Here is a 113,969-nt window from a genome sequence, read left to right as displayed (position 1 = left end):
TTTCAATAATACGTCGTATTTAAAACGCCACGAAAATGTGCATTATGCAATGTGTAAACTACTACACATTTACCGAAATTGCCCGAATAAAGCAGGTTGGAGTAGCAAACCAGTGTACCGTAGATTCGCTTCGAATGACATTGTTATGGTAAACGATTTTTATTGGTGTTAATAAACAAATGATTAGGAATGTTCAAATGGTTATTGTACATTTACGTATGGTATGTCGTCATGGTTATTTCACATTCACGCTTTTGTCTAGCATGGTCATGTTGAATCGGTGTTGGCAATGAATGTTGAAAGTATAGATATGGCCGAAAGAAACTATAAATTGTATACTGATCAAGATATGTGTGAGTCGATTCAGCGCTCCTCAAAGCAAGCTGCGGACGTACTGCGCTTAGTGCAAATGCACATTTCAGAGCGAACCATACATACACGAATGATAAAACCAAACAAGAAAGAGAACAAGGGCGCATTTCTTGCTCAATAACGAACTAGTAATCTACCACTTAGAATCGAAACCGAAAGGTTAATCTTTTTGTATGCAAATAATGTGTGCTAAGAAGCGTTTAAAACGAAAGAAATGCTGCGGCTGATGGATCTGTTGACAGCTCACTCAGAGCTTGTTGTTTATTAAATCTCTCCATCAAGATATTGAGATCAGACTCATCTGTTAAATGCAGTAACACACTTACAAATAGCAAAGTACCTTCTGCGTGGCAACGTTCCGATAAAAAAAGTTGTTTTTTACCGCTCTTTGCATCCTACTGCGTCACTAGTTACCACACGTATCCCACTGTACTCATGACTTGTGTTGGCTATTATGTTTATCAATGTGTTTCTTCGGGTGTATTTGAAAGATCTATAGTACAGATTTTTAAATTGTTTGGAACGTACTGACTCATTAGGCCGCATACTTTGAAATGTTTTATTATTGCTATCATTTATCATAATTGTGGAATTCTGTTTTTGCAATAGTTAAAAAAATACAACATTGAGTGGCATATTTCATAAGCTTAACAAAAAATGCCAACTTATCATAAAATACATTCGTTTACAGTTCTAGATTAAAAATTAGATCAGTGAAGGACGTCTAAAAATTTGGAACAGAAATTTATGGGGACACATCTATTGTGGTGCATTTTATTTTTTCCGTTCTTCTATGCAAATTTAACAGAAAATCTTATAGTATTCAAGGACAATAGGTCAAAAGAGCTTGCTGGTTTTTCCACGTTGCCGAAATTTTATGCCCACAAACATCGTCTCGAATTTTGATGACACTACAATTTTTACTATTAGAGAAAAGTGACGACAAGGCTATTTTTGCATTATTTACAATTCAAGTGCCATAATTGACCAGTCGCCAAAGTATCGATCGCTCCGCCCACATTCTTCGATCAGCCAATCAGATATCGATTTTTCACACACCCCTCAGCAACGCTTATCTGGCCGCCATTTTGTCCGACAAACAAAGCGTATCGTACATATGGAATGGACGTAATTTTTAAGAGTTTACACATATTTTATATCAAATGCATGATCATTACTGTTCGATCATTACTCAAAATTGTAGGTGCTATACATACTTTATAAAAGGTTATTATTCAATCTTTATGTCTTGAACATATGAACGAGTAATGAGAAAACAAACACAATAAATAGTGTAACCACACCAGTTGTGTGTTCTATAAAACGTGTTATACCGTTTGATGCACAATATTATATTAAGCAATTTGGGCAACATAATAATTGCCACACGTGCTTATTAATTTCAGCGTAATTGTCGATGATTAATAAATGACAGTATGTTGCGTGGATCTCAGAATGAATGAACATAAAGGCATTGTTAGGTACTGTACACAAGAAAAGAAATATTTAATTACTTAAATGATTTCCAATTATATATTTATTTTCTGTGGATCATAAACAATGGAAATCATTATAAATTGTTAACTTAAATATTGTTTTAACTAAAGTTTAAACAACGAAAAGGTGATTTCAACGCGGCTTAGCTAGCTTAAAGCGACTTAAAGTGTAAAATGTAAGGCTTATAATACAACAACAACAACAACATTTCTAATACAACATATATTGATACGGGGAGAAATGTGAAAATTGCAACTAACATATAAGGGTCATCTTGCTATAAATAAACAAATGCATAATATGCTAAATGTATTCAATTCGAATGTTCGTGAACAGCAGCGTAATACCAAAATTTCATTTTTCGATAGTGAAATGTAGCAGGTTCCCATTAAACATTAATGAAATAAAATGCATATTAGATCTGTTAATGAAACCACGAAATTAGGCCTGTATTATATTATGGTTAAAATCAAAATTTAATTTATATCTAAATTTAAAAATCGGTGTCTTTTTAAAAATAACACAATAAAACAAAGATCTAAACATTTTTAATAAACAAAAAACCCATCATGATATGGATGTGTCATTTGCATTAAATAAAAATATTTTCAAAATTATATATAAATAGCAACCGGATTCACTGCAAGACGGTTTTAATACAAGTCTAAAATCAATATGAAATAAATGCTCATTTTTACCACTGATTTTTCATCAACTTCCTATAATATGTATAAGAAACGTTTCTGATAGTTAACTCATTTATTTTGATTACGCCATTTCTCTCTAAAGCATTTATGATCGTATTAAAGTTGTACAAAGCAGTTTAGTTTAGTGTGCGGCTTTAATAAAAAGAGCATGATACATCGTTACAAGTATAGTATTTCACTCACGTAATGCGCTATAATTGCGATCTGCTTGTCGGAGTTTTCTAATCACTAGACCACGTGACTATGTGGGCGGAGCGATCGATAATTTGGCGACTGGTCAATTAAGAAGAGCTCCAAGCGATGCGGCTGTTTATAGATCTAAGTTCTATATTATGCACTAACAAGTGTTACCGGTATACAGTTTGATAAAAATATTTCAGGTCGAGAGTAGAAACGTCCGCCCGCCCGCACGCATGCCAACGGAAATAAGTACAGACAGTATTCCTGAGCAAATATTATAATTTTATTTGAACCACTACCAAACAAAGACATTGCGAAACCAGCCCTACATGCGTCGGTCACTTTCCAACAGCTGCATCGCCCTGAAAATAAAACGTATTGAACAATCCTAATGGCAAATACTACTTTTTTGGTAAATAACATTTCAAACTATGCGTGAATTATAAAATAATGATAATAATGAAAGAAAGGTCTCCTAAAGTTACCATCCCACCCCACAATCTTAAAGATATCCTGTAAGACATTTATTCACAACGTCAATGCCAGTTGTACAGAGGTAACCCCTGCAGCATTCACATATGCATTTTCCTTGTTTGCCTATTCGTGCAATACACTCAATTACAACAACTGGCTGAATACTGGTCACGATTAATGTCCCTCCCCTCCCGCTTTTTTACATAGCAATACATTGGTTCGGGGGTCTTTTAATAATGATCTGCAAGAACAACAAAACAGCTAATCATTACAAAACAAACCGCTAGAGGAAATAAAACTAATGACATTTATAATGTGTTAGCTTTCCTACTTATATTTTTCCGAAATGGAAAAAAACAAACATATAAATTCGACTCGTATTCACGAACCGAAACTTAAACTTGACATACTCATCTGCTAAAGAATGTTTATGTTTAGACTTAATATGCTGGTAGTAAAGTCAAGATTGTATATTTCCAATAATTCTTAATACAGACTAATATAACTTTGTAAATTAAATGAAAGTAAATGAAGTAAAACATAGCATATTTAGCTAATTTAAACATAGCTAATAAAACGTTCTTTATGCTTAAGTTTTAAGTATATTAATGGGTTGACGCATATTGGTCCATGTATTATTCTTTTAAGCCTTAAAACCCCATCTCATGAAACATATAACAAGATGTTGTCGGTTGTATGAATGTCGTGCGAAAGGTTTTGCAGAAACATACGTGTTTGCACTCATCCGGTCGCCTGAAGTCGCTTTCGTGTAAGGTGACGTCACTTCTAACGTCTAAGAACTGGTATGACGTCAGCAGTTTAGCACCTTAGTATAAATCAACACAGATTAAATCGCTTCATATATATTTTCTTTATTAACAACTTCATAACAGCAGAGAGAGGTAATGTTTATATTGCATATTTAAGCACATTTAAGCAGTTACAGATACAAGATAATTGTATTTCTCGAGTTTATATTATTAATTAATTACGACCATTTACATACTGAAATAAAAAATAGCGGCATATCCATCTTTCGCTGCAGCCCGCGACTGCTAATCATCAAATTCAATGATACGATTTAGCATTGATTTTAATATGAAAATTAAGAACTGTTTAGTCAAACCATTCAATAGTTTGATATATAAAATTATTTTTTAATATCAGAATTGATCCAGTGGAAATTAAATTAAAAGTGTTGTATACAAGTTAAAGAATGTATAGGTAATAAATAAAAAAAACGCCCTTTGTTTGGCACTTCTTTGTTGCAGTGGTGACTAGCCTTACACATTATATCTAGGGTGTTCAGGCCTAACAATAACAACAACGACAGGCCGGAAAGAACTGCTTTGTTCTTTATAAGGTAAATATTCTGAGTAAAAGAGAATATACTTTATTAATATGGTATTATTTGAAAACTGTATGGTCGTATCTTTCTTAACATGTATAGGGTATACTGGATTGTAGCTTTGTTATGTTGGAAATTGACATCAAACATTTCATATTTCATGTATTTGATTATAGAACAAAGAAGGAATTTATTTTAGCATACGTAACCTATTGGCGCGATTATGCTAGAGACTGTGATTGTAACTAAAGTTGGACATGTCAAGTTTCAAATACAATTATTTGTGTCTCTGAAAATAAAAAGGCAAACAAAAGTACAAATAATAGTGAAACGCATTTTTCCAGCTTCTCCTCTTTTCCGAATAGCCCTATACGTGAAGTAAAACTGAGTATCATATAATAACTATAATATTGAATATCACATTGAAAACGTACTGCCGTCGGGAGCGTCCCCAAAGAAATTGACAGAGACGGGTGCGCAATTCTGGTCGGACACATGCGTGTTCATCCAAAGCGTTCCCAGATAGGTGCCACTCCAGATCTGTACCTGCGTGTTGCTGGCAGAGGAGCCGACCCTGTAGGTGCCGCCGTACGTGAAGTTTGCTAAATTAAACACCGAGTAATAAACAGTCTCGTTGGTAAATATTTGAATTTGAGGTAAAGTTTTAAATTTTGACATTTTGTAGTAGAGGGGCCTGAAAATAAGTTCAGAAGTGGTGTCCTGCAAATGTACATGCACAATTATGTTGTTTACAGCCTTTGATGTATTACTAAATATTACTTAATGTAATATCAGAACATCTCATAGATCTCTTTAACAAGAATATATGTTGAAAAAAACACACGCATCCGGTTGGTGCTTGTTAGGAAATTACTAAGACAATTTCAAGATCAAAATAAAAGTTGGGCGATATGGTTGTACATGTAAAGGACATTACAACAACAGTATTAATATCGAAGACTAACAGCAAATATTGTTAGTGCAAGCCGAAACAGCAAGTTCTACTTAACCTCGTTCTGCCACGTGTGTGTTGGTGGTTCAAATGAATTCGAAACTTTGTCAAGATTAAGATAAGCGTGTGGTTGGGTAGGACGGGTAAATTGGAATGGCCATTATCAACAATAGTGCCATAAGTGTTTTTTTCAATGGTGTCATTGCTGGTTTAAATAAATACATATATATAATTCTTCAATTAATTTGCAATCCAAATTAGATATTAGATATTAAGTACAAGTGCATGCCAGGTTGGGCGAATGAAAAATAGATATTTGGAACATGTATTCTTGTCCATACGTAATCTTATTTAATTGGTAATCGAAACGTGTTTCATTCAAAAATTAATCGACATACAAACTCCTTTTTAGATGGAAACACACATTTCTTTTTTTAACGAAGTAAATGCACCAACTAGTTGTGTCAAGCAATATTTGTGCAATGCGAAACTGTAAAAGTTACGTAAATTGGCAAGTTTGAGTGGTTTTAAGTCAAAATTTGGCAACAAATCAAGACAAATGTGAGGTAAAGTGGTACGGTCAAAAGCAACAACATAGTATGTATCACATATTAACAGCAATTGTTAATGAGCTATAGTATTTAATTGTATCTTATATCAGCGTATCTTATCGCATCTTATTGTATTATATTGTGCGGTGTTGTGGCTAAAAGAAACGAAACTTTGAAATATAGTTAACTGAGAAACAATCTAAATAGCCCAATAAATGTGTGTAAATAAGGTAAATGACAAAGTGTGGTTAGTGTTGTTTTTAAATAAACGGTACAATCATCTTCATCTTTGACAAAAGAACGGATGAATGGACAAAACTATCACTGCATGTCACTCGCAATATGATTCCCGAAGAATAGACAAGGTCATCAACGGTGTTTGGTAAATAGCGGCATATTGCATATGGTATTCTCTTTCTGGAGGTTCATTTAGCTTACCTGGGATGCAGGGAGGGACCAGGGGCTGATTCAGGGCTGTCTGGCTGCATACTCCGCCCTTGATCGTGTACGTATGGTGCTGGAAAGTATATTTTATTATAGTGATAGATTGACATATGTTCATTTCTATGCAAACATTCGAAAAAGACACGGTGAATATGTTGAATATGTTGCATCAACCGGGATTGATGCCTTAGTAAGTTTGAAAAATGATGTTACTATTGATAGAACAAGCACATGCGCATAGTAACAACTCTAAGCAACCAATCCAAAGGGGATACAGGGTGCAGGATCACATGACTTTGTTGGGTTTCTAATTAAACGTTAAATGGAAGTAAACACACCGGTAAGTGCTGTTTTTTTCCAAATAACTTTTTAAAACAATTTTGCATAAGAATTTCAACTAGTGCATAAAAAACATATTTTTAAGCTGTTTATATGTGAAATACATCAGAATTACTTTATTTAATAAGCATGTGTTCTTGTTAAAAAATTTCATGCATACTGCACGATTATACTTCACGCAAAATGAACTTTTTCACCGATTTAAGACATATCAAGGATTTATTCTTAAACCTTAAGATATCGACACAAACTGCAAGAAAAACTGCCTTTAATGCACTAAAGATTTATGCAAATATATCTCAATAGCTTGACATGTTTGCAAAGATAAAGTTTTAAACGGTGTGTTTAAATTCTGTCCAGCCCGTGTGTAAATCGCTGAAAACCCCGTTGATTCTGCACCCTGGGGCTGGGGTATTATGCGACTATTGTACATAAAACATATGACTACAGGGAGCAAAGTCTATAGAGTATTTTGTTAATACATTTCCGATTTAAATGGAGTTTTCGTTGTTATGTCCAAGAATACACTTTCAACTATAGATTGACATATAACACATGCGTGTTTTTGTATTGGTTCACTTCCAAAATTCGTATGTGTTCATTAAGAGGGCCGATACAACGTATGGACATGCTACTTTGGGTTGGAAATGTATATTACTCTGTGAAAAATGCACATCAGAATTAAATATCTGTATTTGGAATGTTTCACAGGATATTTGTGTTGATGACAACTGAATTTTACAAATCGATTACATTATGCACTATGTAAATTGCATGACTTTTACCAAATTCAGAAACTTACATCGATGCACTGGCATGTAATAAACCCTTGAGCGGAAGTAAAAAACATTTGTAACGTTGTATTACTTAGAAAGATGATGTGGACATTTTCGAGACCGTCATATATAAATTAGAATATACCATCGGTTAGCCATCACATACGTTTTTATAGTCGTTGTAGATCGTGTAGTTGGCCCTGGCCCCGGTGGCCGGATCTATGAGGGTCTGACCATCCAGACGCGTCTGCTGGTGCGTGAAGTCATACGTAAGCTGGATGACATCCTGGATGACGTCATTCCGGATTCAGAAAAGGAACACAACATTGTTGTTTAATATCGTCTGCTTAACAAATGTCTCGAACATAAACTTTAGTTGATACATGTGCATTTGCACTAACCATTACTAGTTAAGTACAAAGCAACCGATTATAATACGTGTGTTCATGTGGTCAACTAAACATTTGCTAATACCGCAATCCTGTAAACATGTTTATTAACAAATATTAACCACCGATTTAAAAAACGTGTTAAAATGGTCGACTCAACATTTGCATATACTGTAATATTTTAAATATGTGTATAAAAAAGAAAAAAAACACTATATAAAATATCAAGCATACGTCGTCGATGACCGGGTTAGTTGATCCTGCAGTGAGAACGGCGGACAAGGAGAACATGCGCGCTTTGAACTGTTGAGGAATGCAGCATGGGGTCGGATCCGCCGCCCGAGAGATGGAACACAGGACAACGAGGAAAAAGAATCTTACCAGCATAGTGAACGATGTACTTACGGAGCGAACAATCTGAAATGAATTCATGGGTTGTGATATGCGTGCTTTATAAGTGGCACGGCATCATAGATAAGGCGTTGTCTTGTTACGGATTTGACACTTTAATAAACACGATTGTTCGTGTATAAGAGCGTCAAGCCCTCGAAGTTTGATGACTTCCCCGGTTTACTGAATGAGCGTTTAAGCCACTGCGTAGTAGGAACACGCATTTTTTAGTAGTTTAAGACGGGCCACTATTCTTCTAGTAAAAGAATGTCATAAGGGCAGGGAGACGGAAAACTACAACGGGCGAGGCATGGTCAGGGGTGATAACCCCCAAAAAGAGTTAGGGTAAGGGTTAGGGTTAGGGGTCGGGTTAGGGTTGGGTTTAGGCTAACCCAAACCCTAACCCGACCCCTAACACTAACCCAAACCCTAACCCTAACCCTCTAACCCCCCCTTGCGCAATTCCATACCATGCCTCGCCCGTTGTAGTTTTCCGTCTCCCCATAAGGGCACGGTTAACAATCTCGCAATTTGAGGACAACATCTGCCAATTCCACACATGAACCACAAACGATGACGTACGTATTGCACGATACTAGTCTTTCAAATGAGTAGAAACCAGATAATTATGCTTATCACTAGTTGAGTCATATGCCCGAAACCTTCAGAGAGAAAAAGAAACATACACACAAACAAAATTGACATTGGCATTTATTCAAGGAGCAGTTTAACACAAAATATTGTCTCATCATAAATAATTAAAATACAATACTATATTAAACTACAGGCGGGTATAAAAAGGCATATATCGATGGCTTACAACAATCTACACATTGCATATGCACAATCATAATTAACATTATTTTTGTCTTGTAGCAAATATTTATTGATAAAACTGTTCAGAAAAAAACGTTAAACGTTAAATAATGACATTTTGTTTACGCGCTAGGTCTAATACTAGGATTTCATTTAATGCCTAACAAGTAACATTGAAATATATTCGTTTAATAGGGACTTACTATTTTGTCCAAAATTTTCAATTGTTTCGTTTTAAGTCCGTATGTACTTCTTGCGTTTCAGATATTTTTCGGACAGTCAGACATATTATAAGACGAAGATTTTGAGATATTGATGTAAAAACAAATGGACATAAACACTGAAAAACACGCAGATTTCTCTTACGAAAATGTGCATAATTAATACACAATTCAGCTGTCCTTTCGAAAGTACTGCGGGTCCTGCCGAAACGGTCCTAGGAGCTGGACGGAAGTCAACGCGCCTCTTTTGGGTTGTCGTACTCCCGAATCCAGCACCGCTCCGACAGCGTGGGCCCGTCCTCAACGAACGTGGTTCCAACCTCGCCACCCTCCGGAAACCTGGTCCAGCCGCCAACCTGGTCCTTCCGTCGCACGTCTGTCCCCCGTTGGGCGCCATTTGTAGTGGGTGTTGAGATTGGGGCACATCATTCAATCAAAGCCGTGGAGGTTTAATTGTATTTATTGACGCTGACCAATATAGCCATGACGGAAAAGACCTAAACAAAACAATGACACTATTTTAAAAACAGAACAAAACGAACGATACTACAAAATATGAATGAAATGAACATCATATTAATTAAACTGTTTCACACACATTTCATAATGCAAAAATACACAATGTTCGATAAATGAAAACTGTTTAACTCACCAGGTTGGAATAAAACAACGACTATGGACTTGCGTCCACTAGACGGTCTTGGCAAATGCAAGCGTGGTCAGTAATTTGTTTATGAAAGCAACAGGTACAATTGAATGATCAATGAAAATCTTGCATCGGATCAATTCGTTATTTTGATTGGACCTAACAATTATTGCATCAGCCGGCATGGGTGAACAAATACTAGAGAGAGGACAGAATTCACACAAAGAAGTAAATGTATGTTATATGAAAAGGGAGATAACAAATTGACCTGTACGACACTTATCAACAGGCAGATACTCCAAATATTGATAAAGTCCTTGTGGGCAAAACAAACACACCTGACTGATTAAGCATGCTCTCTTGATATGTATTTAAGGATTGATTCATATTTTTCGGGCGTTTATGCAGTATGAACGCTCAGGGCGAGTTTTGAAAATTCCGTAAAGCGCGCTAGCGCTTCTCGGTAAATTTTCAATACTCGCCCTGAGCGTTCATACTGCAAAAACGCCCGAAAAATAAGAATCAATCCTTATATTTATATTTGCCCTTTGATTTGAAACAATTAAAACATATCAGAGCATAAAAACAACTCAGAATTGTATGCTTTTAGGGAGGAAACACATGTAATCTTAGTTTCGGGAACAGCTAGTACCCGCCCCTTAAAGTTTTGTTATTCATTATTCCTGCGCGAAGAAAAGGAGTTCTGAAGTTTTACTATTAATTATAATTACACGTAGCACATTATTTGGAAAATTAAAACATCGATTGCAGCTGAAACTGTGCTGTAGAATATATTAATTCCATTATTTAAGCTTTGACAGGGGTCATACAAAAAATAATTTAGTATTACTATTAACGACACGCTTACCTCAAATGCAACTTAAATCCAATGCTAATTTAACAATAAAGTTACAACAACGATATACACTTCCAGTGTCTGTTATTAAGGTGTTATGCATGACAAACACACAATCCGAAATACGTTTTGGATTCGTTCGATGCTTTAAACAAATATTTAACTGTAAAAAATCCAAGGTGCCTGAACCACGTGACTTTTTCGGCTAAGTGTGGGACAATCGGGTGTAAACAAAACGTCGCTTCAGGTAACGTTTTTGATAATTTCTTCATTATTTCAAAACCATTTTCAAAAAAACAAAGACGAGTGCCCGGTCATTGTAAAAAGACACAACTTTGTTAAGTTTGCGCAAAATTAATTAAGTATTTTTTCCAAAAAGTGCAACCGCGTGTTTGAAAACACATGAAGTGAAATGCTATGTGTGGTATATTTTTTGTTCAGTCAACAAAAACATTGATTATAATATTGTCGAGGGTTTAAAAAATAGGGCGGACATTGTTATTCTTCATAGATAAGCTACTTACATTGTATGTTTGCGCAAATACATCTTATTCAAAGTGTGTATATAAATGTTATACTGCTATGTGTGGGACACATTTTTTAAATGCTATGTGTGGTATACAAAAATTTGCCCGTCAGTTCTGCATTTAATCTGAACACAGTTTTGTAAGAATCTAGAACATAAACTTTAGTCTGTCCTGAAAATATATCAAATTAACCAAATGTTACATTATTGAATACTGAAGTAATCGTGTAATGATTAAACAATTTATGTTTAACTGAACATAATTCTTATAAAAGCATACATGTTATGTTGAAATATAATATTTCTTTGTTTTACTTATTGTCTTTAAATAAATATAATGATTGATATATTGCTGCCCGATTATTGAATTTGGTCCATTGTTTAATGAATGACAGAGAAAATAAGAGCACATGCTTTAAAATGGGTTTAACTTCTATTGTTTTTCAGACTTGTAAAGGATTAGTCGAAAGATCTGTAACGCTTTTAAGGTTCGAAGCTGTGTAAGAACTACATGAACACCATCAAACCACACGGAAGGTGATATGTGGCAAGTTAATTATCAAAACCACAGTGACAGAGACAGGGACCCCGCTTCATTCTGTGATGTTTATGGAAAGCTATTTCAACTAACTATGCAAACATACCATTTAACATGTATTTTTGCATAAGCAAAACAAAGTGTGTGTATTGATATGTGTTTATATTTATGGGTTTTGTATCGATGTTATTACTAAAATTGATTAGATGATTATAAAATCTGATTATGTGTGTTAATAAAACAGGTGTTTCATAACAAAATACAATTTAAATCCAATGATGCTTGTTTGTGGTCTATTCCAATATCATCTCCATATGAACATCTTCGAATCCAATAATGCTTGTTTGTGGTCTATTCCAATATTATCTCCATATGAATATCTTCAGTATATCAAAATAAACACGTCATTAATAATAACATTACTTTATAACTAGCATGCACATGGAACAATAGAAATTAAAGCACCAAATACATAAAGAACTACATTAGTATTCACAAAGAAATTGTAATCAGTCAATTTATGAATTTGCAAATCTTGCTATTCAAACATAATGAATGCTCCAATTAAGTCATAACAAATGATCATCGCCAAAATGTCTTGACTTGTGGGGGTTATTATACCAACAAACATATTGAATTGCATCAATACTTCATTTACTCAAATTCAAATGAAATCTGAATAACTGAAAATAGTTTGAGATGTTTAATGAAAATACTCATTCGCCCCGGTCATGTAAGGGCGCTGCAAGATCTTGTTACCACTGCACCAAGTAATTAACATTAAATCATATAATGTTGTTCAATTTGTTGAAATGTCAAATTTTTATGTAATGTTTACTTTGATTGTTTTCTTTCCCTGCAATACTTGCACCATCTGGTAATAAAACAAACAGTCATTTAAACTTTGGAACATGTACAATACATGTTTGTATATGACAACTTTTCATTGATCAAGATATCAGTACGTCTCTTGAAGGTGCTTCCAAAAATACTTTAATCTCCCTGAAAAGAACAAAATACAAATGAAATAAACTGTTTAAAAAAATAGCATGCGTGATATATCAGATTGCTCAATAGGATTTAGATACAAATACATGATTTTCCAGAAAAAAATGTTATTGATCCTAGTGTCTATTTGTTTCAAAATGCTGTATGATCTCTTTATGCTTATTTAATAACTATCGTTACAGTAAAAAAATGCCATACCTGCTAAAAAATACACAACTAACACTTTTTGTAGTTTTGTTGCAATAATATTCACATGACATCTTGCACAAACAATCCTTACGATTTTGTGTATTAAACAAGTGCATAAGTTGGCAGTAAAAATTCACTGAAAATTCAACATTTTGTAACAATCAATTTTATAGAAACAAAGAAGAAAAAGTTTGCCCAACGGAACTATTTTCCTGTTTGTGCGTGGGTGGCTTTGTGTTAGGAGATCCCCGACCGTGTTTTGACCTCTCTGCCACACTGTTCGCAAACAAATGGCATTCTAAAAGTAAACAAAATATGAATATAAGTTATCGACAATCATGATAATTTTGAGTAACATGAACGTAGGATTATCATGTTTAAGGTGCGCAAAACACTACCAATAATGTTTATTGACCAACTTTTGTTATTCAGACAGACTTTAAATATTATTGACGTTAATGTCAATCTTTCGATTTTCTAGTTTAGTTTGTATACCACACATAGCATTTAAAAAATTTGTCCCACACATAGCATCCTTACACAGAGCATTTCGCTTCGTGTGTTTTCAAGCACGCGGTTGCACTTTTTGGAAAAATTACTTAATTAATTTAGCGTAAACTTAACAAAGTTGTGTCTTGCGACAATGACCGGGCACTCGTCTTTGTTTGTTTTTTTTAAATGGTTTTGGAATAATGAAGAAATTATCAAAAACGCTACCTGAAGCGACGTTTTGTTTACATCCGATTGTCCCCCACATAGCCGAAAAAGTCACGTGGTTCAGGCACCTTGAAATCCATCACGTCAATATTGTTTTCGTAAAATGTTTCGTCACCGAAATGACGTCACACGAGATACGTCATAAATTGCGTATTCAAGTGATGAAAATAAAATACGGAAAGCTGGTTCGGTAATATGTTTTTAAAGAAATATTTTACAACTAAGAAAATTGATGGGATAAATCGAGACATCGAGAAATGAAACATCACAGAAGCAAAAGTAAACAAACGGGTAATGTTTATTCATGTTTGTTACTATATTTACAAAAGTAGTGCGGTCACGGTACTGGTCACCGAATAACTACGCGTCAGCGATTTTAGAAGCTCCGCCTTCGAAGGCGGTATCGCCGGGCTTACGGGTTATGCAAAATAAACTCGTTCATTTTCCTACAGAAAATTAAGGGTGAATGTAAATATTTTATCTTTGATATTAAAGGGGCCTTTTCACAGATTTTGGCAGCTATTGAAGTTTGTCTTTAAATGCTTTATATTGATAAATGTAAAAAAATGATCTTAAAAGCTCCAGTAAAAAATCAAGAATAAAATTAAAAACAGAAAAAAGTAACCTCAACAGGGCTCAAACCACTGACCCCTGGAGTCCTGGAGTAAAACTCTACCCATTTAGACCACTCGGCCATCCGTGCTCATACGATGAAGAATGTATTTTATACTTTATATAAGCAATCCTCGTAGTTTCAAAAAATATCACGACAACAACAGAACTCTCCAAATTATTCAATCGTTTCGCGTTGCATCGCTTTATAATTGTCAGGTTTTTAAATCGTCAAAAGATGCATATAATGGCTATATTAGAGCATGGTCAATGTTCAGTAAGACTGTTTCCTGACAAATAGCATAACTAAAACGAAAATTTGCGAATTTGAAACAACTTTTTTAATTTTGTCAATTTACCAAAACGTGAAAAGGCCCCTTTAAGATCTAAAAGGGAATAGAAAATAATAAAATTTGAAACTTGTTTCTTCCCTTATGAGTATACTTTTTTAAACTGCGCCCCGTGCTACATTTTGTTCGTATCGAATGTTTTGTAAAGAAAATCATATTGCTTTTGTGTTCTTAAAATGAAGACAGAAATGTGTTGTTGTTGGTTTTGTTGTATTGCTTTTGTAAAGTTTTGTATATGGATAACATACCGAAATAACAAAAAGCACACTTCTTTTCAACATAATTATGTTTTGCAAACAAACAGAGAAGCACACAATGATTTTTGTTCAAGATTGCCTTTTGTATTTCCATTGTTAGATAATTCTTATCGAGCTCAAAACTAAAAAGATGCTGATGATAACAACCGCTTGCTCTTCATATTAAGACCAATGCGCAGCTCTGTAAACATCCTTGTCAACTGATAAGAGTCATCCAGGAGACATCTTAGTGTAAAACGTCATATCTCCAGACACTTCACAGATAAGTCGACCCGATGTAATCAGAGTGCGTCGATTTTACGTGTTTTTTTTAATTTGGGAAAAGTTCTTAGAGTAAATGGCTACTATGGTTTGTTTCACTCATGTTTTATGTTTTATTTCTTGAAGGTGTTCATCATGATTCCAACGGTGTTCTTCGTGGTGCCGGTGGTGTTTTCTTTTTCGAACATAGTGCGATGCGACGTGATAAGTAAGTTAATATCTGAATATAATAAAATATTTCCTTTCTTCTTTCAACGCTTTAAATAAGTATATACAGAAAAGTTCGTGTTGTTCATAAATGCAACAATAATACAATAAATCAAATGTAATGACGTCAACATATCTGAAATGCAAGACTCTAATTTGGAAGAATATACTAACACCAGACGCATGCTCTTGGTCCGTCTGGTATAAAAATATAATTTCTGATTTTGCTTGAGAACCTTCTAGTATCGTAAGTGAATCGTGGGCCAAGCGAAAATAGTATTGACTTTAATGATTCAAAACGTAGAATAACATAGTACAGTCTTGTTATAAAATAAAATGTCAAAATGTCTGTGACGATTTATCACAATTTACGACGATATGCAATTGCCACATATACTTTGTATTTTAAATACAGCTCTGATCAATCGAAGATAAGACTTAAGGATTGCCCTTTCGTTCTGAAAAAAAAATCCGTACAAATGCTTTGAACACGCTAAGAATTTCGTCTGTGATGTGATGTAAAGACCGACAAGGGTTCATCAAGATTCCCGCAGATGCAAGTAGTATGTCATCACGTTTTAACCAAAACTAAACAATCATAAACCAATCGTAGCCGAAGTTGTAACAGGTTGACACGTGGTAAAAGACTAAATCTAAGAGAAATATCACATTCAGCTACGAATGGATAATCGTGGCGTGCCGCGTTCATGACGGATAGAACAACAGAGGCAGCCCAGTTAATAGGATTATTAAACGTATATAATTCATGTGTCATGATACAATCATTATTATTGCGATGTTAATAAATATCAAGTTTTAATTTGCATGTCTGAACGTTAAATTATCGTGGTGGTATAATTCCTGTTGAAATTTAATGTAATGAAAAACACGTAAGCATTAAGACATTTTATTAGAAAAAAAGCATTGTTTTCAAAACGGAACTAAAACAACATTAGACGAATTTATTATCATTTAAAAATGACCAAAAACGCTTATAAAAACTGCAAAATTCGTTCAAATATATTATTTCATATATTATGGTATAATCAGGTATCATTTTTCATAAAGCTCTTGTGATGTAACCAATAAATGTGTAAGCTGGTTCTTCATTTACATTTATTATTGCATAAACTCTATCTATAATGCCCTCTGGTGGGGTGCAGAAACTTGGCAAAATGAGGGCTTGAACGGAAGAAATCGTGCATTAACAAGGCGATTCACGTGCCGTTCAAGCCCTGTTATGTGTTTTTCATATCCATAATCTGGTCCACACGCAGTTACTTCCCTTCTCCAGCCTTCGACGACTTTCCAAGCATAAATGGGGAACTGAATAAGCTCCAGTTTCCTCGTGCATGCAGGGATAATGGCAATGCCTATTTCAATCCACTTTTCAACTTATACCATCTGCACTCTTTTGACAACAGCTTTATTGTGTTGGCAACGTCAATGAAGTTAAGGTTATTTACTCAACACTTTCAAAAGACTATGCTGTAAATTTAAGTGATTATGAACCTTCAACGATCCTGCTGTAAATTCCAAAATAATTCCTCATTTCTTAATTTGCGCGGCTGCATTTCAACTTTGCATTAATCCACTGTTTAAACACATTTTAAATCGTAAACTGCCTATCCGAAGGTAAAGCCTCGTCATTTCGGATGATGACCGAGTGAGGCATATGTAAAACACAACCTTGAACTGTATTGAAATAATCGAATTATTTTGTCGATGTCGAATGAACAAAACATTGTTTTCAATGTTATTTTAATTTATTTTGGTATGTGTGATTTGTTTATGCAATAATAGCGAAAATACACATTTTCTCGGACATGATCATCTGCGGGCGCTCTCAAAATACGTTCCTGCCCTCGTGCTGCGCACTCGGGCAGGAACGGATTTTTCGAGCGCCCGCAGATGATCATGCCCTCGAAAACGTGTATTATCCCTATATTAACTTTAATTATTTCAGTGGCGGGTCAAAATTGCACAATACCATTAACAACGACCACAACAACAGTATTATCAGCTGCAACAACAACAACTCCATCAATATCATCTGCAATAACAAAAGCTACAACAACAGCAGCAACAAAAACAACAACAGCTTCATCAGCGACAACAGCAGCACCTACTACGAAATCAACAAGTCCGTGTAAGTACCTGGTTTTATATGATATATTGCTAAAATAAATATATATACATGTGTATGTGTTAAAAAATATTTACTTATAGTAAATGTTTGTGCGTGTGCGTGTGTGTGCGCGCTTGCGCGTGTGTGTGGTAGTGTGTGTGTGTGTGTGTGTGAGTGCGTGCGTACGTGCGTGCGTGCGTGCGTGCGTGCGTGTGTGTGTGTGTGTGTGTGTGTGTGTGTGTGTGTGTGTGTGTGTGTGTGTGTGTGTGTGTGTGTGTGTGTGTGTGTGTGTGTGTGTGTGTGTGTGTGTGTGTGTGTGTGTGTGTGTGTGCACGTGCACGCATGCGTGCGTGTATGTATGCGTGTTTGGATACGAGTTAAACTAAATATGTTTATTTACATATATTTTAGCACTTTTCGCATCTCTCGTTGCAAAAATAGTTGTTTTTTTATATTTGAATATGCATGCTTAGTTACTCAATAATACTCGAATAGCTGGTCGAAGGAAACGCAGTGCAGCCCAACAAGAGTGTGTTCCAAACGCAAGTTGTGAGCTGAACGAACAAACAATACTGATGTGCAGATGCAACACTGGCTACTCCGAAGACAAAGGATTGTGTACAAGTACGGTACAATCTCAATATATGGTATACTATTCCAGAAAATCCGGCCTGTCAATATGTGAAAAGATACAAAATACAAAATCTTACATGTCATAACTTACTTTTATAATACATGATTCATGTTAACTAGTGTTTATTTAATCATTTGTAGACAATGGCGCAGACTATTTGAGAGGGTCGGCACTTTCAGTTACCTTGGTGACGACAGTGATGCTGTTTTTTATCTAGCAAACCAATCTACCAGTGCTTCAGCGGAAAATTGACTTGTTTATACTATCGCCTTACATTTCCAATATTTTGCATCCATCGAAACAATTGTTTTTGAATATTTTAAACATATCCGATCGTTTACATCAATACACGTCACAACTTAACTTCTTTTCCAATAACACAATAAAACATAATTGAACAAGAAATACCCGTTGAAGTCTTAAAAAAAACAATATGAACAAACTTCCGCCAACTAATATGCTAAATAATAATGGCAAAAACAGACAGGAGAATTCAAGCGCGTGATTTGCACAATATTGGCGCTTGATCTGGCTTTGAAAGTGCGTGTACCCTGTGTCTACAGAATATGTCAACTAGAGTGTACAAGTGTCGGAGTTCCGGTTGTCTGTGCATGCCTGATGAAGCCGTTGTGCCGACCAACTAGCAATGCCAGATCAACCAAAACAGTGTGGTTTCTTGTAGGCACATGAGCGCCACTTTTGGTCGGATGATTTATTAATCTAATAAAAGAGTTGCACACAAAATTGTGTTGTTGTATGAATTCTTAATCAAACATCTGAGCACTGGAACTCTATGTGTTTTTGAATCAAATTTACGCCTACACAAATGAAAGCTGTATGTTACAAAATCATCGATAGCACGTTTATGTGGAAGCAGATATAATGTAAGGTCGTGCGTTTGAAATTATTGTAATGAACTTCTCACCACCACTCTGTCGTGTTTTACCAGACTGATTTACAGTCCCTGTTTCAAATAAAAGATAAATCAACATTTTATGTCTTAACCAATCAGTTATTTTTGTATCGTGAAGGAAATTGGGTAACGTCGGTAGTTTCCGGATCGGGTCTTCGCGCTACAGTTCTATCAAAATTCTAACAAGCATATCAAATTCACAGAGCTTTAACGAAAATCCACCACCTCTGACCTTGAATTACGAAATTGACCTGATTAATTTGGAAATGCGTCGACAGTGAATGTTTCGTGACAATACCCAGAATACCATAAAACAAAATACACATGTAAACTGAGTTTATAATCCGAATATCGGGTCGATTGGAAGTTATTTCTCCAATCTTTAAAGCCGACAGGAATATTTTGAACGACACTGGTATACATTCAGGACGGCTCTGTGTGGTTCGCCATCAAATACTGCAATACCTAGTGAAACAAATATGCATCTTCATGTACATATTTTGCGTAGAAGTAAACGCTATTTATCCCCACGCTTTTCCAAAAGCGTGGAGATATTGACGTCTGTCCGTCCGTCCTGGCCACTATCTCCTCCTACACTATAAGCACTAGAACTTTGAATCTTACACACATGGTAGCTATGAGCATATATGCGACCCTGCACTATTTGGAATATTGATCTGACCCCTGGGTCAAAAGTTATGGGGGTTGGGGTGGGGCCGGGTCAGAGATTGTCACTCATTTTTTTATGTTAATTTACATTTACTTCTTCATTTCTACACCGATTTACTTTAAATTGATACTGAACATCTCTTATGACAATACGGTCAATCTAAACTATGCATGGCCCCATTACCAACCCTGGGGCGCCCCCGCCCACATAGACCACGCCCATCCAAAATTGCCTTTTACTATAACTAATTCATTTTTATACCGATTTACTTCAAATTGATACTGAACATCTCTTATGACAATACGGTCAATCTCAACTATGCATGGCCCCATTACCAACCCTGGGGCGTCCCGTCCACATAGACCACGCCCACCCAAAATTGCCTTTTACTATAACTTCTTCATTTCTACACCGATTTACTTCAAATTGATACCGAACATCTCTTATGAAATAACGGTCAATCTCAACTATGCTTGGCCCCATTACCAACCCTGGGGCTCCCCCTGGGTCAAACATGCGGCGTGGGGATACGCGTCGGCCTCTGCCGCGCCATTTCTAGTTGAAAATATTTTGGAAATATACGAAATTTAGTTAATACGCACTTTAGCTGATTTGATTATGTTTACTGGCAATAGATAACCGCTGATCTACCGCAGCTTATTAAAAAATAACATGGGATCTAAACCGAATGCTTAACTGAAGACCAAATTCCCATGTCATTTTTATATTTCAAGTAATTCAAAATAATACACAGGTTTAAGAGCATTGCGTTTGATTCATTCTCACCAATGTAAACCCGCTTACTAATAATAATCTGATGAAAGAAAAACAGAAAAACAAGTTTTAATAACATTGTTTTTAATATTATTCAATGAAAGTTGAATATGATATTACTTGAGTACTGTCATTACATAAATGAATACAATACAAATCTATTAAGTAGACATTATAATATTGCATCTTGTATATGAAGAAACTGGAAAAAAATCCATTTCAATTTGAATATTTTTATCATTAAAATGTAAAGAAGGTGCATGTCGTGTACTGGCAGTTAGCATCATTCGTCAATATCGTAACCAGGCAAAAATACACGACACATTTACCATTACCATAGTTTTCAATGAAGAGGACCATAATTAGCAAAATACACTTAGTATTGTAATTTGTATTACTACTGAATAGGTCCCATTCAGTGACCCTTGACACTCCATTCGTGGTTTTGAAAGGGATAGTAAAATGTATATACATGTACTAATTTTATGGACATTTTGTGAAGCAAGTCCATCCAAACTATTGACGAAGCCAACGTTGCCAATTACATATTGATGACTTGCATCTTACATAATACATGCACGCTAAAATATGATATTAAGAATGTATTCGAAATTGCTTTAAGATATAGATATAATTAAATCTATCTTGACAAGGGACCATCTTAAATCCACCCCGATGTTACACAGTAATCTCCCCTTTTCTTATCTAATATATTTTGATATATGTTCGATGATATTTTAAGTACACATTTAGCTCACAATCTAAAAAATACCTGCAGCCAAAATGGATCACATCACTCGAAATCAAATGGGATTACTTAAATCCCACTGTTAAATTTACTTTGTCACCGTCATTATTATCGTCACGTTAAGCCTGCACGTTAACATGATCTTGTTCATAACAGATCAATTTTCTACAAAGAACGGCGTTTTCGTGATTTGAAATTTTGTTTTAAATTAGTAAAATGATTTGAAACGTTTAATCAATTTCTGTTAATTATCCAACACGAGTATTTTTTTTAATTAAACCTGTCTGTATGTCTATAAATAGAATGTTAATGGTATTTTTGCGTGGTTGAAAGGTAAAGAAACAAAAGTAATACATTTATGGAAATATTTATAATAGTTATATTATATACAAACCAACATTTGCATATTATATGATAATTTTTGAACATAATTGAATAGCTTTTTAAATACGTTTCTTCTCGCCTAAAGCGATTGTATGTCAACTGGTCGGAAATGTATCTTACCATTCACAAAGATTTCACGTTTGTTTTTATCATTTTTTTTATTCAATTTAAAACATACAATGTAAATATGTGCATAAGCAAGAACAAAAGTGGTATAATACAACAGTAATAATGTCAAAAACACATATTATAAATGAGATGCTAGGATATACTGTTTTTTTGCTTTGGTTGCATGTGGTGTATGCTGTTATTTTTAAATATAATAATCAATCCTATAGATGAGTTGCGTAGAGTTAGGTAGAAGACAACTGGACTGGGTTATGAAAGTGTATGCGTTTCCATTTTTGTTCAAAAATATGAAGTTTATCGTTGTTGAGGGCTATTTCTTTTTCAATTTGGATCTTTAGTTTTAAATAGTTTTATAAAACAGTTAAAAGTAGGTATTTGTATGCTGTATTTGAAGCTAAATATAAAATATTTCATTAATATGATAATGTGGTTCACAGTATTATTAATTTCTGGTATTTTAAAAGTATTCACACCGAAACTGATATTTAAGAGAGACAGTTTTAATTTTAATTGTTGTTTCTCTAGAAATGTTTGTTTTTATCATGTTACTTTGACAATTTGGACAGGCGTGCATACGTTTACGAAATCATACAGAAGTAAGTGAATTTTGAGCAAAGTAACATTTGAACCGCTGTTTCAAATATTTATTGGGTTATGTTGCATGACGTTTTAAGAAACAAATTCAATTTCACATTCACGAAGATACATCATAAGATCAATAAGCACATCCGGATTTTCACATTTCAAGTCTTACTGTGATAATAATTAGTAATGAAATATGATTGTAAAGAGAGGATAACTGGACCTGAAACATGAAGGTACTCTGAAGGTCAAACACCCCTGACATGCGCAATATAATGCGTATTTTAACATAATACATATTTCCTATTCATAAAATACTATTTTGTTCTTCACCACATGTTTGAACACGTTTGTCTGCAGAAAGCCAAAACTTTTGGCATTTATGGATGTCAAGATTATAGATTCATGCTTTGTACATGTGCAATTATAATTCCCCTACACCAAACCTAATCTGTGCTTGTTCTCGATATGGCCTGGGTTACCATAATAATAGGGCTCTGGGATGCAAAATAATCATGAACTCTGGCATTTTATAGCAAAGGCATGCACAGTTGATACACAACAGATCCATGTATCGTTTATTTTACATCCGATGTTCACATATATTCCAAGCAAATCAACTCAGTGCCGTCGTAAGTTTCGAGCAGTGTAGACGCTGTGAAAAGTGCCCAAGGGGCTGACACTTGGATAACTTATTTATAAGGAACTGGGGTAAATATTACTTTAATAAGCTTTATTTCATTTTTTTGTAAATTGTTGCACTGAAACCCTGCTAGCTTCTGAGATATACAACACAGTAAAATTTATTAAATATCGGGTGAATTAATGTTTATGTGAATGTTTAAATTGTATTTGTATTTTTGTGTTAATATTGCAGTTATGCATGTGTACTTTTCATTTGTCTATGTGTTGATAGATTTCGTGATTAAATGCAGGCTGTCTAAATATAATATGTACAAAACCACGCAATATCACGGTTAGGGATTATAATTGAATGAATAGATTCCAATTTCCGGGTGGGTGCAGCAGACGGGCATCACCCAACAGGAAGTTTTCGGGTGGGAGCGGCAGAGGCCATCACCCAAAGATGGTTCGGCAGATAGCTGCCATAACTGGGAGAAGGAGGCGGTTTCGGCAACAAGGGCCGACCGGGACGCGCCAGCAACCAGGCATTGGACGCCGCCAGAGGACCGAGGGTCAGGCGAGGGTCATCTGTGCCGCGGTGGGCTGGGCATATTGGACGCCGCCAGAGGACCAAGGGTCAGGCGAGGGTCATCCGTGCCGCGGTGGGCCAGACATATTGGACGCCACCAAAGGGTCGAGGACTTAGCGTGAGAGTTGTATGATTTGTTGACAGATGTGACATTTTAGTCGGCCAGTGACTTTATGATTGTTTTTTTTAAATTTTTATTATTGGTACAATTGTATCTGGTAGTGATTAGAATAAACTAATATGCATTCTACTAACATTAGTGGTGTAGTAAAACGTAGCACATATTAAGACATCTATTAAATGAAATATTTACAAATTTCATCTGTCTCCATTATAATTTCCATGATCAAGGCTCGAACCGCTTGTCACTCATAAATAACTCCGTGACCAAAACTGGCGAGCAGATCATTAATGAGATATCAGATTTCAGTTCTTTATCTGGAACACTGATAGGGGGTTAAGCTATCTTTCGATTTTGTTATGACGCTTGATTTGATGTGATTCAAGGGAGACTAGCAGTGGACAATTAGGGATTTTCAAGGGATCAAGGATATACGAGTTTTTCCCCTTGGATATTTGTAGTTAAAGGGGTGTTATTGAGATTGAAGTGCACTTGAGTTGAGTTTAAAAACGGTTTGTTTTATTTCTTTTTATTCATATTATTTGTGTCATATCATTTGAATAAGTTTTAATTTTTTTTTTTAAACTGGCCAAACTCAAACGGGAGTCCAGGGAAAGGAGGGGGTAAGTATGTCAGTTCACACCGACCTCCACTGGGCAATCGGAATTCGTCGTTAAGGAACAACCAGGGCTGGAGAGAAATGGGCCATGCGTGCACGAGAGGTCAAAATTGGAGGCGTGGACAGGTGCCTCCGAGGAGAGAAGAAATGAATGTTTCCACTGATGTAGAAGATGCCTTGCTAAACATGTCGGTTTGCAAAGGTTATGTGAAAGGGAAGAAGGACAAGGTGTTAAGAGATACTGGGTGTAGAATCGTCGTCGTTAGAGCAGCTTTAGTTTCCAAAGAGGAATACACAGGGGGATCCAGAAAGTGTATACTGATGGATGGTACCCCAAAATATTGTCCCGTCGCGCTGATCACCATATCAACGCCGTACATAGATGGAAAGTTTGAAGCCATGGTTATGGACAACCCAGTATATGACCTTATAATAGGAAACGTGCAAGGTGTGAAGGATCTTAACGTTATGAAGAAGGATGAAGGAACAGAAGCAGAGAATGCTACTGCAAAGGGCAGTGTAGCAGAACAAACGGTTGAGCTGACACATGTCGGGCTAGGGGTACAAACAAGGGCCCAGAAGGAGAAGGAAGGCAAGCGAACCAAGCCACTTCATGCCAGGACCAGTTTGATCGATATCAGTAAACAGGATATTGGCAAGGAGCAAGGGGAGGACAGTACCCTTGAGAGCTTACGCAGTCAAGTTGAAAGAGGCGAGAAGAGGACGTATGAACACGGGGAGAAGCATGGTTTGAGAAGAAGGGCGGCATCATTTATCGGTTTTATCGGAAAGCAGACAAAGGTGGTGAAATTGTTAGACTGCCAGTCGTTCCAGAAATGCACAGGAAGCACGTGCTACGTATTGGTCATGACAATCTGATGTCAGGTCACCTGGGTATAAAGAAGACTACAGACCGCATTCTTGCCGAATTCTACTGGCCAGGGGTATGCGCAGATATAAGAAGATACTGCCAATCATGCGGGGTATGCCAAAGAACGTCTCCCAAGTGGAAAGTGCAACAGCTACCAATAGGAGAAATGCCAATGATTGACACTCCTTTTACCACGGTTGCAATCGATTTGGTAGGTCCCATCAACCCACCAACCGAAAGGGGACATCGTTTCATCCTAACAGTCGTAGACTATACCACACGTTACCCAGAGGCTGTGCCATTGAAGCGAATAGACACCGAACAGTGGCAGAAGCACTTCTATACATATTTAGCAGTGTATGTCTACCCAATGAAATGCTGACCGACTTAGGGAAACAGTTTGTTTCCGATCTTATGAAGGAAATATGCAGGCTTCTTGACATCAAGAAACTGGCTACCACCCCATACCATCCGCAATGCAATGGTCTAGTTGAAAGGTTCAATGGAGTACTTAAATCGATGCTGAAGAAGATGTGTGATGACCAACCACGTGAATGGGATAGATACATTCCAGCACTTCTGTTTGCTTACCGCGACAGCGTACAAGAGAGTTAAGGTTTCTCACCGTTTGAGCTTATATACGGGAGGACATAAATTGCGGGGGCCACTCACAGTCTTGAAAGAAATTTGGACCTCAGAGACGAAGACAACTTTCCAGTATGTGATGGATTTGAGAGAACGACTCGATGGAACAATGAGACTAGCGCAGGAAAACTTGAAGAAAGCAAGTGTAAGGTACCGAACGTACGCAAATAAAGGCAAGAAGATGAGGAGTTTTGCTGTCGCTGACAAGGTCTTGCTTCTACTTCCAACAGACAACAATAAGCTGTTGATGTAACGGAAGGGGCCATTTGAGATCAAAGGAAAGGTAAACGACAGGAACTACATTATAGAAATAAATGGCAATCTGAGAAAGTACCACGCAAACATGCTTAAGAAGTTTGTGGAGCGTGAGGAATTTGGGCAGGAGGACAGCAAAGAGACTAAGGAGTCAATATACTGCAGGCACTCGTCGTAGATTGCAGTAATGTTGAAAACGAAAAAAATTGTCCTCAAGAGAAGTAGGGGTAGAACTACCTGAATTAGAACCACATGAGAGAATTGAGCATGTGAATATCAATCCCGTACTGAATGAGACTGAGGAGCAATTGCTGATACACTTGTTTACAGAGTACAGTGATGTTATAACCGATGTGCCAGGAAATACTAAGATTCTCGCACACGAGATCGTCTTAACATCAAATAAACCGGTAAGAACAAAGGCTTACCCGGTACCACGTGCTATGAAAGCTGAAATTAAGACTGAAGTTGGGAAAATGCTCGAAGCGGACATAATTGAGAAATCAAACTCAGCATATGCCTCACCCGCTGTATTGGAGAAGAAAAAGGATGGCAATTACAGGTTCTGTGTCGATTACATAAAAAACAATGGGCTAACAAAGTTTATGCACAACCAATCGGAAATCCGGAAGCGATGTCCCAGAAAATGCAGAAAGGGCGATCATTTTCCAAAATGGATCTGGCAAAGGGATACTGGCAATTACCAATGAGTGAGGATTCGCAGCAATACACTGCTTTCATAACGGAGTTTGGTCTGTTTCAATTCAAACGTATGCCATTTGGGCTGGTAAATTCAGGAGCCACATTCACGAAGATGATGCGCCATGTTTTGGAAGGACAACCAACTACGGACAGCTATGTGGACGACATAATCACGCATTCGGAGGGACATTTTAGAGACGAAGGAGAGGTTCTGGAGAGGCTGCGAGATGCAAAAATGACCATCAAGCCATCAAAATGCATGTTCGGGTACACTCACATGAAATTGCTAGGTCATGAATTGGGAGAAGGTAAGTTGCAGCCATGTGACTTTAAAGATCAAAAGCATTGTGGAATGTGAACGTCCACAAACCAAGAAACAGGTAAGGTCATTCCTTGGTTTGATTGGGTATTATCGCAAATTCGTGCCAAACTTTGCTGCTATTTCCGCTCCACTCTTAGATGCTACCAAGAAAGGTAAGCCAAATAAAGTCGAATGGGACAAGAGCACGGAGAAAGCGTTCACAACAATGATCGCAATCTTGTCGAAGTCACATGTTCTGAGATTGCCTGCCTTCAACAAGGACTTCATCCTGAGAACAGATGCATCAAACACAGGTATTTACGCGATGCTGTTGCAGGAACAGAAGGCTTCAAAGTTTCCTGTGATGTACGCCAGCAGGAAGTTGAACGTAAGTGAGGTGAACTACTCGACCATCGAGGAGGAATGTTTGGCACTCGTTTGGGGTGTACAGAAGTTCGAGATTTACCTCTATGGAAGAGAGTTTGTACTGGAAGTAGATCACCAGCCCTTGACCAACATAAACAAAGCTAAGGTCACAAATTTCCGAATCATGCGCTGGGCGCTGGCTTTGCAACCATTTCACTTCAGGATCGGTTATATAAAGGGTTCGGAGAATCGAGGTGCGGACTTTCTCAGTCGGCATGCTACGTACGAATCTTGTGCTTAAATGAAACATGTAGTTTCATCTTGTGTTGGGGGTGTTGTCAACATTCTAGATTCATGCTTTGTACGTGAGCAATGTTAAATTCCCCTACACCAAAACTAATATGTGCTTGTTTTCTCGCTGTGGGCTGGGATATCAAAATAATATGGCTCTGGGATGCAAATTAATCATGAACTCTGGCATTTTATAGCAAAGGCATGCCCAGTTGATAAACAACAGATCCGTGAATTGTTTATTTTACATCCGATGTTCCCAGAAATTTTAAGCAAATCAACTCAGTGCCGTCGTAAGTTTCGAGCAGTGTAGACGCTGTGAAAAGTGCCCAAGGGGCTGACACTTGGATAACTTATTTATAAGGAACTGGGTTAAATATTAATTTAATAAGTTTCATTACATTTTTTTGTAAATTGTTGCACTGAAACCATGCTAGCTTCTGAGATATACAACACAGAAAAATTTATTAAATATCGGGTGAATTAATGTTTATGTGAATGTTTTAATAGTATTTGTATTTTTGTGTTAATATTGCAGTTATGCATGTGTACTTTTCATTTGTCTATGTGTTGATAGATTTTGTGATTAAATGCATGTTGTCTAAATATAATATTACAAAACAACGCAAAATCACGGTTAGGGATTATTTTAAATGAATAGATCCCAGTTTCCGGGTGGGTGCAGCAGACGGGCATCACCCAACGGGAAGTTTTCGGGTGGGTGCGGCAGAGGCCATCACCCAACGACGGTTCGGCAGATAGCTGCCGTAACTGGGAGAAGGAGGCGGTTTCGGCAACAAGGGCCGACCGGGACGCGCCAGCAACCAGGCATTGGACGCTGCCAGAAGACCGAGGGTCAGGCGAGGGTCATCTGTGCCGCGGTGGGCTGTACATATTGGGCGCCGCCAGAGGACCGAGGATCAGGCGAGGGTTATCCGTGCCGCGGTGGGCCAGACATATTGGACGCCACCAAAGGGTCGAGGACTTAGCGTGAGAGTTGTATGATTTGTTGACAGATGTGACATTTTAGTCGACCAGTGACTTTTTTATTTTTATAATGGTACAATTTTATCTGGTAGTGATTAGAATAAACTAATATGAATGCGGTTTCTGCTAACATTAGTGGTGTAGTAAAGCGTAGCACATATTAAGACATCTATTAAATGAAATATTTACAAATTTCATCTGTCTCCATTATAATTTCCATGATCAAGGCTCGAACCGCTTGTCACTCATAAATCACTCCGTGACAATGGAGTTCGGGTTGAACTTCAAGACATAAAAAAGTGAATGCCTATTTGTAGTAAGTGTTACGCAGTTAATTGTGTGATGCCCGGTTATTACCACTAAGAAATATCATCACAACTTAGGAATTTTATTGTAATGGCTATCACTGACCCCACATAAACGGAAGTGCCGTTTTATCAAAGCCATGTTATCTTTTTTATAATTAGAGATCACCGATTAATGGCATTTAAGGCCAGCGGATGGTCACTATAGACATATTTTAAGTGACACGCAAAAAACAAATCCACACATATGTTATTGACAAGCGTCAATTTATAAGTGTCGATGGGATAAATAATTATTGAATAATTCTTGCAGTCTTTTCTTGCAGTGGTATTTGCAGCCTGTATCTCGCACCGTGCGACCTGCACAACGGCTGTGACGGCAAATATAACTACGTCGGGTCCGATAGTTACCAGTTACCACCAACACCATAGGCCATGTCCTAATAGGGGTCTCCATGAACCCCCCCCCCCCTCCTCTGGGATTATTGTTCACATATACCAAGTTGTTCAGTAACTCAAGTAAGTTAATTTTTTCACTTGTCCTCAAAGATAAATTCAATTGAAAGTGTTCATTTCAACCAGTTTCCTTGGCAACCGTCCCTCAAAATTGGAAAACGGCCCAGGGCGACTATATCATTATTATATTATATCTTATTTAAATACAAACACATTAGTGATTTAAAAAAGGCTACACACTGTGTTTTATTTTAAAGACCAAATTATATATTTATCTCATTTGCATATTCATGAATTCTAATGAGAAGCTAACAGAATCGGGAAAAATAGACACATATCACTATATAGACTGAAATTACAGATTGTTTTTAGTAAATATGTAAATGTCAGCATAAGCCACTACTTGCAGATATTCAAAAAGAGCGATATAAATGACATTTTTTGAAGCTAAATAGATTTAACACGCGCCGAAAAGTGGGTGGGGTAAATAACATAATCTTTTCCTATTAGTTATTTAGTTTCTCATTGCTGCAGTTACTTGTTCTTTTAATTTAAATATACTGTTTAACAGTCTTCATCGCCAACTCTCCGTTTCAGTATCACTTTCAGCAGTGGCATTATCTTATTCAAGTTCATTTGCCATGTCCTCGAGTTACTGAACAACTTGGTATATGTGAAAATTTATCCCAGGGGGGTGCATGGAGACCCCTATTAGGACATGGCCTACCACACTGACTACTTTTGTTAGCACCGGAACCTGGCTTGTGATCGGTTCTGTGTCAAATATTGTAACATCTACCGCAACTATAATAAACCTTGCAAGCAGTTGAGGGATTACCATTAAAAAATCAACCACCTCGAAAGTAGCCACGACTTCCATCACAAGAGATTAAGAGACTCGATTGTATAAGTTTACCTTCATGTTTACAAAACACACACCAAAAGGAGACGTTGTTATCGCATATATTTGAATATCTGACAATTTATACCATTGTATGATAAAATTAAGTTCGGTAACCAGAGGAAAGGCTTGGGGGTAGCTGACTCTCTAATAAGAACCGTGAAATCCGATCGAAGTCTTTATCAAATACAAAATACTTGCCATTACTTTTCTAAATATCAATATTTAAAAAGAAAATTACCAAAAAAAAAGACTTCTACTTTATCTTAAGATCCAGAGGTAATATATCTGCGAAGAAGGGATTCATTTTCTCGTTTTGATTCACTATGTCAAAGATAAGAAAGTACTCCACATTATAAATACACATATACCTTGGTGGATTAAGAGGTGGAAGTTCCGAACATCCCATTCAGGAGTAATTTGTTAACCTTATTTTTTATGATCAAACGGACGCACAAGCGGTAACATTGCTAAATTGATCATTTTTTGTTCAAAGCAGCATTCCCTCGTCAAAAATTAGTTATCGGCGTAATTTTAATACGTTGTTTCATATCCTGGCCGTTCAGATAAAAAATCCTGCATCCGATGTTTTGTTATCATTTCTATACTTTAAGGATTGAAAATTTTCTCATGTTAACACATCACATATAGGCAATGATTACTTAATTACCCGCGTATAACAAACTACTCATTCATATTTTATACCCGACTCGTATATTCACTGGTTGCACCCAGTCAAGCTCGAAATTAACGACAGAGACAATGTTTTCGAAGATGAATTCAGGCTTCAGTCAGAGTTACTTACTGTCTGGCTTCCTATATTTGTATAACACGACATTAATTAGACCAAGGGTGTAGACTTCACCCACAGATCGTATGACATAAAAATGTAAGGCATCATTTTTTGTAGCGATTATTCTTTTTTTAGTTTTTTTTCTTTAAAAACAGATTTAATGTTGTACATCTGGCACAGAAAATGGATATGCAGCTTTTTGGTACTTGCATGAACTACTACTGGCTTTCTTGACAGCAATGGTGTCTACAGCATCGCGTTGTATTGATGGTGTCCATGTAAGTTACCAAGACAACATGAACTGACTATGGGAAGAATAGAGCACTATGATAGACCAACAAAAATGATTAGATTTCAACCATGTAGCACATGTTTAATTTAAATCGACAAGCAACCCTGATAATATAGACCTTCGTTTTCACGCAAATGACTGTTATTTGCCACGCAGCCCGCCATGAAGCACAGGATTAACATTGATGTTTAACATCTTATTTACGAATGGCTTTTTAAAACAATTTGTGAATTATTTAATACGCTGAGGAAAATGATAATCAAAATGATAAAACAAGCAGGAATTTACATACAGGGCGTGCATAAGTATGATGTTCGTCAAATAAAGCTTCAGAATGCTTTATGTATAATTAAACCATGTTGACAGCCAGTTGAAAGAAACACTATTTCGAGTTCGTATTATTACTGAACACAAAACGATGTTAATAAAAAATAACGTGTTTTTTCCTTGCAATAAATTCAATAAATGACTAATGACTAAGTGGTATCGGTATCTTTGTTTTCAAACAAGCACCAACACAAGCCATTATATATATGTGTATACAGAAACGTTGAAGTTTAAAAGGACAAAGACATAAATTGACATATTAACATGTCAAACTTGGTACAATTTAGTGTGGGGGATTTTTGAACATAAGATACACTTCAACGAAATACGATTTGTCAAATTAATGAACAAATCACGTACCAGACCTACTGAAAATTATGCATTGTATATACGATGATAACGATAATTGCCCCTATAAACCAGGCAAAACTCTCGATTTGTTTCTTTTTAGGACCAAATTGTTCATTTAAACACGTTATTTATTGCAGGTCTTTCTGACTGTTTTATATCGGTTATTTTGAAACAAGTTTGTACAAGAACCCTTATGTGTTGTTCTAATATTTAGGTTTCCTAGAAACATGTGATATCAATGACGGCCGCTAGTGGCAATCAAAGCTAAGTTATAGAACGACATCAATAAAAAAAGACATTGTAAGGACAAATATCTCAAGATAAACCTGCGGAGGCCGCAGTAACCGCTTAGTGCACATCAAAATGGAGATCCAACTTGTTTTATTTTTGCGCGAAAATGCCCTTGATTTTATAGTTAAATAACCGTTGAAATTCAATACCTTTAAATGAAAAAATTGCTTAAACCTGTTTTAGGTACGTGTAGATAACATTTCTTCCATTTGAAGAAACTAGAACGATTTCTGAATTTGTTTTTGCAAAGAAACGCATGCGTTTTAATAAAGATATCGTTAATTCGGATGTATTAACACAGATGACAACTACCAAACTCCCATCGTTTTTCACATTCATACATAAATATTAATGACTACGAATTATATATACAACGTGTACGTATATACAACCGTATTCATAACGCGAAACTGCATCCAATTATCAATCGTTTAAACGAACATTAACGTCAGTGTGTACCTGAACAGAAGCAATGTGTGAGGTTGTGGAGGATAAATACGCAAATCTAGCTTGATACTCGAAAGCCATATGTACATACAGCAGGATACTTTATGGATTGACAGTCATGGATATGTTGCAAACATGTTAGAACTTAAGTACGGTACTCCAGCCTGGCACATGTTTCCGTTCATTGTTAAAAAGTGTGTAATACATTCGTTTAGCCAACAAAAGGTTATAAACACTTGTTTAAATATTACATGCAATGTATCAATATAAAGAAAGTGAGCGCGAGGAGAATAAAATACAAGAACGCATGTTTTTATTTTTCTATAAACAACTAGCACACATTAAGTTTAGTGGCAGTTATGTACGAACCCCAATGAGATCGGGAAAAACACTATTTTTGTCACAAGCATTTACTACGTTTCAAGTGTGTTAATTAACATCAAACACATCAAATACAAAGCATAGACGCACGCCCAACCAGGGTTCTGTAGAACAAATGCATACACATCTTATCAGTTGCATAGCTACACTTTGTTATAAAAGGGGGCCACACTGATTAACAAACTCAATAAATAAAAGATATTTAAGTGCGCACATAATCAGTTTTCGTGTATTTTATATATATATCAGCAAAATGATCCTCAGTGTTCTCTTTGTTCTTGGTTTGATACGAGTTGGTGCAGCTGTCGAAAATGGTATGTACATTTATATCATTATCGTATTTTAATTCATAATCTTAAATCAATTAGATATTTTGAATACTGGATGACATGCATGGTCTAATATACCAATTGTCATACAAAACGATATACACAGTTTTTCCTTTTTTTCAGTTGCAGTTCCATGTATTGCAAACAATAATACGTGTTCCGACAATAAAAAGGTGTGCGAAAAAGGATTCTGTCATATTGGTAAGTATTATATATGCATATAAATTTATAAATTAAATATATCGTATCGGTTGCCTATCAATAAGTGTTCTTATCGTTTATTTATATCCATATATTTACAGTAGAAATACGTTATATGAAAACTACTTCTTACTTTAGGTATCAATATCCACCATAAAATAAATCTGAAAGTTACAAACATCCTCTGAGTTTTTTTACCTAAGTTTTTTAGTAAAGGCATAATACGCCATTTTTGATGTTCGCATATACTCTCAGAATTACTTAACGCTTGAAAGCGTAAACGTGTATTTCCGTTACTACAGCATTATAATTATTTCAAATGTGTTATCATTAAATAGTTTTTTAACATCGTATAACAAAACAACTCAATACATATAGATTATAACTGTGTTCAGCAAAATAAATATTGAGCGAAAATGGCCAGTTAAGATAAAATAAAACCCGCATTTTAGTAAAAGACATGTTTGTAAACTAATGAACAGCTTTTTATTTGTAAACACACCTCTTTATCGTATCCTTTAAAGGGGTGTTTTGGTTAAATTTCGGTTAGAAATGAAACAATAAATATCTTTATAAAAAGATATACGGCGTTGATTGTGGTTGGAATTAGTGAAAGGTAAAGAGTTCAATGAATGAGATCAAAGATAGCGAATGTCATTTTCAGTGCAGTTCTTAGCTGCATCACACGCAGAACGGGATGTTACGCGGAGTTTTCGCGGCTTATTTTACATTATTACATATTGCTGGTCATAAACCTATAGATTCAAAACAGAAAAACAAAAGAAGAATGGAAGTGCAATTAAAACATATGAGTCAACCGGCCACACGCGAAGTATCCGTACATATTTTAAATATTTATACGCGCGTTCTTCGAACAAACCTGTTTTAGTGGTTTGTCGGGCATTGCTATTTGATTCGATTATTAACAGTATCGAGAATCATCGCGCTCATGCTTAATACATTAGTCAATATGGTGGAATAATTCTTGTTAAACTAATCAAAAATAATATTTATCATGGTATTGTTGAAAACACATTAAGAATTTATTATTGACATACCATAATTATATCGCTGAATATCTTCATTTAACATATTTCTGGTCTAAAGAAAATTCTAGTTCACCTAGTTCACGCAATAGCGTCTATATTATATAACGATTATTTTACTGGCCGCGAACTGACCCTGATACATTGCGGGTTGGAATGCAATGCATTAAAGTGAGGCCACGCTTCCACTGCTGGAACGACGGCTTGTTTAAAACTTTATACTTTACATGTTAAATGTTCAATTTCGAAAAAAATTTAAAATGGTTTGGCCAAAACGAATATCAGGATAGGGAAAAACGATACTTGTATGAACTTAAATATACTAGTACACAGACAGAAATATGGAAGTAATTACTAAATATGAGAAAATAGCCTTTAAGTACAAACGCTCTGGCGCTGGCAATCCTCTGAAAATAAAAGATGCACGCGCAAACTGTATTGATGTCAAGAATTGAGTGTAAAACTGTTATATCTATCAAGCCTTTTCATTAGAGATAAAATTGTTTCATGCTGAACACGCAGTAAAACAGTGTTACAAAGACGCGGTCATGTTTCCAATGCTTTCGTGGTATGCTCAAATCAGCCAATGGAATAAATGAAGGTTATTCATTCGTGTCTAGCCGCGGGAAATTTGATTTGAATTTTATTGGACACTTACAAAGGCCAGGTAAGGTCAAAAGTGACGTTAAACAGCTAAGCCGAAAAAAACACGTGAAAGGATTTTTTCTTAATTGATCAACACGAATGATTGACCTACCCACGTTACCGCTTACCCAACAATTACATACTGGATCTATGGACTATAGAAACACAAATGACCGTGTCCATGCGCAATATAAGTGGGGGCTTGGGCTAAGGTGGCATTAAACCAATTTGATTTTAGGATTCCCATGCCTCACCAAACAATCACAAATCAATCAAGTTTAAATCAAAATTGAAACTTAACCATATAGAAGAGGTATTCAATAATAAATATGAATACTATTCATTTTGATTCACATTAACTACCGTATAGTCGCATCCAAATGACAGCAATACAATAAAATACAAACACTTAAATACACCGAGTTTAATAGCTTGCTTTAACAGGCAGATCAATTTTATTTTACAGCTCTTGGAGAAAAATGTACTATATTAACTGAACAACCATCACCATCTCAAAATGGAGATATGGTAACGACCGCCCAAAATGGAGGCTCGTCAGAGAAACCGCAATCGACTACTGCTGGATCTGGAGGTATAGATTTAACTCGATTTGATACGTCAAATGTCGAACTAGTGAAATATCATGATGGAGTAATTTTACTAATAACGTATAGATATTGAGACTAATCAGATGAAAATAATACATTTTATAGAATTATGTTTAGTCTGAATTTTACCCCCGCATAAACATAAATACTTTCGGATTCAATTCACGATGGTAGTTACTTCGACAATTCATCGAAAATTGTCACAGATTGTTTAAAAACAATTGTAAAAACTTAAATAAATTAGTACAGTAAGTACAGTACATGTGACCTGTGTTCAAGACTCGTACCCAAAGTCGAAGAAATAACTACAATAGTCCTGTTTCTTTTCCTAACACCTGCTTCTTCAGTCTGGTGATTTAAAATATTTGCCCATAACGCCGCCTTCAAAAGTAAGCTGGTGTAAATCTGTGTCCTCCAAGATGCCAAAACATTCTTCAACACACGAAAGAAAAAAACATGTAATGATTCAGTTCATCAGAGGATAATTCTAGAGTGTTTAACTAAAATCAGAAAATTTTAAGCATTCTTTGAAACTTCAAATGCATTTATGCTGTATTTTTATACAATTTTATAATTCATACATTGATCATTTTTCAGGATGGACATTGTACAATTTGAATAATGAGTGCATTTAATATTCTTAATTTTGAAACAACATTTATCTTTATTTAAATGTTACAGCATATGTCATTCAAATAATTCTTTAGACTTTTTTATATTCGTATTTATGCGTAGGAAAACAACAAGTCACATCTTCTAACGCACTCTTTGAAACAAACCATGGTGAAAGGGATATTTTGTCAACTTCAAATTATGATCGCATTGTTATTATTGGTATTATTTGCTTGTAATTAATTAGATTTAAATTATCTAATTTAGGTCAACAGATGACAACAGCAGGTGGCGGAGACAAACTTTCCTCATCACCTATAACGACAGCCACTACAGCAACCACAGAACCTTCAAGTACTTCTGTCGCATCCTCAACTTCATCAGGCAATGGTGCATCATCTTCAGTGGGAGGTAGGAAAAAGCGCAGTGAAGATGAAACACGGGAATGCGTCACAAATGCTGTTTGTAAGCAAGCAGGTGAACACAAAATTTGCGCGTGTGCTGGTGGTTTCTCTAAAGATGCCAACGGATTGTGTGCAGGTATGTTTCTAGTTCAAACATATTTTACATTAATATATATTATAATATATTATTATTTTATAATACATTTCAAAGCACGAAATAATGTTTTGGAATATTATGTTATATATTAACTATCTGTGTAAGAACACTAACGTTAATTTATAACACTATAATAATAGTTTCAGGAATGAAAAGTTTGATAAAATGGCATGTTTGTCTATGTTATAACCTTGATGTTTCAGAAGACGCTGGTTCTGGCGCTTTTACCTTCTTCCGGCCGGCGATCACAATGTTAACTACGATCATGACATTAATGCATTCCATATACTAGTTTCATTGTTATTTCTTTTGACAAGTATGAACTAATATTACGGATTAAATAATCAATCAATCAAAGCAGCAAGCAGCATCAAAGCGTAAGAAGGATTACAACTTTTTTTTCCGGATCTTGAGCACATTCAAATGTATGCTCGATTTGTCTTATATATTTTATTAAAATTATTGTTAACATCATACAATTTACAAATTACTACTGTGACTTTCTTAAACAACATATGGAACGTCTCTTAGCTATCAAAACATTACAAAGGACATGTTGAGCTTTGAAAGTGGGTGTGAATAGAACTTGATGTATTGCATCATAGATTGCAATGTGAGTTGTGTAATGGTGGATCGTGCATGTCTGATGAAGCTTTTACACATGGAATTGGCAGTGTGCGACCGCCACCTATAGAAAAAGATACTAACTGTACTGTTTAAGCTGTTTTTACACCCCTTTTGGCCAAAGTAGAATAATTTGCATAATAAAATGAAAAAAAAAATAAAAAAAGGGCTTATATTGTTTATTTAATAAAAAGTTTTGTTTCTTTATCTATCAATTAACAACAAGTCAGCGCTCTGATGCTCACGAATTCAACACAAGCGTTATCCGAGTTATATATAGACCAGCATATTAAGAATAAAGCATAATGTTTTCTAATATTAATATTTATAATCAAAGTTAAAATATATTTGTAATTTACTATGCTTTTCTCTTGTCCTTGACTTATTTATGCGTTATAAGTAGTTTTACAATAATTATTTTTCAGTTGATTTTATAATCATCAGCCGAGTATAATGATACAATTGGCCAAATTAAGCATCTTGAGCAAAATGAAAGCTCTTTACCATACTGTCGTCCTTGTGCATTAGTCCAAAAGGTCGAGACATCATGGCGGATTTAACTTAGTCTCAAGATAGTAATCTCTAAACGTATGTCCGAACATATTGATATTTGAGATCGTAATGCCTGTTAACAGAACGTCAATGATTTAATATTATATACGGCTGTAATTGCTCTGCAATATTGTGATGGTCTTAATAAATCCTTAATGATTAATAATACATTCGATGTTTCAACATCAAAAGAGATGTAGTTAGCATATACGAGTATGTAGAACGAACTAGATTTGTTCATTGCACTTTTCGATGACATGATGGTGCGTTGAAGTTGAGTATAGAGTATGCTTTCGGAAAGGACTTATTAATGTTCGGCATCGGCATCGGATAGAAAAAGATACATGTTTCAATTGGGGCAATTTATATCAATTTCCATATTTTAAACACGAGTGTCAACATAAAAATGATGACAAAAGAAAGCATATTTTCGACAAATAATTTTGCGAGGGCATCGTCGATTTCTCGGAGTACTGGGATTCTTCCGGAAGGCTATAATGTCACAGACCTACCTGTGTTATCAGACGTGAAGTAAACGACTTTTCAGGTCGCCGTGGTGTAATGTATATGGTGTCCGCCTAGCGACCGGGAGGAATCGGTTTCGATCCCCACCGTGGGAGCCTTCTTTAGATCTCCCCCCAAAGACACCAAGTACTGGTTCTAGGCCCAGGAAACGGAAACGAAAACTTTATATAAGCCTAGGTTTTCGATGCAATCGAGCTTAAATACATAGGTTTAAACTAAGTAAACGATTGACTTTTAAATTACTAAAACATAATATCAGAGTTTCTTACAGGCCATAACGACACATGATTATTTTTGAAAACTAACCTTTTTACTGATTTTGACACGTTATCATCAATGCTACTTTAACCCATCAATCGGTTACTTCATCAGATTAAGTTTTAAGTAAATCTGGTAAATATTAATTTCAGATATTATTTTTGAATACGGCTTTAGTGAGCGTGCCTCTCTGCGAACAATACAAACATCAGGTTTGTTTAACAGATATCAGTACATCTATTAACTGTTAATAAAACTTGTAAAAAATGTTTGATTTCCAGTACAAATATTCATTTTAAACCTGAAATTATATATAGATATACATCCTTTCTGGTATTAATATGTTTTTATTATAAATAATTTATTTCAACAAAAGCTGTCACAAGACAACGGACTCGTTTTAATACAGCTTTGATAGATTTATACACGTTTTCTGTCAGTCCCCTAATATAATGATCAAAATGCATATTATTATTAGTTCAATATCTGCAACAGCTGTATAAAGTTGATTAGAAATATGACATTGCCATAGAAATAAGATTTTCAAATGTTTACCCAATAAATTAAACAGATTTTCATTCACTTTACAATCAATGTCTGCATATCAGCTGCTAACGCAGATAATGTTTGCTCCATTGACTTCAGATTTTGAGCGTATCAAGGTATTGAGAAGAAACTGTTTGTGCGAACTGTAATACAATTAAATGTAGAAACATCGCACGTGTACATTAATCAATGTTATGCAGACACCGACGTCGACATATGTATAAGTAGTATAGCTCAAACTATTCGGTAAATATTCGAGCTAAAATATTGAGCGTGTGGGTAAGAAAGTCCATCAAATGTCTGCATATGCTTTTAAAAACAGATCAGTAGTATATATTGGTGTAAACGAATTTCCCGAGACTATTTCTGTGAAACAATAGTTTCTGATTTTCTGGTCAATTTGTTTGTTTTTCAGTAAAACAAGGAAGACCATTTTTATTATTGTTTATTTAGAACTTTCATTAATGTTAAATTTACAGTTACTTAGTAAAATATTTTGTTTAAGAGTTCACCGGAAAATTCAAAGATTAAAATTATGTTGGATTAAACAATGAATATGGGAACGTTGGGATTGAGTTTTTATTTCTTATTCAAATTTGATTATTTTAATTTTACAAGAATGAACAAAAGTACAATTTTGCGCTTAATATTGTTTTCCGTTGACACTTGATTAACTCAGACTTTATGGTGGTAGTATGGTTTAAAGGGATCTTTTCACGCTTTGGTAAATTGACAAAATTGAAAAAAATTGTTTCAGATTCGTAAGTTTTCGTTTTAGTTATGATATTTGTGAGGAAACAGTAATACTGAACATTAACCATGCTCTAATATAGCCATTATATGCATCTTTTGACGATTTTAAAACCTAAAAATTATAAAGCGTTGCAACGCGAAACGATTGAATAATTTGAAGAGTTCTGTTTTTGTCGTTAAATTTTGTGAAACTACGAAGATTGCTTATATGAGGTATAAAATAGGTCAAGAAAGGTGTACTCGGCGGAATAGCTCAGTAGGCTAAAGCGTTTTTACTTCAGGACTCTGGCAGGACTCCAGGGGTCACTGGTTCGAAACCTGCTCCGGGCAATGTTCTTTTCCTTTTTTTAATTTTTTTCTTGAGTTTTTACTGGAGCTTTTACGATCCAATGTTTACATTTATCAATATAAAGCATTTAATGAATAAGTTAAAAAAATGCCAAAATCTGTGAAAAGGCCCCTTTAATAAATTATCAACGTAAGAAATCACACGACTCACTACAACATGCTTTTACAATGCGACTACTAGCATCATAACCAGCAACACATTGTATGGTATTACTGTTTACCCTAAAAGTGACTTGTTAACAGATTTAAGCACGTTAAGAAGTGTGTCATGAAATGCTTAAAATTGATAAATGTAATCCACACCTGGGCTTGAACCAATGACCATGGGAGTAAAATACTTCAAAGTTGAATCAATCGGCCATCCATGCTACTATAGTCTGGGATGTTTGTATACTAAATATAAGAAATCTTCGTAAGGTCACTAAATATAATGACAATAACAGAAATCAATCTCCAAAATATTCAATTGTTTCGCGTTTGTGAAGCTTTATAATTTTCATATTTTAAAATCGTTAAATATGCATGCCAAGGATATTTTAGAATATGGTAAATGTTCAGCATTTCTATTTCATTGCAAAAAACAACTACATTACTACAACGAACATTTGCGAATCTGAAACATTTTTAAAACTTTGTCAAAATTTCAAACTGTGAACAGGTCTCTTTTTGACTCGACGAAGTGACATCTAAAAAAAGTTATTTTGACGCGCAAACCTGTCAAACTATTCGAAACTATTCATTTTATCAACGTTGACATTTAGATCAATTGGGTCTGAAAAGTACTGATTGACCGTGAAGGTTACGATGCAACGAATGCAATATGTTCGGTTATATGTTAAGAGATTACTATCTTGAAAAGCGACGTTGTAAAATCCGACCTGATGTCAAACATATGTCGTATGATCAAAGCTATACTCGTTTGGCTTTTAGTATTAATTGAAGCTTGAATTAAAATTGAAGCACACAATCGATGTACACGCGCCTATAAACTGAATCACACATCTATTTGGGGCAGTCCATAAAATATATCACACTTAATTTAACCATTTTAACCCCACCCCTTCCCCCCTGTCACAAACTGTCACAAAATCTTGGACCCCCCCCCCCCCTCCTAAAGTACACTTTCGAACATATTTTTTTTTAATCAATACCTATTTCAAATTTAATCTGAAACACAATTCACTATTAAACGGTTTTAAAATTTCACTTAAGGTTGTGCCTATTGAATAAGCCGGCCCAGCCAAGGTGCCTATTTAAATTCGAACAACAAATTCAGGAGATACGCAATTCGTCTTATTTGGACATAAAACTAATTCAAATGTTTCACAAATTGTTTAAAATTTATTTTTAAATTCTACTAAAGAAATAATAAATAAATTATAAATATTTGTTTTAATTAATATGTGACATCACACATGGCCTGACCCCCTCCGCCATGTCACAAAATGTCACACTTTCTTACAACCCCTCCCCCACCTGGAGCGTGACATACTTTATGGACGGCCCCTTTGGACCGCGCTGTATCAAAAGAGGGTTTAATACAGCTGCGTAAAGTATCGTCCCATATTAGCCTGTGCAGATCATCCTTTCCGCTTTTATTGCATTTGTTGTTTTAAGGAATACTGTTCTTGACGAAAAGCCAGTAAGTCGGATTTTGGCGTCCCTTATTAGCCTGTGCGGACTGCACATACTTATCTGAAAAGACAAGATACGCGCATGCATTTAACCCCCTTTATACTGAGCGAGGCCCATTTCGTTTGATAGGATCACCTTCTTAACATTCAAATGCCACGGTAATTACTTAACATCCCACAACTATATCGACCTCCAAATCAGAACATAGAAAATTATCGTCACGTAACTAGGAACAATTTGTTTATTTTATCATTTTCCATGTAATTGTTATCATTGAAAACTATTCCAATTATTTTAAACTATTCCATTTTTTTGTTTTGTAAGTAAAATCACTTAATGACAAAACAAATCGGAAATACTGCAAAATATCAAATGGATGTTCATTGTTAATACGGTATTTATCTCCAAGATAGCGCTGGACGTTTTTAAATCTTGTCATATTGTTACTTACCAATATCATATGTTAACAATTAATGTTGTAATAAGTGAGCTACACAACTTAATTATAGCACATGTTAAAAAAATAAGTTTTGATATTTGTAATATTTCTAAAATGAGCATTATGTTCTAATGCTATATTTGTTTTTATTACAATAATTGGAAAGGAAATCATATTGGTTTTGCGTCGTTAAACTATATACCATAACATTTGTTTTGATGTATTCAGTGTTTGTAATGAATTGCTGCTTTGTTTCGTGAACAAAAAAAATTGGATTCTAGGTGACACACAAAAAATGAATAAAAAGTTACTCCCATAAAGTTATACTACTTCACAATTGCATAAAGTTTTGTAATCAACGAGAATTGAGCACAATGAGTTTTGCGACATTTCTTTTTCAATTGCCTTTTAAGATAAATATTTTCAAGATCAATACCGTCAAAATGTCCCTTTAAAGTGTACGTTTTATTAATGATTGTTGCACGTGCATGTACAGAAGTTGCGAATACATATGGCATTTAATCAGCTGAACAATGTCATAAATTAACAACAACGAATTTAACAAAACTAAATAGCCTACAGAACACTAGGTATGGCGATACTTTAATAACATTTACACTTCGATAACAGAGAACAACATATGCCACGCGCTAGAGGTGAGTTATTCAGCTATTTTTGCATTTATGTCCTGTTCATTTGGTTTTCAGACACGGAGCATCGTTTTGCCGATTAATGATATATCACTTCGTATTGCGTAGAAAGAAATTCCCAAAATAACGGTGGATTATATGTAAAAAAAACGTTAAAATTCCAGTGATTTACAGCATGAATTGGATGTTCATTGTAAACTCCAACAAAATAAAAATATTTCGAAAATAATCAGAACGTGCTTATTATTCAAAATATAAGATCAATATGTACATCAATATTACTACGTGTTACATTTTAGTTAACAAAGGCATTTGAGGAACTTCAAATGCTTCAAGAGTCGGGTGCATCATTTTTATGGAAACTTCTTTTACCGATCATCTCAATCACAATGGCACTTCTATTCCCGATTACTCGACACTTTTTCCAGATATACCACATTCTTTTTAGTGAATCAGACATGCGAACTTCGCTGTGGAATACGGTTATAGGAAGCAGGCAATAACAAAGCAATCCAGTTTCGTTCTGAAGAATTAGTTCTATATAGTTTTAATTCACGCACTTGTTGCCTTTGACACAATGCTCCAAGATTTCGGAAGGTTTCTCTGTTCTGTATGTCGGTGCTGTACAATATATATAATTATACTTTGGTATAGTTTTCTTATTCATGGGTTCAGATCCCGTGTAAAGACAAAACAAGAATACATTTAAAAGAAGAAGGAATATGTTCAATAATATGACATAATTCTTAACTGTGTCTATTTTTATTCAACAATAAAATTGATTAAAGGGGCCTTTTCACAGATTTTGGCATGTTTTTAAGTTTGTCATAAAATGCTTTATATTAATAAATGTAAACATTGGATCTAAAAAGCTCCAGTAAAAAATCAAGAATAAAATTAAAAAAATGAAAAAAAATAGCCCTCAGCAGGGCTCGAACCACTGACCCCCGGAGTCCTGGAGTAAAAACCAATTAGACCGCTCGGCCATCCTGCCAAGTATGAATACGAGACGTATTTTATACTTTCTATAAGCAATCTTCGTAGTTTCACAAAATTAAACGACAACAACAGAACTCTCAAAATTATTCAATCGTTTCGTGTTGCAACGCTTTATAATTTTCGGGTTTTTCAATCGTCAAAAGATGCATATAATGACTATTTTAGACCATGGTAAATGTTCAGTATTACTGTTTCCTCACAAATATCATAACTAAAACGAAAATTTGCGAATCTGAAACAACCTTTTTTCAATTTTGTCAATTTACCAAAACGTGAAAAGGCCCCTTTAAAGGTCAGTTAAATCGCACTTCGAGCAAACGTTATGGTTGCGTAACCACTTTGGTCCATATGGGCGAAGATCTAGTTAAAGGGAGTTTTTCATTTGCTTAATCTTTTAAATTGTGTGGCTACGCATTAGAATCGTCTTGATGTTTCGATTCTTATTAACAACATCGACATGGGATTTTATGAAGAACAAATCTGTATTTGCCTCTTTATTAAAGACCCGCTTCTCTCCCGTTATCTAGAGCCCTGCTATAAGTAAAACTAAACACGATCGTGTTGATCCACATGCTCATTTGTTTTTTCTCTGTTATCGAAGTGCCATCTGTTATCGAAGTATCACCGTACCCAGCGTGTACATGAATAGTCTCTTTGGTTGAAACCGTCACTGAAATCTCATACATTTTATCATTTCGCTGTATTTTCAATATAATAATTTGTAAACTAAAGTTAATTCGTAATTTACTTAAACAAACGAATCTTCTACATACAAAATGCAATATTGTGACGGTTAAGTATTGATGGCAGCTCTGTGCTTTCCAAGGCTCTTATGAAGACCAACGCACAGCTTTGTAACCATCCGTGCCAACTGATAAGTCTCCAATGAGACGTCGTATGATACATAGTAACAGAGAAGTTTACCTGGTGTTGTATTGTGCGTCGACATTACGCTGTGTTTTTTTTTTTGTAGTGTTAATTTAACATTTAGGAAAAGTTGGCAAATGAAAAAGATGTTTTAATTGGTTGTATGTTGTACTATTGTACATTGCCATCTGCATGGTTAACTTTAATCTGTTGTTGACAGGTTGCCATACTGTTGTACATCGCCATCAGGATAGTTCACTTTTATCTGTTGTTTACGGTTGCCATACTGTTGCACATTGCCAACTGGATGATGCTCTTATATCTGTTGTTGACATGTTGCCATACTAGTGTGCATTGCAAACAGGACGGTGCACTTTTATCTGCTGTTGACAGATTGCAATACGTTTGTACATTAACAACTGGATGGTACACTTTTATCTGTTGTTGACATGTTGCCATACGTTTGTACATTGCCAATTGGATATTTCACTTTTATCTGTTGTTGACAGGTTTCCATACGTCTGTACATTGCCAATTGGATATTTCACTTTTATCTGTTGTTGACTGGTTGCCATACGTGTGTACATTGCCAATTGGATATTTCACTTTTATCTGTTGTTGACAGGTTGCCATACGTTTGTACATTGTCAATTGCATATTTCATTTGTATCTGTTGTTAGTTTAAACATATTTATTTGAAACAATACATATTGTTATACATCGAATTACATACAACATTTATACTGTTAACATGTTTGAATAGGATGGGAACGAAAGACAATGTCTTATATAGTTCTTCTTCTTATACAAATACAATTACATGTTGTTAGACGAACATAGTTGTTTTTTATGATTACACAATAATATTGGCATGCAAGAAAAAGAAAGAGAAACTCTGAGTATAGAGTTTCATTTGTTAAAAAGGAAAACAAAACTGTTATAGGTTAACAATTGAAGGGTGAAGGAAAAGGACTGAATGAGTTCGTGGGAAAGAATATAAGAAGTTTTGAGATGTTTTGAAATACATGATTATGGCAAAAGCGGGAAAGAAGGCTGAGAGTCGTTCTGTAGCATATTAAGAATCAAATCGATTGCGTTTTACAATATATTTGTGAACTGCATCAGCTATTGTAGTATTTGTTAAGAAGTCACGAGTGTTGTCTCCATTTAGAATAGCTTAATGCAGGGAACAGAATATACGGATATTGAGTTAAGAAGTTGGTCGCGAATATGTGCATACTGAGTGCATTCGAGGAAATAATGTGACGTTGTTTCACGACGTCCGCATTGACATAACGGCGATGTAATAATATTGCGTCTGAAAAGATGTTCATTTAAAGCACTACACTTTGTTCTTAGGCGCGTGTGTAACATTTGAGATCGTCTTTCGCCGTATGAAAATAGGGGATTTGCAATCGGTCGATCTGTGTTAATGAGCCTTTTGAAAGAATTGATCGATTCAGCGTTTTTGGCGTCATCGGGGTGATTATTCCATTCAGATACAGTGGACGGAAGAAACGAATTTGAATCAAGTGACGTTCGCGCTTGAATTGTTTGGAAATGTGACGAATTTCTTAATGAGTAATTGTTACTCGACCCAACTGTTGCGGGCAAAAGAGACTGTAAGTAGTTTGGAACATTGTTCGAGTTCATTTTGTACATTAATATTAGTTTATGTTTGTGTCTTCGTTGACTGAGAGTTTCTCATCCTAATTCATTATAAAGTTCTTCTAATGAGACTAGACGTGTACAACCGGATGTTATTCGCGCGGCTTCGATTTGGATTTTTTCTAGTTCATCTTTTTCATATTGCGTACAATTATGAAATACAGCGTCTGAGTACTCAAGGATCGTCTTATAAACGATACATATATTTTTTCGAGAGCTTTTCTATCAAGCATTATTTTCAATCGACGCATTATATGAACTCGTGTCCATGCCTTTTACTTTACAAAAGATATATGTGCATGCCATGTACAGTCATTGGACATAAAAACACCTAAATAATTATGGACATCAAAAATAGGAATATCAAGGTGTTGCATAGTCAATGGTGGATGAGTTGGTTTATTTATTTTGCGAGAAATCAGCATTGATTCGGATTTTGATGGATTAAAGCATAACAACCATTTTTCAGCCCAGCTGGAAATTGTATTAATGTCTGACTGCAAAACTGCTGCAGTAACGTTAGGTGAATTTACGACCATGAAAAGACTGGTGTCATCAGCGAACAAATATATGTGTGCATTAATATCAGAAATGATGTCATTTATATACACTAAAAACATAAGTGGTCCTAGAATAGAGCCTTGAGGGACTCCGGCGAGAATTTCAATAGGGGTTGAATGCGATCCTGGTAATATAACTGTCTGTTTACGATCGGTAAGATAATTTGACTAAAACGATAAAAGATTTCCTCGAATGCCTGCATGTTGTTATTTGCATAATAGACCTTTGTGCCATACTTTATCAAAAGCTTTACTGATATCAAAGAATACAACTCTGACCTCAAGGCCTTTGTCTAGGGCTCTGCAATATGTATCATAGATCTATGCAAGCTGATTGACAGTGGAGTCACCAGGCAAGAAACCAGATTGAGTGGGAGCAAAAAATTCATTCGCACGAAGAAAATTAAAAATGTGTTTATGTAATATCCTCTCAAAGACCTTCTCAGTAGTATTTAGCAGTGATATTGGACGATAATAAGACACTAGGGATGGATCGCCTTTTTTAAAAATTGCGCACGCATTTGCACTTTTCCAAGAAGAAGGCATTTTGCAAGTATTTAAACAAGAGTTAAACAAATCACATAAGGGGTAGCTTAATTGAAACATTGTCTCTTTGAGGATTCGGTTATCTATTCCATCGGGACCGGACGCTTTTCCTACATTTAGACATTTAATTGAGTCAATAACCTCCTCCTCTGTTATATGTATAGACTGAAGGCTGTTAGAGTTTGCATGGTGCATAGGTGGAAGATCATGGTTGCTTTCATCAACTGAACACTGACTTGCAAAGTACTTATTGAGCATATCAGCTTTACTTTTATCCTCCACTACAAAAATATCGGTTTGATCATCATAAAGAGGCGGAATTGAGTTATTTGTGTTACTGGGAATAGATTTTCGAAGTGTTGTCCACCAGTCTTTAGCGGAGAGATCGGATGACTTGAGTTTTTGTGCAACACTGTTAAAATATTCAATTTTCGAATTACGTAAAAGTCGAACAACCTCATTCCTGACATGACGGACATTTGACCAATTAGTAATACTGTTAAATTGCTTTGCTTTTTGGTATAGACGTTTCCTTTTACGAATTTTTTTCTTTATGTTATTGTTAATCCATGGAAGATCTCGAGAACGGATACACACATTTTTGTTAGGAATACATGTACGTGCAATGTTCAATATTGTTTCAGTTATGTTTTCCGCGTAGATATCAACATCTTCGCATTTTACTAGATCCCAATTGGTATCTGACATTAATTGTCGTAGTTTAGAATAATCCCCAATGTCGTAACGCCAGATATTACGATAAAACGTTTTACATCTTGGTTTTGTAAATTTTAATGTCACAAAAACAGGGCCGTGGTACCGAACAGTTTGATCTAAAAAGGGTTCGCCTGTTCCAGAAAGAAGTACGATATTCCGATTGCTTACAAAGATAAGGTCAATTATGGAAGATGAATGTTCAGTATAATGTGTTGGTTCGTTTATAAGTTGCGTTAGGTCATGCTGTTGACATAATTCATTAATTGTTCGTGCAGTCGATTCAGCGAGAGCATTAATATTAAAATCACCTGTTATAATAATATCATTTATTTGTGTTTCTCTGGCTAGCGCAATGGAATCTTCTATGGAATGCATATATGATCTATTCGCACTTGGCGGTCTATTAAATACGCCAAAATGAATAGATTTATTTCTTGAGGGAAACACTTCAATCCAAATACATTCTACGTTATTTAATTCAAGATCATGTCTGCGTTTGAAAGCAATACTTTCATTTACGTAAATAACAACGCCACCATGTGAATCGAATGGTCGATCTTTACGAATTGGTTGGTGGAAGCCATTAAAGAGGAGATCAGTAGATGAATTTGAACAGTTTAACCATGTTTCAGTAAAAACAATTATCTCAAATTCACGTAGACCTTGTGTAAAGAAGATCTAATTTTTGCATAAGACTTTGAATGTTATAATGAACAAAACTTAAGTGTTTTGTTGCTGAATCATCGGAAGTGGATAAAGAACTGTTTGCATCTGTGTAAAGAGATGCATTAGACAAAGAGGGCCCTGGGTTCGGATGTACATCACCTAATCGTAAAAGAACTAAAAAGAACCAACAGCATACTAAAACAACCAAGAAGCGTTTAAGTAGATTCTTTAGAAAAATAATATCAGTATGTATAGTTTTTCCTATCAGGGCGCGTTTACATGGGTGTTCAATACTCATTGACATGTTCATAGACTGGTGTACACTTATTTGTAGTGAGTAGAGGCTGATATCATTTAGCCATAATTGACATTCATATAATACGTGTAAGAGGAGTGGACAAAAAGCTGATAATCTATATGCAATCATGGTAGCGTTTTCTGTTCTCTGTTTAATGTACAACATAATGATATGCTCCAATTAAGACGAGATGAGCCAGAAACGCTGACATGATGCGTTTGTTGCATTTGATCATGACGACAAATTGCGACAAGGCTGAGTTTACAATTTGATTACGACATTTGCTACAGAACTGCTTCAAAAAGGAACAAAAATGAGGAGCTTTTAGGAGAGAAGAGAAGAAAAAGGCTAGAGTAAAGAAAACAAGCATAATAAAGATATAATAATCAGATTGTTACGCATCGCCATACTAGGGATATTTGAATCGTAAACAAATAACATATCACATCAAGCAAAAAGGTAACTGAGTGTTGACACATACATTAGAAAGTGAAAGGTGCTAGACAGATGTAGACCTAAAAGTACCCACGTGACCTGAAATACTTTGTCGGCATCTCTAAAAAATATTGTCTGAATGTGTTATTAAACAGCCAATACCAGTATACGTGGTATCGTGTAGTATACCATTGATACAAAGAAGCAACGGCATAAGGTTTTAAACATGGGAAAGAGATGTTAAACTGGAATTAGCTATACACAATTTTCATAATATAACAACATTGCATAAATATATACAGAGGCATGTATTTACATGTATTGTTACATAAGTACAAGTGTGCAAGTCACAAGCATACACGCACGCACACACACACACTTACACATACACTGTTGGAAATAGATGTTAAACTGGAATCAACTATACACAATTTGAGCAATATAACATCATAGTATAGTTACATTTATATAGATAGGCATGTACTCACATACATGATTACATAAGTACAAGGATGCAAGTAATAAACATACACGCACGCACGAATGCGCGCACGCACGCACATACATACAAACATTCATACATAGAAGTATACACAATTTGCACAATATGGTATAATTATATAGATTGGCATGTATTCAAATACATTATTACATAAGTACAAAGATGCAAGTTATATACATGCACGCACGCATGGAAGCGCACGCACGCACACACACATATATACAAATATACACAATTTGCACAATATGGTATACTTATATAGATTGGCATGTATTCAAATACATTATTACATGAGTAAAAAATGGCCATGCCGTATTATACAGTTTTGTAATAATATACTGCCATTCTGGGCCACTTGTTCATATTGCAATTTCATTTCATGACCAAAATTAATATATAATTCATGACTAGATAGTTAATGTATATTTTACATAAATGTTGTATGTAAATAGAAAGTCTCAATTAGTACTCTAAATGTCTAGTCATGCTGATCTCATTTTTTCATGCATCGGTCGAAAATTTTGCTGATCATGTGCTTCACATTTTGTAGCTTCATAAATCATAATTATGAATGATGTGTAGTTATGGTTGAAGTACTTCACACGTACAGATGAAGTGTGAGTTTCATTCCGGTCCATTGATTTTTTGAGAAGAAATTGGCTTTGGACTTTGAAATTTTCTTTATAATAACCGTCCGGAGTTTTTTTTGGCAATGATTTCAGATGAAGAGCTGATTTTTGGTATGTGAGTCTACCAACATGACTTACAGATTACGAGTGAGTTTTGTTCCGGTCCATTGATTTTTGTCGAAGTTATGGGCCTTTGACTTTACAATTTTGTCTTAAATATCTGCTGTGCGGCTTCAACGGGGGATTGTGTTTCACAAAAGAAGGTCTTGTTTTATTACAATATTGAAATATATGCAGAACAATAGTTAATAGCATATAAATGTCATCTTTTTTAAATGTCTTTTTTTGCATTAGAAAATCGATGTTCCACACGCAAAGCAGTTTTTGTGTTTTAATAATGGCAATACTGAAACCTTTTTAATTGCATTAACTGAAACGTTTTTATTGCATGATATGTGAAAAAGACTGACCTTTTTTTTGCGATCTGATTTTCTACTTTTATATAGGGCTATGCATACATACATTATAAACATCTTAAATTTCACGCAGTCTTGTCAGGAGATACCCTTTCTGTTATAAAGTCACAAAAGATTGCGTTATTTCATCAGCGGACACGGGAGCTCCCGACAAGCTTGCACATACTCGCAGGCTGGTCTTGAGCCACCCTGGCCGCATATGGCATAAGACCCATTTTCACATGACGCAGGTTATATATGGGTATGCTTGATTTTGCCCCTATGAAAACATGAAATCTCGTGCTATTATATGTCAATCTTGCTAAAGATGAAATGCATTTTCAAAAAAAAAAAGAATTAACGTTGGAGATCATGGGTTCAAAATTGTTTTATTTCCAATTAACTTAACAAATATGTTTTCTTCTATTAAGAAAGCGTAGTACTATGTGAAAGAGGAACCAACAAGTTTCTATATAGCCTGTTTAAGGTGTGTTTTTACACTCTTACTTTAATAATATATGAACAAATGCTACCCTGGATATGTTTTTCTGTGATTGTTTATTGTATTTATTCGTTTCTTGACCTGCCTCTTTTTGGAACATGTAAGTTATTTTTACTGCTTGAATTTAATGCCCATTTAATGGAATTAAAAAAAATTAAAGGTTTAATTTTAATGGATATCATATGTACATAAAGATTTATATTCATATTAATACTGCATCTTTAAAGTATTTTATTATGTGTTAAATTGTAAATGACAATATTTTTCGACAGAGGGATTTGTATGTTTGTTATTAGTATTGTCTTCATGTAACAAAATTAATAAAATAATATATAAATCAACAAATATGAATCTGAAATGAAGTGGTTATGCACTTTATCTATGCTTATAAATTGTTTTAAAAGGATGCTAATAGTCGTATGTAGTAATTGTTAAAAGAGCAGGATCTTGAAACATTCCTACTTTTATAAAAATAATTACAGGTAGTAACAGAACATGTTGGAGAAAGAAAAAAAGCGGCTTAAAACAAGAAAGTAGACCTGAAGAAATGTTATGTAATTATGAGACTATTCTGTTGAAAATCTTACTTATTAATGTGATGAAATTTATATCATGATTTATCTTGGTTTGGGTTTAAGACTTTGAATATGCCAAATGTATAAATTTTTATAACTAAACTATTTATAAATCTCGGTGTATAAGTCACAAAATATGTTAAAATCCTTTATGACAAAATACATTATTTAGCAATGTATTCTCTGTGTGTTCTCTTTTATGTCCCTAACACTTTTTAAACAGGGCACACGGTAGTATTCAAATTTCTTATTTCGAAATTTATCTGATTGTAGTTTGGATTGTATTTTTACAAAGATCTAGCAATATAATAATAAATGGACCGTGCTCTGTGAAAAGGGTGTTTAATGCATGTGCGTAAAGTGTCATCCCAGATTTGCATGTGAAGTCCGCACAGGCTAATCAGGGACGACACTTTCTGCTTGTATGGTATTTTTCGTTTACAGATTGTCTCTTCTTAGCGAAAATCCAGTTTTGGCGGAAAGTGTTGTCCCTGGTGAGCCTGTATTGACTGCACAGGCTAATCTGGACGACACTTTACGCACATGCATTAAACCCCCTTTTTACAGAGCACGGCTCATATGTATTGATTTATCTGTGTATTATACCATTAAGGCACCAAGCAGGCCTGTATGGTTCCAATGTGGGCTCTACCCGGGTACTAATATACCATGTTTCGCCCATATATACGATTCAGAGGGGTATGCACAATGACATGTGCGTCTAAGACACCAACAATGACAAACCAGAACTTGTGTCGGCAGACCACTTAAAAAGGCAACACCTGAATGCGCTATGAGATCTGTCATATTTTATCAGAACAAAATAATGTTTCAATTTAAAATGGTCACTCCTAGGATTTTATTTCCCTTGAAGTTGAGGAAGCTGAAACACATATAAACAAATGTATTATGCTTAAATATGTGGCAGAATTTTGCAATGCGTTGTTTTCATACAGCATGCATAGCAATACAATTCATGATTACCAACAGATTACGCTGTGACTTCTTATTGTGGTATGGAAATTTAAAGTCAGTAATGATCTGATTTGAAATACGCATACATCATGTTATTTGCATTCATTCATGACCAAGTTATAAGGGCAAACAATCGCATATAATCACAAAGCCAATTTAGACGTTTCATTCAAGAATGACCTGACCGTGATCCAAGCGTAACGGTTCATGCGCGTGGAATGGCATCTAGCATTCGTTTCGGCAATAGAAAACCCCATGAATCCAAAGTATTATTTAAACGAGCACACACAAATGTGACTCTTAAGGTAAAGACATGGCGCGTTTTCATTTCATGCCCTCACATCGATAAAGTACTCAAATTTACAATCTCTTGCACGACGGTTACATTACATTTACCTCTGTGTTGGGCTCAGAACGGACTACTGATATTAAAGCGTCTCATTCATGTCATGATCATTCCAAGCGTTCATCATTGAGGTTACAGTATACTAAACAATCTCTTGCACGACGGTTACATTGTATTCACTGCTAAAAAGAAAACCATCTCATACCATGATATTTTATATCAGTCTTAATTAATTATTATAAAATTGATATGTTTTTTTATGTTAAGAAACCAACATACAAAAATACGTCGAAGCAATGCCTAACGTCACTCAATAAAAAATATGTACGATTGTTTACATTTGTGAAGTGCGTGGAATGATTCCATCTGTGTAAATGGGCAATAAAATAGTTCCAAAGAGTTGCATTAAAACTCACACGTTTTTGCACGATTTATCGTAAATTTAAAAGTCATATTTCTTAATTTAATGCATGTGATCTTAAATATCCACTCAAATATACATTAAATGCGTTTGTTCGGTTTTACCTATTTGGTAGACAAAATGGCAGGCTGAGCCTTACGCAGAGTTGTATGTGAGAGCAAGGAACGACAACTCTGCGTGGAGATTGTCAAATTCACAGCAACCATTTTGAAAATGCAAAGTGTTTTATTGACCTTTTAACCTTACTTTGGAACAGTACGCATTTATAAAGCGTTTATGGGTCGGAAGATGAAGGCAATATTTTGTGTAATTAATTGACAGGTTGCTTGTTACATATAAACATTTCCAAGTATGGATCGATCAGGTTTCACATATTTTGTTATAACATCGTGCAGAAAGTGCCGGAATTACGGGTGTCACGTGGTTTGATGGTTTAAATTGTCGGAGGAATTTAGTTGACACAATGGTAAACTGCATGGAAGTCTGTGGAAGCATAATAAGACCGGACGAACGGACAAAGCGACGACACTTTTGTCACACCTCATTTATTAACATATTTCATAAATATATAAAAACTTAGCTGAGAATATTCAATTTGCGAAGTATCAGAATAACTCGTAGACGTGCTTTGGTACTGCAACGTTTTGAAACCGTATAATCACAATAATGCATGAGTATTGAGTATCTAAACGAAAATCATCCCAGATTAGCCTGTGCAGTCCGCACAGGCTAATCAGGGACGGCATTTTCCGCCCACCGTGGATTTTCGTTTAGAAGATACTTATTGTAAACAACAAATCCATACAAACGGAAAGTGTCGTCTCTGAAAAGCCTGTGCGGACTGCTGAGGCTAATCTGGTACGACACTTTTCGCTAATGCATTAGGCCCGGTTTTCCGAGAACGGGACTCTTGTAAATGATTGTAAAAGCTTTCTACGTACATGTTAACACTCGTCTGAAAGGCTGAAGACGGCAGGAGGTAGTGAAGTGTACCTTGTAACAGCCAGAAACAGTGAGGTGGTTAACAGTTGTACGCCTGTGAACACTTATTTATTAATCATGTTCTTGTTAAGATCATATGCTTAAATATGTTAGCCTTTTTCTGCATCCTCTAACCCATATACACGTTCGTGTAATATCTTTCACCAACTCAAGATTGGTGAATGACAGACGTACACATTAACTGACGGCCGGAATACGATATTAAGATTATTCGGGCATAACTTTGTTCCATTCAGTCGGACAATTTTAGCGTTTATGTTCCGCACAAAATAGACAGACTAGAAAAACAGCCGTCACATTACTGTATATTCAAACAAATCTGAAGTCTTTAAACCATTCTGCTCGGGTCCTGAGAGCGTTGTGCTTATTTTACTAAGATGTTCTGTGGGACACAAATAAGAAAACACCGTTCTCATGAATCAATTCAAGTTTTCGCTTGTAAGGCTTACCAACACCGGGGACATCGCCATAGTAGCGGAGCGAGACTGGTTCACATTCACTACCGGACACGTGGACGCTCATTTTCAGAGCGCCGAGATACAGTCCGCTCCACATGTGAACCTGAGAGCTGTTGATGCCAGAACCGATGTGGTACGCGCCTCCGTAGTTAAAATTGGCTTAATAAATAACATAAAATACTGTCTAGTAAGTGTTAGAAAAACAAGACCAATGAAGCTCACTTGTCACCTCAGAAGGAATAACGTTTGTTTTATATTGCCATGTAAACAACCAAACTTGTATGTCACGGGAGGATGTGTTATAATAGTGTACGTGCCTAACTACACACGTACTCTAAATAGTCAAGCAAAAAATAACACGTTGCAAAGTCGTGCATATTATGTTAGAGCTAAAGAGAACTCTTGAAACATGAAGAGAAATTTAAATCAGAAATATCAACTATTATACTGCGATGGCCTAAGCAAGTTTTGAAAGACTATATATATTAAGCACGAACTGTTTTCTGCATTAATATACTAAGTATTTAAAGCCAAACGTTGCCAAGGCTTGCAATCTTGCGTTGGGACAATTACAAAAACAGCACATAGTTTGTAGCATGCAAATTGATAATTTCAATTAACAAGTGTGTCATTGGCCCAAAGATACGCCCACTAATAAAGATTTACAAATAATGATTGGACAAAGGCTTGTTTATCCTATTTGTCTTTTAATTTGAATTGTAACATACGTTGACTTAGTGATTTGGTTCTATCGTATTCCACTTCGTCGTAGTAATCGTGTTCGCTGTACCAAGTTATCCCAAAGTCCTATTTAGGCTAAATACTTTTATTGACCTTTGACCTTTAAGTGTAACCTTGACGCAGGAGTCTGGGTCTTGTGTGCGACAATCTGTCCAACAATACTTTTCATTTCTATCAAGGTATTAAAAAGTGAACGCTCTAAACATGGTGTTGAGAACTAATTCCCTATATTAAAAGTGAATATGTAACTTTGACCTCTGAACAAGCGACAGTGTTCTTGGATGAGGCATTATGTCCTTTTATGCTCATTCTTTCCGTCAATGCATTTGAAAATACATCCGCGCTGGACAAATATACCATCTGGACAAAGTGCTTTGACCAATTTCTTATTGGAGCTTTAACATTGACACATGACCCTGAAATTGGAACCACAGATATGGTTTTGTACAAGATACTCCTTTTTCATGCTTTCACTGATAACAAGTTCTTTGATATTTCTCAATGCTGGAGAAAGATATTCCCTGGATACAGTTATTGGATGAATTTCTTATTGAAGCTTTAACATTGAAATGTGACCTTGACCTTTGACGCAATGACGTGATTATTCGATATAACCCGTCTTATGCTACTTTACACTTCCAAGTTATTTGAAAATCAATTCATGCTCAACAAAGTTTTTGCCCAGGAAAAATACTTCCCGGACGCCGGACTGTACAACCGCTCGCCTGACTCGGATGAACCACACTACGGAGGTTGTTTTTTGTTTAAAGAAATGGCGTACTTGTTAGAACAAGGTATGGTTACCAGCAACACACGGCTCTGTCATCGGGATTGTTAGCGGATCCACAGTACACATGCCATTCTTTAGAGTGTACACCTTGTGCTGCAATACACAACCAAACGTTTTGGGAAACCAATTGGCGTTTCTAGGACAGAGACAATCAAACATCACATACCGCTTCGACTTGCTTTTTTTGACTATGCATTCATGCGGCATCATTTACAATTAAACAGGGCATTGTAATTATCAATTCAACTGATGTTCCGACGAGATCTGATTACCCATGTTTTACGCAACTAAGACAGTTACCAATCAATAGTCAATAGTCAAACCGCCTATTCTGGATTTTCCTTTAGGAGAGAATTCCTTTAAACTAAAACAAACAAAAAGAGGAAAGTGTTCATGTTTATCTGGGAAGACAGTTTACCCACATGAATTAAGCCCCGTTTTCCCATAGCGAGGCTCATACACCCTGCACATAACATACTCAACACGAACTTGTTTATAGTCGCTGTACATGATGTAGTTAGTCCTCGCCCCGGTGGTCGGATCCACCAGCTTGCGACCGATCTGACGTGTCTACCGGCGCGTGAAGTCGTACATCAGGTGAATAACGTCCTATAAACGAGGGGGACTGTGGCTTATTACAATAAAAGAAATTATTTATATGAGTATCGTTCTGGGAAAACTGGGCTTAATGCATTTGAAGTCCGCACAGGCTAATCAGGGACTACACTTTCTCCTAAACTAGATTTTCGTTAAGAAGAGATTTCTTTTAAACAAATATACCGTAAAAGCGGAAACTGCCGTCCTTGATTATCTTTTGCAGATGCACAGACTAATCGGGGACGAAAACTGTACGCAGCGGCATTTAGCCCGGTTTTCGCAGAACGCAGCTCATAAACGTTAACTTGATTCATAAACCCAGTTTGTCTTCTTCCAAGCTGCGAATCCTCCTAAGGTTATTAGGTCGGACATCAATGTACTGTCAACAACTATTGAATAGGTGCCTCTTCCAACGTACAGATATCATAATGTATCATTATTCAGCGTGCACTTTACTTATCATTTTGCCGTATGCTTTACACAAAAAGTTAAATATCTTATATGTTTCGATATTTGCTCACTCGAAAGAGATCTTAATTATTATTAAGCTTGCATTGCCATTCATTCACGACACATACAGTGCGTACTGCACAAGTGGTGATGGAAAATGCATAGCACATTGTTTGGAATGCAATGCCTCGAATATCAAGCTATTAAAATACGTCTGGAATTGTGACATCAATCACAATGAGGCCTTATATGTTTACTCCTTTAACAATCATTTATATTATTTTAATACCAAAGATATTGGACAGCACCCTGAGTGAATAGACCTCCATTAAGATAGCTTATTTTCACTTTAATTATGCAATGATCGACTGGTGCCAGTGTTGATCTTTCAATATTGAAGATCCTTAAACTTTAAGGATCTTCATTAATGAAAGATCAACACTGGCACCAGTCAATCATAGTTGAGGGTTACCTTTTTTCGTTTTTAAATTTGTATTATTGATTTTTTACTGGATCCAATGTTTACATTGATCGATATAAAGCATTAAAGAACAAACTTCAAAACATGCCAAAATCTGTGATAAGGCCCCTTTAAGTTAAACTTTAAAAACGGAAAAAGGAAACCTCAGCAGGACTCGAACCACTGACCCCTGGGGTTTTGGGGGAAAAGTATGCGCATTAGACCACTCGGTCATCCTTCCTTTGACAATGACGAAGTATTTTATACTTCATATAAACGATCCTCATAGTTTCGCAAAATATAACGACAACAACAGAACTCTCGAAATTATTCAATCGTTTCGCGTTGCAACGCTTTATTAGGTTTTCAAACCGTCAAAAGATGCATGCACAGGCTATTTTAGAGCATGGTTTTATGTTCAGGTTTACGGTTTCCTCACAAATATCATAACTTAAACGAAATTTGCGAATATGAAACAACTTTTTTTCAATTTTGTCAATTTACCAAACCGTGAAAAGGCCCCTTTAATCTTTATGATAGTCCGAATAACCGCTAATTAAGTCTAATTTGATCATCGCCACTAGCACATATACCGGTACACCCAAACATTAAAAGTGGATCCATGAAGTTCATACCTTCATTTTCTGTCACTTTTTCACGGAGAGAAAACAACAACAAAACAAGTCCACGGTAACAACAAACAAAAAACACACTTTTTGACGGAGGAAATGAAAATTCCCACTAGTACATGTTCCGGTAATCTCAAACATTTAATGAAAATCCATTCGGTTTATACCTTCTTTTTTCTTATAAGTGAAAACAAGCACACAATACTCCATCGGTAACAAAAACCCATACTCTAAGACGGAGGAAACATCGTTTCAAATCATTCAACGAGTTTCTGCAGACGCAAACCTACGTTACTGATACTTGGTTGAGAAGAACCGGATGTCAGCACCGCAGACAGCACGTACAGTTCCGCAGTGAATATTTCCGGTGTGCAACATGGCGTCATGGTTGCCTCTGCAGACGACACCACCGGAAGTGATAACAGGAACGCTAAACATACCAACATGATCATTTTGTATTGCCGCGATAGCTTCAGACAAATACTTAAATCAAAGTGTGCAGACTTTGTCGCGCATGTCTTCCTCGTTTTTGTGAGTTCCTTTTTCCTAGTCCGATAAGAGACGTACTTGAGTTCAGTTTCGTGACGATAAAACTACTAGAAGTTACTAAAACTGCACTATATACTGCATAATACGAGTGTAAGAGAAGACGAAGTGTCAAATAATGAGGTAGCGCCGATAACCGTCAGTAGGTCTTTTTTGCAAGCAGAATCCGCATTCGCCTGGGTATTAAATACTACATACAAAATGTACATAATTTATTTACCGGGTAGATGTCTAATATCGAAAACGTGGTCACAATTCAATATTACATCGGAAATGATTACAAAAATATCCGTTAAAAGGTAAAATGTTCCTTTTGTCCCACGCACCGTAGACGTTGCCTGATCGAGATCTGGTTTTAAGATGTCATATATTATCTTACCTCACTCTTTTAACGTACTGATATCAGTTTCTTGCAGTGAAATGTGTAAAAAAACTGCACATTTACCGAAAAGGCCCAAATAAAGCAGGTTGGAGTAGTAAACCATTGTACCGTAGATTCGCTTCGAATGACATTGTTATGGTAAACGATTATCATTGGTGTTGATAAACAAGTGCATATGAATGTTCACATGGTTGTTGTACATTTACGTATGGTATGTCACGGTTATTTCACAATCACGCTTTTGTCAAGCATTGTCACGTCGTATCGGTGTTGGCAATGAATGTTGACCTCTCAAAGTATAGTCATGGCCAACATTTTACCATAAATTTGATACTGATCCTAATATGTGTGAGTCAATTCAGCGCGCATCAACGCTTCGGACGTTCGCTTTGTTCCTTAAATACACATTTCAGCGCGAACCATACATACAATAATGATAAAACTAAACACGAATAAGAACAATAGCGAATTTCTTGCTAATTAACGAACTAGTAATCTACCACTTAGAATCGAAACCGAAAGGTTCATCGTCTTGAAAGCGTTTAAAACGAAAAACACGCTTCGGCTGACGAAATGTTTAAAAGATTTTCCAAATTGTTGTTGACGTACTGACTCATTGGACTGCATGATTTTATATGTTTAATCATTATTATCATTTATCACAATTGTGGAAAGCACTTTTTACAATTGTTAAAAATACACACACGAATGGCTTATTTCATAAGCTTAACAAAAATGCCAACTTGTCATAAAAAACATCCGTTCTCAGGTCAGGATTAAAAAGAAAGATCAGTTAAGGATGTATAAATTTGCGTTTAAAAAGTTTGAACAAAAAGTAATGGGGACACAGCTATTGTGGTGTTATTTATTTTTTCCGATTGCCTATGCCAATTAAACAGAATGTCATACATTATTCAAGGGCAAAATCTCAGAAGTGCCCTAGACGATCTTGCTGGTTTACCCACTTGGCCGAGATTTTATGCCCACAAATTGATGACGAAACGATTTAAACTATTAGAGCAAAAGTGCCGACAAGGTAAATTTGGCAGTATTTACAATTCAAGGACGATAATTTAAAAATGCTCCAAGCGATGCGGCTGTTTATAAAACTAAGTTAGATATTATGCACAAAGAAGTGTTATTCAGTTTGATGATACATCGATTAAAAATATTTTAGGTTGAGAGTGAAAACGGTAATTTTTTTCTATATTCCAAGAGCTATCTTTTAGAAGTGTTCCAGGCGATCTGGTATTGAAAACAGCCGATATCTTATGATTACTTACATGATCACAAAGTTTCATGATTATCCGTTTCAAACTTTTCGAAACCAGACGCCACCCACCCACCCCATGTCAATGGAAATAAGAACAGATGTATTCCTGAGCAAATACTTATACTTTTATTTGACCAGCAACAAAACAAAGATATTGCGAAACTAGTCCTACATGCATCGGTCACTTCCCAACAGGTGTTTCGGTCTGAAAATGGAACAAAGTATTGAAATAATCTTAATGGCGAATACTACTTTTTCGGTAAATAAAACGTTTCAAAGTATGCGTGAATTATAAAATAATGATAATAATGAAAGAATGGCCCTTCTAAAATTATCACACCGCCCCATTTCCTTAAAGATCTTCTCTAAGACATTTATACACAACGAAAATACCACTTATACAAAGGTAACCCATGCAGCATTCACAAATGCATTTTCCAATAGTTTCCTTGTTTGGCACTTCGTGCAATTGAATAAATTATAACAACTGGCTGAAGAGTGGTCACGACCCCCTGTTTTTTGTTTTTACATTGCAATATATTTGTTAGAGGGTCTTTCAATAATGGTCTGAGAGAACAACAAAACAGTCAACCAATACAAAACAAGCTGCTAGAGGTAATAACGCTAATATTATGTATAATTCGTTCGTTTTCCGCTTGTATTATTCCGAAATGGAACAAACCCACCAACATTCGACTCGTATTAAAGATCCGAAACTTAAACTTGACATATTCTGATATACTAAAAAATGTCTATGTTTAGACTTAATATGTTGGTAGTAAAGTCAAGATAAATGAAAGGTAAAATTCAATTAAAATATTGCATATTTTAGCTAATTAAAACAAAGCTTATCAAACGTTCCCCATGCTTAAGTTTTAAGTGTGATAATGTAATTATTTTTTCAAGCCTTAAAAACCCATTTATGAAAAATATAACAAGATGATGTCGGCAGTATGAATGCCGTGCGAAACGTTTAATAGCAGCGTACGTGTTTGCACTCATCTGGTCGCCTGAAGTCGCTATCCTGTAAGGTGACATCACTTCTAACGTCCAAGAACTGGTATGACGTCAGCAGTTTAGCACCTTTGTATAAATCAACATCGATTAAATCGCTTCATAGATATTTTTCTATATTAACAACTTTATTACAGCAGACAAATGAAATGCATTTACATTGTATATTTAAGCACTTACAAGCAGTTACAGATAAAAGTTAATTATATTTCTCAAGTTTATATGATAGATTTACTAAGACCATATATATTGAATGCAAAAATAGCGGCATATCCATCTTTCGATGCAGCCCGCCACTGCTATCCATCAAAATCAATGATACGATTTAGCATTGATTTGAATATGAACATTTAGAACAGTTTAGTCAAACCAGTCAACAGTTTGATATTATTTTTAATATCAAAACTGATCCAGTGGAATACAAAAAAAAAATTTGGTATGAAATTTAAGGAATATATACGTAAGAAATAAATAAACGGCCTTTGTTTTCGCACTACTTTGTTGCAGTGATGTCTAGCCTAACACATTATGGTGTGTGTTCATGCCCAAAAATAACAACAACAACAACAACAACAACAAGCCTGAAAGAACTGCTTTGCTTTTTCTCATGTTAATATTTTACGTTACAGCGTACAGAATTTATTTTCAATGGTATTCTTTAAAACTGCATTACCTTATCATCTTAACATATGTAGTGTATATTTGATTGTAGCTTGGTCATGTTGGAAATTGACATCAAACATTGCATATTTGATATAGAGCAAAGAAGGAAGTTATTTCCGCATGCGTAACCTATTGGCGCGATTAGGCTAGAGACTATGATGGTAACTTAAGTTGGATATGTCAAATGAAATTATGTGTGTTTCTGAAAATCAAAAGGAAACAAATATACAAATAAAAGTGAAACACATTTTGCCAACGTCTCCGCTTTCCCGAATAGGCCTAAACGTAAAATTGAGTATGATTTAATAAAATATAATATTGAATATCACATTGAAAACGTACTGCCGTCGGGAGCGTCCCCGAAGAAATTGACAGTGACGGGTGCGCAATTCTGGTCGGAAACGTGCCTGCTCATCCAAAGCGTTCCCAGATAGGTGCCACTCCAGATCTGTACCTGCGTGTTGCTGGCAGAGGATCCGACCCTGTAGGTGCCGCCGTACGTAAAGTTGGCTGAATTAAACACCGAGGAATAAACAGTTTCGTTGGTAAATATTTAAATTTGAGGTTAATTTACAATTTATACCCTTTTTAGTAGAGGAACCTGGAAATTAGTTCATTCGTGCCCTGCGAATGGACATGCAAATTTATGTTGTTTACAGCCTTTGATGTATTACTAAATATGACTTAATTTAATATTAGCACATCTCAGAAATCTGTTTAACAAGAATATATGTTCGACAAAACACACGAATTCGGTTGGTGCTTGATATGACATTTCAACTATTTCGAGCTCAAAATAAAAGTTGGGCGATATGGTTGTACATGGCAACGACATAAGCAACACCAGTTTTGATATCGAAGAATTACAGCGCATATTGTAAGTGCAAGACGAAACAGCAAGTTCTTCTTACCCTCGTCCTGTCACATGTGTGTTGGTGGTTCAAATGAATTCGAAACTATGTCACGATTAAGATAAGCGTGTGGTTGGGTAGGATGGGTAAATTGGAATGGTGTTAATCAACAATAGTGCCATAAGTGTTTTATGAATTGTGTAGTTGCTGGACTAAATATATTTAATAATTGAATTGATACCAATCAAAATTAGATTTTAGATCCACGTTCAAGTGCATGCCAGGTTGGGCGTTACAATTTTACCTCAGAAATAGCAGTTAAAGCATCAAATGGTTGTATCATGCAGTATTGGTGCAAGACCAAACTGTAAAAGTTATGTGATTGGCAAGTGTGAGTGGTTTATAGTCAAAGGTGATGTATGGGTGGTATGGTTATGGTCAAAAACAACAACAGTGTAAGTATCAAATATTAACAGCATTTGTTTATGAGCTAGAGTACTTAATTGTATTGTATAGCATCGTGTCGTATCGCATCATATTGTGCGATGTTGTTGCTAGTAGAAACGTTAAAATATAGTAAAGCAAGAAACAGCCCAAATAGCCCAATACGTGTGTGTCAATAAGGTTAATGGTAAACTGTGAGTAGTGTTGTTTTTGAAAGAACGGTAAGGTAATCTGCACATATGACGAAAGAACGGACGAATGGACAAAACTATCACTCTATGATTAATTGCATTACAATTCTCGAGGAATAAACAAGGCCATCAACTGTTTTTGGTAAATAACAGCATATTGCATATGGTATTCTATTTCTGGTGGGTCATTTAGCGTACTTGAGATGCAGGGAGGGACCAGGGGTAGATTCAAGGCTTCCCGGGTGCATACTCCGCCCTTGATCGTGTATGTTTGGTGCTGGAAAGTATATTTTATTATCTAAATAGATTGACATTTGTTCATTTATATGTACACATGCGAAATAGACATGGAACATATGTTGTAATTGAAATAGGGATTGTGCCATAGCAAATTTGAAAAAAAAAACATTAGCACGAACATTGCTATTTAACATTACATTTAAACATTCAACAAACAGTGTACATTATCGGTTATACAATCTGTCATAATGACCTTGGATAAAGTAAAGTTGGTTATTGTTGTTAATGGTAATATCAAATATATATTATACATCGATAATGAAACTTTTATGTCACTTCGCGTTTGAATATCAAACTTAAATAAAATATACTTTGGGAAATGTACATTACTCTGTGAAAAATGCACATCAGAATGAAATTATTGTATTTAGAATGTTTCGTAGAATATTTGTGTTGATGGCAACTGAATATAACAAATCGATTACAGTATGCACTTTGTAAGTTGTGTGACTCTGAATAATATAGTGGAAGTAGCAAATCAACATTATTTGAAAATGGGCATTACTTAAAAAGATGATGTTGACATTTTTGAGACCGTCATGTATAAATTAAAATAAACGATCAATAAGCCATTACATACGTTTTTATAGTCGTTTAAGATAGTGAAGTTGGCCCTGGCCCCGGTGGTCGGATCTATAAGATTCTGACCGTCCTGACGCGTCTGCTGGCGCGTGAAGTCATACGTCAGCTGGATGACATTCTGGATGACGTCATTCCGGATTCAGAAAAGGAACACAACATCGTTGTTTAATATCGTCTGCTTAACATATGTCTCAAATATAAACTTTACTTGATTCATGTGAATTTGCATAAACCATTACTATAATACTCAAGAACAAAGCAACCGATTAAACAAAGCGTGTTAATGTGGTACACTAACAATTTGCTTATACCGCAATCATGTAAACATGTTTATGAACACATATTAACAACCGATTAAAATGCGCATGTTGAACTGGTCGACTCTAGGTCGATGCCTATACTGTAATATTTTAAATATGTGAATTAAAAAGAGAAGAAAAAAAAACGATATACAATATAAATCATACGTCGTTGATGACAGGTAAAGTTGATCCTGCAGTGAGAACGGCGGTCAAGGAGTACATGCGCGCTTTGAACTGTTGCGGAATGCAGCACGGGGCCGGGTCCGCCGCCCGAGAGATGGAACACAGGACAACGAGGAAAAAGAATCTTACCAGCATGCTGAACGATGTACTTACGGAGCGAACAATCTGAAATGAATGCATGGGGTGTGATATGTTAGCTTTATACGTGGCAAGGCATCATAGATAAGGCGCTGTGTTGTTACGGATTTAGCACTTTTATAAACACGATTGTTCGTTTGTCATAGAGTCAAGCCCTCGACGTTTGATGACTTTCCCGGTTTACTGAATGATTATTTAAGCCACTGCGTAGTAGGGAAAGGCATCATTTAGTAGTATAAGATGGGAAAGTCTTCTTATAGTAAATGAAGCTCATAAAGGCACGGTTATTGTACTCAATCCACGAATGAAACGATGCTCACTGTTTCTTTTCACTAAACTTAGTTAAAAGAAACGATGCGCGAGCTTGGCATTAGACACATGCGCGAGCAGCACACGCGCTCGACGTTTTCTACTTCTGACAAGGAAGCTAGAAACCCATTGTTGTTGGACAAAGGAATTCTTTAGAAGTAATAAGACCAAAAATACAGTGAACGAATATACTTGCATTACACGTTTACAATATATAACACGTTTACTTCTCTTCCTCCGCTCCAAAATACATAAAAATATATAACAACTAAATATAAATTCATAGTGAATCATAACATTAACTAGTGTAACTGATAGACGTTCAGCAAAGGAAATACATTAAAATATAACAATTTCGCCACAGGAGGACAACATCTGAAAATTCCACACATGAACCACAAACGACGACGTACGTGTTGCACGATACTAGTCTTTCAAATGAGTAGAATAAAGATAATAATACTTGTCAAAAGTTAAGTCATATGCCCAAAACCTTTACAGAGAAAAGGAAACACACACACACACACAAAATTGACATTGACATTTATTCAAGGAGTAGTTTAACACAAAATATTGTCTCATCATAAAGAATCATAATACAATACTATATTAAACTACAGAAGGGTATAAAATGCATATATCGATGGCGTAAAACAATCTACACAATGCATATTCACAATCATCATTAACATTAGTTTTGTCTTGTAGCAAATATTTATTGATAAAACTGTTCAGAATCAAAGCGCTGTAGGCTCTGAAGACATGGGGCTAGATTTAGTGTGCTTGGGAAGAAGTATTGTCCGAATTTCTCCCTTTGTCCGAATTTATATGGATTGACCCTATCGGGTGAGTGCAGAAGCTCAGAGACTGTAAGAAAATACAATATTTGTGTATATTCAACAGTGTACATAGACGGTGGAGGAATACACGATACTGGTGGTTGGAACGAAAACCTTTCGTTCAACTCTTCAGATCTGGTAGAGGTTCGTCTTCATAGGCGGTGAGGATATACAACAACAACAACAACATGGCCGCAAAAAATGTTATTGTTGGCGTCAAATAAATAACTTTGAATAGCCTAAAATAGCTTTTATTACATAATTAACAGATCAGGAAATCACTCATACTTCCTTTGTAATGTGTCTATGTTTATAAATACCAAATATAATGTCTTCAAAAAATGTCTCAGAAAAAATCCTTCTTACTGTCTCCGTAAACTCTCGTATCTTTTCGGCCTAGACCGTCAAGTGAGAAAGTTATTCTCGCATGAATATGTAAACAACGACAGCTCCGATGGCGTTGAAAGCCTATTTGCAAGTTACAGCGAAGTTGCTGCTGAAGTAAATGTTAAGGGATCGGACAGTTGACTGAATGAACGAGAGCAATGATGGCGTTGAAAGTCTGAGGTTGATATGTGTGGTCTATTTCAAAAGGAGGCATTTCATTTATTATATGACATAAGTTTATATAAACCTATATTTTTTCTTATTTGTTAGTGATTGTAAATTATGATGATAGTTTTAAAATTTTGATTTTTTGTTGGTTATTTCCTGAAAATGTGTATTAAGTAATAAAGCTTGTAAGAGGAAAAGTAATGTTCAGTAACCTTTAGTTTCAGTACATTTTAAAGCAATTTAATATTGAATCAATTTATATTTTGTTACAATTTTTAGTTTCAAAGAAAGAATAATCATTTAGATTCTAACTTTTAGCAGAGATTCAAAAATCTGACCTGTATAAAAGCCCTATATGTATATTGCCATTGTCAGCATTCCAATATCCAGCAAATGTTACCTCTTCCCATTTGCTCATTCTTCAGTGTTGTTTTTAATGGGCTATTTATCTTTGCTGAAGTAGTTAAATAGCACAAGGTAATTAATCAAGGCATCATCAATTAACAGTTTTAAGAAGTTTAATGGCTCCTGCCTCTCCATTTCAACGTTCAAATGTGTACGACGTGGTAATGGGTGACCCCTATGTTCACCCATTCTCTACATCAAATTGATTTAAATCGGTCAATTCTGGCTCAAAGTAAATCATTTTAATCTCAATTAACACATCTCTATTACTTTCAAACTCTACGTCATCAAATCCATAGAAAGGTAGGTCAGAATCCATGTCAGAATAATCAGAAAGCATTCATCGTACTCCACAATTTTTCTTACAAATTTTCAAAGAATGAAAGTGCTTTTTGCCCGACTTCCTGTTGAGCATATGTTAATTTCTATTAATAATTAACCAATGAAATTTTACATATCCATTAACCAGGGCCGAATGAATTCAGTTATGTAAAGATTTGTCCTCTCCCAGAAGTAAACAAAGGAAATTGAAAGTAGTTATCAACAAGAACAGAATTGTTTTACGAACGAAATTTGTTTTATATTCTAAGAACGTTTTTTTAAGTAAAACGGTCTTAGAAAAATTCACTAAAAACGATGTCAGCAATATTCTTGGAAGAACATGTTAGGTAAAAGTTTCTAAATGAAACATTGTAAGAATTACCAAATACTATATTAAATATAAAGTTCGTCTGCCAACAATCAGGCAGGCATCAAAAAGGCCAACCATGTCCCAATGTGATTTCGAAATGTGGTATTACAATAAAAACTATTTCGTAGCTTAGCAATTTTGCTTCAATAATATTGTGTTAACACTTTTTATGACACTGTCATGTTATATAGTGATGTTCTCTATTTTCAAGGCGGGTTATTGAGATCTGCAAAGAATTACTTTTATTGTGCATGAATTAAGTGGTAAATCGGAGTTTGGGGAATTTGGTTTTTGGCAGCAAGCCAATTCGGATAGGCTCTGAAATTTGTATTATTACTATGGCCTTGGGGCTACGCCTCAGGCTAAAAACGTTAAAACGTTAAATAATGACATTTTGATTGTGCGCTCGGTCTAATAATAGGATTTCATGTCATGCCTAACATGTAACATTTAAATATATTCGTTTTATGGTGACTTACTATTTTGTCCACAATTTTCAATTGTTTCGTTTTAAGTCCGTATGTTTTTCTTGCGTTTCAGATATTTTTCGGACAGTCAGACATATTATTAGAGGAAGATTTTGAAATATTGATGTTACAACAAATGGAAATTACAAAACAGAATGTATATACACGTTTCATCATAATTTGTGTGTACTTTTAGGTACGATAACATATTAAACCATTTTAATTGTTTCCTGATTGTTTTCAGTTCTTTATTGGAAAGGACAGACAGACAAACGGCTTAATTAGTGTAGACAGTTTATTGACATTTTCAAATGTTCATCACATGGATTTATTGCTGTATAAAGTTTGTTTTTACAATGACCCGACCTTTGACCTCTTAGGATTTTTTCTTGTACCCAGTCGATTTCCGCTTATGTTCTCAACATGTGTTCACATCTCTAAACATGTGCATATAAGAAATTTCACACTTTTTGTGCAAGGTTGCCTTCTAACAAACAAACGCAAAATAAAACAACCATGTAAAGATAGACCCCAATTTTTATACTTTTAATGAGTCCGTAAGCATATGACGTTTGAAGAGTCGCTTTTTGTTTGAACGATGGCTAGTTAAATAGCAATACATCGGAAAAAATTGCATTGCATCATATGACAATAATACGAGTCTTAATAAGAGTTCATTTTGGGTTACGGCTGCGTTTGGGGGGGGGGGGGGTTATTTCATACATCATTTAAATCTTTCAAAAACGCAACATACTTAAAAAGATGTTATTGTAACGTGCAATTAGCACAGATTCACATTTCAATTGGAACCAATTAATTTCACCTAGAAGCAGCATTATATATGAAACATGAGAGGGTGATTATTGTCATATTTAAGTTAATGGATTTTGGCTCCTTCGCTGAGTAGCGATAAGAAAAATAGGAAATTATCATAATTATCATAATTCAGGATCCGAAGTGATATAAATATCCCACTGGACATCAAAAGGTACAAGGCAGAAACACTTTATCACAACCTTGACTTTTGGCGACATTCCCAGTGGGCACCCAAACGTTGCTGCAACGTTGTATTTAGGTTTCATTCAAACGTTACAGTTTGGCTGTCACAATGGTGTATATGAAAGTTTTCCTGACGTTTTTTTCCTGACATTTTTTCCAGACGTTGCTGCAACGTTGTATTTAGGTTGCATTCAAACGCAGTATTTTTAAATTCTATTTTTTAAATTATATAAATAGAAAAACAAACAAACAACCTATTAACTGCCAACAGCTCTTTCGGGTATTATCGGCAGATATGCACACTGTCGAGTCCGTTTCCTAGAAAGAACCAGTACTTGGTGTCTATAGAGGAGATAATGAAACGCTCCCCGAGTAGGAATTGTACTTTAAAATATTACAGTTCCTGCACAGCATCAATGAAAATTTGATTTCTTGTAAATTTTAGAAATTAATTTGTTTTTAATTTTACAGATTAGTTGCTTAAACTTAAAGATGCTGAAGATGAACTTTAACTCAAAATCGTTGGATAAAATATATTGTTTAAGTTGTGTTATGCATTTAAATGGAAGAATCTAGTTTCAAAGTTTCAACCAAAATAAATAGTCAACAAAGTTGGCTGAAACTTTCAAATGTCGCAGTGGTGTAGTGGATGAGGTGTCCGCCTAGCGATCGGGAGTTGGTGGGTTCGATTCCCACTCGGGGAGCGTTTCATTATCGGAAAAACTTTCATATACACCATTGTGACAACCAAACTGCAACGTTTGAATGCAACCTAAATACAACGTTGCAACAACGCTTGGGTGCCCACTGGGAAGAGTGACAATTACCTAGAAGCAACATACTTCTCAAACGTTCGACCGACGTTATGATGAAACGTCCTGGTATTGTTTTGTACGCAACGTTATGGCAAGTTCGTTAATGGTTGCCGACGTTGCGACCTAAATATTACGTTTCAGCAACGTTCGTAAAACGTTTGATGCCCACTGAGTTAATCTTAACCGAGAAGCAAGGATGTAGTAAGCGAATACTTATCAAAAAAGTATTAAATGCTCTTAGGCATTGCAAGTCAACGAGCTAAAATAAATCTGACTGACATTTAACTTAATTTGTAGCATTGACCTTTCAAGCAGGAGCATTGTATTTTAAAAGAGTTTTGTCTGGTCATAAGGGAATCTTAATGGAAAATTATGTGACGAAAGGTTTTGTGGTCGAATAAAATGCTTTATGCTTCTTAACTGCTACATGTTATTAACCTCCCTTAGTTTTACAGGTGACATTTAAACTGTATCGAATTGTACCTTGCGATTCACACAGTAAGTTAATTGTCTCGTTAAAATGATTAAATAAGCATTGTTGAAACATTTGATATTTTAGGAATGTGTCAAGTAGAATCATGTCTATGTATTCGTCTTGTTTCCGTGGCAGTGAATGATAAATTCATGATCGATAATCTTTGTAGAGAAGTTGAACGGAGGGAAATCGATTAGGTTTGTTAAACACGAAGGAAATTGGGTAACGTCGGTAGTTTCCGGATCGGGCCATCGCGCTACAGTTCTATCAAAATTCTAACAAGCATGTCGAATTCACAGAGCTTAAACGAAAATCCACCACCTCTGACCTTGAATTGCGACATTGACCTGATTAATTTGGAAATGCGTCAACAGAGAATATTTCGTGACAATACCCAGAGTACCCTAAAACTCAATACACATGTACACTAAGTTTATAATCCAAATATCGGGTCGATTTGAAGTTATGTCTCCAATCTTTAAAGCCGGCAGGGATATTTTGAACGACACTGGTATTTATTCAGGACTGCTCTGTGTGGGTCGCTATCAAATACTGTAATACTAAGTGAAACAAATATGCATCTTCATGTACATATTTTGCGTAGAAGTTAACGTTATTTGAAAATATTTTGGAAATTTAGTTAATACTCACTTTAGCTGAATCGATTATGTTTACTTGCAATAGATTACCGCTGATCTACCGCAGCTTATTGAAATAACGTGGGGTCTTAATCGAATGCTTAACTGAAGATCAAACCCCAAAAGTAAACATTTCCAAGTCATCTTTAGATTCCAATTAGGTCTAAACAGTACACAGGTTTAAGCGCATGGCGTTTGATTAATTCCAACCAATGTAAAACCGCTAAATAATAATAACCATTACAATAAAATCAGGAAAACAAGATTTAATAACATTGTGTTTGATATTATTCAACAAAAGTTGTATATGACTTTTCTTAAGAACAGTCATACCATACAGGTTTACAATACAAATCTATTAAGTAGTGCATTATACTATGTTTTCTTATATTTGAAAAAACTGAGAAAAATAAATTTTAATTTCAAAATTGTTATTACTAAAATTTGAAGACGGTGCATAACGTTCACAAACAGATTTAAAAAGCATTCAATTTGATTTTAAAAAAGTCAATAAGAGCGCATAGGCAAAAATCATAAATCAACGTAACATAAAGATGAAGTTGGCAAAAACATAGTGGGAAGCCAAGCACAAAATACTCAAGACTGTGTTCCAAGATGCATTCTCGCCAGAACGATTGAATTATCCCAGATGAAGTGTGATTCACACCAATAAGAAATTGAACAGACCACAACAATTTCTACACTACATACAGTAGAAGAAGGGGATGCAAAGACATGGATCAGATCATTAAAGCAAAGTTCTCGGCAGAATGAATAGCCCCGGAGTAAGGTTACTAAAAATAGTTATCTGTGTCCAAGAAAATGATATGGAAGTATTGAAATGGAACTTTGATTAAATATATTTTACGCTAAACTGACCTTTATCGTACTCAGTACTGGCCCTAAATAATGAACCTCCATGCAGACTTGCTGTAACCAAAGTATCATCAAGATAGGTCCTGCAAATTAAACTTTTTAGCTAGCGAACGCAAACCTTAACCTAAATAGTTAGTACACATGATGATCCCGAAGACATGTGTGAAGTTTCAATTTAATACGTGTTAAAGTTACAAAGATGTATACTCGTTTAATGAAACTTTAAACCACCATTTCACCCTGCACAAAATTCTAAACCGAATTGCAAAAGTGCAAAAGGATGGATAATCCTGCTAAAATGCGGATCACATTTACACGGTTTAATTTTTTGGTCCGTAAATATTCCAAAATACCATAAACACACCTCTAACGTTTTATTTAATGATTGAATAATGTACAGAAATGTGGATTAGTCTGCCTAAGTGCTGGTCAGACATATGGAACTTGGATGGTGACCTCACGCATTGACTCCAAACGAAATTTGTGGAGTTTCAATTAAATACCAATACCTTTAGTAGAAACAGTTACATGACGATTACCTTAATCTGAGAATTAAGCAGAATCCGACACCGAAGGCAAAACGTATAGCTCGGAGTATTCGTTGAATAGTCGAGCTTAAGATGTAATATATTGTTCTTTATACAACATTTCCTTATTACAATTAAATTGGAATAAACCAAGTTATTCAAAGTATCAAATTAATATGCACGTGTCTCATCTGTCATACTTAGCATCATTCGTCAATATCGCAACCAGGCAAAACAGATTCCGCGATACATTTACCATGAGCAGAGTTTTCAATGCGACAGCTAGAACCATTATGAGCAAAATACACTTAGTATTGTAACTTTTATTTCTTCTGAATAGACTCCATTCAGTGACGCTTGACTCCATTCGTGGTTTTTAAAAGGGATATTAAAATGTGCATACAAATATAATAGGCATTTTGTGAAGAAAATATGTCAAAACTATTGACGAAGCCAACATTGCCAATCACAGTATGATGATTTGCATCTGACATAATGCATGGACGCTAAAAAATGTATTAAACAATGCTTTATCTAATATAATTTATTATTATATATATTGATATAGATATAACTAAATCTATCTTGACAAAGGATCGTCTTAAATCCACCCTGATGTTACACAGTAATCCCCCTATTTTCTTATCTAAAATCTGTAAGCAAATTTGAATGATGTTTTAAGTCACAATTAAGCCTAAAATCTATGAATACCTGCAGGCAAAATTGGTCAAATCACTCGAAATCAAATGTGGTTACTTAATACCCACTATTAAATTGACTTTGTCACCGTCATTATAATCGTAACGTTTAGCATGCACGATAACATATGGATTGATCTTGTTCACAACAGATTTATTTCCTGCTAAGAACGACGTTTTTGTGATTTGAAATCTTGTAAAGTAACATAGATAATAATAAATTAGTGTTGATTATAGATCAGGTTTATCATGTGAGGCTTAGAAAAAAAAAAAAAAAAACGAGCCTTGGCGAGTGCTTTTTCGTTTTCGTGCCGAGCATGATAAACCTAATCTATAATCAACAATACTCTATTATTCTATTTATCCCATTTTTTATTAAGTAAACATTTTTATTTTAAAGAAAGTTAGTTTAAAACTGGGTTATTTCGCTTGATTTATGACGTCATTTTGTCGAAAAAAATGACGTCATTTCGTGCCGTGGTTTATAGCAGAAATTTAATCAACGGGGCTTTAATAAACCGAATTCGCTGTAAAAGTGGGATAAAATAATTTGAAACGTTTAATAGATTTCTGTTCATTACCCAAAACGAGTAAGAAACAATTTAAACCTGTCTGCATGTCTATAAACAGAATGCTTATGGCATTGTTGCGTGGTTGAAAGGTAAAGAAACAAATGCAATACATTAAGTTATAGGGAAACATATTTATAATAATTATATGATATACAACCCACTTTTTGCATATAATATGATAAATTTTAAACATAATCGAACTGCTTCATACATACGTTTCTACTCGCCTAAAACGATGTTATGTCAACTGGTTGGAAATGTATCTTACTATTCACAAAGATTTCATGTCTGTTCTCATCATATTACTTAGACAATGTGGAAAGGCGTGCATACGTTTACGAACGCATACAGTAGTAAGTGAATTTTGAACAAAGTAACATTTTAAACCGCTGTATTAAATATATATTTGGTTGTTAAAATGCTTTTTTTTTAATTGACATAATATGTTGCATGACTTTTTAAGAAACAAATTCAATTTCACATTCACGAAGATACATTCATGAGATCAATAAGCACATCTGGATTTTTACATTTCAAGTCTTACTGTGATAATAATTAGTAATGAAATATGTTTGTGAAGAGAGGAGAAGTGGACCACAGAAATGAACGTATTGTGAAGGTTAAACACCCCTGACATACGCCATATAATGCGTATTTGAACATAATACATATTTCTTATTTATAACATTTTTTTTCTTCTCCACATGTTCGAACATGTTTGTCTACACAAAGCGGACACGTTTTGAATTTATGAAGTTCGGGTTGAACATCAAGAGATAGAAATGTGAATGCCTATTTGAAGTGCTACGCAATTAATTTTGTGATCGCCGGTTATTTCCACTAAGAAAAATCATCACAACTTTGGGATTTATTTATAATGACAATCACTGACCCCATATATAACGGAAGTGCCGTTTTAATTAAAGGGATCTTTTCACGCTTTGGTAAATTGACAAAATTGAAAAAAGTTGTTTCAGATTCGTAAGTTTTCGTTTTAGTTATGATATTTGTGAGGAAACAGTAATACTGAACATTAACCATGCTCTAATATAGCCATTATATGCATCTTTTGACGATTTTAAAACCTAAAAATTATAAAGCGTTGCAACGCGAAACGATTGAATAATTTGGAGAGTTCTGTTTTTGTCGTTAAATTTTGTGAAACTACGAAGATTGCTTATATAAGGTATAAAATACGTCTAGAATAGGTACTCGGCGGAATAGCTCAGTAGGCTAAAGCGTTTTTAATTCAGCACTCTGGCAGGACTCCCGGGGTCACTGGTTCGAAACCTGCTCCGGGCAATGTTCTTTTCCTTTTTTTAATTGTTTTCTTGATTTTTTACTGGAGCTTTTATGATCCAATGTTTACATTTATCAATATAAAGCATTTAATGAATAAGTTAAAAAAATGCCAAAATCTGTGAAAAGGCCCCTTTAAGACAGAAGGAAATCTTGTTTTTAAATTAGATAATGCCGATTAATGCCATTTAAGGCCAGAGGATGGTCACTTTAGACATTATATTAAGTGACACGCAAAAACCAAATCCACACAGATGTTATTGACAAGCGTCAAATTATCAGTTTTTATATAATTGTCGATGGTTTTAATAATTATTGAAATTGAACATTTCCTTGCAGTTTTTTTTTGCAGCATGTATCGTGCACCGTGCGAAAAACACAACGGATATGACTGCAAATATAACTACGTCGGGTCCGATAGTAACCACCAACACCACTTTGACTTAAACGACTTGCTTTCGCTTCTGTATCATCATTTGTAACATCTACCGCAACTAGAATACATATTGCAAGCACTTGAAGGGCACTAGAACGATTTCTGAATTTGTTTTTGCAAATGGTAATGGTAATGGGTGACCCCTATGTTCACCCATTCTCTACATCAAATTGATTTAAATCGGTCAATTCTGGCTCAAAGTAAATCATTTTAATCTCAATTAACACATCTCTATTACTTTCAAACTCTACGTCATCAAATCCATAGAAAGGTAGGTCAGAATCCATGTCAGAATAATCAGAAAGCATTCATCGTACTCCACAATTTTTCTTACAAATTTTCAAAGAATGAAAGTGCTTTTTGCCCGACTTCCTGTTGAGCATATGTTAATTTCTATTAATAATTAACCAATGAAATTTTACATATCCATTAACCAGGGCCGAATGAATTCAGTTATGTAAAGATTTGTCCTCTCCCAGAAGTAAACAAAGGAAATTGAAAGTAGTTATCAACAAGAACAGAATTGTTTTACGAACGAAATTTGTTTTATATTCTAAGAACGTTTTTTTAAGTAAAACGGTCTTAGAAAAATTCACTAAAAACGATGTCAGCAATATTCTTGGAAGAACATGTTAGGTAAAAGTTTCTAAATGAAACATTGTAAGAATTACCAAATACTATATTAAATATAAAGTTCGTCTGCCAACAATCAGGCAGGCATCAAAAAGGCCAACCATGTCCCAATGTGATTTCGAAATGTGGTATTACAATAAAAACTATTTCGTAGCTTAGCAATTTTGCTTCAATAATATTGTGTTAACACTTTTTATGACACTGTCATGTTATATAGTGATGTTCTCTATTTTCAAGGCGGGTTATTGAGATCTGCAAAGAATTACTTTTATTGTGCATGAATTAAGTGGTAAATCGGAGTTTGGGGAATTTGGTTTTTGGCAGCAAGCCAATTCGGATAGGCTCTGAAATTTGTATTATTACTATGGCCTTGGGGCTACGCCTCAGGCTAAAAACGTTAAAACGTTAAATAATGACATTTTGATTGTGCGCTCGGTCTAATAATAGGATTTCATGTCATGCCTAACATGTAACATTTAAATATATTCGTTTTATGGTGACTTACTATTTTGTCCACAATTTTCAATTGTTTCGTTTTAAGTCCGTATGTTTTTCTTGCGTTTCAGATATTTTTCGGACAGTCAGACATATTATTAGAGGAAGATTTTGAAATATTGATGTTACAACAAATGGAAATTACAAAACAGAATGTATATACACGTTTCATCATAATTTGTGTGTACTTTTAGGTACGATAACATATTAAACCATTTTAATTGTTTCCTGATTGTTTTCAGTTCTTTATTGGAAAGGACAGACAGACAAACGGCTTAATTAGTGTAGACAGTTTATTGACATTTTCAAATGTTCATCACATGGATTTATTGCTGTATAAAGTTTGTTTTTACAATGACCCGACCTTTGACCTCTTAGGATTTTTTCTTGTACCCAGTCGATTTCCGCTTATGTTCTCAACATGTGTTCACATCTCTAAACATGTGCATATAAGAAATTTCACACTTTTTGTGCAAGGTTGCCTTCTAACAAACAAACGCAAAATAAAACAACCATGTAAAGATAGACCCCAATTTTTATACTTTTAATGAGTCCGTAAGCATATGACGTTTGAAGAGTCGCTTTTTGTTTGAACGATGGCTAGTTAAATAGCAATACATCGGAAAAAATTGCATTGCATCATATGACAATAATACGAGTCTTAATAAGAGTTCATTTTGGGTTACGGCTGCGTTTGGGGGGGGGGGGGGGTTATTTCATACATCATTTAAATCTTTCAAAAACGCAACATACTTAAAAAGATGTTATTGTAACGTGCAATTAGCACAGATTCACATTTCAATTGGAACCAATTAATTTCACCTAGAAGCAGCATTATATATGAAACATGAGAGGGTGATTATTGTCATATTTAAGTTAATGGATTTTGGCTCCTTCGCTGAGTAGCGATAAGAAAAATAGGAAATTATCATAATTATCATAATTCAGGATCCGAAGTGATATAAATATCCCACTGGACATCAAAAGGTACAAGGCAGAAACACTTTATCACAACCTTGACTTTTGGCGACATTCCCAGTGGGCACCCAAACGTTGCTGCAACGTTGTATTTAGGTTTCATTCAAACGTTACAGTTTGGCTGTCACAATGGTGTATATGAAAGTTTTCCTGACGTTTTTTTCCTGACATTTTTTCCAGACGTTGCTGCAACGTTGTATTTAGGTTGCATTCAAACGCAGTATTTTTAAATTCTATTTTTTAAATTATATAAATAGAAAAACAAACAAACAACCTATTAACTGCCAACAGCTCTTTCGGGTATTATCGGCAGATATGCACACTGTCGAGTCCGTTTCCTAGAAAGAACCAGTACTTGGTGTCTATAGAGGAGATAATGAAACGCTCCCCGAGTAGGAATTGTACTTTAAAATATTACAGTTCCTGCACAGCATCAATGAAAATTTGATTTCTTGTAAATTTTAGAAATTAATTTGTTTTTAATTTTACAGATTAGTTGCTTAAACTTAAAGATGCTGAAGATGAACTTTAACTCAAAATCGTTGGATAAAATATATTGTTTAAGTTGTGTTATGCATTTAAATGGAAGAATCTAGTTTCAAAGTTTCAACCAAAATAAATAGTCAACAAAGTTGGCTGAAACTTTCAAATGTCGCAGTGGTGTAGTGGATGAGGTGTCCGCCTAGCGATCGGGAGTTGGTGGGTTCGATTCCCACTCGGGGAGCGTTTCATTATCGGAAAAACTTTCATATACACCATTGTGACAACCAAACTGCAACGTTTGAATGCAACCTAAATACAACGTTGCAACAACGCTTGGGTGCCCACTGGGAAGAGTGACAATTACCTAGAAGCAACATACTTCTCAAACGTTCGACCGACGTTATGATGAAACGTCCTGGTATTGTTTTGTACGCAACGTTATGGCAAGTTCGTTAATGGTTGCCGACGTTGCGACCTAAATATTACGTTTCAGCAACGTTCGTAAAACGTTTGATGCCCACTGAGTTAATCTTAACCGAGAAGCAAGGATGTAGTAAGAGAATACTTATCAAAAAAGTATTAAATGCTCTTAGGCATTGCAAGTCAACGAGCTAAAATAAATCTGACTGACATTTAACTTAATTTGTAGCATTGACCTTTCAAGCAGGAGCATTGTATTTTAAAAGAGTTTTGTCTGGTCATAAGGGAATCTTAATGGAAAATTATGTGACGAAAGGTTTTGTGGTCGAATAAAATGCTTTATGCTTCTTAACTGCTACATGTTATTAACCTCCCTTAGTTTTACAGGTGACATTTAAACTGTATCGAATTGTACCTTGCGATTCACACAGTAAGTTAATTGTCTCGTTAAAATGATTAAATAAGCATTGTTGAAACATTTGATATTTTAGGAATGTGTCAAGTAGAATCATGTCTATGTATTCGTCTTGTTTCCGTGGCAGTGAATGATAAATTCATGATCGATAATCTTTGTAGAGAAGTTGAACGGAGGGAAATCGATTAGGTTTGTTAAACACGAAGGAAATTGGGTAACGTCGGTAGTTTCCGGATCGGGCCATCGCGCTACAGTTCTATCAAAATTCTAACAAGCATGTCGAATTCACAGAGCTTAAACGAAAATCCACCACCTCTGACCTTGAATTGCGACATTGACCTGATTAATTTGGAAATGCGTCAACAGAGAATATTTCGTGACAATACCCAGAGTACCCTAAAACTCAATACACATGTACACTAAGTTTATAATCCAAATATCGGGTCGATTTGAAGTTATGTCTCCAATCTTTAAAGCCGGCAGGGATATTTTGAACGACACTGGTATTTATTCAGGACTGCTCTGTGTGGGTCGCTATCAAATACTGTAATACTAAGTGAAACAAATATGCATCTTCATGTACATATTTTGCGTAGAAGTTAACGTTATTTGAAAATATTTTGGAAATTTAGTTAATACTCACTTTAGCTGAATCGATTATGTTTACTTGCAATAGATTACCGCTGATCTACCGCAGCTTATTGAAATAACGTGGGGTCTTAATCGAATGCTTAACTGAAGATCAAACCCCAAAAGTAAACATTTCCAAGTCATCTTTAGATTCCAATTAGGTCTAAACAGTACACAGGTTTAAGCGCATGGCGTTTGATTAATTCCAACCAATGTAAAACCGCTAAATAATAATAACCATTACAATAAAATCAGGAAAACAAGATTTAATAACATTGTGTTTGATATTATTCAACAAAAGTTGTATATGACTTTTCTTAAGAACAGTCATACCATACAGGTTTACAATACAAATCTATTAAGTAGTGCATTATACTATGTTTTCTTATATTTGAAAAAACTGAGAAAAATAAATTTTAATTTCAAAATTGTTATTACTAAAATTTGAAGACGGTGCATAACGTTCACAAACAGATTTAAAAAGCATTCAATTTGATTTTAAAAAAGTCAATAAGAGCGCATAGGCAAAAATCATAAATCAACGTAACATAAAGATGAAGTTGGCAAAAACATAGTGGGAAGCCAAGCACAAAATACTCAAGACTGTGTTCCAAGATGCATTCTCGCCAGAACGATTGAATTATCCCAGATGAAGTGTGATTCACACCAATAAGAAATTGAACAGACCACAACAATTTCTACACTACATACAGTAGAAGAAGGGAATGCAAAGACATGGATCAGATCATTAAAGCAAAGTTCTCGGCAGAATGAATAGCCCCGGAGTAAGGTTACTAAAAATAGTTATCTGTGTCCAAGAAAATGATATGGAAGTATTGAAATGGAACTTTGATTAAATATATTTTACGCTAAACTGACCTTTATCGTACTCAGTACTGGCCCTAAATAATGAACCTCCATGCAGACTTGCTGTAACCAAAGTATCATCAAGATAGGTCCTGCAAATTAAACTTTTTAGCTAGCGAACGCAAACCTTAACCTAAATAGTTAGTACACATGATGATCCCGAAGACATGTGTGAAGTTTCAATTTAATACGTGTTAAAGTTACAAAGATGTATACTCGTTTAATGAAACTTTAAACCACCATTTCACCCTGCACAAAATTCTAAACCGAATTGCAAAAGTGCAAAAGGATGGATAATCCTGCTAAAATGCGGATCACATTTACACGGTTTAATTTTTTGGTCCGTAAATATTCCAAAATACCATAAACACACCTCTAACGTTTTATTTAATGATTGAATAATGTACAGAAATGTGGATTAGTCTGCCTAAGTGCTGGTCAGACATATGGAACTTGGATGGTGACCTCACGCATTGACTCCAAACGAAATTTGTGGAGTTTCAATTAAATACCAATACCTTTAGTAGAAACAGTTACATGACGATTACCTTAATCTGAGAATTAAGCAGAATCCGACACCGAAGGCAAAACGTATAGCTCGGAGTATTCGTTGAATAGTCGAGCTTAAGATGTAATATATTGTTCTTTATACAACATTTCCTTATTACAATTAAATTGGAATAAACCAAGTTATTCAAAGTATCAAATTAATATGCACGTGTCTCATCTGTCATACTTAGCATCATTCGTCAATATCGCAACCAGGCAAAACAGATTCCGCGATACATTTACCATGAGCAGAGTTTTCAATGCGACAGCTAGAACCATTATGAGCAAAATACACTTAGTATTGTAACTTTTATTTCTTCTGAATAGACTCCATTCAGTGACGCTTGACTCCATTCGTGGTTTTAAAAGGGATATTAAAATGTGCATACAAATATAATAGGCATTTTGTGAAGAAAATATGTCAAAACTATTGACGAAGCCAACATTGCCAATCACAGTATGATGATTTGCATCTGACATAATGCATGGACGCTAAAAAATGTATTAAACAATGCTTTATCTAATATAATTTATTATTATATATATTGATATAGATATAACTAAATCTATCTTGACAAAGGATCGTCTTAAATCCACCCTGATGTTACACAGTAATCCCCCTATTTTCTTATCTAAAATCTGTAAGCAAATTTGAATGATGTTTTAAGTCACAATTAAGCCTAAAATCTATGAATACCTGCAGGCAAAATTGGTCAAATCACTCGAAATCAAATGTGGTTACTTAATACCCACTATTAAATTGACTTTGTCACCGTCATTATAATCGTAACGTTTAGCATGCACGATAACATATGGATTGATCTTGTTCACAACAGATTTATTTCCTGCTAAGAACGACGTTTTTGTGATTTGAAATCTTGTAAAGTAACATAGATAATAATAAATTAGTGTTGATTATAGATCAGGTTTATCATGTGAGGCTTAGAAAACAAAAAAAAAACGAGCCTTGGCGAGTGCTTTTTCGTTTTCGTGCCGAGCATGATAAACCTAATCTATAATCAACAATACTCTATTATTCTATTTATCCCATTTTTTATTAAGTAAACATTTTTATTTTAAAGAAAGTTAGTTTAAAACTGGGTTATTTCGCTTGATTTATGACGTCATTTTGTCGAAAAAAATGACGTCATTTCGTGCCGTGGTTTATAGCAGAAATTTAATCAACGGGGCTTTAATAAACCGAATTCGCTGTAAAAGTGGGATAAAATAATTTGAAACGTTTAATAGATTTCTGTTCATTACCCAAAACGAGTAAGAAACAATTTAAACCTGTCTGCATGTCTATAAACAGAATGCTTATGGCATTGTTGCGTGGTTGAAAGGTAAAGAAACAAATGCAATACATTAAGTTATAGGGAAACATATTTATAATAATTATATGATATACAACCCACTTTTTGCATATAATATGATAAATTTTAAACATAATCGAACTGCTTCATACATACGTTTCTACTCGCCTAAAACGATGTTATGTCAACTGGTTGGAAATGTATCTTACTATTCACAAAGATTTCATGTCTGTTCTCATCATATTACTTAGACAATGTGGAAAGGCGTGCATACGTTTACGAACGCATACAGTAGTAAGTGAATTTTGAACAAAGTAACATTTTAAACCGCTGTATTAAATATATATTTGGTTGTTAAAATGCTTTTTTTTTTAATTGACATAATATGTTGCATGACTTTTTAAGAAACAAATTCAATTTCACATTCACGAAGATACATTCATGAGATCAATAAGCACATCTGGATTTTTACATTTCAAGTCTTACTGTGATAATAATTAGTAATGAAATATGTTTGTGAAGAGAGGAGAAGTGGACCACAGAAATGAACGTATTGTGAAGGTTAAACACCCCTGACATACGCCATATAATGCGTATTTGAACATAATACATATTTCTTATTTATAACATTTTTTTTCTTCTCCACATGTTCGAACATGTTTGTCTACACAAAGCGGACACGTTTTGAATTTATGAAGTTCGGGTTGAACATCAAGAGATAGAAATGTGAATGCCTATTTGAAGTGCTACGCAATTAATTTTGTGATCGCCGGTTATTTCCACTAAGAAAAATCATCACAACTTTGGGATTTATTTATAATGACAATCACTGACCCCATATATAACGGAAGTGCCGTTTTAATTAAAGGGATCTTTTCACGCTTTGGTAAATTGACAAAATTGAAAAAAGTTGTTTCAGATTCGTAAGTTTTCGTTTTAGTTATGATATTTGTGAGGAAACAGTAATACTGAACATTAACCATGCTCTAATATAGCCATTATATGCATCTTTTGACGATTTTAAAACCTAAAAATTATAAAGCGTTGCAACGCGAAACGATTGAATAATTTGGAGAGTTCTGTTTTTGTCGTTAAATTTTGTGAAACTACGAAGATTGCTTATATAAGGTATAAAATACGTCTAGAATAGGTACTCGGCGGAATAGCTCAGTAGGCTAAAGCGTTTTTAATTCAGCACTCTGGCAGGACTCCCGGGGTCACTGGTTCGAAACCTGCTCCGGGCAATGTTCTTTTCCTTTTTTTAATTGTTTTCTTGATTTTTTACTGGAGCTTTTATGATCCAATGTTTACATTTATCAATATAAAGCATTTAATGAATAAGTTAAAAAAATGCCAAAATCTGTGAAAAGGCCCCTTTAAGACAGAAGGAAATCTTGTTTTTAAATTAGATAATGCCGATTAATGCCATTTAAGGCCAGAGGATGGTCACTTTAGACATTATATTAAGTGACACGCAAAAACCAAATCCACACAGATGTTATTGACAAGCGTCAAATTATCAGTTTTTATATAATTGTCGATGGTTTTAATAATTATTGAAATTGAACATTTCCTTGCAGTTTTTTTTTGCAGCATGTATCGTGCACCGTGCGAAAAACACAACGGATATGACTGCAAATATAACTACGTCGGGTCCGATAGTAACCACCAACACCACTTTGACTTAAACGACTTGCTTTCGCTTCTGTATCATCATTTGTAACATCTACCGCAACTAGAATACATATTGCAAGCACTTGAAGGGCACTAGAACGATTTCTGAATTTGTTTTTGCAAAGAACGCACGTGTTTTGATAAAGATATCATTAATTCGGATGTAGTAACACAAATGACAACTTCGAAACCCCCATCGTCTTTCACAATTATACTTCAATATTAATGACTACGAAACATATACAACATTTATAAAAACACAAATGCAATCAGTGAATTGCATATCACAACAAATACCGTTTAGACCAACTAAGCGACTGTCATTATTATGAAACTTTCAGAAAAAAAAGATGCGTGCATTTATAAAGCAAAACTGCATCCAATTATCAATCGTCTAAACGAACATTAAAGTCAGTGTGTCCCTGAACAGAAGCAATGTCTGAGATTTGGGGGGATAAATACGCAAATCTAGCTTGATACTCGAAAGCCGTTTGTACATACAGCAGCATATTTTATGGATTGACATTCACGGACATGTTGCAAACATGTTAGAACTTAAGTACGGTACTCCAGCCTGACACATGTTACCGTTCATTGTTAAAAAGTGTGTAATACATTCGTTCAGCCAACAAAAGGTTATCAACACTTTTTTTTAATATAACATGCAATGTATCAGTGTTAAGAAAGTGAGCGCGAGGAGTATAAAATACAAGAACGCATTTTTTTATTTTTCTATAAACAACTAGCACACTCTGTGTTTATTTGCAGTTATTTACAAACCCAATTGACATCGGGAAAAACACTATTTTTGCCACAATCATTTATAACGTTTCAATTGAGTCAATTAACATTAAACACATCAAATACAAAGCCTAGACGCACGCCCCAACCAGGGTGCTGTAGAACAAATGCAAACACATCTTATCAGGTACATGGCTACACTTTGTTATAAAAGGCAGCAACACTGATTAGCAAACTCAGTAAGTAAAAGATATTTAAGTGCGCACATAGTTATTTTTCGATTATTATATATATATATATATATATATATATATATATATATATATATATATATATATATATATATATATATATATATATATATATCAGCAAAATGATCATCAGTGTTTTATTTGTTCTTGGTTTGATACGCTTTGGTGCAGCTGTCGAAAATGGTATGTAAATTTATATCATTATCGTATTTTAATGCATAATCTTATATAAATTACATATTTTGAATATGCATCACATGAATGGTCTAATATACCAATTGTCATACAAAACGATATACAAAGTTTTTTCCATTTTTTTTCAGTTGCAGTTCAATGTTTTGCAAACAATACGTGTTCCGATAATAAAAAGGTGTGCGAAAAAAGATTCTGTCATATTGGTAAGTATAATATATGCATATAAATTTATAGATTAAATATATTGTATCGGTTGCCTATCAATAAGTGTTCTTATCGTATATTTATATGCATATATTTACAGTAGAAATACTTTATATTTAAAAAAAACTTACTTTAGGTATCAATATCCTCCATTTAATAAATCTTAAAGTTACAAACATCCTCTGCGTTTTTTTACCTAACTTTTTAGTCAAGGAATAATACGCCATTTTTGATGTTCGCAGATACTCTCCGACTTATTTTAAATGTGTTACCATTAAATAGTTTTTTAATATCGTATAACAAAACAACTCAATACATATCGATTATTACTGTGTTCAGCAAAATAAATATTGAGCGAAAATGGTCGGTTAAGGTAAAATAAAACCCGCATTTGAGTAAAAGACATGTTTGTAAACTAATGAACAGCTTTTAATTTGTAAACACACCTCTTTATCGTATTCTTCAAAGGTTATTTTTTGGTTAAATTTCGGTAAGAAATGAAAAAAACAACAACACGTGAAATGATTTTTCTTAATTGATCAACACAAATGATTGACCTACCCATGTAACCACTAACCCAACAATTAGATACTGGATTTATGGACTATAGAAACACAAATGGCCGTGTCCATGCGAAATAAAAGTGGGGTCTTGGGCTAAGGTGGCATTAAACCAATTTGATTTTATGATTCCCTTTCCTCACCAAACAATCACAAATCAATCAAATTTGAATCAAAATTGAAAATTAACCATATAGAATAAGTATTCAATAATAAATGAGAATACTTTTCATTTTGATTAACATTAACTACCGTATAGTCGCATCCAAATGACAGCAATACAATAAAATACAAAAACTTTAATACACTGAGTTTAACCCATTTATGCATAGTGGATTCTCCTATCCTTCTAAATTGGATCAATTTATTTCCAAAATTAGGGATGTCTAGTATATTTATTTCTATATTTAAAATATTTCTTACAGAAATTCCTTTCAGCAAACAGCGCAGACCCTTATGAGACGCTGCATGATGCGGCGTCTCATCTGGGTCAACGCTGTTTGCCAAAGCTTTTTTTCTAGGCGCTATGCATAAATGGGTTAATAGCTTACTTTAACAGATTGATCAATTTTATTTTACAGCTCTTGGAGAAAAATGTACCGTTTTAACTGAACAAACATCAACATCCCAAAATGGAAGTATGGTAACGACCGCCCAAAATGGAAGCCCGCTACTACTACTGCTGGATCTGGAGGTATAGATTTAACTCGATTTGTCGAAATGTCGAACTAGTGAAATCTCATGATGGATTAATATTACTAATAATGTATAGATATTGAGACTAATCGGATGAAAATTATACGTTATATAGAATTATGCTTAGTTTGCATTTTAACCCCGCATAAACAGAAATACTTTCGGATTCAATTCACAATGATAGTTACTTCGACAATTAATCAAACATTGTTACAGATTGTTTAAAAAGAATTGTAAAATCTTAAATAAATAAGTACAGTAAGTACTGTACATGTGACCTGTGTTCAAGACTCGTAACCAAAGTCGAAGAAATAACTACAATAGTCATGTTCCTTTTCCAAAAATCTGCTTCTTTAGTCTGGTGATTTCAAATATTTGCCCATTACACCGCCTTCAAAAGTAAGCTGGTGTAAATCGGTGTCCTCCAAGATGCCAAAACATTCTTCAACACACGGAAGAAAAAACATGGCATGATTTAGTTCATCAAAGGATAACTCTAGAGTGTTAAACTAAAATCAGAAAATGTTAAGCATTCTTTGAAACTTCAAATGCATTGATGCTTTATTTTTATTTCATTTTATAATTTATATTTTGATCATTTTTCAGGATGGACGTAGAACAATTTGAATAATGAGTGCATTTAATATTCTTAATTTTGAAACATCATTTATCTTCATTGAAATGTTACAGCATATGTCATTCAAATAATTCTTTAGACTTTTTTATATTCGTATTTATGCGTAGGGAAACAACTAGTCACATCTTCTAATGAACTCTTTGAAACAAACCATGGTGAAAGGGACCTTTTGTCAACTTCAAATTATGATCGCATTGTTATTATTGGTATTATCTGTTTAAAATTAATTTGATTTAAATTATCTAATTTAGGTCAACATATGACAACAGCAGGTGGCGGAGACAAACTTTCCTCATCATCTATAACGACAGCCACTACAACAACCACAGAACCTTCAAGTACTTCTGTCGCATCCTCAACTTCATCAGGCAATGGTGCATCATCTTCAGTGGGAAGTAGGAAAAAGCGCAGTGAAGATGAAAAACGTGAATGCGTCACAAATGCTGTTTGTAAGCAAGCAGGTGAAAACAAAATTTGCGCGTGTGCTGGTGGATTCTCTAAAGATGCAAACGGATTGTGTGCAGGTATGTTTCTAGTTCAAACATATCTTATATTATTATATATTTTATATTATTATATAATACTTATACATTTCAAAGCATGAAATAATGTTTTGGAATATTATACTGTGTAGGAAAACTAACGTTAATTTATAACACTATAATAATAGTTTCAGGAATGAAAAGTTTGATAAAATGGCATGTTTGTTTATGTTAGAACCTTTATGTTTCAGGAGATGCTGATTCTGGCGCTGTTACCTTATTCGGGCCGGCGATCACAATGTTAACTACGGTCATGGCATTAATGCATTCCATATAGTTTCATTGTTATTACTTTTGACAAGTATGAACTAATATTACGGATTTAATAATCAATCAAACAAAGCAGCAAGCAGCATCAAAGCGTAAGAAGGATAACAACTTCTTTTTCCGGATCTTGAGCACATTCAAATGTATGCTCAATTTGTCTCATATATTTTATTAAAATTATTGTTAACATCATACAATTTACGAATTACTACTGTGACTTTGTTAAACAATACATGGGACGTCTCTTAGTTTTCAAAACATTACAAAGGACATGTTTAGCTTTGAAAGTGGGTGTGATTAGAACTTGATGTATTGCATCATAGATTGCAATGGGAGGTGTGCAATGGTGGATCATGCATGCCTGATGAAGCTTTTACGCATGGAATTGGCAGTGTACGACCACCACCTTTAGAAAACGATACTAACTGTTCTGTTTAAGCAGTTTTTACACCCCTTTTGGCCAAACTAGAAAATGTAGCATTATAATAAAATGAAAAAAAATAATAAAAATGGGCTTATATTGTTTATTTAATAAAAAGTTTTGTTTCTTTATCTATTTATCAACAACAAGTCAGCGATTTGATGCTTACGAATTCAACACAAGCGCTATCCGAGTTGTATATATATATAGACCAGCATCATAAGAATAAAGCATAATATTTTCGGTTCTAAGATTAATATTTATAATCAAAGTTAAATTTTATTTGTACTTTTCTCTTGTCATGGACTTATTTTTGCGTTATAAGTTGTTGTACAATAGTTATTTTTTTCAGTTGATTTTATAATCTTCAGCCGAGTATAATGATGTAATGGTTTATTATTTATTTAGACTTTGTTATAAGACAAAGTAATTGGCCAAATTAAGCATCTTGAGCAAAATGAAAGCTCCTACCATACTGTCGTCCTTGTGCAGTAGTCTAAAAGGTCGAGACATCATGGCGGATTTAACATAGTCGCTTCTCAAGATAGCAATCTCTAAACGTATGTCCGAACATATTGTATTTTTGAGATCGTAATGCCTGTTAACAGAACGTCAATGATATAATATTATATACGACTGTAATTGCTCTGCAATAATGTAATGGTCTTAATATATCCTTAGTGATTAATAATACATTCGATGTTTCAACATCAAAAGAGATGTAGTTAGCATATACGAGTATGTAGAGCGAACTAGATTTGTTCATTGCATTATTCGATGACATGATGGTGCGTTTAAGTTGATTATAGAGTATGCTTTCGGAAAGGACTTATTAATGTTCGGTATCGGCATCGGATAGAAAAAGATACATGTTTCAATTGGGGCAATTAAGATCAATTTCCATAATTTAAACACGAGTGTCAACATAAAAATGATGACAAAAGAAAGCATATTTTCGACAAATAATTTTGCGAGGACATCGTCGATTTCTCGGAGTACTGGGATTCTTCCGGAAGGCTATAACGTCACAGACCTACCTGTGTTATCAGACGTGAAGTAAACGACTTTGAAGGTCGCCGTGGTGTAATGTATATGGTGTCCGCCTAGCGACTGGAAGGAATCGGGTTCGATCCCCACCGTTGGAGCGTTCTTTAGATCTCCCCCAAAGACACCAAGTACTGGTTCTAGGCCCAGGAAACGGAAACGAAAACGTTTATATAAGCCTAGGATTTCGATGCAATCGAGCTTAAATACATAGGTTTAAACTAAGTAAACGACTGACTTTTAAATTAATAAAACATAATATCAGAGTTTCTTACAGGCCATAACGACACATGATTATTTGTGAAAACTAAGATATTTACTGATTTTGACACGTTATCGTCAATGTTACTTTAACCTATCAATCGGTTACTTCCTCAGATTAAGTTTTAAGTAAATCTGGTAAATATTAATTTCAGATGTTATGTTTGAATACGGCTTTAGTGAGCGTGCCTCTCTGCGAACAATACAAACAACAGGTTTGATTAACAGATATCAGTACATCTATAAACTGTTTATAAAACTTGTAAAAATGTTTGATTTCCAGTACAAATATTCCTTTTTAACCTGAAATTATATATAGATATTCATCTTTTCTTGTATTAATATGTTTTTATTATAAATAATTTATTTCAACAAAAGCTGTCAGAGACAACGGACTCGTTTTAATTCAGCTTTGATACATTTATACACGTTTTCTGTCAGTCCCCTAATATTATGATCAAAATGCATATTATTATTAGTTCAATATCTGCAACAGCTGAATGAAGTTGATTAGAAATATGACATTGCCATAGGAATAAGATGTTCAAACGTTTACCCAAAAAATTAAACAGATTTTCATTCACTTTACAATCAATGTCTGCATATCAGCTGCTAACGTAGATAATGTTTGCTCCATTGACTACAGATTTTGAGCGTATCAAGGTATTGAGAAGAAACTGTTTGTGAGAACTGTAATATAATTAAATGTAAAAATATCGCACGTGTACATTAATCAATGTTATGCAGACACCGACGTCGACATATGTATAAGTAGTATAGCTCAAACTATTCGGTAAATATTAGAGCTAAAATATTGAGCGTGGGGGTAAGAAAGTCCATCAAATGTCTGCATATGCTTTTAAAAACAGATCAGAACAGTAGTATATTTTGGTGTAAACGAATTTCCCGAGACTGTTTCTGTGAAACAATAGTTTCTGATTTTCTGGTCAATTTGTTTGTTTTTCAGTAAAACAAGGAAGACCATTTTTATTATTGTTTATTTAGAACTTTTATTAATGTTAAATTTACAGTTACTTACTAAAGGATTTTGTTTAAGAGTTCACCGGAAAATTCAAAGATTAAAATTGTGTTGGAATAAACAATGACTATTGGAACGTTGGGATTGAGATTTTATTTCTTATTCAAATTTGATTATTTTAATTTTACAAGAATGAACAAAAGTACAATTTTGCGCTTAATATTTTGTTCCGTCGACACTTGATTAACTCAGACTTTATGGTGGTAGTATGGTTTAATAAATTATCAACGTAAGAAATCACACGACTCACTACAACATGCTGTGACAATGCGACTACTAGCATCATAACCAGCAACACATTGTGAGGTATTACTATTTACCCTAAAAGTGACTTGTTAACAGATTTGAGCACGTTTAGAAGTTTGTCATGAAATGCTTAAAATTGATAAATGTAATCCACACCTGGGCTTGAACCAATGACCATTGGAGTAAGATACTTCAATGTTGAACCAATCGGCCATCCATGCTACTATAGTCTGGGATGTTTTTATACTAAATATAAGAAATCTTCGTAATGTCACTAAATATAATGACAAGAACAGAAATCTCCAAAATATTTAATTGTTTCGCGTTTGTGAAGCTTTATAATTTTCATAGTTCAAAATCGTTAAATATGCATACAAAGGATATTTTAGAATATGGTAAATGTTCAGCATTTTTATTTCATTGCAAAAAACAACTACATAACTACAACGAACATTTGCGAATCTGAAACATTTTTAAATTTTGTCAAATTTTCAAACTGTGAACAGGTCTCTGTTTCACTCGACGATGTGACATGTAAAAAAGTTATTTTGACGCGCAAACCTGTCAAACTATTCGAAACTATTCATTTTATCAACGTTGACCATGACATTTAGATCAATTGGGTCTGAAAAGTACTGATTGAACGTGAAGGTTACGATGTAACGAATGTAATATGTTCGGTTATATGTTTAGAGATTACTATATTGAAAAGCGACAATATACAATCCGACCTGATGTCAAACATATGTCGTATGATCAAAGCTATACTCGTTTGGCTTTTTGTATTAATTGAAGCTTGAATTCAAATTGAAGCACAAAATCGATGTACACGCGCCTATAAACTGAATCACACATCTATTTGGGGCCGTCCATAAAATATGTCACCCTTTATTTTACCATTTTAACCCACCCCCTCCCCCCTGTCACAAACTGTCACAAAATCTTGGACCCCCCCCCTCCTAAAGTACGTCACAGACTCACACTTTTGAACATATTTTTTTAATTAATACCTATTTCAAACTTAATCTGAAACACAATTCACTATTAAACGGTATTAAAATTTCACTTAAGGTTGTGCCTATTGAATAAGCCGGCTCAGCCAAGGTGCCTATTTAAATTCGAACTACACATTCAGGAGATACGCAATTCATCTTATTTATAAATAAAATTAATTCAACTGTTTCACAAATTGTTTGAAAATTATTTTTAAATTCTACTAAAGAAATAATAAATAAATTATAAATATTTGTTTTAATTAATGTGTGACATCACACATTGCCTGACCCCCTCCCCCATGTCACAAACTGTCACACTTTCTTACAACCCCTCCCCCACCTGGAGCGTGACATACTTTATGGACGGCCCCTTTGGACCGCGCTGTATCAAAAGAGGGTTTAATACAGCTGCGTAAAGTATCGTCCCATATTAGCCTGTGCAGATCATCCTTTCCGCTTTTATTGCATTTGTTGTTTTAAGGAATACTGTTCTTGACGAAAATCCAGTAAGTCGGATTTTGTCGTCCCTAATTAGCCTGTGCGGACTGCACATGCTTATCTGAAAAGACAAGATACGCACATGCTTTTAACCCCCTTTTTACGGAGCGAGGCCCATTTCGTTTGATAGGATCACCTTCTTAACATTCAAATGCCACGGTAATTACTTAACATCCTACAACTATATCGACCTCCAAATCAGAACATAGAAAATTATCGCCACGTAACTAGTAAAATAAAGTTACTGACTAAGAAAACTATGTAACGTATATATTTGCTTATGATAATTATTAACAAGTCTGAAAAAAAAACAACGTTTGTAACGATAATTGCACTAAAACATATATAACCGACGTGACGTTTAAAGTTCCACCCAGGTCAAAAACCTGCGTTGTTTAGTAGTAACGTGTCATCTTTTGCTTCTAGACGTCCCGGTTTCAAACCACAGGGCGGAACAATTTGTTTATTTTATCATTTTCCATGTAATTGTTATTGATGAAAACTATTCCAATTATTTTAAATTATTCCAATTATTTTTGTGTTGTAAGTCAAATCACGTAATGACAAAAAAAAAAATCGGAAATACTGCAAGATATCAAATGGATATTCATTGTTAATACGGTATTTATCTCCAAGATAGCGCTGGACGTTTTGAAAACTTGTCATATTGTTAATTACCAATATCATATGTTAACAATTAGTGTTGTAATAAGTGAGCTACACAACTTAATTATAGCACATGTTAAAAAAATAAGTTTTGATATTTGTAATATTTCTAAAACGAGCATTATGTTCTAATGCTATATTTGTTTTTATTACAATAATTGGAAAGGGAATCATATCGGTTTTGCGTCGTTAAACTATATACCATAACATTTGTTTTGATGTTTTCAGTGTTTGTAATGAATAGCTGCTTTGTTTCGTGAACAAAAAAAATGGATTCTAGGTGACACACAAAAAATGAATAACAAGTTACTCCCATAAAGTTATACTACTTCACAATTGCATAAAGTTTTGCAATCAACGATAATTGAGCACAATGAGTTTTGCGACATTTCTTTTTCAATTGCATTTTAAGATAAATATTTTCAAGATCAATTCCGTCAAAATGTCCCTTTAAAGTGTACGTTTTATTAATGATTTTTGCACGTGCATGTACAGAAGTTTCGAATACATATGGCATTTAATCAGCTGAACAATGTCACAAATTAACAACAACGAATTGAACAAAACTAAATAGCCTACAGAACACTAGGTATGGCGATACTTTAACAACATTGACACTTCGATAACAGAGAACAACATATGCCACGCGCTAGATGTGAGTTATTCAGCTATTTTTGCATTTATGTCCTGTTCATTTGGTTTTCAGACACGGAGCATCGTTTTGCCGATTAATGATATATCACTTCGAATTGCGTAGAAAGAAATTCCCAAAATAACGGTGGATTATATGTAAAAAAAACGTTAACATTCCAGTGATTAACAGCATAAATTGGATGTTCATTGTTAACTCCAACAAAATAAAAATATTTCGAAATAAATCAGAACGTGCTTATAATTCAAAATATAAGATCAATATGTACATCAATATTACTACGTGTTACATTTTAGTTAACAAAGGCATTTGAGGAACTTCAAATGCTTCAAGAGTCGGGTGCAACATTTTTATGTACACTTCTTTTACCGATCATCTCAATGACAATGACACTTCTATTCCCGATTACCAGACACTTTTTCCAGATATACCACATTCTTTTTAGTCAGACATGCGAACTTCGCTGTTGAATACGGTTATAGTAAGCAGGCAATAACAAAGCAATCCAGTTTCGTTCTGAAGAATTAGTTCTCTATAGTTTTAATTCACGCACTTGTTGCCTTTGACACAATGCTTCAAGATTTCGGAAGGTTTCTCTGTTCTGTATGTCGGTGCTGTACAATATATATATAACTATACTTTGGTATAGTTTTCTTATTCATGGGTTCAGATCCCGTGTAAAGACAAAACAAGAATACATTTAAAAGAAGAAGGAATATGTTCAAAAATATGACATAATTCTTAACCGTGTCTCTTTTTATTCAACAATAAAATTGATTAAAGGGGCCTTTTCACAGATTTTGGCATGTTTTTAAGTTTGTCATAAAACGCTTTATATTAATAAATGTAAACATTGGATCTAAAAAGCTCCAGTAAAAAATGAAGAATAAAATAAAAAAATGAAAAAATAGCCCTCAGCAGGGCTCGAACCACTGACCCCCGGAGTCCTGGAGTAAAAACCAATTAGACCGCTCGGCCATCCTGCCAAGTATGAATGAGAGACGTATTTTATACTTTATATAAGCAATATTCGTAGTTTCACAAAATTAAACGACAACAGAACTCTCAAAATTATTCAATCGTTTCGCGTTGCAACGCTTTATAATTTTCGGGTTTTTCAATCGTTAAAAGATGCATATAATGACTATATTAGACCATGGTTAATGTTCAGTATTACTGTTTCCTCACAAATATCATAACTAAAACGAAAATTTGCGAATCTGAAACAACCTTTTTTCAATTTTGTCAATTTACCAAAACGTGAAAAGGCCCCTTTAAAGGTCAGTTAAATCGCACTTTGAGCAAACGTTATGGTTGCGTAAAAGGAAGTGGTCCATATGGGCGAAGATCTAGTTAAAGGGAGTTTTTCATTCGCTTAATCTTTTAAATTGTGTGGCTACGCAGCAGAATCGTCTTGATGTTTCGATTCTTATTAACAACATCGACATAGGATTTTATGAAGAACAAATCTGTATTTGCCTCTTTATTAAAGACCCGCTTCTCTCCCGTTATCTAGAGCCCTGCTATAAGTAAAACTAAACACGATCGTGTTGATCCACATGCTCAGTTGTATTTTCTCTGTTATCGAAGTGCCATCTGTTATCGAAGTATCGCCGTACCCAGCGTGTACATGAATAGTCTCTTTGGTTGAAACCGTCACTGAAATATCATACATTTTATCATTTCGCTGTATTTTCAATATAATAATTTGTAAACTAAAGTTAATTCGTAATTTACGTGAACAAACGAATCTTCTACATACAAAATGCAATATTGTGACGGTTAAGTATTGATGACAGCTCTGTGCTTTCCAAGGCTCTTATTAAGACCAACGCACAGCTTTGTAACCATCCGTGCCAACTAATAAGTCCCCAACGAGACGTCGTATGATACATAGTAACAGAGACGTTTACCTGGTGTTGTATTGTGCGTCGACATTACGCTGTGTTTTTTTGTAGTGTTATTTTAACATTTAGGAAAAATTGGCAAATAGAATAGATGTTTTAATTGGTTGTATATAAGACTATTGTACATTGCCATCTGCATAGTTCACTTTTATATATTGTTGACGGTTGCCATACTGTTGCACATTGCCAACTGGATGATGCTCTTATATCTGTTGTTCACATGTTGCCATACTAGTGTGCATTGCAAACAGGATGGTGCACTTTTATCTGCTGTTGACAGATTGCAATACGTTTGTACATTAACAACTGGATGGTACACTTTTATCTGTTGTTGATATGTTGCCATACGTTTGTAGATTGCCAATTGGATATTTCACTTTTATCTGTTGTTGACATGTTGCCACACGTTTGTACATTGCCAATTGGATATTTCACTTTTATCTGTTGTTGACAGGTTTCCATACGTCTGTACATTACCAATTGGATATTTCACTTTTATCTGTTGTTGACTGGTTGCCATACATGTGTACATTGCCAATTGGATATTTCCCTTTTATCTGTTGTTGACAGGTTGCCATACGTTTGTATATTGTCAATTGCATATTTCATTTGTATCTGTTGTTAGTTTAAACATATTTATTTCAAACAATACATATTGGTATACATCGAATTACATACAACATTTATACTGTTAACATGTTTGAATAGGATGGGAACAAAAGACAATGTCTTATATATAGTTCTTCTCCTTATACAAATACATTTACATGTTGTTAGACGAACATAGTTGGTTTTCATGATTACACAATAATATTGGCATGCAATAAAAAGAAAGAGAAACTCTGAGTAAAGAGTTTCATTTGTTAAAAAGGAAAACAAAACTGTTATAGGTTAACATTTGAAGGGTGAAGGAAAAGGACTTACAGAGTTCGTGGGAAAGAATATAAGAAGTTTTGAGATGTTTTGAAATACATGATTATGGCAAAAGAGGGAATGAAGGCTGAGAGTCGTTCTGTAGCATATTAAGAATCAAATCGATTGCGTTTTACAATATATTTGTGAACTGCATCAGCTATTGTAGTATTTGTTAAGAAGTCACGAGTGTTGTCTCCATATAGAATAGCTTAATGCAGGGAACAGAATATACGGATATTGAGTTAAGAAGTTCGTCGCGAATATGTGCATACTGAGTGCATTCGAGGAAATAATGTGCCGTTGTTTCGCGACGTCCGCATTGACATAACGGGGATGTAATAATATTGCGTCTGAAAAGATGTTCATTTAAAGCACTACACTTTGTTCTTAGGCGCATGTGTAACATTTGAGATCGTCTTTCGCCGTATGAAAATAGGGGATATGCAATCGGTCGATCTGTGTTAATGAGCCTTTTGAAAGAATTGATCGATTCAGCGTTTTTGGCGTCATCGGGGAGATTATTCCATTCAGATACAGTGGACGGAAGAAACGAATTTGAATCAAGTGACGTTCGCGCTTGAATTGTTTGGAGATGTGACGAATTTCTTAATGAGTAATTGTTACTCGACCCAACTGTTGCGGAATAAAAGAGACTGTAAGTAGTTTGGAACATTGTTCGAGTTCATTTTGTACATTATTATTTGTTTATGTTTGTGTCTTCGTTGACTGAGAGTTTCCCATCCTCATTCATTATAAAGTTGTTCTAATGAGACTAGACGTGTACAACCTGATGTTATTCGCGCGGCTTCGATTTGGATTTTTTCTAGTTCATCTTTTTCATATTGCGTACAATTATCAAATACTGCGTCTGAGTACTAAAGGATCGGTCTTATAAACGCTACATATTTTTTCTCGAGAGCTTTTCTATCAAGCATTATTTTCAATCGACGCATTATATGAACTCGTGTCCATGCCTTTTCCTTTACAAAGGATATATGTGCATGCCATGTACAGTCATTGGACATAAAAACACCTAAATGTTTATGGACATCAACAATAGGAATATCAACGTGTTGCATAGTCAATGGTGGATGAGTTGGTTTATTTATTTTGCGAGAAATCAGCATTGATTCGGATTTTGATGGATTAAAGCATACCAACCATTTTTCAGCCCAGGTGGAAATTGTATTAATGTCTGACTGCAAAACGACTGCAGTAACGTTAGGTGAATTTACGACCATGAAAAGACTGGTGTCATAAGCAAACAATCGGTAAGATAATTTGACTAAAACGATAAAAGATTTCCTCGAATGCCTGCATGTTGTAATTTGCATAATAGACCTTTGTGCCATACTTTATCAAAAGCTTTACTGATATCAAAGAATACAACTCTGACCTCAAGGCCATTGTCTAGGGCTCTGCAAAATGTATCATAGATATATGTAAGCTGATTGACAGTGGAGTCACCAGGCAAGAAACCAGATTGAGTGGGAGCAAAAAATTCATTCGCACGAAGAAAATTAAAAATGTGTTTATGTAATATCCTCTCAAAGACCTTCTCAGTAGTATTTAGCAGTGATATTGGATGATAATTAGACACTAGAGATGGATCGCCTTTTTTAAAAATTGCGCACGCATTTGCACTTTTCCAACAAGAAGGCATTTTGCAAGTATTTAAACAAGAGTTAAACAAATCACATAAGGGGTAGCTTAATTGAAACATTGTCTCTTTGAGGATTCAGTTATCTATTCCATCGGGACCGGACGCTTTTCCTACATTTGGACATTTAATTGAGTCAATAACCTCCTCCTCTGTTATATGTATAGACTGAAGGCTGTTAGAGTCTGCATGGTGCATAGGTGGAAGATCATGGTTGCTTTCATCAACTGAACACTCACTTGCAACGTACTTATTGAGCTTTACTTTTATCTTCCACTACAAAAATATCGGTTTGATCATCATAAAGAGGCGGAATTTAGTTATTTGTGTTACTGGGAATAGATTTTCGAAGTGTTGTCCACCAGTCTTTAGCGCAGAGATTGGATGACTTGAGTTTTTGTGCAATACTGTTAAAATATTCAATTTTCGAATTACGTAAATGTCGAACAACCTCATTCCTGACATGACGGACATTTGACCAATTAGTAATACTGTTAAATTGCTTTGCTTTTTGGTATAGACGTTTCCTTTTACGAATTTTTTTCTTTATGTTATTGTTAATCCATGGAAGATCTCGAGAACGGATACACATATTTTTGTTAGGAATACATGTACGTGCAATGTTCAATATTGTTTCAGTTATGTTTTCAGCGTAGGTATCAACATCTTCGCATTTTTCTAGATCCCAACTGGTATCTGACATTAATTGTCGTAGTTTAGAAAAATCCCCAATGTCGTAACGCCAGATATTACGATAAAACGTTTTACATCTTGGTTTTGTAAATTTTAATGTCACAAAAACAGGGCCGTGGTACCGAACAGTTTGATCTAAAAAGGGTTCGCCTGTTCCAGAAAGAAGTACGATATTCCGATTGCTTACAAAGATAAGGTCAATTATGGAAGATGAATGTTCAGTATAATGTGTTGGTTCGTTTATAAGTTGCTTTAGGTCATGCTGTTGACATAATTCATTAATTTTTCGTGCAGTCGATTCAGCGAGAGCATTAATATTAAAATCAACTGTTATAATAATATCATTTATTCGTGTTTCTCTGGCTAGCGCAATGGAATCTTCTATGGAATGCATATATGATCTATTCGCATATGGCGGTCTATAAAATACGCCAAAATGAATAGATTTATTTCTTGAGGGAAACACTTCAATCCAAATACATTCTACGTTATTTAATTCAAGATCATGTCTGCGTTTGAAAGCAATACTTTCATTTACGTAAATAACAACGCCACCATGTGAATCGAATGGTCGATCTTTACGAATTGGTTGGTGAAAGCCATTAAAGAGGAGATCAGTATTGAACTGTTTAACCATGTTTCAGTAAAACCAATTATCTCAAATTCACGTAGACCTGTGTAAAGAAGATCTTATTTTTGCATAAGACTTTGAATGTTATAATGAACAAAACTTAAGTGTTTTGTTGCTGAATCATCGGAAGTGGATAAAGAACTGTTTGCATCTGTGTAAAGAGATGCATTAGACAAAGAGGGCCCTGGGTTCGGATGCACATCACCTGATCGTAAAAGAACTAAAAAGAACCAACAGCATACTAAAACAACCAAGAAGCGTTTTAGTAGATTCTTTAGAAAAATAATATCAGTATGTATAGTTTTTCCTATCAGGGCGCGTTTACATGGGTGTTCAATACTCTTTGACATGTTCATAGACTGGTGTACACTTATTTGTAGTGAGTAGAGGCTGATATCATTTAGCCATAATTGACATGCATATAATACGTGTAAGAGGAGTGGACAAAAAGCTGATGATCTATATGCAATCATGGTAGCGTTTTCTGTTCTTTGTTTAATGTACAACATAATGATATGCTCCAATTAAGACGAGATGAGCCAGAAACGCTGACATGATGCGTTTGTTGCATTTGATCATGACGACAAATTGCGACAAGGCTGAGTTTACACTTTGATTACGACATTTGCTACAGAACTGCTTCAAAAAGGAACAAAAATGAGGAGCTTTTAGGAGAGAAGAGAAGAAAAAGGATAGAGTACAGAAAACAAGCATAATAAAGATATAATAATCAGATTGTTACGCATCGCCATACTAGGGATATTTGAATCGTAAACAAATAACATATCACATCAAGCAAAAAGGTAACTGAGTGTTGACACATACATTAGAATGTGAAAGGTGCTAGACAGATGTAGACCTAAAGGTACCCACGTGACCTGAAATACTATGTCGGCATCTCTAAAAAATATTGTCTGAATGTGTTATTAAACAGCCAATACCAGTATACGTGGTATCGTGTAGTATACCATTGATACAAAGAAGCAACGGCATAAGGTTTTAAACATGGGAAAGAGATATTAAACTGGAATCAGCTATACACAATTTTCATAATATAACAACATTGCATAAATATATACAGAGGCATGTATTTCCATGTATTGTTACATAAGTACAAGTGTGCAAGTCACAAGCATACACGCACGCACACACACACACTTACACATACACTGTAGGAAAGAGATGTTAAACTGGAATCAACTATACACAATTTGAGCAATATAACATCATAGTATAGTTACATTATATAGATAGGCATGTATTAACATACATGATTACATAAGTACAAGGATGCAAGTAATAAACATACACGCACGAATGCTCGCACGCACGCACATACATACATACATTCATACATACAAGTATACACAATTTGCACAATATGGTATAATTATATAGATTGGCATGTATTCAAATACATTATTACATAAGTACAAAGATGCAAGTTATATACATGCACGCACGCACGGAAGCGCACGCACGCACACACACATATATACAAATATACACAATTTTCACAATATGGTATACTTATATAGATTGGCATGTATTCAAATACATTATTACATGAGTAAAAAATGGCTATGCCGTATTATACAGTTTTGTAATAATATACTGCCATTCTGGGCCACTTGTTCATATTGCAATTTCATTTCATGACCAAAATTAATATATTATTCATGACTAGATAGTTAATGTATATTTTACATAAATGTTGTATGTAAATAAAAAGTCTCAATTAGTACTCTAAATGTCTAGTCATGCTGATCTCATTTTTTCATGCATCGGTCGAAAATTTTGCTGATCATGTGCTTCACATTTTGTAGCTTCATAAATCATAATTATGAATGATGTGTAGTTATGGTTTTAATGTATTTAGCTTTAACTTGTTAAGGTAACTGGACACTGGACATGTTCTTATATATTTTAAGTCATTCAATATAGTTTTTTGTGCCCCAGAAACGGTGGCATATAGCAGTCAGACTGTCCGTCTGTCAGTCCGCTCTACCTACATGACTTAAAGATGAAGTGTGAGTTTCCTTCCTGTCCATTGCTTTTTGGCGAAGTAATGAACCTTAGACTTCAACATTTTCCGTTTTACAAAATGCTTTCAGATATGTAGCTAATGTTTGGTATGTGAGTCTACCTACATGACGTACAGATGAAGTGTGAGTTTCATTCCGGTCCATTGATTTTTTGAGAAGAAATGGGCTTTGGACTTTGAAATTTTCTTTATAATAACCGTCCGGAGTTTTTTTTTGGCAATGATTTCAGATGAAGAGCTGATTTTTGGTATGTGAGTCTACCAACATGACTTACAGATTACGAGTGAGTTTTGTTCCGGTCCATTGATTTTTGTCGAAGTTATGGGCCTTTGACTTTACAATTTTGTCTTAAATATCTGCTGTGCGGCTTCAACGGGGGATTGTGTTTCACAAAAGAAGGTCTTGTTTTATTACAATATTGAAATATATGCAGAACAATAGTTAATAGCATATAAATGTCAACTTTTTAAAATGTCTTTTTTTTGCATTAGAAAATCGATGTTTCACACGCAAAGCAGTTTTTGTGTTTTAATAATGGCAATACTGAAACCTTTTTAATTGCATTAACTGAAACGTTTTTATTGCATGATATGTGAAAAAGAATGACCTTTTTTGTGATCTGATTTTCTACTTTTATATAGGGCTATGCATACATATATTATAAACATCTTAAATTTCACGCAGTCTTGTCAGGAGCTACCACTTCTGTTATAAAGTCACAAAAGATTGCGTTAATTCATCAGCGGACACGGGAGCTCCCGACAAGCATGCACATACTCGCAGGCTGGTCTTGAGCCACCCTGGCCGCATATGGCATAAGACCCATTTTCACATGACGCAGGTTATATATGGGAATGCTTGATTTTGCCCCTATGAAAACATGAAATCTCGTTTATAACATAAATTGTGCTATTTCATGTCAATCTTGCTAAAGATGAAATGCATTTAAAAAAACAAAAATAATTATTGGAGATAATGGGTTCAAAATTGTTTTATTTCCAATTAACTTAACAAACATGTTTTCTTCTATTAAGAAAGCGTAGTACTATGTGAAAAAGGAACCAACAAGTTTCTATAGAGCCTGTTTTAGGTGTGTTTTTACACTCTTACTTTAATAATATCTGTACAAATGCTACCCTGGATATGTTTTTCTGTGATTGTTAATTGTATTTATTCGTTTTTTTGACCTGCCTCTTTTTGGAACATGTAAGTTATTTTTACTGCTTGAATTTAATGCGCATTTAATGGAAATTAAAAAAAATGATAAGGTTTAATTTTAATGGATAGCATATGTACATAAAGATTTATATTCATATTAATACTGCATCTTTAAAGTATTTATTATGTGTTCTATTGTAAATGACAATATTTTTCGACAGAGGGATTTGTATGGTTGTTATTAGTATTGTCTTCATGTAACAAAATTAATAAAATAATATATAAATCAACAAATATAATCTGAAATGAAGTGGTTATGAACATTATCTCTGCTTATTAATTGTTTTAAAAGGATGCTTATAGTCGTATGTAGTAATTGTTAAAAGAGCAGGAACTTGAAACATTCCTACTTGTATTAAAATAATTACAGGTAGTAACAGAACATGTTGGAGAAAGAAAAATAATCGGCTTAAAACAAGAGAAGACGAAGTGTCAAATATTGAGGTTGCGCCAATAACCGTCAGTAGGTCATTTTTGCAAGCAGAATCCGCATTCGCAAGGGTAGTAAATACTACATACAAAATGTACATAATTTATATACCGGGTAGATGTCTAATATCGAAAACGTGGTAACAATTCAATTTTACATCGGAAATGATTACAAAATTTCCGTTAAAAGGTAAAATGTTCCTTTTGTCCCACGCACCGTAAACGTTGCCTGATCGAGATCTGGTTTTAAGATGTCATATATTATCTTTCCTCACTCTCTTAACGTACTGATATCAGTTTCTTGTAGTGAAATGTGTAAAAAACTGTACATTTACCGAAAAGGCCCAAATAAAGCAGGTTGGAGTAGTAAACCATTGTACCGTAGATTCGCTTCGAATGACATTGTTATGGTAAACGATTATCATTAGTGTTGATCAACAAGTGCATATGAATGTTCACATGGTTGTTGTACATTTACATGTCATGGTTATTTCACAATCACGCTTTTGTCAAGCATTATCACGGGGAGGCGGAAAACTACAACGGGCGAGGCATGGTATGGTATTGCGCAAGAGGGGGGGGGGGGGGGTTAGACGGTTAGGGTTAGGGTTTGGGTTAGTGTTAGGGGTCGGGTTAGGGTTTGGGTTAGCCTAAACCCAACCCTAACCCTAACCCGACCCCTATTCCTAACCCTTACCCTAACCCTTTTTTGGGGTTATCACCCCTGACCATGCCTCGCCCGTTGTAGTTTTCCGCCTCCCATTATCACGTCGTATCGGTGTTGGCAATGAATGTTGACCTCTCAAAGTATAGTCATGGCTCACAGTTTACTATAAATTTGATACTGATCCTAATATGTGTGAGTCAATTCAGCGCGCATCAACGCTTCGGACGTTCGCTTTGTTTATCAAATACACATTTCAGCGCGAACCATACATACAATAATGATAAAACTAAACACGAATAAGAACAAGAGCGAATTTCTTGCTAATTAACGAACTAGTAATCTACCACTTAGAATCGAAACCGAAAGGTTCATCGTCTTGAAAGCGTTTAAAACGAAAAACACGCTGCGGCTGACGATCTGTTTAAAAGATTTTTCAAATTGTTGGGGACGTACTGACTCATTGGGCCGCATGATTTTATATGTTTTATCATTATTATCATTTATCATAATTGTGGAAAGCACTTTTTACAATTGTTAAAAAAATACACACACGAATGGCTTATTTCATAAGCTTAACAAAAATGCCAACTTGTCATAAAAACATCCGTTCTCAGGTCAGAATTTAAAAGAAAGATCAGTTAAGGATGTATAAATTTGCGTTTAAAAATTTGAACAAAAAGTAATGGAGAAACAGCTATTGTGGTGTTATTTATTTTTTCCGATTGCCTATGCCATTTAAACAGAATGTCATACATTATTCAAGGGCAAAATCTCAGAAGTGCTTTAGACGATCTTGCTGGTTTACCCACTTGGCCGAGATTTTATGCCCACAAATTGATGACGAAACGATTTAAACTATTAGAGCAAAAGTGCCGACAATGTAATTTTGCAGTATTTACAATTCAAGGACGATAATTTAAAAATGCTCCAAGCGATGCGGCTGTTTATACAACTAAGTTAGATATTATGCACAAAGAAGTGTTATACAGTTTGATGATACATCGATTAAAAATATTTAAGGTTGAGAGTGGAAACGGTATTTTTTTTCTATATTCCAAGAGCTATCTTTTAGAAGTGTTCCAGGCGATCTGGTATTGAAAACAGCCGATATCTTATGATCACTTACATGATCACAACGTTTCATGATTATCCGTTTCAAACTTTTCGAAACCAGACGCCACCCATCCACCCCATGTCAATGGAAATAAGAACAGATGTATTCCTGAGCAAATACTTATACTTTTATTTGACCAGCAAAAAAACAAAGATATTGCGAAACCAGTCCTACATGCATCGGTCACTTCCCAACAGGTGTTTCGGTCTGAAAATGGAACAAAGTATTGAAATAATCTTAATGGCGAATACTACTTTTTCGGTAAATAAAACGTTTCAAACTATGCGTGAATTATACAATAATGATAATAGTGAAAGAATGGCCCTTCTATAATTATCACACCGTCCCATTTCCTTAAAGATCTTCTCTAAGACATTTATACACAACGAAAATACCACTTATACAAAGGTAACGCATGCAGCATTCACAAATGCATTTTCCAATAGTTTCCTTGTTTGGCACTTCGTGCAATTGAATAAATTATAACAACTGGCTGAAGAGTGGTCACGACCCTCTGTTTTTTGTTTTACATTGCAATATATTTGTTAGAGGGTCTTTCAATAATGGTCTGAGAGAACAACAAAACAGTCAACCAATACAAAACAAGCTGCTAGAGGTAATAACGCTTATATTATGTATAATTTGTTAGTTTTCCGCTTGTATTATTCCGAAATGGAAAAAACCCACCAACATTCGACTCGTATTCAAGAACCGAAACTAAAACTTGACATATACTGATATACTATAAAATGTCTATGTTTAGACTTAATATGTTGGTAGTAAAGTCAAGATAAATGAAAGGTAAAATTCAATTAAAATATTGCATATTTTAGCTAACTTTAACAAAGCTTATCAAACGTTCCTCATGCTTAAGTTTTAAGTGTGATAATGTAATTATTCTTTCAAGCCTTAAAAAACCCATTCTATGAAAAATATAACAAGATGATGTCGGCAGTATGAATGCCGTGCGAAACGTTTAACAGCAGCGTACGTGTTTGCACTCATCTGGTCGCCTGAAGTCGCTATCCTGTAAGGTGACATCACTTCTAACGTCCAAGAACTGGTATGACGTCAGCAGTTTAGCACCTTATAAATCAACATCGATTTAATCGCTTAATAGATATTTTTCTATATTAACAACTTTATAACAGCAGACAAAGGAAATGCATTTACATTGTATATTTAAGCACTTACAAGCAGTTACAGATAAAAGTTAATTATATTTCTCGAGTTTATATGATAGATTTACTAAGACCATATATCTTGAATGCAAAAATAGCGGCATATCCATCTTTCGATGCAGCCCGCGACTGCTATCCATCAAAATCAATGATACGATTTAGCATTGATTTGAATATGAAAATTTAGAACTGTTTAGTCAAACCAGTCAACAGTTTGATATTACTTTTAATATCAAAACTGATCCAGTGGAATACAAAATAAAATGTTGGTATCAAATTTAAGGAATATATACGTAAGAAATAAATAAACGACCTTTGTTTTCGCACTACTTTGTTGCAGTGATGTCTAGCCTAACACATTATGGTGTGTGTTCATGCCCAACAATAACAACAACAACAACAACAAGCCTGAAATAACTGCTTTGCTTTTTCTCATGTTAATATTATACGTTACAGCGTACAGAATTTATTTTCAATTGTATTCTTTAAAAACTGCATGGCCTTATCTTTCTTAACATATGTAGTGTATATTTGACTGTAGCTTGGTCATGTTGGAAATTGAAATCAAACATTGCATATTTGATATAGAGCAAAGAAGGAAGTTATTTCCGCATGCGTAACCTATTGGCGCGATTAGGCTAGAGACTATCGTGGTAACTTAAGTTGGATATGTAAAATTTCAAATGAAATTATGTGTGTTTCTGAAAATCAAAAGGCAACAAATATACAAATAATAGTGAAACACATTTTGCCAACGTCTCCGCTTTCCCGAATAGGCCTAAACGTGGCGTAAAATTGAGTATGATTTAATAAAATATAATATTGAATATCACGTTGAAAACGTACTGCCGTCGGGAGCGTCCCCGAAGAAATTGACAGTGACGGGTGCGCAATTCTGGTCGGAAACGTGCCTGCTCATCCAAAGCGTTCCCAGATAAGTGCCACTCCAGATCTGTACCTGCGTGTTGCTGGCAGAGGATCCGACCCTGTAGGTGCCGCCGTACGTGAAGTTGGTTGAATTAAACACCGAGGAATAAACAGTCTCGTAGGTAAATATTTGAATTTGAGGTTAAGTTAACAATTAAGACCCTTTTTAGTAGAGGAACCTGGAAATTAGTTTATGCGTGCCCTGCGAATGGACATGCAAATTTATGTTGTTTACAGCCTTTGATGTATTACTAAATATGACTTAATTGAATATCAGCACATCTCAGAAATCTGTTAAACAAGAATATATGTTCGACAAAACACACAAATTCGGTTGGAGCTTGATATGACATTTCAACTATTTCAAGCTCAAAATAAAAGTTGGGCGATATGGTTGTACATGGCAACGACATAAGCAACACCAGTTTTGATATCGAAGAATTACAGCACATATTGTAAGTGCAAGACGAAACAGTAAGTTCTTCTTACCCTCGTCCTGTCACATGTGTGTTGGTGGTTCAAATGAATTCGAAACTATGTCAAGATTAAGATAAGCGTGTGGTTGGGTAGGATGGGTAAATTGGAATGGTGTTAATCAACAATAGTGCCATAAGTGTTTTTTGAATTGTGTTGTTGCTGGAGTAAATATATTTAATAATTTAATTGATACCAATCAAAATTAGATTTTAGATCCACGTTCAAGTGCATGCCAGGTTGGGCGTTACAAATATATAAAGAAAGGTCATTTTATATTTTACCTCAGAAATAGCAGTTAAAGCATCAAATGGTTGTATCATGCAGTATTGGTGCAAGACCAAACTGTAAAAGTTATGTGATTGGCAAGTGTGAGTGGTTTATAGTCAAAGGTGATGTATGGGTGGTATGGGTATGGTCAAAAACAACAACAGTGTAAGTATCAAATATTAACAGCATTTGTTTATGAGCTAGAGTACTTAATTGTATTGTATAGCATCGTGTCGTATCGCATCATATTGTGCGATGTTGTTGCTAGTAGAAACGTTAAAATATAGTAAAGCAAGAAACAGCCCAAATAGCCCAATACGTGTGTGTCAATAAGGTTAATGGTAAACTGTGGGTAGTGTTGTTTTTAAAAGAACGGTAAGGTAATCTGCACATATGACGAAAGGACGGACGAATGGACAAAACTATCACTCTATGATTAATTGCATTATAATTCTCGAGGAATAAACAAGGCCATCAACTGTTTTTGGTAAATAACAGCATATTGCATATGGTATTCTATTTCTGGTGGGTCATTTAGCGTACGTGAGATGCAGGGAGGGACCAGGGGTAGATTCAAGGCTTCCCGGGTGCATACTCCGCCCTTGATCGTGTATGTTTGGTGCTGGAAAGTATATTTTATTATCTAAATAGATTGACATTTGTTCATTTATATGTAAACATGCGAAATAGACATGGAACATATGTTGTAATTGAAATAGGGATTGTGCCATAGCAAATTTGAAAAAAACAACAACATTAGCACGAACAATGCTATTTAACATTACATTTAAACATTCAACTAACAGTGTACATTATCGGTCATACAATCTGTCATAATGACCTTGGATAAAGTAAAGTTGGTAATCCAGTCCACCCTGACCATCTTAAATCAACCCTGATGTGACAAATGAAATTCCCGTTTCTTATCTTTAAGCTTTTGGCATACATTGACGAATATTTTCGATGATGTTTTAAGTAAACATCAGGCTTCAATCGATGAATGACATTTTAATGTCTAATACAAAGTCCATCAAAACTATCGAATGCCAATGTAATTCCCTAATATCCCACTGTAAAATTAACATTCCAACTTTAACTAATATCGTCACGTTAAAACTGAAAGATAACATGTGGATTGATCTTGTTCATAACAGATTTCAGACTTTAAGGACAGTTTCTTGATTAAGTTATTATTATTTCATCCGCTTCTTTTACATTATCAAACACCTGTTAAAAAAATTAAAATGTCATTTTAATATTCGCCTAGACCGTCAATGTCTTTATACCAAATATTTAAAAAAGAATGTAGTTATATAGAAACGCATGCAACCTAAATGATAAACAACGTTTACTGAAACGACGTCTTCCTGTAAAATGAGAATGTTCAAGCATCATTAACTAGCTACACAAAGATGTTGCATATCACATTCATCGAGTTTTATGTCAACTGACCGGAGAAGCATGTTAACATTGAGGAATATTGCATTCCTGTTCTTGGCATGTGGCTTTGACATCTGTGATAGTCATGCCTACGTTTACAAGCTGATGCAGAAGTATATGATTTTTTAGCAAAGTAAGATTTGAAACAACTAGATCGCCTATTTATTTGGTTATGCAGGAATGCTAGATCTTGCTTTTATTAACAAAATATGTTGTATGATTAGTTAATTTTCAAATTCAGTTTACAATCAAGAAGATGCGTTCATGACATAAGCACATCCAGAATGCCACATTTTAGGCATTTCTGTGCAATAATTAGAAATTACGTATGCTTGAGAGAAAAGAGAACATAACTAAAGAAATGAAGGCCAAACAGCCCTGACTACGACATTGAATGCTTTTTTTTTGCAGAAAACAATTAATTTCATTTTAATACAATTATGTTTTGTTCTTCTTTACCAACTTGAACACAGTCATTTACAAATAAAAAATCTTTTTTAATTAAATAAATTTGGTTTAAACAACGAAAAATGTAAATCGGCGTGTCTTTTTGCAGCAATTTATTGTGTGGTCTCCGGTCATTGTTTTCATTAAAAGATCATTCATTTTGATTAATGGTATAAAGGGTAGCTGAAGGTCGTCATGAACAATATAAACATGGCACGCAAAAACAACTCCAGTATGAAGTCATTAAGAATCTTCAGTCATCAACCGCTTGTGATACAAGTGACGATGTGACTTTTACCTATTATTGAAATGGAAGCTTTTCTTGCAGCGATATTTGCACCATATATTGTCCATCGAGCGCAAAGCATTTCTGCTTTGTCTGCAAGTATAACTACGTCGGACCCGATAGTTACAACCAACACAACTTTGTCGAATGGTATGGTGAAGTTCCTTTCGATAGCAGAGGAACTGCTGGAGGGTAGCGGACGCTAAGAAAAAAATCCATGAAGTCCAATAACAATCTGCACCAAATACAAAATACTGGGCCTTTCTTTTTTTAGTTATCAATTTATTTATTTATGTTTTTACTATAAACCTATTAATTTATTTTTCGCCTGTGGATAAATGTACTAAACGTGCGAAAAAGCATTTCGCTTCAACTCGAAAGTGAAAGAAAAGACAATACTCCGTCCTTACATAGACCTCATCTTATTCATAACTTATTGTTCATCCTTACACTTACTCAGGTTCGTGATAGTTTTAAAAGATAGTATTTTGCTACGTTGATCACGTGTTTTAAAATACAAGAGGGCCAAGATGGCCCTAGTTCGCTCACCTGAGAGGAGTCGGTTCATTCAATCTTCACCAAATGTAAAACTTGACCTAGATATTGTCCAGACAAACATCCTGGTCAAGTTTCATCATTATTTCATCTGCAAGTAATGATCAATGTACCTATGAAGTTTCATGATCCTAGGCGTAAGCATTCTTGAGTTATCATCCGGAAACCATTTTTCTAAGTTGAGTCACCGTGAACTTGACAGCCATTGTGTGAATACGTTTTTTGGCACTGTCACCTTGACCTTTGATCTAGTGACCTGATAATCAATTGGGGTCATCTGTGAGTCATTATCAATAAACCTATGAATTTTCATGAACCTAGGCATAAGCATTCTTGAGTTATCATCCAGAAACCATTTTACTATTTCAGGTCACCGTGATCTTGACCTTTGACCTAGTGATCTGAAAATCAATAGGGTTCATCTTCGAGTCATGATCAATGTAACTATGAAGTTTCATGATCCTAGGCTCAAGCGTTGTTGAGTTATCATCTGGAAACCATTTTACTATTTCGGGTCACCGTGACCTTGACCTTTAACCTAGTGACCTGAAAATCAATAGGGGTCATCTTCGAGTCATGATCAATGTACCTATGAAGTTTCATGATCCTAGGCCTAATCGTTCTTGAGTTATCACTCGGAAACCATTTTACTATTTCGGGTCATCGTGACCTTGACCCTTGATCTAGTGACCTGCAAATCAATAGGGGTCATCTACGAGTTATGATCCATGTAGCTATGAAGTTTCATGATCCTAGGCCTAAGCTTCTTGAGTAATCATCCGGAAACCATTTTATTATTTCGGGTCATCGTGACCTTGACCTTTGACCTAGTGACCTGAAAATCAATAGGGGTTATCTGCGAGTCATGATCAATGTATTTATGAAGTTTCATGATCCTAGGCATAAGCGTTCTTGAATTATCATCCGGAAACCATTTTACTGCTTTGGGTCACCGTGACCTTGACCTTTGACCTAGTGACCTGAAAATCAATTGGGGTCATCTGCGAGTCATGATCAATGTATCTATGAAGTTTCATGAACCTAGGCATAAGTGTTCTTGAGTCATCATCCGGAAACCATTTTACTATTTCGGGTCATCGTGACCTTGAACTTTGACCAAGTGACCTGAAAATCAATAGGGGTCATCT

At 34.8% G+C, this 113,969-nt stretch overlaps 5 protein-coding genes and 3 long non-coding RNA genes across 12 annotated transcripts; 3 read left to right on the top strand and 5 right to left on the bottom strand.

Annotated features, from left to right (window-relative positions):
- Window positions 1–3,017: 3,017 nt before the first annotated feature.
- Window positions 3,018–8,477, bottom strand: LOC127881038 (uncharacterized). Its single transcript, XM_052428630.1, has 6 exons — window positions 8,264–8,477; window positions 7,807–7,926; window positions 6,520–6,598; window positions 5,013–5,180; window positions 3,962–4,056; window positions 3,018–3,118 (listed from the first exon to the last, which is right to left on the bottom strand). The coding sequence occupies exons 1-6, from the start codon at window positions 8,459–8,461 to the stop codon at window positions 3,095–3,097; spliced, it is 684 nt and encodes a 227-aa protein (XP_052284590.1). The 5' UTR covers window positions 8,462–8,477; the 3' UTR covers window positions 3,018–3,094.
- A 640-nt stretch (window positions 8,478–9,117) lies between these two features.
- Window positions 9,118–10,375, bottom strand: LOC127881050 (uncharacterized). The gene is made up of 2 exons (XR_008049873.1): window positions 10,109–10,375; window positions 9,118–9,953 (listed from the first exon to the last, which is right to left on the bottom strand). It is a non-coding gene; the product is annotated as an uncharacterized LOC127881050 (long non-coding RNA).
- Window positions 10,376–15,340: 4,965 nt separating this feature from the next.
- Window positions 15,341–19,129, top strand: LOC127881047 (uncharacterized). Of its 3 annotated transcripts, none has more exons than XR_008049870.1 (5): window positions 15,341–15,441; window positions 15,543–15,624; window positions 17,590–17,772; window positions 18,247–18,375; window positions 18,526–19,129. XR_008049870.1 is itself a non-coding variant. In XM_052428647.1 (4 exons), the coding sequence occupies exons 1-4, from the start codon at window positions 15,525–15,527 to the stop codon at window positions 18,600–18,602; spliced, it is 489 nt and encodes a 162-aa protein (XP_052284607.1). In that variant the 5' UTR covers window positions 15,459–15,524; the 3' UTR covers window positions 18,603–19,129. The 3 variants fall into 3 exon arrangements, 1 of the variants encoding a protein (XP_052284607.1); XR_008049871.1 differs by having other exon boundaries at window positions 15,364–15,432; XM_052428647.1 differs by lacking the exon at window positions 15,341–15,441 and having other exon boundaries at window positions 15,459–15,624.
- A 2,288-nt stretch (window positions 19,130–21,417) lies between these two features.
- LOC127831179 (uncharacterized) lies at window positions 21,418–29,722 on the top strand. The gene is made up of 4 exons (XM_052356173.1): window positions 21,418–21,427; window positions 23,708–23,916; window positions 28,631–28,959; window positions 29,588–29,722. Exons 1-4 carry the CDS (start codon window positions 21,418–21,420, stop codon window positions 29,691–29,693), a joined length of 654 nt encoding a protein of 217 aa, XP_052212133.1. The 3' UTR covers window positions 29,694–29,722.
- Window positions 29,723–33,071: 3,349 nt separating this feature from the next.
- LOC127881043 (uncharacterized) lies at window positions 33,072–90,635 on the top strand. Of its 3 annotated transcripts, XM_052428638.1 has the most exons (6): window positions 33,072–33,814; window positions 33,953–34,030; window positions 36,188–36,313; window positions 37,209–37,229; window positions 89,604–89,855; window positions 90,065–90,635. In XM_052428638.1, the coding sequence occupies exons 1-6, from the start codon at window positions 33,754–33,756 to the stop codon at window positions 90,148–90,150; spliced, it is 624 nt and encodes a 207-aa protein (XP_052284598.1). In that variant the 5' UTR covers window positions 33,072–33,753; the 3' UTR covers window positions 90,151–90,635. The 3 variants fall into 3 exon arrangements, with proteins under 3 accessions (XP_052284598.1, XP_052284599.1, XP_052284597.1); XM_052428639.1 differs by lacking the exon at window positions 37,209–37,229 and having other exon boundaries at window positions 89,583–89,855; XM_052428637.1 differs by lacking the exons at window positions 89,604–89,855; window positions 90,065–90,635 and adding an exon at window positions 37,706–37,866 and having other exon boundaries at window positions 37,209–37,481.
- On the bottom strand, window positions 54,046–60,781 carry LOC127881052 (uncharacterized). The gene is made up of 4 exons (XR_008049875.1): window positions 60,411–60,781; window positions 56,445–56,563; window positions 55,935–56,029; window positions 54,046–54,134 (listed from the first exon to the last, which is right to left on the bottom strand). It is a non-coding gene; the product is annotated as an uncharacterized LOC127881052 (long non-coding RNA).
- On the bottom strand, window positions 62,425–67,043 carry LOC127881039 (uncharacterized). The gene is made up of 6 exons (XM_052428631.1): window positions 66,834–67,043; window positions 66,365–66,484; window positions 65,683–65,761; window positions 64,341–64,508; window positions 63,310–63,404; window positions 62,425–62,526 (listed from the first exon to the last, which is right to left on the bottom strand). The coding sequence occupies exons 1-6, from the start codon at window positions 67,029–67,031 to the stop codon at window positions 62,503–62,505; spliced, it is 684 nt and encodes a 227-aa protein (XP_052284591.1). The 5' UTR covers window positions 67,032–67,043; the 3' UTR covers window positions 62,425–62,502.
- Window positions 90,636–107,346: 16,711 nt separating the features above from the next.
- LOC127881049 (uncharacterized) lies at window positions 107,347–109,443 on the bottom strand. Its single transcript, XR_008049872.1, has 3 exons — window positions 109,269–109,443; window positions 108,233–108,327; window positions 107,347–107,448 (listed from the first exon to the last, which is right to left on the bottom strand). It is a non-coding gene; the product is annotated as an uncharacterized LOC127881049 (long non-coding RNA).
- Window positions 109,444–113,969: the final 4,526 nt, after the last annotated feature.

Source organism: Dreissena polymorpha, chromosome 5 (genome assembly GCF_020536995.1).
Source record: "Dreissena polymorpha isolate Duluth1 chromosome 5, UMN_Dpol_1.0, whole genome shotgun sequence".
NCBI lineage: Eukaryota > Metazoa > Mollusca > Bivalvia > Myida > Dreissenidae > Dreissena > Dreissena polymorpha.
The sequence above is the reverse complement of the archived record's forward strand: the minus strand, read 5'-3'. Positions and strand labels throughout refer to the sequence as shown.

What these genes read in the sequence shown, in the direction of transcription:
- LOC127831179 (XM_052356173.1), top strand. An exon ending in CAAAGGGTCGAGGACTTAGC is followed by an intron (nt 23,917 to 28,630) that starts GTGAGAGTTGTA and finishes TTAAATGAATAG; the next exon opens with ATCCCAGTTTCCGGGTGGGT. An exon ending in CAAAGGGTCGAGGACTTAGC is followed by an intron (nt 28,960 to 29,587) that starts GTGAGAGTTGTA and finishes CTTTTCTTGCAG; the next exon opens with TGGTATTTGCAGCCTGTATC.
- LOC127881043 (XM_052428637.1), top strand. Translation starts at nt 33,754, where the DNA reads ATGATCCTCAGTGTTCTCTTTGTTCTTGGTTTGATACGAGTTGGTGCA. An exon ending in TGGTGCAGCTGTCGAAAATG is followed by an intron (nt 33,815 to 33,952) that starts GTATGTACATTT and finishes CCTTTTTTTCAG; the next exon opens with TTGCAGTTCCATGTATTGCA. An exon ending in AAAAGGATTCTGTCATATTG is followed by an intron (nt 34,031 to 36,187) that starts GTAAGTATTATA and finishes TTTATTTTACAG; the next exon opens with CTCTTGGAGAAAAATGTACT.
- LOC127881038 (XM_052428630.1), bottom strand. Translation starts at nt 8,461, where the DNA reads ATGAATTCATTTCAGATTGTTCGCTCCGTAAGTACATCGTTCACTATG. An exon ending in TCTACAACGACTATAAAAAC is followed by an intron (nt 6,599 to 7,806) that starts GTATGTGATGGC and finishes TATACTTTCCAG; the next exon opens with CACCATACGTACACGATCAA. An exon ending in GACCGGATGAGTGCAAACAC is followed by an intron (nt 3,119 to 3,961) that starts GTATGTTTCTGC and finishes TTTTATTTTCAG; the next exon opens with GGCGATGCAGCTGTTGGAAA.
- LOC127881047 (XM_052428647.1), top strand. Translation starts at nt 15,525, where the DNA reads ATGTTTTATTTCTTGAAGGTGTTCATCATGATTCCAACGGTGTTCTTC. An exon ending in AGTGCGATGCGACGTGATAA is followed by an intron (nt 15,625 to 17,589) that starts GTAAGTTAATAT and finishes TAATTATTTCAG; the next exon opens with TGGCGGGTCAAAATTGCACA. An exon ending in TACGAAATCAACAAGTCCGT is followed by an intron (nt 17,773 to 18,246) that starts GTAAGTACCTGG and finishes ATACTCGAATAG; the next exon opens with CTGGTCGAAGGAAACGCAGT.
- LOC127881039 (XM_052428631.1), bottom strand. Translation starts at nt 67,031, where the DNA reads ATGCATTCATTTCAGATTGTTCGCTCCGTAAGTACATCGTTCAGCATG. An exon ending in CTTTACCTGTCATCAACGAC is followed by an intron (nt 66,485 to 66,833) that starts GTATGATTTATA and finishes GACGTCATCCAG; the next exon opens with AATGTCATCCAGCTGACGTA. An exon ending in GACCAGATGAGTGCAAACAC is followed by an intron (nt 62,527 to 63,309) that starts GTACGCTGCTAT and finishes TTCCATTTTCAG; the next exon opens with ACCGAAACACCTGTTGGGAA.